Source organism: Tachyglossus aculeatus, chromosome 18 (genome assembly GCF_015852505.1).
Source record: "Tachyglossus aculeatus isolate mTacAcu1 chromosome 18, mTacAcu1.pri, whole genome shotgun sequence".
NCBI classification, from domain to species: Eukaryota; Metazoa; Chordata; class Mammalia; order Monotremata; family Tachyglossidae; genus Tachyglossus; species Tachyglossus aculeatus.
The window spans coordinates 915,580-1,056,300 of NC_052083.1; the positions used below are offsets into that span (position 1 = coordinate 915,580).

The 140,721-nt window shown below is 52.2% G+C and overlaps 2 protein-coding genes across 2 annotated transcripts in view; both read left to right on the plus strand.

Moving 5' to 3' along the window:
• The first annotated feature begins 15,034 nt into the window (after nt 1–15,034).
• Nucleotides 15,035–76,743, plus strand: COL22A1 (collagen type XXII alpha 1 chain). Its single transcript, XM_038760680.1, has 67 exons — nt 15,035–15,085; nt 15,263–15,401; nt 16,400–16,450; nt 19,026–19,123; nt 19,302–19,391; nt 20,596–20,746; nt 22,623–23,189; nt 26,125–26,199; nt 28,557–28,668; nt 29,567–29,690; nt 29,863–30,138; nt 30,457–30,537; nt 31,025–31,141; nt 31,326–31,370; nt 31,905–31,967; nt 32,335–32,373; nt 34,354–34,398; nt 34,809–34,862; nt 35,168–35,221; nt 35,551–35,595; nt 36,027–36,071; nt 39,693–39,746; nt 40,785–40,829; nt 41,723–41,767; nt 42,626–42,655; nt 44,661–44,714; nt 46,358–46,411; nt 47,386–47,439; nt 47,883–47,936; nt 48,564–48,617; nt 50,409–50,453; nt 50,776–50,838; nt 51,354–51,407; nt 52,268–52,309; nt 52,682–52,714; nt 53,504–53,557; nt 54,025–54,078; nt 54,248–54,301; nt 54,492–54,545; nt 54,860–54,913; nt 55,773–55,868; nt 56,325–56,369; nt 58,139–58,216; nt 58,935–58,970; nt 59,185–59,238; nt 59,924–59,968; nt 60,099–60,146; nt 60,513–60,626; nt 61,062–61,115; nt 62,264–62,317; nt 63,184–63,237; nt 64,036–64,089; nt 65,240–65,293; nt 65,904–65,957; nt 66,446–66,499; nt 68,972–69,016; nt 69,468–69,521; nt 69,958–70,011; nt 71,099–71,152; nt 72,347–72,418; nt 72,635–72,670; nt 72,900–72,944; nt 73,649–73,828; nt 74,379–74,445; nt 74,658–74,840; nt 75,307–75,384; nt 76,380–76,743. The coding sequence occupies exons 1-67, from the start codon at nt 15,035–15,037 to the stop codon at nt 76,565–76,567; spliced, it is 5,223 nt and encodes a 1,740-aa protein (XP_038616608.1). The 3' UTR covers nt 76,568–76,743.
• An 18,769-nt stretch (nt 76,744–95,512) lies between these two features.
• FAM135B (family with sequence similarity 135 member B) overlaps nt 95,513–140,721 on the plus strand; it is a 51,754-nt gene continuing 6,545 nt past the window's right edge. The window contains exons 1-13 of the mRNA XM_038760265.1: nt 95,513–95,649; nt 111,390–111,485; nt 118,909–118,988; nt 121,014–121,153; nt 123,265–123,335; nt 124,250–124,423; nt 124,812–124,938; nt 131,207–131,360; nt 132,644–132,693; nt 135,474–135,629; nt 136,238–136,311; nt 136,946–137,100; nt 138,402–140,397. Of these exons, the coding sequence (XP_038616193.1) occupies nt 111,409–111,485; nt 118,909–118,988; nt 121,014–121,153; nt 123,265–123,335; nt 124,250–124,423; nt 124,812–124,938; nt 131,207–131,360; nt 132,644–132,693; nt 135,474–135,629; nt 136,238–136,311; nt 136,946–137,100; nt 138,402–140,397 (3,254 nt within the window). The 5' untranslated portion in view covers nt 95,513–95,649; nt 111,390–111,408. The remainder of the gene's footprint in view (nt 95,650–111,389; nt 111,486–118,908; nt 118,989–121,013; nt 121,154–123,264; nt 123,336–124,249; nt 124,424–124,811; nt 124,939–131,206; nt 131,361–132,643; nt 132,694–135,473; nt 135,630–136,237; nt 136,312–136,945; nt 137,101–138,401; nt 140,398–140,721) is intronic.

The window sequence follows — 140,721 nt, forward strand, 5'->3', positions numbered from 1 at the left end:
CCTGGGAGAGTGCAGCAGTCCAATGGGGGAAGACTGTGACCCTGAGCCAGCCACGCTGGCCTGTAATTGAGCTTAATCACTGTGTGCGCAGAAGCCGCTGCTCGGAGCCGGCATGCCTCAAAGCGTGATCTCTTGCTGGTCTGATCCATGGCTTTCATGATTTAAAATAACAAGGAATTGTTCAGACCCCCAGCTGGCTCCCTCCTGTGACTCTCAGAAGCAAGTCCTTCCAGAATCAGCCTTTCCGAACCCTGAAGTGAACCCTGGGGGCTGAACGGGGCTGGGCCAGATCCCATCTCTCTAGGGACCATGTAGGGCAGGGCAAGACTGAGTCTCAGGCCTCCAGGAATAATGGAGACCTGCAGGGGAGCTCCAAAGCTCTGTGCTGCCGATAGCGGCCCCCTCTCTGCCCACAGACTTGTCCCCAGGACAACCTGCAAGTCTTCACCCACTAGTCTGCTTTATCTTTTTCCTCAGCTTCTTCATCATCGGGGTTTACTGAACAGCTACTGGGTGCTGATAGTGTACTGAGCCTCTGCTGTGTGCTGAATGTTGGATTGGGTGCCTGCTGTGTGTTGAGCACTGTAATGAGTGCCGGTTCTATGCAGAACCCTGTACTGAGGGCACATTCTAGTTGTCTACTGAATCTAACACCCAGTACACCACTTAGCACACAGTAGGTGCCTTGTACAGTGGCCTGTACATACTAGCTGTCCAGTACAGTGCTCTCCATGCAACATCCACCCAGAATGGTACAGTTGGGTCCCTTCTCTTCCCTTCCTTGTTTTGGGAAGTTTTCCTTCCCTTGCCAATCCAGAAATGGAGGGGATGGAGGAAGTAGGGGGGTGGGAGGAAGAGGGGGAGGAAAAGAGCAGGGGTCACCCAGCCTCTAGGCTTGGAGGTTTCTCAATTCCTTCTCTGCCTGCAACTGCAGGATCCCCTGCTTCTGGAGGAGTGGTTTAACCCCATGGCTAAATGAGAAATGGAGACCATGAATGAATGAATGAATGATGGTATTTGTTAAGCGCTTACTATGTGCCAAGCACTGTTCTAAGCTCTGGGGTAGATATGAGGTAATCAGGTTGTCCCACGTGAGGCTCACAGTCTTAATCCCCATTTTATAGATGAGGTAACTGAGGCACAGGGAAGTGAAGTGGTTTGCCCAAGGTCTCACAGCAGAAAAGTGGTGGAGCTGGGATTAGAGCCCACATCCTCTGACTCCCAAGCCCTTGCTCTTTCCACTAAGCCACACTGCTTCTCTATGTTGCCCGTGGCCAGGATGGGTTTTGACTGGTAGCTGGGACTGGTGGCTTAGACCAGGAAGTTCATTCATTCATTCATTCACCCAATCATATTTATTGAGCACTTACTGTAGAGTATAAAGTAACAATAAAAAGACACATTCCCTGCCCCAATGGGCTTACAGTCTAGAAATAAGATTTGCTTCTGTCAGTGACTGTGCAGTTAGCTGTATCCCTGGCCAGAATCCGTCTCAGCAGCTCTGGTCAACCCTTTCCCCGCATTTCCATTCTATGCACCTGCACGGGAGAGGGAGACTGCTGGAGAGGCACTGCTATTTTCGAAGATGTGAGCAGCCAGGGCAAGATTCATTAGCTAATGGTCTGGGTGGCGCTGGAGTGGAATCCAAGAGAGAAAGCTGTCAGGAAGCCTCAGCCAGGTCGTCTCTGCTGCCAGGGAGGGCAGTTCGCCCTGCTCTGTTTTTGTGCGTGTGTGTACACGTGCACACGCACTGAAGCAGGGGGATGGGGGGTGGCAGCACATCTTTCCCTTCCCACTATGACTTGGCTGTGACTCTGCTCATCAGCGAAGACTCCTCTCATCTGTCTGTTCTCCACCACAGCTGCTGGATCCTCCACAGCTCCTTTACCCTCACTGAAAGAAAGAATGCAGCTTCCCCTTATTGACTGAAACCCAACACCTCAACCATCTTAACCAACGTCCCAAGTCATGCCAACCAATGCTCCAAGTCATGTCAGTCAACACTCCAAATCACGTCAACCAACACCCCCAAGTCACTGATTTAAATCTGGATGAAAAACTTCTCAGGCAAGCTGGAAAGCTGGACGTTTGGTCCAACACAGTACTCTGTGCCCCACGGAGAGGAAAACGGTCCTTTGGGCTGGCCAAAGTAGAGAGGCTGCGGGATGATGTTGGTGAGGGCCAGAAATCCCTCTGGAGATATCAAGCCTTCCCAACAGGCTCTGTCAGTGAGGCAGAAAGCCTTGGGGGATGATCAGGCTGCATTCAGAAAGGCAAAGCCAGTTTTGCCCTACAGGTCACTCTTTGCCCAGTGCCAGGGGGATTCTACCCCTGAAGGCCTCGATTCTGAACACTGCTGAGCTGGGCATTTTCTCCAGAAACCTCACGACCTCAAAAGCCACCATCTAGCCTCCCAGCCTCAGGTTCTACCTTCTGTACAGATCACCTGTGGAAAATGCCATCTGTCCTAGATGCCCCCATTACTTCTGTCTGAAAGAAGACCTAGTGATCATTGGCTTCAAGGCTAGCTGAATACCCTAACTGTCTGTCCATAGCACTGTTGCTTTCTCGGAGGACCTCCTGGAGACCTCTCACCAAGGAGAATTTACCTCAACTTTCTCGGGCCTGCTGCAGGGGGGCGCTGTGAGCCCAGGAATGGCCAAAGGGAGTCTCAGCGGGTCAATGCCGAGGCTTCGATGTCACAGGCCAAAAAGAAAGGAAATCCTATATTTGTTCCAGGAGCTGCACAGTTCTGTCTGCCGCACACGAGAATCATACGAATCACACGTGGGCCAAATCTGCTGCGCGGATGAGAACTGGTTTCTTCTTCAGGAAGCAGACAGGACAATAGCGACAACTGCCAACTGCCACATACAGCAGGATCCAGCCACCAGGCAAACCACAGGATTCTGCCTTCTCTTCCTCATCCTCCACCTTCTCTTCTTTCTCCTCCTCCTCCTCTGACTTTCTCTTGGGGATGCCTGGATCCCCCCACTTAAATGTGCTCAACTCTGTTATGTTGTACTCGCCCAAGTGCTTAGTACAGTGCACTGCCCACTGTAAGAGCTCAGGAAATATGATTGATTGATTGATCGATTGCCCCCATCCCCAGTGGTTCTTGGGGGCAAGTAGTTTCCACTGTCCCAGGAACTGGATCTTGGGAAGGTGGGAGACTCCTCTGTGACATTCCTTTGGAGACGATTAGAAAGGATATGTTCAAACCCGCCGCCTGTCACCATTTATAACTTTACCCCAAATTACTAGCTGATTTGACTTTCTTATTGCTTCTCCACTTCGGCTTGTGGTTTATTTTTCTCTTCTAAATTACTTCCTTTTTTTAGCTGTTTTTTAGTTATTTTCAGAGTGTTAGTTTCGAGTGGTTTCCAGGCTCTGAGAGCTTTGCTTTTGGGGGACAGCTCTGTGTGCTTAAATATCCCCAGGACCAAAAAGAGGAATAATACTTGGGCTGGGTGAGACACTGAGAGGTCATGGAGTCCAGTCCCCTGCCTCTGGGCCAGTCAACAACTAACCATTTAAGACAGTTGAGTGTCTGTCTTATTTTAAATGGTGGCAGTTCAAGGCTCTCTCTCTCTTTCTGTCTCTCTGTCTCTGTTTCTAGGTGCCCCATCCTGCCAATGGATGAACATTCAAATTCACTGAAAGAGTTCTGCATAGTGAGGGCTTTGGAAGTAGAATTGGAGTGGAATCTCAAATCAGTCCATCAGTGGTGTTTTTTGAGCTCTTACTGTATGTAGAGCAGGTTTCCTGCCCACAAGGAAAGTCTCTTCTGAAAGCCCAACAGAGAGGGGAAGTGTGTGCAGAATGGAAGACAGCAGGATGCCTAAGTTGCTGAAAGAGGTCCACGACAGCTTCCCGGGAGGGCAGAATAAATAACATAAAGACCCAGAGAAGCATGGTCTCACACACTGCTGTCAGGCAGAGGTGTGCTGGGAGACCCCACGGTAGACTGACCAGCCTGGTGGGCAGCAATTAGGAAAGGGCCTGCTCTCTTCCAGCAGAAGTCTGTGGGAGATGCTATGTTTAGACCGCCCTGGTGGGCAGTGATTGGGGGAGGGGCAGCACTCTTCCAGGGGAGGCTTTATGAAGATTGGAATGCTAAGAGGCATATGGGAAAAGAGAGAATAGCACAGGGAAAGCCCCTCAGCTCAGCAAAGATCTATCTATCACTGCAGATGAGGAGCATTGTGGTGGTCCCTCATTGGCCCATTCAGCCACATTCACCCATGCAGACGGGATCATATCATAAATGAGGGGCTTTCAACAGTCCGAGGGCAGAGTTAACCAGTCAAGTACGTTGGATAATTCATTCATTCATTCAATCGCATTTATCGAGCGCTTACTGTGTGCAGAGCACTGTACTAAGCGCTTGGGAAGCACAAGTTGGCAACATATAGAGACTGTCCCTACCCAACAGCGGGCTCACAGTCTAGAAGGGGGAGACAGACAACAAAACAAAACATATTAACAAAATAAAATAAATAGAATAGTAAATATGTACAAGTAAAATAGAGTAATAAATCTGTACAAATATATATACAGGTGCTGTGGGGAGGGGAAGGCGGTAGGGCGGGGGGGGATGGGGAGAGGGAGACGAAGGAGGGGGCTTAGTCTGGAAAGGCCTCCTGGAGGAGTTGAGCTCTCAGTAATGTATCCAGCCCATTGGTGGGCACAAGATAAGACTTGACAGACTTTGGGAATAAATCCAATCCATCTTTTTTGGTGATAGGAGTTTCCCAATGTTAGTTGTGAGCGGAGAGACAGCAATCTTGCACCGGCACATGAGAATGTCAACCTTCACACATTTATTTTGGCAAAATGTCACTCAAGTCCTAGAGAAAGCAGTTCCTGCAACTACAAAATGGTTATCGTGTCTGACCAGGCCCCCACAAACCTGTGACAGACAACCCCAGGCCAGTGTGGCAGGACACCCGAGTCTGCTTGACCAGAAGAACCAAGCGGCTGGCCCTTTCTTGGACCAGGAAAGCTAAGGAGGTAATAATAATAATAATAATAATAATAATAATAATAATAATAATAATGGTATTTGTTAAGTGTTTACCATGTGCCAAGCACTGTTCTAAGAGCTACGGTAGATACAAGGTAATCAGGTTCTCCCATGTGGGGCTCACAGTCTTAATCCCCATTTTACAGATGAAATTTTACGGATTCTTCCCCCTCCTCCTTCCAGCCACTCACTGAGAAAACTAGCATGGTCATCAGCCTCACCCTCAATCTTCCATCTTAATCGTTTTCTCTCCATAAACTTTTTCCTGAGAAAAGGACGGCAGAGTGGAGTTCTGATGGTGGAGGGCAGAGGGATCACAGGCGCTAGCCAAATGATCAATCAATCAACAGCATTTATTATTATTATTATTAATAATAACAACTATGGTATTTATTAAGCACTTACTATGTGCCAAGCACTGTACTAAGTGCTGGGGTAGATTCATTCATTCATTCATTCAATCGTATTTATTGAGCGCTTACTGTGTGCAGTACACTGTACTAAGTGCTCGGGAGAGCACAATATAACAGTGTTGGTAGGAGCCAACACCTCTTTAGTTCTTGAGCCTCCCTCCCTCCTGGATGGGATTTGAGGAGAAACTTGGCTGTATCCAGAGGAAGCTTGCTCCTCTCCTTCTTGAACCCCATGAAAATTCAATTTACCCTCACTAGGACAAACTCACCTCAGTTAGGTATGGTACTGTACTAAGTGCTTTTGTACCAGGCACTGTGTTAAGCACCAGTGGAGATAAAAGATAATGAGATTGGACACAGTCCCTGTCCTGTATGAAGCCGATAGTCTAAGAGGGAGAGAGAGAGCGGGTTTCTGATCCCTATTTTAGAGATGCGGACACTGAGGCTCAGAGAGGATAAATGACTTATCCAAGGTCTCAGTAGGGAAAGAGTGGTCTAGTGGAAAGAGCACGGAGTCAGGAGACCTGGCCTCTAATTCCAGCTCTGCCACTTGCCGGCCTTGTGACCTTAGGCAAGTCATTTAACTTCTCTGGCCCTTTTATTCCTCTGTAAAATGGGGATTAAATACATATGGTCCCTTTCCTTAGATTGTGAGCCGCCCTATGGGTTCACAATCCATCCCAGTGCTTGACACAATGCTTAGCACATATTGAGTGCTTAACAAATATCACAATGATGATGATGATTAGTAATAATAATAATGCACCCTGAAAGATCTTACTTGTTCAGCCAGTGAAGAGACAAACACCCACCTGAAGGAAATAATTCTTCCCACCCTGCTGGACTCTTCCCCTGGGGCTGCTTTTGAGAGTCACTCGTTACAAAGCACACTCAGTCCAATTAGCAGCCCCATGCAAATGGACTAGGGAATCTTTCCTTTCATGCCATTGTAAGTAAATGAAGCAGTAATAAATCCCCAATTAGCACAAGGGAAAATAGAGGGAAGAATTTCTAAGGCTTCTTTGTAAACAAGGCCCTGTGGCTGGCATTCAAGAGGAAAGAAAATTGAATTTAAAATCACTTTAAACCTACAGTGATTAATGTCATGCCAGGCAAGTCATTAAAAACCCCACAAAAATAAGGCAGTGGAAAATAAATGCTTTTCTGAAACAAGCCAAATAACGTATAGATGAGGCCTGGATGCCAGACACCTTACAATATGGAGACCATGCAGCATGGAGGCCACGGGAGCAGGGCAGGGTGGGGTGGTCCTACGGGGAGAATTGGGAGATATGGGGAATGGAAGGAACTGAGTTCTAATTCTAGCTCCACCACTTGTCTTCTCTGTGACCTTGGGCAAGTCACTTAACATCTCTGTGCCTCAGTTACCTCATCTTTAAAATGAATATTAGGACCATGAGCCCCATGTGGGACAGGTACTATGTCCAACCTAAGCTTATCTACCCCGACACTTAGAACAGTGCGTGGCAGATAGTGTTTTACTCCCTATGCTCTTCCCCTTCCACCTCCTCACATCCCAAAAGCACTTATGTATATATCTGTACACACTCTAGACTGTGAGCTTGTTAGGGGCAGGGAATGTCACTGTTGTATTGTACTTTCCCAAGTGCTTAGTACAGTGCTCTGTACACAGTAAGTGCTCAATAAATATGATTGAATGAATGAACACATACCTTTTTTTAAAAAAAGGGAAGACAGCAGGACACTCAAACAGCCGCTGTGTGGGAGGGGGATTGAGAGGTCAGGACACAGTGACCACTCCATGAGCCCAGGGCAGAACAAAGGTGAGGTCCTGGAGCCCTGGCCTTGAAGAAGGCTCAAACCCAGATCTACACTTTGGAGGAGAGAGCTCTAGGTCAGCTTCCCCAGGTGGATGGTCCCATCTGTAGGTGATGAGAGGACCTGGGCCCCTGTGCTAGGCTATTGGGAAGACCTGCTGTTTAAGCCATTGGGAGCATCCACTGGCACTAATTTCCATCCACTTAATACGGACCCTTGGGACCCTATGCTTCTCTCTGGAACCTCATGCTTCTCTGTGGGATCCTACACCTCTCTGTGGAACGCCTGCCTCTCTGTAGGACCCCACACCTCTCCGTGGGATCCCATCTCAGAGTGTAGCACTCCCTCGGTGGGGCTGGAGCAATAGGCCCAGAGTTATTGGCCATTTATTTCATATTTAATAACCATGAGGGACCAATCAGAGTGGCTAACAGTCTAATAAATCAAATGCTAACTGCAGAAGCAACTAATTTTAAGAGGATTATGGCTTTCATAAACATCACTGAGCTCCTGGGGACACAAAAGAATTCCATTCTAATTAGGAAGGGTATGTCTGGTCTGTGGGTAGCCAGGCCTAGGAGTCTGTGGGGGAGTAACCTGGCCTTAGAGGGGACGGGGGCAGAGTGGCTGAATGGAAAGAGTATGGGACAGAGAGCCAGGACACCTGGGTTCTAGTCCCAGCTCTGTAACTGATGTTCTGTGGGTTCTTGGGCAAGTCACTTAACCTCTTTGAACCTCGGTAAAATGCGTATGAGATACCTGCCCTCCCTCCCTGATAGACTCAGAACCTATGTGGGTCGGGGACTGTGTCCAGTTGCATTACCTTGTCCCGACTTGTGCTGGATTTGGGGTAAGTGAATAATCAGCCCTACAATCACTCGGGAACTGGGGGCCCCACTCTGAGCCCTAAATAGGCCCAGGAAGATAGGAATGAGCACAAAATAAAATTTATCCAGCACCCCAGAGATGCACTGTCTTCACTGCTCTGGACCCTCGAGGCATCCCTCCTTCTGCCGCAGGCCACCTGAGCCCTTGATTTTGCTACTGCTTGATTGATTAATTTGTTTAACAGCTCATTAGTATTGCCAAATATTCCACATCAGAGCCAGAAAGCAGGAGCTAACAACATCCTTCCTTTTGGCTTGAAATTTCCAGCGTGTGGGTTCTCCGGCCGACTCTTGATTTACTGCAGTAATACAAGAGGAGAATATCGGATTAGCTCTCGGTGCGTCGGGGCCACCCCAGGCCCGGCCCGCGGCAGAAGGGCAAAACTGTGAGTTTCCGTCGCTGGGCCTACAGGAGAAGGTGGGAGAGGCCCAGTGTTACCTGATAGGTATCGATGGATTTGTCTGATTGCCTCATTGCTTGCCAGTGAATCCAGAACTCTCCCTCCTCCACCCACTGTGTGAAAACATCCCCACCTGAAAATTTGTCCCCTCCAGGTCCCCAGGACCGCCCACTCTCCCCATCCTCAATGCCACCCCCTTCAGGAGGCCTTCCCTGATATTTGTTCTCCCCCTTTCTGGTCCATGTTCTTCCTCCTGCTCTATTGCGCCCGCCGTTGGAGAACAAACTCCTTCAAGGCAGATAATGTGACCTTCACTTGAGTTCTACTTTCCCAAGCACTTAGTACTCAGTCCATTGCGCTTTATCAGGTGTTCAACACCATGACATACTACAGTGACCCCATTTTTCGCTTTTATTGTACTCTTCCTAGGAATCGAAGTACAGTGCTCCGCCCACCCAGTTGGTGCCCAAGACAGCACTCTGCATCCATTAGGTGCCCAATATATTGCTCTGTATACAGTAGGTGTCCAGTACAGCACTTCACATCTACTAGGTCCCCCCTATACTGCTCTGGATGCAGCTGGTGTCTAGTACAGCACTCTGCATCCAGTAGGGACCCAGTATAGCCTTCTGCCCCAAGCAGGTGCTCAATACAATGCTCTGTACTCAGCAGGTGTTGAGAACATTGCTCTGCCTCCAGCAGGTACTCAGTTCAGGGCTCTGCACACAGTGGATGCTCATTAAATAGTATTGAATTAAGATCCCCTTGCAGCACTGACGATCCACTCCCCTGCCCCCCACCCCCGCACTCATTTTTGGCAGGCTGATGGGGATGAGGTTTTGCTCTGTAATATTTAAAACAAAAACATGAATGAAACAGTCCTTTGGTGTCTAATTACTTCCTGACTAATGAGGTAATGGGTCGACCTGCCGGAATGTCTGGTACCTCCGTGCAGGGTCCTGTGGGGCAGGCAGCGGAGAGCGGAGAGCGGAGGGCGGGCAGAGAAGGACTCAGTCCTTCCAGAAAAGTTCCTCCCTTTTCAATTAACCGAGAATGATCTCTCGCTGTCCCCACTCCTGCTCCATCCTCCTCCCCAGCTGCCTTCCTCCTTTCTGATAGAAATCTGTTGGCTTGCAGGGTTCCCCCAGTGCAGCCCATCAACTGCATCATCCTGCAGGGCTCCTCTTCTCTCAGGAGGGAGGGCTCTAGGAGCCCCCACCCTCAATCTGAGCCCCATCAATCAATCAATCAATCAATCAATCAATCAATCGTATTTATTGAGCGCTTACTGTGTGCAGAGCACTGTACTAAGCGCTTGGGAAGTACAAGTTGGCAACATATAGAGACAGTCCCTACCCAACAGAGGGCTCACATGGGCACTCACCAGCCCCTCTCCCTGCTAATTTCCAGCTGGATGAAGCCTGCTACTCAGCACAGCAGGGAATATGGACCACATTTAGGAAACTCTGCGAAGTCCCCAAACTGTCTCTTTTTAGCACCTGGAAATGCTTTTCCCAGCCTCCCTGGGCCACGAATTGGAAACTCCCAGCCCTCCTCCTAGATCAGGGAGACCCCCGGCCGTCCCTTTCCTAAGGAGCCCCTCCAATCCCTGGGCCATCCCTCCCATTGAATGCTCTCCTCCCACCCCGGGAGGACCATCCCCAAACCAGGCCATCCTTCCGTTTGAATGTGGCCAGCAGGGAAGTGCCGGGGAGGCGGGAGCCAAGTGGGGTGGAGGAGCGGTGCTGGCCGGCCCCAACAGAGGGCTCACTTGGGTCAGAAATGTTCATGCATCTCCAGGCCGGAACGCTACTGGAGCCTCCGGCCAGGGACTTCTGCCAGAGGCCCTGTGTGGAGGAGTCGATTCTAGTGCTGGTGGCTGCAACTGCGCTATTCACACTCTCTCATTTTGGAGGGCAAGGCGTGCAGCACTTGGCAAAATGCCCCCGCGGATTTTGCCTACAAAGCCCACTTACAGTGAAAGTGACCTAAGCACAGTGCCAACTCTGCGCCCTTGCACCTTGACCCGGTGAGCGGTGGCCTTGGTAGCCACTGTGGTCTTTGCCGCCCGTGCTGGCCAGATATTTTTCAGAAGTCTTGTTTAAGGTGGCCCAGCGACACTGGCAAATGGTGGATGAGTGACTGCCATGCCGCAGTTCTAGCCCACAAAGAGGGTGGTAAGCAGCCAAGTACCCACATCACAGGGGCAGGGGAGGGCAGAGTTCAAAGATGTTTCTGGTTCCTGCGCCAAAATATCCACTTTCCACCAGGATCAGAAAGTGGGACTGGAGCCAGAACCACTCTCAGCATTGCCAAAGTGGGTGGGGCATGGTGGTCCCAGGGGCCGTGGCTTCTGGGGAGAATACAGGTGGCAGATGGGGGTGAGTATGGGGCGTGGGGTGAGTTAGGCAGCCAGTAGGAAAGCCACCACATGCTCAGGGGAGGCAGGAGGCAGGGATTGGGGGTGGGCAAGGCCAGAAGCAGGGGCAGTCAGAGCCTGGATTAGTATGTAGGCAGCAGTGAGGCTCCACATGCAGGAATTCGAAGGGCCTGGACAAAGGGAACGGAATTCCCCAGGGGACCGGAGCCCAGGGGCAGAGAAGTCAAGCCTGCAGTCCCAGCTAGCTGGGGCGATTACCCCTCTGGGGCTGCCCCAGCCTGTCCTGGGGTGAGCCTGGACCCTGAGCCGGGGGCCCAGGGAAAACCATTTAATTATAGAGTGTGGGCCTCGGGTGGGGGGCGGCGCACGGCGAGGCTTACTACCCTGCAATCAGCCAGGGGTTAATGGGCCACCTCGGCACATGTGCCCCAGCTCAAACACAGGGCGTTTCTTCCGCCAGTCAGACGCCTGTTATTTTAGTTGCTAGAAACCAGAAACCAACTCACCAACTTCCCCCCAGCTCCAGATTTCCCAGCTGCCATGAAAACGATCAAGCCCACACTTCCACGCGCTGTCTGAATGTTTGTAAGGAGCATAACATCCTGGGGAGAGAGGTGGTAAGTGTTTAAGTGTAGTTAGACATGTGTATGCATGCCGGGTTCCAAAGTAATTGGCGCTGCCTCAACAGTGAAGGAAAACAATTTGTAACTCTGGGGAAAGCCAGATGAGAAAGGAAGTACAATAAATATACAGTGTTATCATTCCTAGGGAGAGAGCAATTTAAAAATATGATCCTGTGATCCCAGAATTGGGAGTCAGGAGTCCTGGGTTTGAACCCCTGCCCCACCACTTGCCTGCTGTGTGATGGGGCTGTGTAACTTCGCTGTACCTCCAATTCCTCACCTGTAAAATGAAGACTAAATAAATGAAGACAGATATTTACCAGTTTGTGAGCCCCATGTGGGACAGGGACAATGTCTTACCTTTTATTGTGTAACTGCTCCAGTGTTAAGTATGGCTCTTGGCACAATAGTAAGCATTTAACAAATGCCATAATTAGTATTTGTATGAGTTTAAAGATGACACTGCAGGGGGTGAGATTTTATCAGTGTGTAGGGTGCACGGTGGGGTAGGTGGGATGATCAGACAGCGTGGGACTCATATGTGGTTCAAGAGGTTCCCTGTGGCATTTATTACCCCCAGTGCGTACACCTCCCACCTTGTCCTGTATTCTTCTTAGCTTGGCCTGCATCCCATGACCATCCTGGTGTTTTCTTCTGGAAGCACCCAGAGTTATAGGGACCCTTGGGAGAATATCCCATCACCGGTCACATTAGTGAAGCCTTTAAGTCTGGCTTCCTTATTCCTCTTATCTGTAAATTATTTTAGTGATTATCTTCTCCACTAGACTCTTAGGTCCTTGAGGACAGGGATCATATCTATTAACTCTATAGTACTCTTCCGAGCGCTTAGCACAATACTCTGCACACTTTAGACCTTAGACTGTAAGCTCACTGTGGGCAGGGAATGTGTCTGTTATATTGTTATATCGAACTCTCCTAAGTGTTTAATACAGCGCTCTGTGCACAGGAAGCACTCAATAAATATGGTTGACTGTAAATTCGGTGAGGTCAAGGATAGTGTCTATTAACCCTATTAACCTCTCTCAAGCGATTATTACAGTGCTTTTCACACAGTACAGTAGACTATGAGCTTCCTGAGGGCAGAGATTATTATCAAAAAGTAGGGAGCAAAATAAATTAACCGGCATAAATCGGCCTCAGGGTTCAAGAATCTGGTGACGCAGATAGGAAAAACGACTCAGAGACATGAGTTCCGATAGAGCAGTAGAAGGTAGAAAAGCTGCCTGCTCGCCCACCCGTTCACCTCCTGAGAGGTCCTAGTGACGAATCCCTGATTCCAGCCGCTTCTTCCCTTTTATGTAATAATAATAATGGCATTTATTAAGTGCTTACTATGTGCAAAGCACTGTTCTACGCGCTGGGGAGGTTACAAGGTGATCAGGTTGTCCCATGTGGGGCTCACAGTCTTCATCCCCATTTTCCAGATGAGGGAACTGAGGCCCAGAGAAGTGAAGTGACTTGACCAAAGTCACACAGCAGACAAGTGGCGGAGCCGGGATTTGAACCCATGACCTCTGACTCCAAAGCCCGGGCTCTTTTCCACTGAGCCACGCTGCTTCTCTTTTTATTTGGTTCCCCATCGGGGCTACACAAAGGATTCCCGAGCGCGCGCGCGCGCGCGCGCGCGCGAAACTTTGACACCCTGTTGTGAGGAGATGTTAACAGGAGACGTCCCCCACACAGGATAGGGTCGTTTTAGAAGGGGCGTAGCTGCTTTGATCAGTGTCAGCCCTCCTCGATTACAGAATCTTCCTCGAGGCCGACTCCTATTCCTCACATACCCTGCCGTTGAGCCCTGCATACAATGGAGTCAGTTATGCTAAGCCTTTAGGGAAAATGCAGTCAATGCCGCTTCTGCTGGAGTACTCGGCTAGGGTGGAGAACAGAGATTATGGCTACTAACTCTAGTATACTCTCCTGAGTGCTTGCTAAAGTGTCCTAGACAAAATAGATGCTCAATAAATACCGTTGATTGATTGATTGGCAGAATTTACAAATATACATTGTGGTGTATGGTAATTGAGAGATGGCATAATCAGACACAGCCCCCTCCTCAGATGGGATCTCTGAATGACTTCCCTGAACCTCCTGGCCACACTCCTGGTTATGAAGGAAAGGTTTCAGTCTCCTGCTCTGTTCTCTTTGGCTTTGCAAGGTTTTCCGGAGAGGGGGTTTGGGGAATTGTTTAGCAGGTTCTGGTTGCAGATGCTTGTGGTTAAAAGTCTCTGTCCTGACTGAGCAGAGAGCCAGAGAAACTACGACCCCGCCAGGCCTGTCTAGAGAGCAAAAAGCCAGGCCCGGACCAGTGGCGCCACCGGCTCCCCAGAATCTTGCTCCAGAGCGGTGGGCAGGAGGTGGGCAGGGTGGGGACTGGTGGAGGTGGGCAGGGGCCAGGTCCCTTTGTATTCATTCCTGACAAACATCTCCCCCTCCCTGCTCCCATTCTTTCCATCCCCCATCCCCACCCCTCTTTTGCCCAGGGCAGGGAGTGGCCCAGACGGATTGGCCCCAGTTTGGGACTGAAATACACTGCTGAGGGGGGCTATAATTGGATGGGGACACAGTCTGCCTGTCTCCTTTCCTCTGTATGTGTGCGTGTGTGTGTGTGTGTGTGTGTGCGCGCGCGCGCGCAAGTATCTGTGCCAGTGGGTGAGTGTACTTGCATTCCCTAGGAAGAAGAGACCAGGAGACTACTGTACCAGCCTCCCTGCTGACCTCCCTACCTCCTGCCTCCGCCCCCACTGCAGTTATTATACTCTTGTTTTCCTGATCTGTAATTTATTTGAATGACCGTCTCCCCCTGTACCTCGTAAGTACCTTAGAGGGCAGCGATCGTATCTACGAACTCTGCATTGCATTCTTCCAGGAACCTGGTATAGCGCTGTGCACACATTATGAGCTTAATAAATGTCATTTATTGATTGATTTCAAAAGAGAAGCCAGCACCGATGTCGCGAACATTAAGCATTCATTCATTCAATCGAATTTATTGATTGCATAACACCATCACAAGGAGCAGCCTTTTTGTGAGCACAGTGTGGCCGGCACGCTGGCCTTTTCAGACACATGCACATACTCTTAGGCGAATTTCCCCGTAAGCGGTGTCTTCGTCACACACGGAGGACAGTGTGTGTTTGGGTGTGTGTGTGCGTGCGCACGCTTGTACAACCTGCCCCAAACTCGCTGAAATTTATTCTCAATCCCCTGTTCTCTGTTTTCTTCCTCCTCCTCCTATCAGTCAATCTCCTGCAGCTGGTCCTCCTCCCCCTTTCCTTTCCTTCTGCCCCCCTCCTTCCTCCTCCTCTTCCTCCTCCCCCGCCCCCGGAGCCCCGCCCCAGACCTGCCCCGGGGCGGTGCCCCCCACCCCAGAGCTGGGCCCGCACGGTGCTCCGCTGCCGTCGCTTTTCCACCCTCCAACTTCCCCTCCGGTCCTTGCCCGCCCCGCAAACTTCCTAGCCCGCCGCCAGACACCTGGGGCCGGGGATGGGCCCAGCCCCGCCCCGCCGGGACCCCAGACCCGATCTTCGCCGCCAGGTAAGGGAGCCGACCCCCGTCCTTCCTCCCCTTCTTCCCCATCTTCCCCCGGCGTCTGGGGGATTTTCCTTAGTGGAGGGAGGGATCCCCTCGCCCCCCACCCCGGGCACCACAGGGGCCCAGTGGCCGGGCGATGCCCCCCTCCCCTCCCCAAATCAATCCCCCGTTCAATGGCAGAGAAAAGGCCTGCCACCTCGAGCTGCCGGGCCACAGCTGGTGGATGAGCAGGCAGGGTTGAGCTGCATCCTCGGGGCGCTGGGGCTCGTCACTCCCCTCCCGCTTTCTAGGAAACCCACCAGCCGGGGCAACAGCCACAGTATCCTTATCATCATCATAATGGCATTTGTTAAGCGCTTACTGTGTGCCAGGAACTGTTCTAAGCGCTGGGTTAGATTCAAGATAGTTGTGTTGGACACAGTGAATGTCCCACGTAGGGCTCACAGTCTTAATCCCCATTTTACAGATGAGGGAATTGAGGCCCAGAGAAGTTAAGTGACTTGCCCAAGGTCACGCAGCAGACAAATGGTGGACCTGGGATTAGAATCCATGACCTTCTGACTCTCAGGCCCTTGCTTCTATTCACTAGACCATGCTGCTTCTCATATTGCTCCCCGAGCACTGTGGTAGACAACCGGGAGTGGCCCACGGCTGCCACAGACCTGCACCTTGCCCTCAAGGAGCTGCCAGCCCCATGGGGTCCGCAGGAAGACAGACAACATGACTTCTACAGTAGTGCTGAGGTCCCCCACAGTGGTAGCGCTGTGATGGGAGTCGATCCAGGACGGTCTCTTGGAGGGCAGCCAGGATGGGGAGAGCCAGGGTTTATCAAAGGGAGGCAGGGAAAAGGCCACACCTCCTCCTCACAGCCCCCAGCCCCCGTCTCTACCCAAACTTATGCTCTTTCCCAGCCTAGGTAAGCCAACCACTTCTTGCAAACTCTGGCACCCTCTCTATGCCCCCCCCCCCCCCCCCATTCCCCGTGCCCACGTGGCTGCAGAAGGCAAGGCCCAAGTCCCCCACTCCTCTAACCACCCATCTGGTAATCCACCTTTTTCCCGCCATCCCACCCCTGCCTTTACCTCCAACCCTTTGGGTCGGCTCCATAACAATTTGGGAGTGAGATTTGTATGTTTCCGGAGGGTGGGGCAGCTCTGCAGGTATTGAGATTTGGACAAGGGAAAGAGAGGGATATCGGGAACACGAAGGATCAGGAAAGTTTTGGGTTTCATTGTCGCTGTGATTTTTACGATTCTCCTAGAAGGCCATTTGCAGTACCAGAGTTTCCCCTGACCCAGGGGCCTTTTCCCTTTCCAGAGAGTCCGTGGATCAGTGGGAGTGACCACTCTCTGCCGGTGCTTTGGTGGGGTATGGGGCAACAGGCCTAATTTAGGGTCTCCGGCTGCAGCACTAATCCTGTCCCAACCCAGAGCTATTCCGGGAGGGGTCCAGGCGGCCACACCTAATTTAGGGTCTCCTGCACCGGCGTCAGTCCCAAATGAATCCGGGACTGGACTTTGAGCTGAGAGCTTGGTCATGGAAGGAAGAAACTCTGATTCCATGGACCACAACTGGCCCTGGGGGCCAGCTACCAAGGGAAACTCCACTCTTTGATGGAATCCTATGGTATTTATGAAGTGCTTACTATGTGCCGAGAACTATACTACACAGGGAGGTAGATGTAAAAGGATCAGATAGGCATATTTCCCTCCTTCCTAAGTCAACATAAATTTGATGAAACCTTCTATGCATTTCCTTATGTAATATGGGCAATTCTGACCATAGCAACCATCTTGACAGCGTATCACACAAACATGTTCATTTGGGCTGCACGGACCATGACCGGATTAGATGGATTCACAAATTGGCTTAAATTAATTTGGCAAATAATTGTGTTAAGGAGATTGTAATGCATTGAAAAAAATGTGGGGTGGTTAATGTTAATTAAAAGTGATTCAGGGAATACGACTGATGGTTTAGTATTTCTCATAATGCTTAGTTTTTTATTGTGGTATTTAAGCACTTAATGATGGTATTTGTTAAGCGCTTACTCTGTGCCAAGCACTGTTCTAAATGCTGGGGTAGATACATGGTAATCAGCTCATCCCACGTGGGGCTCATAGTCTCAATCCCCATTTTACAGATGAGGTAACCGAGACAGAGAAGTGAAGTCACTTGCCCAAGGTCTCACAGCTACAGACAAGAAGTGGAGCCTGAATTAGAATCCAGGTCCTTCTGACTCTCAGGCCCAAGCTCTATGCAGTAGGTCATGCTACTTCCCTTAGTACATAGCAAGCCCTCAGTCAATCCTGGTGTGAACTACAAATGGCTGAATTGGGGCCCCTAAGAAAGCCAAACACCAGCAGTGATTGTGGGGTGCATCTCCCTAACCCTGTCTGCTGCTGTCTGTCTGTTGAAGAGTTGTCTCTCCGAGATTGAAAATAGCAGAATCAGTCAATTAGTGGAATTTATTGAGCACTTGCTCTGTGGTGAACACTATACTAAGTCCTTAGAATGCTTTCAGTTGCTCAGACTTGGCTGATGCAGGGCTGACATGGTGCTGACATGACACAGGGCTGACAGGGTGGTGTGTTTCCCTGAAGTGTGAGCCTTAGATACCAGGATGATGAAGCCAGGATAATGCCTCCTGCTTCTAGTGGATGGGTCAGGGGAGATTCAGAGCAGCTGGTAATGCAAGCAACACCAGAAATCAGGTGCTGAAAGCCAGCTGCTGGAAAGTCCAAACCTATGTGTTGTCTTTTTCTTTTCCTCCTCCTCCTCCTTTCTTCTCCTCCACTTGCTCCATCTTTTCCGCTCTCCCTCCCTTCTTGACAGTCTTCCTCTTTGCCATTTAGCCACCCAGAGTAGCCAGGAAAAGTAGGAAATGAAATTCTGGACATTTTTGGCAGCTCTGACCAAAGTAGATTCAGGGAGGAGGTGAATGGAAAATTTTACCCTCTAAAATGCTCAAGATCCAGGGGCTATGTGTTCTTGAAACAAAGTACCAGTCGTATTTATTGAGCACTCATTAGGTTACGAGAACTGAACTAGGTGTTTGGGAGGATACAGTGCAATAATAATAATAGTAGTAATGGTGCTTGTTAAGTACTTACAATGTGTCAAGCACTCTACTAAGTACTGGGGCAGCTAGCTACAAACTAATCAGGTTGGACACAGTCCCTGTCCCACATTGGGGCTCACAGTCTAAATCCCCATTTTAACAGATGAGGTAATTGAGGCTCAGAGAAGTTAAGTAACTTGTCCAAGGTCACACAGCAGACTTGTGGTGGAGTCAGGATTAGAACCCAGGTCCTTCTGACTCCTAGGCCTGTGCTCTATCCTCTAAGCAACAGTGCTTCTCTACAGAGAATAGAGTTGGTAGACATCCCCTGTGCCCACAGTGTGTTAACAGGTGAGAGGGGGAAGACAGATATTAAAATATTTTAGTGATAGGGGAAATTATCCAGATAATCTATGCTGTAAAAGGGGAGCTTTGCCTAGAAATAAAAGTAGAACTGGGCCATGATGAAGGGTTGGGAGCCCTGGTGGTCTGGATAATTTGGGCCTGAAGACCTAACCACGGTCATGCAGTGGCATCTAAACCATGGGAGCGGCTCAGAGGGGAGGGAGCTGGAGTTAAGAATAACCCGTGTTGGTGGTCCTCCTGCCGCCGGGTGAGAAACAGTGCATGTGATTTGGGGGTTGACAGACAGACTGGAGCTAGCTGCACTGGGAGGGATTAGGGTATTTCCAAAGTACTGTTCTCCCTTTCTCGAAGTCACGTTCTGGTTAAAGCATATTTTCTCTTCCCTGAGCGTTTTATCCCAGTGCCTACTTGGAGGAAATGTTTGATTTGTCTTTAGATGGCATCCAGCCCCTCAGGGCTGGTTTCATTATCATTATCGGTTTCATTTCTGCCTTTTTCCCACTACTCCATTCCAAGTTCACTGGGTCCATTCTCACTACTCCAGTGCTCAGTATAGTTCCTTGGGCTCCATAAGCACCAACACTACCACTAATGACACCCAGTTTGTCAAGCCAGTGACTTAATTCAGAGATGTCAACTCCACCTGTGTGTATTTGGGACTGGGAAAGGGCAGTATGGGGTGAAAGTGTGGAATGAGCCCATGGGAGTGACAGGGCTCTGCCTGGCTGCCCCTGCTGGCCCCTCTTCTTGCCCACCCTTCTCCATCACTCCCCTAAGCCTCCCCTCCCCCAGGTTGACCCCTTCACTCTTGGTGTGGCTGTAGGGAACAGGCCAGATCCCCCAGTGTACCAGCCCCTGCTGCCGGGAGAGGCCTCCAGGCCGGTCAGAGCCCAGTGGCTGGGTGCCAGTGGGCCTGGGGTCACATGGGGCGGGGTTGGCCAGAGAAGCCGATCTCAGAGGCCCCACTGGCAGCAGGCCTGATTCCATGCGAGGGCTGGGGCTCCTATACTATCAGGATCAGATCAGGGAAGGGAATGCGGGACAGACCCGTCTACCCTCCCCTTGCCTAGTAGAGGGGGTGCCCCACACCGGCCCATGGCTTTCCCCAGTGGAGGACCGGGCTGAGATTGGTGTCCTGCAGGGTGGCCACCAAGGGGATCCTTCTTTCTACTTAGGGGCAGGGGGAATCCCCCTTTTCTAAGTGGGGTGGTGCCTATGCCTGAAGCTGGAATCAGTCAGATATGTGGGAGAGGAAGAGACTCAGATCCCTGTACCACCAGCTTCTTACCAACCCTTCCTGCTGTTCCTCCCCATCATTCTCCTGCTCCTCCTCCTCCTCTCCCTCATTTTCCTGCTCCTCCTCCCCCTCATTCTCAGTTTCTGTCTCCATCTTTTTTTAGGGCTGGGAGTCAGAAGACCCTATCAATCAGTCGTATTTACTGAGTGCTTACTGTGTGAAGAGAACTATACTAAGTGTTTGGGAGAGTACACCATAACAGAGTTGGTAGACTCATTCCCTGCCCACAGTGAACTTACGATCTAGTGGGGGAGACAAATATTAATATAAATAGGTAAATTACCAGTATGTATGTAAGTTCTGTGGGGCTGAGGGAGGGGTGAATGAAGGGAGCAATTCCAAGAGGAAATAATGGCTTAGTCAGGGAAGACCTTTTGGAGGAGATGAGCCTTCACTAAGGCTAGTTTTGGGCTCTAGTACCAGCTCTTGATTCTATCAGCCAGTGAATTAGTCAACCAGTGGTATTTTTGGAGGGCTTGCAGAGCACTCTACTAAGAACTTGAGAGAGTGCAATAGCATAAGGTGACATGATCCCTGCCCTCAATCAGTGGTATTTATGGAGCAGTTACTGTGCACCAAGCACTGGCCTAGGGCTAGGGGAGACTAGATAGAGTTGGTAGACCCAGTCTCACCCCTCAGGGGGCTCACAGTGTAGCAGAGGAAACAAACACCGAAATAAATGACAAGTAGGGGAAGTAAGAGAATATAGAAGGTAGAATTAAGTGCTTGCTCGAGGTGGAAGCCTCTTTGTGTGTGTGAGGAACCTCGCTAATCCCCCTCCTCTCCTAGAGACTCAACGGCTGCCCCCAGCCAGAACACTGCCCTCACCTGAACGCTGCTCGCGGAGCACTGAGCAGTGAGGCCATGGGAGGAGCTTCCAGCTCTGCACTCCTGCTTCTCCTAGCCCTAAGTGGCAGCACGGCATGGGCCCAGAGGGCAGGTGAGAGATGAAAATGACAATTCTTGGTCTTGGTAAAGTGCTTGCCATATGCCTGACACTAAGCTGGGTGTTGGCACAGGGACAGGATAGTTAGGGTGGACACAGTCCCTACCCCACATGGCAGATGGTCTTGTGCCAGCACCCCCTCCCGATGTGTTTCCTGATGGGTTTCTTGACCCCAGACACTCAGCACAGCTCTTGGGGCTGGGTTTTCTTTTAAGTGGTATTTTTAAAGTGCTTATTGTGTGCCAGAAACTGTACTAAGTCCTAGGGTAGATATAAGCTAATCATGTCAGACACAGTCCATGTCCCGCACAGAGCTCCCAGTATTTATCCCCAATTTACATATGAGGTAACTGAGGCACAGAGAAGTAAAGTGACTTTCCCAAGGTCATACAGCAGACAAGTGGCAGAGCTGGGATTAGAATTTAGATCCTCTGACTTGCAGGCCCGTGCTCTTTCCACTAGGCCATGCTGCTTCTCGGGTGGGCAGGGGTGGAGAGAGCGGTGGGGCTGGGGTGAAGGGAGCTCTGTATTCCAACAGTAGCTAGCTCTCAGGAGCTCCCAGTCTAGCAGGGAAAAAGTTGAGAGGACCGCCCATGGGGACAGACAGAAACATGGAGGCCAGCATGCCAGACTGGTGAGCCTGGCCCACAGGGAGCTGCTGTGGGAGGGGTGTCTTCTTCTGGGTGGTTGGGCAATGGTAAGCCAACAGCTCTGGCCACATAAAGCCCCAGTGAGCGAGGCCCACTGGGCAGGTTGCTTGGGGGGCAGGGCTCAGCCAGATGTAATGAATGGCCAGTCCGTGGAACTTGGAGCCCATGGCCTGTGCAGGCTGGCCCGTGCAGGCTGGCCCATGCAGGCTCAGGCATTTCTAAGGAAGCTCTTTCACAGACCAGGGCAGGGAGATGGGGCTTCAGGAGAGAAAGGTTGATTGGATATATCAGAGCAAGGAACAATTTGACTCGCTGGGGTCTGAATCAAGTGCCCAACAATGTTTGTTATCTGCCTTAATGCTTATAGGTTGCTACGTGGGGCACCTATTTTGTGCAGAGCATTGCGTTGGGTGCCTATCGTGCAGAGCATTGTGCTGGGTAGTAATAATAATAATAATGATAATGATAATAATTATGGTGCATGTTAAGAGCTATGTGCTAGGCACTGTATCAAGCACTGGCATAAATACAAGTCTGTCAGGTTGGGCACAGTCCTTGTCTCAGATGGGGCTCACAGTCTCAAGCCTCATTTTACTGATGTGGTAACTCAATAATAAGTGAAGTGACTTGCCCAAGGTCACATAGCAGACAAGTGACAGTCGGGATTAGAACCTATGACCTTCTGATTCGCAGGCCCTTGCTCTATCCACTATGCTATACTTACTGTGTGTGGAGTGCTGTGTGGGCACCTACTGTGTACTACTAGTAATAATATTTATTAAATGCTTACTGTGTGCAGAGCAATGTACTGAGTGCTGGGAAAGAATACACACTGAGATTTAGACACAGTCAGTGTGTGGAACACTCTGCTGGGCACCTGCTGTTTGTGGAGCACTATCCTGAGCTCCTGGGAGCACAAGAGCCCGATGTCGGCAGACACAAATGATTTACGAATAGCAGGAGTTGAAGGAAGAGGAGAGACATAGGCGTGGCTAGGGGTAGAGCGAGGGAAAGTGAAGAAGGCAGTGGACTAGTGGAGGGCCCAGATGAGCCAGGCGGCAGTGCTGACTGAGGGTGGGGCCTGCCCCAGGGAAGGGGCACGGGAGCCTGGCAATGGGGGGTGGTCGGCACAGGCGGCCGGAGGAGTGGAAGGGAAAGAGGGCTCAGGCCCCCGCTGCCCCTTCGGTAGCATTCTCACTTGGGTGTCCATGGTCCTGCAGGGTGCAAGAGCGTCGACTATGACCTGGTATTCATCTTGGACACATCCTCCAGCGTCGGCAGGGGCGATTTCGAGAAGGTCCGCCAGTGGGTCTCCAACCTGGTGGAGACCTTCGAGATCGGGCCGGACCGGACGCGTGTGGGCGTGGTGCACTACAGCGACCGGCCGGCTGGCGAGTTCCAGCTGGGCACGTTTGGCACCCGGGAGGCGGTCCAGGCGGCCGCTGGGGCCATCGCCTACCACGGTGGCAACACCAACACCGGGGATGCCCTGCGCTATGCCGCCGGCACTGCCTTCTCCCCTGCAGCCGGAGGGCGACCCGGCCACCGCGCCGTCCAGCAGGTGGCCATCCTCCTGACAGATGGCCGGAGCCAGGACGAGGTGGTGGGTGCGGCGGCGGCAGCACGGGCGGCCGGGATCCGCATCTTCGCCGTGGGGGTTGGGGCGGCCCTGAGGGAGGAGCTGGATGAGATCGCGTCTGAGCCCAGGTCGGCCCACGTGTTCCACGTGTCTGATTTCGACGCCATCGACAAGATCCGCGGGGAGCTGCGCCGCCGGATATGCCAGAGTAGGTGATGCGGCCCGGCGGGGGCCCCAGGATGGGGCGGACCCTGGCTCGGGCAGCTTCCACCACCCTCCGACCTCGTTGAGAGCCTCCCTTAAGAGTCGGGTGGGGTTGGGGGGGTCCATGCTGGACCTGGGGATCCCATCCGGGCATGGAAGCTCCCATTCCTTTCAATTACCCCAAATCTATTCTCAGAAAAGCAGCTTATTGAGGCAGAGTGACCTAGAATAAGGAGCACGAGTCTGGGAGCCTGGAACCCTGTGTTTTTGCCACTGGCCTGTGGTGTGACCTTTGGCCTTTCACTTAACCTATCTGTGCTTTCTCATCCGTAAAATGGGGTTGAAATGCCTGTTCTCCTTTTGTGAGAGAGGGGCTGGGAACCCTGTGTGGGACAGAGCTTGGATCCCAGCTGATTGCCTTGGGTGTCCCTGTGGCCCAGCCCCGGGTCATTGGCTCTGTGGCCTAGTTTCCAGAAGCCCAAAGCAGGAGGGGTCTTGCAAATGTTTGTGGTCTGCACTTGGGGAAGTAGGGGACCCAAAAATAAGACAGTGGTTTGTGACAGGATTTTCTCAGCAGAGGCTGCGTATAGCTTCTGTCGGGCCCGGCCACGAGACAGGATGGAAGGAACTGAGACCTGGAATTTGGTCTCCCACATGCCTGGTTCCCAGCTTGGAGAGAAACCAGCCTTTAGGGAGGGGATCGATTTGTACTGTGCCAGTGCTGGGGCACGGCCAGGACAATAAGATTGGATTCTGGGGCTGGTTTGGGCCGGGGCAGGCCAGGGGCAGGATTTGAGCTTTCCCAGCTGAGATGGAGCTGTGTCCAGGTGATTGTGAAAACTCTTTATGAAATCAAATTCCATTTCCACTTGTGGGGAGGGGGCTTCCTTGGACCCACCTGAAATCATGGTAAACCTTGAACCCAGGATGTCGGACCCTTGGTTGCCTGAGGTCCCCTCGTTATGCTTGCAGAGCCTTGGAGTTTCAGGGAGGGGGACCTCCCTGGGGGTGGAGCCAAGGAAGGGGTATCTCCGGAAGAAACCAGAAAGGAGACTGACTTACGTTTCCAGAAGCTGGCTCCATGAGAACAGTTGGGATGTGTTGGCCCGAGTTCCTGGGCAGCTGCGGGCTGACCGGAAACACGGGTCAGGATGGATTATAAGCTCCGTCGTTATCTTGAGGATTTGTGTGGTGTGTGTATATGTGTGTGTTTGTGTGCATGCCCATGTGCACGCGTGTGTGCGCGTGCGCAAACCCCCCCCACCCCCACTTCCCTACCTGGAGGCTAGGGAGGGGGAGAGACCCTCCCACATAAAGATGGTGTTCTGCTGGTGGAGAAGTGAATGGGCACATGCTGTAGCCTGGGATGGAGGTCACCAGGTCATTGGATCAGCAGGGTTCTGGGCATCAAAGTGGTGCAGTGCCCACATTCAGGTCCCATCCATGGGGACTGGCAGGCACCAGTTCAGGGACTTTGGGGAAGGTTTCCATCCATATCCCTGGTTCCTGGCCCTGGTCCTGGTCCCCAGCTCCTGACGAGCTCTGCAGGGCCTGGCTGCCCCCATGTCTGGCAGGTCCGGAGGCCATGATCCCCACTGGCCCCCATAAGTGGAGCAGAGGCTGTGGGCGGTTTCTGTGAGCAGCATTGCCCTGGGTGAGGCGGGACAGAACAGGATGGGGGCTATTTCGGAGCCAGCCTTTCCTGTCTTGGTGACCTCTGAGCATTCCTAACCGGCTGGCCACCTGGCAGAACATGAGCCACCGCAGCCGCCACTACGGCCCATGCCCGGGGCTTGCAGATGTCTCCAGTTGGCTTCGCTGAGTCGTGAGGATCAACGTTTCTGAGTAAACTAATTTTAGAAGAGTCAGAAGCCCAAATGTAACCTGCCGCCCTCCTTGGCAGTCCGCGGAGAGGCTGCCCCATCTGGGTAGGTCCTGCAGCTTCTGGGGCCAGGGCAGGCTGGGGGCTGGGTATGGGGGAAGTTTAAATAGCCGTTGTCTCATAAGGCCTCCTCCCTCCTCTGCCTTCCTCCTGGCATAATTAGCTGCAGGATAGACTTTCTCCCTGGCAGACCAGGCAATATCTGAGCATCTGTGGATGGTAGGGGTGCTGTTGTGCTGCAGGGGGATGGATATGCTGACCTCACCTCTATTACCAATCTGAGCTGAAGGTAGCAGGAGCACAGCTTGCATATGCAGCTAGAAGTCGGGTCTTTTCCTGCCTCCCAACCCCACCCCATCGGTTAAGGCTGGATCAGAACAATCCAGGAGGAGGAGCAAGGTGGCCACTAATTATTATTATTGTTATTATTATTTTTATCGTCATCGTCATCATCACTACATGTACTGAGCTCTGGGCCGGAGCAGATGCAAGTGAATCAGAGCGGATGCCATTTCTGCCCTCCACGAGGCTCACAGACTAAGAGGGCAGGAGAGCAACTATCTCATCCCTGTTGTGCAGTTGAGAAAACTGAGGTCCGGGGAGGTTGTGTCCATAGTCCATCCAGTGTAATGTTCTGTCTCAGATAAGGGTGACACAATCACTGACCTGTTTTGCTTTCTAGGTGGACCCCTCCCCATTTTCTTCTTAACAGGTTTGATTAACCTCTCCCCCCAAAAAAAAAACTGGTGGACTTTTGGGGGAGACCGTCAGCAGGTCCGGGATGTATTTGATGCTGGCCCTGTTGGTCTGCAACTTTTGCCCCTTCCAGTGACCCGGCGCTGTATCCCTTTGTGCTCAGTTCAGGCTCCTGAATGGTAGAAATCAAAGGCCACCAGAGGCAGGAACTCTCCCACACTAACTCTAGGGCCAGCCCCTGCTGACCCAGCCATCGCTGATACACATGGTGGGATGGGGAGGGGAGTCATTGTTAGAGCAGATTGGTTGGGTAGGTGGGACTCTCTCTGGGATCCTCTCTCTGCCTCTCCATCTCTGTCAGATGTGCTGTGCCCCAGTGTCCGGGTGGAAGGTGACCGTTTCAAGCACACCAGCGGGGAGACGGACGGGATCACAGGTATGAAGGAAGTGGTAACTCGGGGGAGGGAGGGGAGAAGCTGAAGGGAAGCACTGAGCCTTTCCAAGCCAGCTTCTATGGGACTGTGGGTGGGAGCTGAGCCTTCCTAATCCCTGTTCCAGTGCCCAACTTGGAAGGTCCGGTGTTTTGACATCCATTACATTGTGGAAAGAGAAAACATCCCTCTCTCCAGCTCTCTCTTTCTTCCTTTCTTCCCTCCCCCTGTCATTTCTTTCCTCCCACCTTTCTCTCTCTTTCAAGTGCTTACAAGGTGCCAAGCATGATGCTAACCACAGGGATACAGGACAATCAGATTGGACATGTTCCCTGTCCCACCCAGGGCTCACAGTCCAAGAGGGAGGAAGATTAAGGATTCTCCACTCCCCCCATCACCATACACACCCCACTTTTAGAGAGGAGGAGATGGAGGCCCAGGCAAATGAAGTGACTTGTCCAAGGTCACCCAGGGAGCCATGGACAGAGCTAGGACTAGAACTCCTGTTTGACCAGCACACAAACACACACATACACACACACATCCTCAAGATAATGACAGAGCTCATAATCCATCCTGACTAGTGTTCCCAAACTCTGTTCAACTATCCTGAGCTCTTTCTTGTCCCTCTGTCCTCCACTGTTTCTTGCTTCCTTCTCTTTCCTCTCTTCCAGCCCTTCCTCTCTCCAATGGCACCTAGAGGAGCAGGATCTTTCTGCTTCCTCTCCTCGGGAGAGTTCTTGTTGATCCAATTGCCCAGAATCTCCAACCCGTGCCAGCAGCTTCCTGTCCAGCACTGCCAGGGACCACTTCCTTGTTTCCTTCCCAGTTCAGGATCGGCGGAATGTAGTTAGGGGTCACTGGGGTTCTCCATGCTTGTCTATTTCCCGGGAGGTTTCCTGCTCTTTCAGGAGGGCCAGCGGGGACATAAGGCCCCTTCACGCCCTGCACGTGCTGTGTTGGAGGAGTTGTTCAAGCAACCCCCTCCGCTTTGGCTCAGGGCCCCCCAGTCCCTGCCCTCCTGGCTTTTGTGGCCGGTGGGCCAGGTCTGACCCTAATGTTCACAGGCTGAAAAAGGGAAGGAAGAGGAGGAGCCAGTCTTGTGCTTTATTGAGTTTGCAATCTAACAGTCCTGCTTGAGTTGCCGACTTTGTGATGCCCCCAAGTTTCCCCAATTCCTGAAGTTGGCCAAGTGATCCATCAATCACTGGTGTTTACCAAGCACCCGCTGATCATGCTAAGCACTCCCCCTATAGACTGGACACTTCTTATGGAGGAACCACATCTGACAATTCTGTTGCACTGTACCCTCCTAAGCACTTAGTACATGGCCCTGTATGAGGCTTGGTACTAAAGCGCTTGGGAGAGTGAAGCTGTCCTTAACCTCAGAGGCTTCTAGTCTAATGAAAGAGACTGGCAGACACAGATAAGTCAGTGATTTACAGATGATTTCCAAATAGGCATCCCAGGAGCCCATCAAATGCAGGCATCAAACTCCTGCTCTACCTGCATCCCCACTGCCCAGTCCTGGCAGAAACCAAAGCTTTGGTGGTGGGGCAGAGAAGTGAGGGTGGATGGAGGGGAGAAGAAGACATTGAATATTACTTTGCCAATGTACAGGAATCTGTGTAATGAGGAGATTTTGTATTCCAAAGGCATATTCCATTCCTTTTAGTATTCAGACCCTGTTGCCAGCCGATGGTGCTGCCTATTTTTAGAACCGGTGTCGACTGCAATGTTGGAGCGAGTTTCCTCTCCCAGTGTTCTCTCACTCCTGGGGTGGGCACTGCCCCTCTTTGGCTTCAGTGTTAGGCAGTGGCAGCCACTGGTGCTGACGAGGAGGAGTAGGGTGCAGAGGAAGCCTGAGTGAATCTGGACCGTTTGGACCATAGCGGGTTTGAGCCTAAGGGATTTAAGGGTGGCCACAGGTGTGCCGATGAGCCTCTCCTGTGCCTTGCCTTCTCATCGGTCGATGGATCAATCAACCTGCACTGATTCTGAGCACCTGTTGTATGCAGGATGCTCTACTAGGTGCTTGCTTGGGAGAGAAAGGAGAGTTAACAAAATCTCCATTTTGTTCTTCCACAAGCCAGGGACAGCACCACGGTAGCTGCAGGGAGCCACTGCTGGAAGTCAAAATCTCAGAGTCACAGGCCCTGGGAGTCACAGACCCCCAGGACTCTGACACCTGTGGAATGGCCCTCCTGCGTTGGAGGGTCTAGATTAGTTTTGGGGATTTGGTGTGGAGGCTGGGTGAGGGCACAGCTTAGTGTATGGAGCATTCCTCAGGCCGATTTCTGGTGCCTAGGGCCCTGGTCTGGCCCCGGACCGGCTCTAAGTCCATCCCTGCCTGTCTGGGCAGGTTTTGACCTGATGGAGCTGTTGAGCGTGAAGGATGTGTTGGGAAAGAAGGAGTCCGGAGCTCAGAGTGCCTACGTCCGCATGGGCAGCTTCCCCGTCGTGCAGAGAACGGAGTGAGTTTGCATCTGTCCTTTGGCTGCTGCCCCAGGCAGGCAGGCAGGCAGGCAGGCAGGCATGCGTGCAGGGGCACAGGTTGGAGGCTGGCCAGAAGGTGGAGGTGGTGACTTGGGTGGAGGGTGGTCCTGCTGGCCCTTCCTGACCAGCTTCTGACAGGGAGCAGGGATGCCATCTGATACAGGAGAGTCAGGTACTGCATCAAGCAGGGCATTGAAGCAGCATGGCTCAATGGAAAAGAGCATGGGCTTTGGAGTCAGAGGTCATGGGTTCAAATGCCGGCTCCGCCAGTTGTCAGCTGTGTGACCTTGGGCAAGTCACTTAACTTCTCTGTGCCTCAGTTCCCTCATCTGGAAAATGGGGATGAAGACTGTGAGCCCCCCGTGGGACAACCTGATCACCTTGTAACCTCCCCAGCACGTAGAACAGTGCTTTGCACATAATAAGTGCTTAATAAATGCCATCATTATTATCGTGCAAAGAAGCTACCTGGCCCAGTGTCCTGGGGTCCCAGCAAATCCAGTCGTGCAAGTTGGCCTTCATCGGGCAATATGTTTTGGGCCTGTCTCAGGCTAGGGTGTGTTTCTGGGAAGCTGACGTGGGCCAGGACGTGCCCCCAACAGACCAGAGCGGAACGGGTGGCAGGTGGATGCCAGGAACTGGGCACCAATGAGAGGGCCGAAGTTGAATGACTTCCTGACCCTGAAATGGAGCAAGCTGGGGTTGGGGCACCCATTTGGGTGGGGCTCATGCAGATCCTGGTCTGGACTCCAGACACTGGAGGGGCAGGGGTGGAGGTCTCCTCCTTTCTTTGAGGGAGAGGTTTGGGTAGACACACTGGACTCTAGCCAGTTTGTGACCGTGACTGCTCTCAACCGTCCATCCTCACACTCACAGGGCCGTGTTTCCCCAAGGCCTCCCCGATGAGTACGCATTTGTGGCCACCTTCCGCTTCCGCAAAGCTTCACGCCATGAGGACTGGTACATCTGGCAAGTGATAGACAAGTACGGCATTCCTCAGGTACCGTGCCTCCTATCTCCTCGCCCTGCTTTGCCTCCTGCCCCTCCCTGCACTGCCCCATTCATCCCCTCACCCACCTCAATGAAGAGGTTTGGTGCCAACTTAGAATCCCAGCAATCAGTCCATCAGCCAGCGCTTTTGGCATCCCACTTCCACCTCTCTCTGCCCCAAGGTGTCTGTCCGGCTGGACGGGGAGAACAAGGCCGTGGAATTCAGCGCCGTAGGGGCTACGCAAGATGCCGTGAAGGCGGTGTACCGTGGCACCCCGGTGAGCCACCTCTTTGACCGGAATTGGCACAAGCTGGCCTTGAGCATCCAGGCAGGGAACGCTTCCCTGTATGTGGACTGCCAACCTGTGCGAACTTTGCCTGTCGCGGGCAGAGAGAACATTGGGATCCGAGGGCGGACCGTCATCGGCAAGCGTCTCTACGATAGCGTGCCTGTGGATGTAAGTGCTACTGGGCCTGGGGATTGGCTGGTGGGGGAGCCTTCTGTAGCAGTCAGTCCTGTGCTTCCCGGCATCCCCGTGGCCCTATCCTGACTGTATTCAGCTCCCTGTCCCCACCCACCTCCGCCCAAGCCCCTGGTCCCCAGGAACACCCAATCAAACTCTCTCAGTGATCCCCAGGTTCTGGTGGCCCGCTATGCTCCGTGCCCCGGTGTGCCCTGTGCCCTGGTGTGCCTTGTACTCTCATGGTGCAGCTCCATTGGATTGGTGTGCCCTCAGTCTTGTGACACGCCTTCTGTCCACCGTTTTTCCCTACAGTTCGACCTCCAACGCATTGTCGTTTACTGTGATGCGCGGCATGCAGAGTTGGAGACATGCTGCGACCTTCCTTCGGGGCCGGTGAGTGCCCATGAGGGAGCGCCTGTGGCCAGGAGTGCCTGAGGATGGGACAGCAAGCCCTGGGGATCCCCTGACCTGGCCCCTAACCTGTGAACAGAAGGCCCCGGGTGGGCGGTCTGAGAGGAGGGCAGCACAACCTCCAGATCATCTGAGCCTAGGCCCTCGGTCCTCAGTGACTGTCCGTTCCCAGAAACTCTCATCAGCCTGGAACCTGCTTAATGGCTTGTCTGAGGCCTGTCTGACCTAGCTGTCCCCTCAGCTGGGCTGGGAGGGGTGGAACAGCTATGCTTCAGTGGCCTTCCCAGCACTTCGGCACCTGGGTGCTGGTAGGCTCCCTCCATTCCCAGCGTAGGCTGCCAAAATGCATTGAGGGGATGCGGGGCGAGGAGGAGACCTGGCATTTCCACGGAAACGTGTGCGAGGGGGAGAACTGGGACTGAGGCCCCCGGAGAATTTACCTGATCCACACTCACCTGGCTTCCTTCAGTGCCAGGTGACGGTTGTGACGGAGCGGACTGCAACAGAGAGGCCACCCACGGTCAGCGGTGAGCAGGTCGGCTTTCCGAAGACTGAAGTCAACTGCTCCTGTCCTGCTGGGGAAAAGGTGCCATCACACTTCGCTCTAGGGCACCCATCTTCCTGCACCCACATACATACCATCTCTCAGGAGCACACGTCCCCTCCCATGGGCACATATAACACCCCACAGGCCCTCTTTCACATCCTCCTGTGAGCACCCACACAGCAGTGGGAGACAAGTTCATATTCCTTTTCTGTGGCTTCTTTAGGGTGACAGGGGTGAAGCTGGTCCCGGGGGACCCCGAGGACAGAAGGTCAGTCTGGGGCCCGTTGTGTTTCTGGTTGAGAGGTCAGATCTGTGTTGCAGCCCATCCCATGCCACAGCCCCCCTCAAGGCCCCCACAGCCTCACCTGGGAATTCCTGGAGGGGCAACTTCAGCTCCTCAGTTACCGAGCCCCTCTTGGAAGAACTGCCAGGTGGCAAGCTGGGCAGTGGCAGTCTCCCCTCCATACCCTGCCCTGAGGGCTGGCCCTGCCTCCTACCACCCCCCTCCCCACCAGCTCCCTGTGGCTGCTTCCACCCAGGCTGTATCGCACTCTTCATCAATCACCAGCAGATGTGGGCTGGGGCTGGGGCAGGACCTGGGGCTGGGGCTGGGGATGAGTTAAAGTTTGATCCAGTTTCTGCCCAGAGGCCTGACTTCCCCACATGGGACCTAGGGACAGGTATGTGTTTGTGTTGGGATGGTGGGGGAGAGGCGGTGATGTGTGGTTTTGTTCCCAGAGAAGGACTCTGGTGGGTCCTGAAACTCTGCCTCTAAAGCTGTACTCTCTTTCCTCGGCCCCAGGGAGATGTTGGACCGCCGGGCTTAGGAGGGGCTGTTGGCCCCAAGGGAGAGAAGGGAGCCTCGGTAGGTGTGGCAGGGTGACAGTACACAGTCCTTGTGTGGGGTCGGGGGGGGGAGGGAGAGAGAGAGCGAGAGAGCGCACATATATGTGTGTATGTGTGTGTATTTGTGCGTTTATGCACTTATGTGCTGCTGGGCTGTCTGTCCAGATATCTGTTTATTTGTGAGTTGTGAGAGGGGTGGTGATAATCTCTTCTGCTTGCTGGACTGTCTGTGTGACCCTGTGTCTGTGACCTTTGGGAGAGGGATGGTGTTAGTCTCTTCAACCCGCTGGACTATCCCCTTCCGTTACTTGATCAAGAAAGGTCTGCCATTCCTGGAAGAGGCAGCAGGGAAGCCAAGTGTGTGACTATGCTGTCTCCTCTTCCAGGGTGGAGCAGTGTTGGCCAAAGGAGAGAAGGGTGAACAGGTAGGACCCTCTACCTCTCACACGCTCCTGAGGGGGCTGGGGGTGGACTCTGGCACCTGGCTCAGGTGCCTTTGACTTCTGTGGACACATGTGACTCATGGTGTTGGTTCTCAGGACCACCACATGCTGGATAGGACCTCTCCACTGGCAGTGCGATCACTGTCTTCCCCCCCAAATACAGCACCCCTTTCTAGCTGTTTGTCGGGGGTGGGACACAGGAACATGCTGCCCGAGGCCAACCTGAGTTTCCTAGGACTTTGGGGTTGAGGACAGGCATATCCTAGTGGATCTGGGTGGGCTGGGGATGGGGGGGCAGAAATGACTGTGCCCCCATCCTCACGGAACCACTGTTACAAGAAGCTCCTTTGGCCTTGACTGGAGAAAACCCCTCTGGCACATTTTCTCAATGTGCACCGCAGCAGACTGGTGCCCCGTGGGTTTGGGCTCTGGGTGTCCTGTGCCATGGACGTTCTTTCCCATCATTGGTGTCCCTATTAAACCATTAATCCAAAAGTAAGGCATGGAAGGTCTAGTTCGGAAACCCTGGGCTTGTTCTGCAGGAGGTGGTGTGGCCAGTTTGAGGCGCTGCTGATGAGCCTAGCTTTGCCCCTTTCTCCCTTGATGACTGGGCAACGGAACCCCCACTGCTCTCTGGCCATCCTGCAGGGTTTCTCGGTGCTCAGAACAATAACAATAATGGTGGTATTCATTACACACTTAACTATGTGCCAAGCAGTGTACTAAACCCTGGGGTAGATACAAGATTCGTGCTTAGTACAGTGCTCTGCACACAGTAACCGCCCAATAAACATGTCTGATTGATTAACAAATTGGACCTAGTCGCTGTCCCATGTGGGGCTCAGTCTAAGAGGAAGGGAGAACAGGCATCAAACCCTTATTTTCTAGATGAGGAAACAGGCACAGAGAAGTTATGACTTAGTTGGGGTAACCAGTGGGCAGGTGCCAGAGCCAGGATTACAACTCACATCCTCTGACTCCTGGGCCTGTGCTCCTTCCATTGAGTTTCGCTGCTTCTCACCAAGCAGCTTCTTGGTGCGGGAGCGGCCCAAGCTGCTGCACAGGTGTGAGGTCATCCTCAAAGATGCAGAGATGTGTCTTGAGTCATTGGCGGCGGCTGGGAGAAGGCACTTTTAATCCCGCAGGGCATCTCTGAGTGAAGCCCAGGTTCTCCCTGTCTGCCCACTGCTGGTAGCCTGACTCCCTGGGGGGCAGTGTCTGCTGCTGAGGCTGCTTAGTGCCATGTTTCCAAGTGGTTGCCACCATTCTTACTCTCCCCATCAGCTGCTTCATCTCTGAATTGGGGCAGCTTTTACTGAGAACTTTGGAAGCTTGGTGAAACTTCTGCAGCTGTTCGCTTGTCCTGCTTTTGTGGGAGGGTCAGAAGAGGTCTGCCTTCCCGCAGAGAGCCACTTTTGCTCAATCCACTCGGAGTCCACTCGTAGCAGGGGCAAGAGGTTGGAGAGTTGGCTTGACTCTGGGGTGCCATTCGGAGTGAGTGATGCTCTGATTTGGAGTCACTTGTCAGAATGAGAAGCTGGGGTTGAGTGGAAAGGCTGCTTTCCTGAATGGTTCAGGCAAGAGCAGCCAGAATGTCTATCCGTCCGTCCGCCCTCCCCCACTGCCTCCCCTGGCTGTCCCTGCCTCTCATGGGAGGCTGGGAACAGGACAAATTGTCCCTACCTTCCAGAGCTTCCAGCTGCTGCTGGGCACAGCATGGACCAGAGCCTGGCTCATCTATGACGGGATACCTCTACATGGTTGGGCCGGGGGCACAGGTGCCAGGTGGTCCTCCGAGGACCCAGAGGTGGCTGTGTTGTGTGGAATGCAGGGTTAGGAGCATCGCATACTTTTATTTGCAAACATACCTGGCCCTGTTAAGGACTGTGAGGCTGGGAATGTGGGAGTTAAAGGTGCTAAAAACCCAGCCTTCCTTTCTCACTGCTGCCACTGCTGTTTCAGGGACCAGAAGGGCGACCTGGGACTCCTGGCCCAGAAGGAGAGAAGGTAAGTGTGTAGAAAATCCTGCCACCATTGTGTGATCTGGCCTAGTGTCCTCTTCCAGCTGGCCCAGACCCACCCTGCTGAGCATGGGAAATGCTGAGTATCCTCCCCATCAGCCTGGTCCCCAGGGCCTCAAGTTGTTCCCACTAGGTTGGTTCCCTGGAACCCTCAATCTCTGCCAGCCTGGCTCACCACCCCACCCTGCAGTGCCCACAGTCTGTTTGTGGTGGTGTGGTCCAGGGCAGGGTGAGGAGGACAGGGGGCCAGGGGTAGGGGAAGAACACAGGCTCTTCCTGGCCTGCCCTGCTGCTCCCCGGGGGACAGGCCTGGCCCAGGGAGACTAGGCCTGCCGAGGGGCTGAGTTCTGGTGAGGCTGAAGGACTGACTGCTGCCACCCACGGTTCTTATCGCAGGGATCCTTGGGCCGGCCTGGGCCCCCTGGAAGGGAAGGAGTAAAAGGTGCCCGTGTAAGTAGAACGTCCATCTCGTGATCCCTCTGTCCACCCACCTGCACTCTGCCCACCTGCATTCCACCTGCCCATGCTGTGCCCACGCTCCATCCACGAGCAACACTTCCAGACAAGGTCCAATGTTGGATTGAAGACCCAGAACGGTTCTAGTCTAGTTCAGTGGTCCTCCGGGTCGGGTGCTGAGCCTGGGGGTGGGTGTGTTCAGGAGCATGGGGACCGGCCTCCTGTTCCTGCCTTGGGTTTTGCAGAGCCAAGTGGCCCAGGTGACCCAAGTCCATTCTGAAAGGCTGCACTGTCCCTAGGGGGAGCCAGGGCCACCAGGAGGATGGACACTGCCTGGCTTTGAGGGCTCAAAGGTGAGTGACCCCTTTTTCATGGCTCCTAAGCTGATTGCTGTGTCTCCCCAGCCACCTGGAACAGCGGGCAGCTACTGGTGAACAGTCCCCTGAGGGTAGAGTCACCTGGTCAGTGGAGGGCAGAAGCTGCCCAATGGGATGGGTATGGACTGACCACTGAAGGAATAATCCACTGTTGGCTAATCACTAGTTGACTAGGAGAGATGCCCTGGAGCCCATTAACCCTGTCAGCCCTGCACAGAGGTCACTGGGGCAGCCCTGGGTGGGCGATCCATTGTTCACCTGCGACTTTTGCAAGAGTTCATTCTCTGGTTGGAAATGTCTTCCAGGGAACAGTGGGTCACCCAGGACCACCAGGACATGCTGGGGCTCCGGTGAGTGACTGGGTGCTTGGTGGGGTGAGTCCATTTTCTGTGGGTCCACTCCAGGCTTTGGGAACCCTGGAGGAGGCACCCTGCAGCTACGCTGGCCCCCAAATTCCTCAGGCAGTATCTAAAGACCAGACAGGAATGCTGGGCTGTGGGAGGTCTGCAGCTTGGTCATTGCCAGGCCCCCAGGGGGCCACCAGTTGTGATACAGACAGGACATAATGCCCAAATAAAAGATGTCTCTTCTCCACCTCCATCTCGCAGCCCCAGAGGGAGGGGTGGGGGGATGCCCTTTGGTGGGTACCAGGCCTGGGCTGGTTGTGTCCCCTGGGAACCACCTCCAAGCTTTCCTTCCACTGCCCCCTAACACTGCTTGGATGGTGGTGGGAATAGCAAAGCCGGGGGGATGCGCAGCTCCCTTCTCCTTCTGTTCTTAGGGTCTCCAGGGACAGCGAGGAGAACGAGGGTCCCCAGGGGAGAAGGTACGTGTGGGTCCATCCTGACCATGTTCCCAATAAGAAGGGGAGCAGGGGTCCCTAGGGACTTCCTTGGTCTTCTGGCTCTTTTCATTCCTCTGATTCAGTTGTGTTTTGGAGGACAAATGGGATCGAACCCCTTGAGGTCATCTCCGACCCTTCTTTAGAGAGTCTCAGCCTCGACCCTGTTGGGGACCGAGGACATCATGGAATGCCTCTGACCTAACCTGCCTGACTGCCTCCCATGCCCTCATGTGCCCAAATGAGCAATGGTGTGGGGCTGGAGGAGCAGGGACTGAAAATGCAAGGGTTAATGGACCCTTACTGCCAGTCTGTTCCAGAGAATTGGTCAGTCAGTAGACCGGTGGTATATTTTATCCATCAACCAAGCAGTGGCATCTATTGAGTGCTCACTGTGCAGAGATGGGCAGGGGTGGATTTAGTTGAGCAGGGTCTGAGGTTGCAAGGGCTAGAGTTAGATTGGAACCAGGGCCTAAAAGTGTGAATTTTTTCAGCCTTGACTCTGAGCGGTCAGCTCCAATCTCTCCATCCCCCCACCCTGCAGCCTCCCAGCTCCCGGCCATCCCTCCCAGACCTTGCCTCTCACCTGCCCCAGGCTGCCTTAGCCTGGCCCTTCGCCATGGTATTCTGGGGCCAGAGGTCATCAAGGAACTGGCCGCCGGCCCCGAGGACCATTCCCGGGCCTCGGGAGCCGCTGTCCAGGGAGCCGGCCGGCAAACTGTTAGGAGATGAGGGATAAGGTGAGACTGAGGCGTCCCCAGGGAAAAGTGTGGTGTTTGGTGGGTGACTAGGGGGCTTAACCGTCAGTAAGAGCAAGTGGGGAGTCTTGCTGGGACAGCCTGCTCTCTGGCAACCCACTAGTCTGTCTTGTCAGTCCCGTTCCCCCTTCCAGGGCCTCCTTCCATTCTGGGCAGAACTGTGGAGCTGATGGTGGCCGCTTGGTCAACCTCCCCAGTGAGGTTGGGGTCAGTGACCCAGGGGTAGTTGTCTGGGGTAAGGGACTGCCCTGTCTTGCCCAGACCTAGGGTTGAACACAGGGTCCCTGGGCAGTGCCCACACCCTCATCCCCATCCCTACCCCTCCAGCAGGGAACGGTCACCGAGAGGGTCCAGGTCGCATAGGGTTTCATCCAGGGTTGGCCGGCCTGCGGCAGGGCGGGGAAACTGAGGACAAGGGAGGTGGTCGATCCCCCCGGCCCTTCTTTGGGCCTGATCCCATCCCCCAGGGCCCAAGTCGAAACTGTAGTAGGCCTGAGAGAGCCATCCTTCTGGCCAGAGTCGGGGCCACTGTCCACCAGGCGCTGTCCCTGGGGGAACAGGACTGGACGTCATTGTGCCCTACTTGGGTCTCTGGCGTTTGGCTGGGTCCGAGCTCCCTCCGGTGGTCGGCCACCATCATTGCCGGAAGAGTTTGGGGGTGAAGGGGTGAAGCTCAATTGTTCCTAGACTTGGGCCTGGGGCAGGGTAGCCCGACGAGATCTCACCCCCAGCCTGTCTAAACTCAGACCATCTGCTCGCTCCAGAGTCTGGACTTTTGTTTTACAAACCGCCGACTTCATCGATCTCCTTAATGTCATCAGTGTCTCAAGCATCACGCTGCTTGAGAAGCAGCGTGGCTCAGTGGAAAGAGACCGGGCTTTGGAGTCAGAGGTCATGGGTTCAAATCCCGGCTCCGCCACTTGTCAGCTGTGTGACTTTGGGCAAGTCACTTCACTTCTCTGTGCCTCAGTTACCTCATCTGGAAAATGGGGATGAAGACTGTGAGCCCCCCATGGGACAACCTGATCACCTTGTAACCTCCCCAGCACTTAGAACAGTGCTTTGCACATAGTAAGCGCTTAACAAATACCAACATTATTATTATCATTATTATTATTATTCTTATCAGTCTAAACTTCATGAGGTTTAGTCTCTGCATCTCCCGCTGTTTCTGAGTTTCTTTTGCTGTCTCTGTCTCTCATCTCCCTCTCTGTTTCTCACCCTTCCTCCTCTACTCCCCCTTCTTCCACTTCCCCCGTTCTCACTCCTTTTTCCTTTCTTTCCATCTCTCTGTCTCCTTTCCCACTCACTCCTTTCTCTCGGTCTCTGCTCTTTCTCTCCCGCTCTCTGTGTCTCATTCTCTGTCTGTCTTGAGTTCACATCAGCTCTCATTCCTGCTCCCTCTTGTCCCCAGTTTCCTCTGTGTGGGCCAATGTCCTGAGTCTAGACATCTCATCAGCCATGTCCCGTGGGGTGGGGGCGGGGGCCAGGAGAGGCTGGGTTTCCTGGAGGCTTGAGGGTCAGTCAGGGCACAGGCAGGTGGTGGGCAGGGAGCCAGGTTGCCTGAGCCCCAGGATGAATGTGGAAGCTGGAAATTGGGTGACTTCGCCCAGGCCCCCATCCTGGCTCCCTGTGCCCCCAGCAAGCTGTGAGAGGGAGACTGGCTGCTGTGTGGGGCCATCTGTTAGAGGTATTGGTCTGGGAGCTGGATCCTGCCTGCTTCCGCCCACACAACTTGGGCGACCAGCTCACACAGCCGGCCAAAGCTTGTTGGGGGAGGGGTGTAGGTGTCTCTCCGTGTGTCCGTGTCCCCTCTCAGGTTGCGTTGATGGGGAAGATGTTCTTCATGGCTGGGGTGGGGCTAACCTCATAGCCTTCCTGGTTCCCCTGCACAACCTCCCTGAGCCTCCTTGGAGGCTGAGACCTTGTCCTGCCCATAAATTGTCCCCTGAGCCCCCATTGCCGGCCCTTGGCTTTCAGAGCTCCCCAGGCCCGGGTCCATGGCAGCAGTCACCGGCCGGGCCCAGGATCGTGCTCAGGGTCATGCGCTGCAGGTTGGTCACATGCCTCCACCAGCTGTGCTGAGGTCTCAATGCTGGCCAGTCGTTACTTCTAATTGTTAGGTTTCTTCTTCCTCAGCCCTTGGCCCGTCCAGCCCCATCCAGGCCCACTCGGTCTGTATAATAATAATAATAATGGCATTTATTAAGTGCTTACTATGTTCAAAGCAGTGTTCTAATAATCAATCAATCGTATTTATTGAGCGCTTACTGTGTGCAGAGCAGTGTACTGAGCGCTTGGGAAGTACAAGTTGGCAACATATAGAGATAGTCCCTACCCAACAGTGGGCGCTGGGGAGGTTACAAGGTGAACAGGTTGTCCCTTGGGGAGCTCACAGTCTTCATCCCCATTTTACAGATGAGGTCACTGAGGCACAGAGAAGTTAAGTGACTTGTCCAAAGTTACACAGCTGACAATTGGCAGAGCCGGGATTTGAACCCATGACCTCTGACTCCACAGCCCGTGCTCATTCCACTGAGCCACGCTGCTTCTCATGTCTATATGCATATGTTCATTATGAGCTCTGCTTGTTTCTGAATATTTGAGACTCGGTTGTGTTTATGTAACTTCCAGCTCCCCTTGTGGGCATTTAGCCTGTCCTCCAGCCTCCCCTACTAGATTGGATCACCGTGAGGGTGGGGATTGTGTCATTTATTTTCCTGTTTTTTCCCAAGACCCCAGTATAGCCCTCTGCACACATACAGAGCTTGACACACAGGTGTTCCATCAATACTACTGTTGAATTGAGCTGGCAAAGTTGTCATTCATTTCTTTGTGATTTTCCTAGGGAGAACGAGGCCTGGATGGTTTTCCTGGAAAGCCTGGACTAGAAGGAAAAGAGGTATGAGGGGGCCGAGATCCCAGGGGCTTCTGACTTGGACCATCCCACAGGAAGGAGGCTGGACTGGGGGGAGTCTGACCTGGACCCTCCCGTGGGGATGAGACTGGGATGGGGAGAGAGAGGCCCAGGAAGGCTAATCTTTCCACCATCCTTTCTCACCCACCACCAGGGGCCCAGTCCCTCTAACCCCTTAGGATCCTTCTGAGGACAGTGGTGGGGTGGCTAATCCAAACCCAGATAATGCAGCACATGGTGGGAGGCCTTAGGCCCAGACCAGGTGGCAAGGGAAGGCCTTCCAGTCAGATTTGGACTTCCTGGTTGGAAATCCTGAAGACACGAGCCAGCCACCATGGGGTGTGTGTACGTGTGTATTGGGTGTCTGTCTTGGGGATTGAGTGCGGGAGTCGGGTGTAATGGAAGGAGTGTAAAGTGCCTGTCCTGTGTGGCGGGGAGAGGGGGCATCGTCACGGTGTGCAGTCTGCAGGGTGGGTAGGTGGAGAAACAGAAACATTCCTTCCCTCTAGACCTTCCTGACCTATGAGGCTTCCCAAATTTGGTGTCTTTCTGACGGGTAGGGAAAGATCGCTATTGATGCATAGTGATTGATTTAGACCAAAGTGGGAGTGGGAAGGGAGCCCTATTCCAGTTCAAAATATCAGGTCAGCACCTGTCAGCCTGGTTGTTTATACAGCTGGGCAGATCAGGGAACATTACTGGCGAGGTGAAATCTGCTCGGGCTTGTGGGCGAGGCAGGGGGGTTTGGAAACCCGGTTCAAGTTCCAGCCCTGGCACTGGCCTGCTGGTTGACTTTGGACAAGATACCCCTGGGCCCCAGTTTCCTCCTCTGAAGTGAGGTGGTTCTCATCCTTTCTTCCTCCGACCTCATGGGGACACATCTAATGAGGGAAGTGATGTGGAAGCTCTCTGTGAAGACAAAACACACCCAATGACACCAGGCGTTCATGACCATGACAATTTTTATCAAGTAGCATTGATGCTTAATCTCTTTTCCCTTTTCATTTCTGCTGCTCCCTCCAGGGCAGTGCGGGTCCCCGGGGGGCGCCAGGCCCCCCAGGAGAGAAGGTGAGCTGCGTGGATTGGGCTGGGTGAGGCCCATTGAGGGGTCAGCCTGGGGTGGATTGGAAGGGCTTTTGCTGCTTTCGATGGGAAGAGCGTGAGATGCTTGGGGAGGGGATGGGAGCGGTGGGTAGAATGGGGGTCTCGGGGTGAGTACAGCAACATGTTTGATTATTTGTGACCTCATGGCCCTGACATCGGACCCTCTGGGGGGGTCAGCTTGTGACGGACCCATCCGGGTTTGTAAGGGCGAGGACCCCAGAGCGAGTGAGTCATCTCTCTGAATCCCAGCAGCAAGCAGCTAACCTCATGTCCTGTCGGGGATCGAGAGAGCTGCCGGTTCACTTGGGGGCCGTGAGGGGGTGGATGGTTGCCGTCCAGAGTGGGACTTGTTTCCAGAAATGCCCCCAACAGCTCATTCCAGGCTCTCATTGTCCTCCTGGGTGGAGCAGTTGAGCAGGCCCTGAGCAAAGCTGGGCCAAGCGGTGGTGCCGCTGGCAGAGGCGGTGATGAGCTCCCGCAGGCTTTGGCCGCCTTGTCCTCTTTGGTCCTCCTGCCTTCAGGATTCACAGAGAATCCATACCAGCCTTCAGATGGGAATGAAAAGACAGGGTCATCTTTGCTGTTCTTCATGTCTGCTTCTGGGGCGGTCTTCCGCTGCCACTTCAGATCTGTCTGTCACAGGGTTCAGAGAATGGTGGAGGGTCAAACGTTTGTGGTGCTGGGTCACTCTCAGCTGTGGGTGACAAAATCCATCAATGTAATATACTGAGGACCTGCTGTGTGTTGCGCACTGTTCGGCGAGCCTGGAAGAATACCAGAATAAGATAGCCTGACACCTGGCCTGAAAGAGATGGCAGTGTAGTGGGGGCCCCTAAACCTTTCATTTCTTGACACAGGGCGAAGTGGGACCGGCCGGGCCTCCAGGTCTACCAGGCTTCTTGGTAAGGCTGCTCTTTGGTCTGAACCAAGCAGGGGAAAACTGAACTTCTGAAGGTGGTGGAGGGAGAGTGAAAGGGATTAGCGGGGGTCAAGAGATAATAATGAGATGTCCAAATGAGCATTGACTTCCAAAATGTTCCAAGTCAAAGCCTGGAGGAGACTCTTCTGTGGACTGAGGCCTGGGCCTGGAGTGACCTCCAGGGCCTCCTTTCTTCTAACCTGGGCCTTGTCCCAAAGACAGCCTTGTTTCTTCAAGACCTTGGCTGCTTTTAGGACTTAGGGTAGGGGACCCAGGCTGGGCAGGCTACACGTGGCTTTGTGGAAAGATAATAATAATAATAATATTGATGATGTTTGTTAAGCACTTACTATGTGCAAAGCACTGTTCTAAGCGCTGGAAATTAAAGACTAGTCAAATACAGTAGTAAGAAGGTGGGAGGAAGAGAGAACAGGGAGATTGTCATGGGCCTGGGCGTCAGAGGACCTGCTCTGCTAACTGCTGTGCCAATTGCTAGGTGTGTGACCTCGGGCAAGTCATGAAACTGCTCTGTGCCTCAGGTTCTTCAACTGTAAAATAGGGATACCTGTTCTCCCTCCCACTTAAGACTGTGAGCCCCATGTGGGACAGGGACTGTGTCTGACCTAATTGACTTGTATGTACTCCAGCACTTAAAACATTATTTGACACATAATAAGTGCTTAATAAGTAACATAAAACAAGCAACACCTGGTGCTGACTGTTCTCTGATGGGGCCAGAGTCCTTCCCCTGTATGGGCTTCAGTTTCTCCCCCGTGCCCTCTTCTTCCTCATTTTTCCCCTCCTCTCTCCCAGAGAATAATGGCTCCCCCTTCTCTTTCAGGCACCAATGGGCAGCTTGGAAGGAGAGGTGGTAAGAGTGGTTTCAGCTCTCTGCATTGAGATAGTGTGTGTGGAAAGGTCTTGCCTTTAAAGGCCTCTAGGACTGGCAACGGTTCTTGAAAATTAAAATCTGTCAAGGGTGAAACTTGTCCCTTGGGGAGGAAAGACAGGCCCCAGAGACCTGGGCTGGGCTGGGCTGGGCTGGGGAACAGGACCCTCCTGAAACTCAGTGCTTGTGTTTGTGAGGACTGCCTGGAGAGAGGGGTGGTGAGCGGGCTTCGGTTCTGACTTTTTCAAGGGGGCTCTTGGATCCCACAGTCCCCAGGGGCCCCGTTAAGGCTCTCCAACCCCTCCATTTAACCAAGGTTTTTGGCTCTCTTCCTCAGCTCTGGAGGGCTTTTATATGTTAGTGGGCAAGGAGACTTGGGACTTTGCTAAAGGAATTGTAACCTAAAGGTGCAGGGTGAGGTATGGGGTGGCAACCTGCAGCACTGTATTAACCCTTGGGAAAGATGAGCAGGAGCAAAGGAGCCTCTCCTCTTGGAGGGCTGACAGTTTAGGGGAACATTGGTGGGAGGATCAGGAGAGGCCAGCAGCTGAGGGAACTGGTGACTCCAGTGGGAAAGATCCCAGTGCAGCAGGAGACGGAAGTCATGGGAGTGATTGGCAGTAGGAAAGGAGAACCAAGAAGCAGCGTGGCTCAGTGGAAGGAGCACGGACTTTGGAGTCAGAGGTCATGGGTTCAAATCCCGGCTCCGCCAACTGTCAGCTGTGTGACTTTGGGCAAGTCACTTAACTTCTCTGTGCCTCAGTTACCTCATCTGTATAATGGGGATTAAAAAACGTGAGCCCCCCGCAGGACAACTTGATCACCTTGTAACCTCCCCAGTGCTTTGAATAGTGCTTTGCACATAGTAAGTGCTTAACAAATACCATCATCCTCATCATCCTCCTCATCATCATCAAGAGTGTGCAATTGGGTCAGTGGACAGAGCAGCGGTTGGAGGACAGGGCCAGCATTTATCTCCAGCCCTGGGCCTGCTTGGCCTCAGAGGCAAGATGGTGACTGTAAGTTCCAACCTATCTCTAGTACCTCCTACAAGGAGCAAGGGTTGTCTCCAAGGGGTTAAGGGCAGAGCTTTGAGTAAGCGGGCTGGTTGGGGGTCAGACAGAGCAGTCATAGCGGTCGGCCAGTAAGCTGAGAGGCCAGCCTCCGCCCCTGGCTGGCCCAGCTTCTTTCACCTTGGAACAGCCCCATCTCCAGAGGGGCTGTCTGTCCATCTTTGTCTGGAATATCAATCCAGCCGGATTTGGTTTCCACCCACCAGTGGCCACAGACACTCCGCTCATTATGACCCAGCCAAGGCGACTTGCTTCTTCCTGCCATGAGAATGAGGCATGGGCTCTTCTCCCGCATCCATCCCCCCACTGGACTGTGCAGAATTGGCACAGTCTCTCTCGGTTGTTTCCACAGACTTGGAATGAACATCTCAGAAGGTTGTTCCGGGCACCGCAGACAACCATGGGGCACTAGCCTGGCTGGCCTTTCCCAGACTCCAACTGTAGAGAAATTCTGCTTCACTTTATGCCCACTTTGGACCTATGGCATTCTGGGACCTGTCATATGGACATCCCAGGATGGTGGAGGACTTTATCCCATGTTTCCCTCCTTTCCTACCTCCATCTCTCCCATCCACTTCTCCCAGTGTCTGGCAGCTGGAGACAGAGGGGCCAACAGGAGGCCCAGTGTTGAGGGGTAGGGGCAGCATCTCTCCTGTGCAGCAGGCTCTGGGGACTGGAGCAAGTGAGCCAGCGGGGGAGGTTTACTTCAAAGGGTCCAACTCCCTTCCCTCCAGAGGAGAGCAGGCTAGCAGAGAGCTGAGTCTCTGGGGAACTCTGGGCAAAGACTGTCTGCCTAGAAACGTGTTGAATAGGGGTTCTGTCATCTACCTGGGGAATGTCTGAGTGCCCCAGTCCTGAGGCTCCCGGGTGCCAGGAGGGTTTGGGGATAATGTAGGATTCGTCTCTCTGCCTAGTTGAAACGGGGAGACCCTGGGCTGCCTGGAGAGAACGGATTGCCTGGACCCCCGGTAAGTGAAACTGTCACCCCCACAGGCCATGGATGTTTCCTCATCCTGAGCCTTCCCTGAAGGGCCTGGATAGGCACCCTGGATGCTGAGACAGTGGTGACCATGGGGCCGGTTTCTCTGAGTGTGGCAAGCCATGATCTGGGTTTGGAACCACCCACTGTGAGAGGGGTGAGTGGGGGGCTCCGAGCCCTGGTTCTTCCCCAAACCCAAAAGCTCACCCAGCTTCCTGGGAGCCAGGTTGTCTGGGTCTTGGGTGACACTATCTCGGGCAGCTGTGTCTGGCATTTTCCGAGGCCGGGCCAGTCTATGGGTGGGGAGATGGGAGAAGCAGGGCTTTGTGGAGGCGAGTTGCTGATCTGCTCGGGATGACCATTGGCGGAATGCTGGGGTCCCCCAAGCTGTTTGCTGTTGTCCAGACTGGGGTCCGGCACCTCATGCAGTCTGACGGGCCCAGTCTGCCCCCTGTGACCAACTGTACAACTCGGCATCAGGGTAAATTGGGAGGGGTTTATGGCAGGTAAAGGGGAGGAGGGAGAAGCAATTCTAGCCACAGGGCTTAGCTGCTCTGCAGAGGGGCTGAAAGGCAATGGTGGGGTGTAATAGGGGCAAGACAGTAATAATTGCAGTATTTATTAAGCACTTGCAGTGGTCCAAGCACTTGTTCTAAGTGTTAGGGTAGATATAAGATAACCAGGTAGACCTAGTCCCTATCCCACATGAGGCTCGTAATCTGGCCCAAAGTCATACCGCAGGCAGGTGGAAAAACTGGGATTCGAACCCAGATTCTCAGCCTCCCAGGCCCATGCTCTTTCCATTAGGCCTTGTTTCTTCCCAGCAAGGAAGTAATATGGACAAGGTTATAATGGAGGCATGTCTGTAATGGAGGCATGTCTGTAATAGATGGGGGTCCTCCAGTAATCTAGGGGTACAATGGGATGGGGATGTGAAGTTCTAGGGATGGGAATAATATCTTGTCCAACCATTCTGTTAGAGTCCGGGGAGGCCACATGTCCAAATACCCTGTCCAGGCCTGTCCAGGTCAGGCCAGCCTCTCCGAGGTCCGGAACCGAGTCGAGATTTTGGGATTCTGCTGCAGGAGGATTTTAGGGATGCTGTAGCAGGACCAGGTGGAGGCAGAACGGTCGAGCAAAGGCAGCCATTTCCCCGTCTTTTAGCTCCCTCTAGTGGCCAGATGCCATTATTGCTCTGGCTTGCGCCTGCATGAGCTGCCATTCATTCAACCGTATTTATTGAGCGCTGGACTAAGCGCTTGGGAAGTACAAATCGGCAACATATAGAGATGGTCCCTACCCAACAATGGGCTGCCAGTGCTCTGCCCCAAAGGACAAACCTAATGGAAGGTCGCTAAGTTCAACAGAGATGCCAAACTTTTTGACCAGATCCCCCTCCACGGGTTGGACCATCCCAGACACAACCCCCGACTTGGAGAGCTATTCAACCCTCTTCCCTGTTGTTCCCCTCTGAGCTCCCGCCCAGCAGGCCTGAGGACCCTGTGCCCAAGGGCCTTCCGAGGTCACTGCCAGAATTGCTGTCGCCAATTTCCACGGTCTCGGCGTTGTGACCTGCTCCACCCAGCCCCTTGTGCGGGGAAGCTGGGCCCACCTTAGTCCTTTCCCTTGCAGGGCCCACAAGGACCCCCTGGACGCCCAGGCCCCCCTGGTCCTGTTGGACCCCCGGTAAGAGGATTGATTCATTCATTCTGCTTGATCCCAGGGAGCATTCTAGAGGGCAGGGAAAGCCTGGGGTTGTATAATAATAATAATAATAATGACACTTATTAAGCACTTACTTTGTGCAAAGCACTGTTCTAAGCACTGGGGAGGTTACAAGGTAATCAGGTTGTCCCATGTGGGGCTCACAGTCTTCATCCCCGTTTTACAGATGAGGGAACTGAGGCCCAGAGAAGTGAAGTGACTTGCCCAAAGTCACACAGCTGACAAGTGGTGGAACCGGGATTTGAACCCATGACCTCTGACTCCAAAGCCTGTGCTCTTTCCACTGAGCCACGCTGCTTCTCTAACAGGAACAGTGTCCATCCTGATTATTTTGTGTTCCAGCCCTTAGCCCAGTGCCTGGCCAGTAATAATAATAATAATAATAACTGGTATCTGTTAGGTGCTTATTATTTGCCAAGCACTGTACGAAGTGCTGGGGTCTTGTCTTATGCTGTCAAGTCATTTCGAACCCATAGCGACTCCATGAACACATCTCTCCCAGAATGCCCCACCTCCATCTGCAATTGTTCTGGTAGTGTATCCACAGAGTTTTCTTGGAAAAAATACAGAAGTGATTAACTGTTGCCTGTTTCCGTGTGGTAAACTGGAGCCTCTGCCCTTGACTTTCTCCCATGCCACTACCACCCAAGTGCTGGGGTAGATATAAGCTAATCAAATTGGATCTAGTCCCTGTCCCACATGGGACTCACAGTCTTAATCCCCATTTAACAGATGAGGTAGCTGAAGCACAGAGAAGTTAAATGACTTGTCCAAGGTCACACAGCAGGCAAGTGGCAGAGTTGGGATTAGAACCCAGATCCTTCGGACTCCCATGCCTGTGCTATATTCCCTAGGCAACACTGCTTCTTATAATAAGTGCCAAACCTGGTAGTAATTATTGTAATAATTGTGATTGTTGTTCATTTTCTCCTAAGGGCCTGCCTGGAGAGATTGGCTTTTCTGGGAAACCTGGCCAGCCTGGGCAGCAGGTAAAGTGTGTTTGCTGGCATAGACAGGGCAGCCAGTTACCAGGCCAGAAGGGCTGCAACCCCTTTCACCAAGGTTTCTTTTGATGCCCTGACGTCCTCCTGGGCCACTTGAGGAATAGAAGGGAGGAGAATTCCCATCTGCCAGAAACTGGGGAACAGCCCTCTTTGAGAGGGGACTCTGAGGCCATTAGGACTTATAGCCACTCTCCATGGGCTTCTGATGTGAAGGACAGCGGCATGCAGAAGTCACACTGTGGATCACCCAGCTTATGCCGGAAAGTCACACAAGGCGGCCCACTGGAGGTCAGGCTGGGAGTCACACAGTGGTCACCCAGGGTCGAACGGGAGTCTCTCTCAAAGCCAGAGACAGTGAGCTCTGTCCATGCAGTGTGAGTGGGTGGGGAGGGGAGTAGTGCCTCCTGAGGTTTTTTCCCTCTCTCTAGGGATCCCCTGGAAAGGCTGGCGAAGATGGGCAACCAGGTCTTCCAGGACCCAAGGTTTGTGTTTTCCTTCATTTCTCCTTGCTGTTTTAAAAAGTCCATATAGAGGGAACCAATTTCAGGTGTTGATGGAGAAACAACTGCATCCTGCTGGGATGCAGCATCTCATGACTGGACGGAAACCTAATACCAAGAGCACTGTCCATTGGACTTTCTCTCAAGAGCCTGGGATAGCACTCTGTCCACAGTAGGCATCCAGTACAGAGCTCTGACCACAGTAGATTCAGACTGGTCTCTCCCCTCACCCAATGTATGCTCACAATTGTCTCTCCTGACACCATGTGTGTGCTCACCCCATCTCTCCCAACACCATATGTGTGCTCCTCCCTGTCTCCCTCAGCATCACCTGGTGCTTGCACATGTCTCTCCAAACTCCACGAGGCACATATATAGGAGATTTGGGGTGCTGGCTGTGACACTCTGGAAAATTACCCCTTGGGGGAGAGATGGTGTTGTCAGCTCTTTGCCCCAGAGCAGGACCAGCAGGAAAAGATCTAGAGAGGACTCTCCCATGGCCTGTGGACTGTGTGCAGTGCTTGGTCAAGTTCCCTGAGTGCCTGCTTGTCCCCCATTCCCTGTCCCAGGGCAGGGCCTGAGGTGGTCCATGCTGCTTTCTCCTTACAGGGGGAGCCTGGCGAGAGAGGAGAGGATGGCGTTCCTGGGAAGCCCGGCCACAGGGTAGGGAAGGCATCTCTGGTGGGTTTGGGTGGTGATTGGCCCAAATGATGAGTCTCTCAACTCTGGGTGATCTCTAATCCTTCAGAAGGGGTCTGAGCCTGTCAGTCCCTGGGAGGCAAGCAGAGGCTGATGGGAAATTCCCTTCCAGCTCTGGGCTCCTAGATACCCCCTTCACCCCCTGCTAAGAAGAAGGCTTGGAGCTGCAACCCCTCAGTTGGGTTCCCAGGGGTGACTGTGGTGCGAGAAGCCAGAGCCCCCAACACTCTCAGCCCCTGGTGTTCTCAGAGCCTGGCACGTTGGCCGTGGAGCTGTTCACTTGCTCTATGTGGTGCTCACTTGGACAAGCCCTGCTATGACCTGGCCCTACCTGAACTGGGCCTAGTCAAGCCTGGATGGCTGAACCCAGGCTGCACCACTCGGGATGATGTTCCAGCAGACAAGGGCTTAATGCAGTGCATTGCCCACTGTAAGCGCTCAATAAATATGATTGATTGTTGGTGGAAGTGGGTGTTTCAAGGGAGTTGTTGACCCTTCTGTGGGGAGTCAGGCACCTTGTGTGAAATGCTGCAATGGTGTTTGTTCAAGGCTCACCATGTGCCAAGTGCTGTGCAGAGCACGGGAGTAGATATGACTGACAATCAGATTGAACACAGCCCCTTTCCCATGTGGGTAAGAGGGAGGGAGAGCAGAGATCTCATCCCCATTTTACACAGGAGGAACCTGAGGCCTAGAGAGATGAAGCAACTTGCCCAGGACTACTCAGCAGGCCAGCAGCAGAGCTGGGATTAGGACCCAGGTTCTTTCCACTTCTCCCAATCTCCTCAAAGTCTCCATTCAGCAGGTGGGGGGCCCCAGTTGTGGCTGTGGCTGCAGAGGAGGATATACCACCCCCTTTTCCAGGGCTCCTGTTGGCCCAGCCAATCTGAACTCTGCAAAGCCAGGGTGTCCAGTGAGACCCAGATCAGACTTGGGGTCTCAGCCAGAGCCCCCCCAGTGCTTGCTTTCCTCCCTAATAATAATAATGGAATTTGTTAAGTGCTTACTGTGTGCCAAGCACTGTTCTAAATGCTGGGGTAGATACAGGACTGTGAGCCCCACGTGGGACAACCTCATTACCTTGGATTCCCCCCCAGTGCTTAGAACAGTGCCTAATAATAATAATAATAATAATGATGATGGTGGCATTTAAGTGCTTACTATGTGCGAAGCACTGTTCTAAGCGCTGGGGAGGATACAAGGTGATCGGGTTGCCCCTCGTGGGGTTCACAGTCATCCCCATTTTACAGATGAGGTAACTGAGGCACAGAGAAGTTAAGTGACTTGCCCAAAGTCACACAGCTGACAAGCGGCAGAGCAGGGATTTGAACCCATGACCTCTGGTTCCCAAGCCTGTGCTCTTTCCACTGATCCATGCTGCTTGGCACATAGCGCTTAACAAATACCCACATTATTATTACAGGGTAATCAGGTTATCCCACGTGGGGCTCACACTTTTAATCCCCATTTTACAGATGAGGCAACTGAAGCACAGAGAAGTTGTGATTTGCCCAAGGTCACACAGCAGACAAGTGGTGGAGCCAGGATTAGAACCCATGTCCTTTGACTACCAAGCCCGTGCTCTTTCCACCAAGCCATGCAGCTTCTCAGGCAGCGTGGATGTAGCTCCTCTCGGGCAGCTGCGTGACTCCTCTCTGGGGCTGCCCTTGGCATTTGGGGCTGCAGGCAGTGGGTAGAAAGGAGAGGTGGGGTGTCTGCAGTGCTCACAGCTCTGCCCTGTTATGTTTTTTAAAGGGGGAAGCTGGTGTTCCAGGGCCAGCAAGCAGAGACGGTGAAAAAGTGAGTAGGTGCAGGAGCCTCCTCCCCCACAGCCCCTTCTCCTGCTCCCACCTCCGCTAAGGGTCCAGAAGTCCTGGGTGGCTCCTTGGGGTCCAGTCTAGTTTCCAGGCATGAATCCCTCAGGCAGAACTCTAAAGAACCAAATCCCTCCACCTTTTCTGGGCCCCCTTAAACTTACCTCCCCACCGGCTTCTTTGAAATGGGGAGAACAGAGGGCATTTTTCCTGCTCCTGTAATGGGGTGTTTCCCACGCTCCCCATGTCCTCCCCCAGCCTCCCATGGGGAGTGCCTCTTGGTTCCAGGTTGGTGGTATCTGTTCCAGGGAGAGACAGGCCTACCGGGACCCCCAGGGCTCCGAGGTCCAACCGGAGAGAAAGGAGACCAGGTAACTCGCAGCAGGTAAAGCCGCCAGATCTTCTGGGAGGAGCCCCCCACCCCACTGTGCCGTGGCAAGTTCTGGGTTATTGGTGACTTCAGGACTGTGCTGGGTCGGGAGCTGCTGTGATCCCTCCAGGCAGGGCTGCCGTTACCGTAGAGATCAGATTGTCACTAGGAGGGATGGGTAGGTTGGTTCTGCTCTCCTTCTCACTATGGTTTTCCAGCCCTGCGGAGTCATGGGGCCCATCTGGTCATCCAACCTCCACCAGTTCCCCCTGGCCTGGTGCTGCTGGAACCGTCAGGTCGAGGTTCCACTGTCTGTCATTCGCTCGACACTTAGGCACATTGTGGGCCTCTCCCAGTTTGGGCAGCTGGGCAAGTTGACATGGAAATGCCAAGTGGGAATATTTGTTCCAATGGCCAATACCTCCATTCACCTCCATCCCCCTCCATCCACTTCCTCCTGGGACCGGCCAGCAGGGTGGGCAGGGGCCCATGTGACATGGTGTCTTTCATGTGCAGGGTCAGAAAGGAGACTTGGGGTTCACTGGACCAAAGGGGGACAGAGGAGAAAAGGTGGGTGTGGGTCTCACCGACCTCATCTAATCGTTGGGTGAGAATGGGACATATTGGCTATGGCTTGCTAGGACCCCAGTCTCCTCTTCTCTCTCTTTCTCTCTCTCTCTCTCTCTCTCTCTCTCTCTCTCTCTCTCTCTCTCTCTCTCTCTCTCTCCCTCCCTCCCCCCACCCTCTCTCTCTCTCTCTCTCCCCCTCTCCCTCTCCCTCCCCCTCAATGTGACTGATAGTTCCTCTGCTCTGAGAACCTCCTTTCTTTCTGTGTGAGAGGCTTTCCTTGTGGCCAGCTGGGACACCACTGTGACCTGAGGGAACCCGCCTCATCAGGGGTCATCATGGAACAGTGGCCAGGTGGCTCTGGGACTGACCAACACCTGCCTCTGATAGTCCATACCCCATACCTGTCACCTTCCCACCCTTGGCCAGACCTCTGCATCAGACCAGAAGTCCTATTTCTGGATCAGTAATGCTGCAGGGATCATTGAGCTGAGTTCATTTGGCTGAGCAGCCTTGACTGAGCTGGGGAGAAGTTGGAAAGCGGCTCCTAGGGGCAGACCTGCCTTAGGGTTTGCCACATAACTGCCAGGTGGGATGTGGAGTCTCATCAGCCCCAAGGTGATACTGGAGAGACCCAACTGGGCTGGACTGTGCTCCAAACTCAAGTCGAGACCCCGACTCTGTCTGCCTCGATTGGTCAGTCCTATTGGTACCTATGCGGAGGGCAGGGCTCTGGTGAAAAAGCAGGTCTAGGCCTCCCCTCAATCTGTCCAGATTGGTCTGTCCCATTGGTATCTGGATGAAGCAGGGGTGGAGGACCCAGCAGAAGCAGTCACTGACTGTCCTTGTCCTCATTATTCCAGGGCGACTCAGGAGCACCCGGTCCTCCTGGCCCTCCGGGTTCGGTAGGTCCCTCCCACGGATTCCTGTCCTCCACCCCTGCACCCTGTGACACTCACCCCTCCGGACTCAAGCCGCCCCATCATTGTTGTTTAATGTGGTGATACCTCACCCTGGGCCTCTGGGGTCTGTTGCCCCTGCCCTGGCTGGCAGCCCAAATCAGCCCAGCTGTCAGATCCACAGACCGTGTGTCCACTGCTGCGGGGAAAGGGGAAGGGAGGGGCATCAGTCAGGCTGGGCTATCCACATGTGGGCCGTGGAGCAGGGGGTGCGGACCCCCGGGTTCGCCCAGTCCCCTCTGAACCATCAGGTGGGGGTCTTTTGGGTGTTTGAGGCTTGGCTCGGGCCTCACCATTGCTTCTGGGCTTTCGTTTCAGACTTCTCCACTCAGTCCTCAACCGCGAGAGCCGGTAAACAATTGGGAGGATTCTGTGGTCTCCACGGGCCTTATCTGGACATGGGCATTGGCGGGGTGGGCCGGGGCTTATTTGGAGGTTGTGCCAGATGGAGCCCCCTGGGCAGGCAGGGATGGTGAGTCCCCACCGATCCCCTGGCTCCTGGGGCTGTACTTATGCCCTGGGAGAGACGCAGGGGTCGGGCCCGTCCCAAGCTCGGGTTCCCTGGGGAGGCTTTGATGAGGAAGCAGTGTACCCTGTCCTGGGGTCTACTGGCTGCACAGCACTGTACTGGGCACCTGATGAACACAAGGCCTGTTGACTGGGCACAGAGATCGGGCCAGGGTCACGACCACTGTCAGAATTCTCTTGTTGTTAGGTCACACTCATCTTTTGTGGCTAGACTTGGGAGGGAATGCTGGGCTGTGATTATCGAGTGCTCAACTTCAGGCACCTGCCTTTTACCCCCACCATAGGGTCCCAGGTACTTAGTACAGCATTCCTGCAACCAGTTGCCCAGTATGGTCCTCTGCACACAGGTGCCTAGTACAGTATGGTGCCTAGTACAGTATCATGCCCACAGAAGATGCCCTGTCCTGCCAGGGTTGGCTCTGGCTGCTGGGGCAAGGGCATCATTGGCTGTAGATTCTGAAGCCCTTGTGGGTGCCCCTGCCTAGATTCCACCTGAGGTGAGCCCTTTCTGGGTGTCCAGAAACTGGGGGTTCTCCCCTCACCCATCCCACATGATTAGGATAAGCTGGTGGCCAGACGCCTGGCTCTGAACAGTTTGTTCTCCTGAGGCAGGGGGCCACTGGGCCCAAGGGAGATAAAGGAGACAACGGCTCTGCTGGAGAAATGGTATGTGACACTCATTCCTCAGCCCCCCACCTCACTGTCCCTGAGCTGCAGGATCTGGGAGGAGGGTGGGTGAGGGACCCCAATGAGTTCACTGGGCCTTGGACAGGGCAGGTTGCTGTCTGGGAAGGGGCAGGAGGGTGACTGAACCAGACCACAGCTCCCTGATGGGTGGTGGGGTAGGTGTGGCTGGTGTCTCATTGGATGGGGTGCCTCAGGCCTACTCCTAGGCTCTGATGGAGGCTCCTGTATGGGTCGGCCCTGAGGGTGCCTGGGGACAGATAAGAGGCCAACCCCTCATCTCCCTTCCAGGTCACCTTGAGGGCCCCACAGCCACCAGCCCCAGGCTGCTCCTGGGTCCCAGGGGTCCTGGGGTGAGAGTTGATGTCCTGCTAATATTTGGGGGTCTGGATCCCTGAGGAAGCTGACATGGGCCCCCCTCCCTCCCGCCATGTCTTTTTTCATTGCAGGGCCCACGGGGTTTCCCAGGGGAAGAGGGACGGAGAGGACCTGCAGGACCCCCGGTAAGCATGTGATAGGTGGGGACATGCAGATCCCTCTACCGACCACCCACTGTGGGCAGAGCACTATACTGGATGCCCTCTGTGGGCAGTAATGGTTGCTGTGGTCAAGGAGCCTATGGGGGTGTCCAGTAAGGTTTCTAATGGTTTAACCCTATTGCTTTTGGCTCAGGGCACAAAGGGACAAGATGGAGTCAGAGGGGAACCCGGAGTCCCAGGAGCAGGGGTGAGTAACTGCTGCCCCCAGCTGCTCCTCTGCTGCCACAAAAGTGGCCAGAGGGGCCAGAAGGCTCCACACCACTGGTGGGTGATTGCGGGGGCCGGGGGGGGGGGGCACCTGGCTCTATCACTGCTCCCTTGGCTCATGGCGAGGGTGGGGAAGAGCCATCACGTCTGCTGTTTGCATTTTCCAACAGGGACCTCCAGGACCCTCAGGTCTCCCAGGTGTCCGGGGCCTTCCTGGAGCTGGGGTGAGTGATCCGTCTGCACAGGTGGTGGGGCGGGAGCCACCCAGTCACCACCATCACCACTGAGCAATTTTGTAAGCATGACAAATTTGTCTGGTGCTTACTGAGCTGAGCACTGGGATGGAAGCCAGCTAATCAGGTTAGATGCAGGCTCTGTCCACCACAGGGCTCCCCATCTAAGAGCAGGATCATGTCCTCAATTTACAGATGAGGACACTGAGGCACGGATGGTTGTGTACTTGTCCCCAGTCCCACAGCAGGCCTGTAGTGGAGCTGGGACTCTCTCTGCATCCCTGTAATGTAACTTATACTTGCAGGGGGCTCCAGGGGCCAAGGGCCAGCCAGGAGAAGCTGGACAGAAAGGAGACCAGGTATGTTATTTCTGCATGGCTGTGGACATGGCCCTGATGCTCCCCAAGGGAACTTATCAATCAGTCAATACATATATCCACCCACCTCCTATTGACAGTGCTGCCTCAGGCTTAGCAGGGTCATTTTGTCCCTCCCCTGCCCTCTGCCCAGCCTTTCTTCCAACATAACCCCATCTTGCATTTGTGAAACCTTTGCTCACACTGCTTGGCTCATTTTGTTTTCCCGACATCCCCAGGAGTCAGGGCAAGGCAGCTATAAAATCCCCATTGTGCAGAGGGGGATGGTGAGGCCCAGAGAGACTCGGAGACTTGCCTGAAGTTACATGGCAGGCAATGGGCAGACTCGGGTCTAGAAGCGGGTCTGCTGATTCCCTGCCCCCGGCTGTGTCCACCAGTCCCAACTGAGCTGGAGCTAGCTGTATCCCGACCGGGGAGGTGAACTCTCCCTGGGAAGGGGAGCGGTTTGTAATTCATTTATATATTTATATGAATGTCTGTCTCCTCTTCTAGATTGTAAGCTTGTTGTAGGGAGGGCATGTGTCTGTGTATTGTTATATTGTACTCTTGCAAGCACTTAAGCACAGTGCTCTGCATACAGTAAGTGCTCAATTAATAGAATTGACTGACTGATAGGAATCTGGCTATGACTGATGGTCTCCTGGTGCCTTGGGGGTGCCCTGCACTGGGCCCAGGCTGCTCAGCTTTCCCCTGTTGCCTCCTGGTCTCGAGAGGAGAGATGCCACCTTGCTCTCGCAGCAGGGGGGAGGGATCTATGATCCGGAGCTGGAGTGCAGCCTGGTAGGTCAGACCACGCTGGCCTTCGGAAGGAATCTTGAGTGTTTGCTCCCACTCCTTCCAGGGACCCCCGGGTTCAGAGGGACCACCTGGACCTCGAGGGGAGCCCGGCATGCCTGGGGCAGTGGGACCCCCTGGAAAGGGTCAAGATGGAGAACCGGTAAGTCCCCAGCTTCGAGTGGATTTTGTTTCTGGGCCAGGCTGCCCAGGATCCATGCTAGGTCCAGGGTTTTGGGGTGCCTTGATGGTGTTTCAGGTGGTAGGGGATGGCCAACAGTGATGGGGAGGGAAGGGGAAATCAGACTCTAGAGGGGAGCAGTGCGTCCTTTCTTGTCAAGAAAAAACACCCTGCTTCCTCCAGGAAGCTTTCCCTGGTTAGTGGGCATAGGGCTGGGCTCAGTCAACCCCAAACCTTGTCTGATGAGGCGACCGAACCTCTGGGGAATTTGAAAGCATTTCCTTAGACCATAAGGGCCCAGGTGACAGGTTCTTAGTGACCGGTTTGGGGAACGGGAATGTGGATGGGGCATGAGGAGGTCAGTTGGTGCTGACGTGTCAGTGAAAAGGCTTTGTTCAGGCTATAACCATGGTACTTCTCCCCATGTTTGCTGTCTAGGGCCACCGTGGAGCTCCCGGGGTGCCAGGACCCCCAGGACAGAAGGTGAATGTTGGCTGTAATCCTCTGTGTGTGGAGTTTGTGTGCATATGTGTCAACTTGGGTATGCATAAATATGTGCACATATGTGTGAGGAGTGTTGGTATTTTTTGAGCACCCATGGAGTGGGATGCACTGTGCTTAAGCACCCGGGAGAAAGAGCAGAAGGAAAACACATGCTCCTGCCTATGTAGAACTTCCAATCTAATGGTTGAGGGGAGCAGGACTGCCATAGCGGAGAATCCACAGCCGAGTCCCCTTATTTCAGCATCAGTAATAGAAATAACAATGATAATAATAATTGTAGTATTTGTCAAGCATTTACTATGCATCAAGGACTGTACTAAGCACCAGAACAGATACAATTCAATCAGATTAGACACAGTCCAAGCCGTACATTGGGCTCACAGTCTAAGGGGGAGGGAGAATAAATATTGAAACCCCGATGTACAGATGAGGAAACTGAGGCACCCAGAAGGCTTAAGCAACTTTCCCAAGGTCACCCAGCAGGCTAGTGGCGGAGCTAGGGTGGGAACTCAGGCCTCCGAAATCCCAGTCCTGTACTTTTCCACTAGGCCACGCTGCTTCACAGTCAGTGAATTGATTAATCAGTCGTATTTATTGACTGCTTACTGTGTGCAGTGCGTGCACTGTACTAAGCACTCGGGAGAGTACAACAGAGTTGGTAGAGACCTTCCCTGCCCACAACGAGTTTACAGTCTAGAGGGAGAGAGTTCCAAATGTTCTTGGCAGTGCCCTGGGCCTAAGGATGCAGCTGAAGATGGCATCAGTAACACCCCTGGCACATTGTAGGAACAGGAAGGAAATGTGATGGAGAGAACCGCAAGGGGTAGATTCTGTGGGGCTCGGTCCGCAGTGAGGGTAGAATCTGCTGTTCATTCTGCTCACCAGCAATGGCTCTATCAGTAGCTGTGGAGCCGAGGGCAGACAAACAAAAATCACTCTCTGCCCACACTATGCCATTATGCATTCACACAAAGGCCACCCGCTAAAAACGTGCAAGTTACACATAGGTGATTTGTAAAGTTATTAGCAGCCTCATGCTTTGTTGTGATATTGAGTAGCACCAAGGGAAATTAAATAGGTGGCCAGGACCGTGTTATTTCTCATGAGTGCATCACAGGGAGCGGGGTTTCCAAGGAGCCCAGACAGTGGATTTCACACCTTTGCGTACACAGACAAAAAAAGGCTGGGTCTGGCCTCCCACCTCTTTTGGTTTGTTAGTTCAGTGCCTCCACTTCAGGAAATGCCCTGATTTTGTTCCAGGAAGGGAGGGATCGTGTCATCTAATTATAGTATTGTGCTCTCCCAAGCGCTTGGTACAGTGCTCTGCCCTTAGTAGACTGCAAGCTCCTTGAGAGTGGTGATTGTATCTGCTATCTAGTGTTCTCTTCCAAATGCTCAGTGCAGTGCTCTGCTCACGGTAGGCACTCAGTCAATACAATTGACCGGTCGACTTTGATTACAAGCTGGTCTTGTCCCAACCACCAGGGATGTTTAAGCTCAACTCTTCTCTCCCCTGGCCCTATCCCATGGAATCTGCGGTTCGTGATTTTTGCTTCGGCAGAGTGTAACACCCCTTCCCTACACTGGGGGACCCAGTCGACTTTCCCCCATTTGAACAGATTCCCTTAATGCAGGCCTGTTTTCCCTGGCCTGTTGCCTGTAGGCTCCAACCTCTCCAAGAGAGAGAGGAAAAGGGAGAGGGATATGACCAGGCTATCGGTGCTGACCAGAGAATCCTCTCGTTCCAGGGGGACCGAGGAGCTGCTGGGGTCCCTGGCCGGGCTGGCGAGAGAGGAAACCCAGGACTTGGGGCAGCAGGTCCCCCCGTGAGTCGTGACACTGCCTCCATGCACTACCCGATTCCCTCCACGCCGGTGCACCTGGGTGCTGAGCTGGAAGTGGTGTGGGGGGCTCCTAGAGCCAGGCTGTTGGGTGGCTGGGGGGATCCCCCACCGCTGGCAACTACAGAGACTGGCAGTGCCAGCCACTTGCCCGCCTTCATGCAGAGCTACCCGAAGCGTTCGTGCAGGGTTGGTACAGGTTCCACACAGAGTTCATGCACAGTGCCCACTGTGACGTGCACATATATCTGTGGGAATATGGGAATGGGGCCTCCAGGGACTGTAGACCTGTGAAGCACAGCCTATCCATAATCCACTTTGTGGAAGCGGGGTCCAAACCTTCCTACAGGGCCAGATAGCTGGTGGGTCCAAGGACAGAGCCTTTCAGTTAACGCCAGGCTTGGGTCCCAGGGTTTGGGAGCAGCAGGGCCATGGGGCAGAATTGGTGCTGTGAGCTCTGGGAGTGCGAGAGCGGGTGCAATCATATTAGAACAGACCACTTCTGCTGGAAAAGGATTGTTGGGGTCCAGAAGTGGGGGCCAGTCTGGTGAGATTAGTTAAAAGTCCACCCTTGCTAGGCAACCAAGGTCAAGAGTCTGGATCGGAATGGCAGGCTCTTCCTGTCCATGGCTATGGCCCGGTCTGGAAAAGGACAAGCGAGGCTGGGCAGATGGCACTGTTGACTCAGGATGCTTATTTGCAGGGTCCCCCCGGGTTGCAAGGAGACGCAGGGCCACCGGTACGTACACATCTCATGGGTCGGGCACTGCAACCATTTGAACCGGGTGCTGGAGGGGCAGTGGGTGGAGCTGGCTCCTGGCCAGCAGGGAGTCTCCTAGGGAGAGAGGAGGGACGAGGTGGTCTTCCCAGTGGTGCCCCCATGTTTGAGGCCCGGTGTGGGCAGAGGCAGGGCTGGTATGTCTTAACTCCTGTCTCTTCCCTGCTTTCCCCAGGGACCACGAGGCTTCCCTGGTTTCCCTGGTCCCCAGGGTCTGGCTGGCCAGGAGGTGAGTGAGGCTTGGGAGACTCAAGACTTCTCTTCCAGATGTCCCTTGTGGGGTCAACAGTGTCCACCTTCTGCTGGGGCAGGGGCCAGTGGCCTCTGACTGGTCACTCAGGCAGAGCTATCATCAGGCTGACAGCAGTAGGGGCTGAGTGACCACTGGGTGCAGGACCCCATACTAAGCACTTGGGGCCGTCCGATAAGTGGGGGAAGCATGAATCCTGCACTCAGAGAACTTACTACGCAATGGGGGTTTCAGACAGAAGGTCATTTATGGACAGGAGGCACAAAGACTTCAGTACAAAGATGTGTCAATCAAAATGTCCAAACATGGAATAGGTGGTTGTGAGGGCCAAAGTGCTGAGATGTTGGCTGGGAGCCTGTGGGACTTGAGCAGGAGAAAGACAAATCTGGGAAAGGTTCCTGGAAGAGAGTGTCAGGGAAGAGGATGGGGGTTCTAGGAGGGTTTTCCTGAGCTGAAGAGCGAGGGTTGGATGCAACCTCTGGTGGGTCGATCCATGTCAGGCTGGGCCGAGCGCTGTCTCCCTGGTTGGAATCCCTGGTCCCAGCAGGCTGTGGAGACGGTGGCCCCGAGCCCACGGACACAGGTTCGTGTGTCGAGAAAAGACTCATCTCACCTTCCCTGCTGCGAGCTAATGCTCCCTATCTCTGTCTCTCTGCCTCCTCAGGGATCACCGGGAAACCCTGGGGAACAAGGGCCACCTGGAAAACCAGTAGGTCCTCCACCCTGTCCCTGTCCTAACCCCCATCCAAACCCTCGGTCCTGCCAGAGCCACTACCCCAAATCCCGCTCTCAGACGACTTTGGGGTGCTGCCTGGAGTAATGGACATTTCCTCTCTCAGGGCCCTGCGCAGATCCTGACCCCTGGGGACATAAACCTCTTGGTGAAGGTGAGGACCTGAAGGAATGTTGATGGTGGATTGGGGATGTGTGGGTGTAGGTGCACATATGTGTGTGCTCCATTTTCTGTTCACCACACCATGTGTGCAGTGGCAAAGAGCTGCAGCCCCACAGTGGACAGTGGGCATGAAATCAAGTTTGATTTGAAGGCCACTGGGGAGCGCTGGGTGGGGGCGGGGGGGGGAGAGTAGTTCTGGCTGATAGCGAGGTGACCAGTCAGGAGATTGGAGGCTTCTCCTGGCTCTGAGCCCGAACCTCTGGGCCCTTGAGCGAGTGGCTGGCCGGGGGGGAGGGAGAGAAAGAGGGAGGCAGGGAGGGAGAAATCATTTGCCCTGAGCCTTGTTTCTGTTCTCCAGGACGTGTGTGGCGACTGCCCCCCGGGAGCCCCAGGACTCCCTGGCCTGCCAGGGTTCAAGGGGGACAAAGGGGTCCCAGGGTCACCTGGGAAAGAGGGCCCTGATGGCAAAAAGGTAAGAGTCCTGGGAGGACCCTGGCAGGGCCCCCAGGGCTCCGGGGCTCTGAGAGGCCTAGTGGAAAAAGCACAGGGCGGGGGTATCAGGTCACTTACCTTCTACTCCTGGCTCTGCAACTTACCTGATCTTTGCTGTTTCTGGAACTGTAGAATGGGGATGAGATTCCTCTTGTCTCTACTTTGCTGCTCACTATAACTGAGAGAATAGAAGACGCTTTGACAGCTGTTTGCTCTCTAACTTTCCATGAATGTGCTCTGCATGATTTCCCATAGGAGACTGAACTCAGCATGCTGGCGCTCACTCCTGGGGGATGGGGAGTCCACATGGCCTCCTGCCCTCTGACCTTCTCCCATTGGCCAAGGACACAGGGCTTGGGCCAGCTTGGGCACAGATTGCTCAGCCTCGTTGCTGTCTGACTTCCCTTTGTCATAGGGGGACACTGGCCTCCGAGGACTTAGTGGACCCCCGGGAGAGACCGGCCTGAAGGTGAGTCTGGCTCATTGGACCCACTCCCTCTCCACTACCTCCTACCTCCCCCCGCGCCCCCCTCCCGCCTTACCTCTTTCTTTCATCCCCTCCCCTTCTGTCCTGTCCTCATTTTCTCTGGGTCATTTTGAATTGAGAACAGTTCTCCAGGGTGTCTTGTTTGGGAGATGATTTAGCATCAGCCATGGCGTCATTGACCAAGCTTATGGATCTGACTGTTGCAGGGCCCCTACTGGAGGGTTCCACAGTTCCCAGCTCCTAACCCACCCTCCCTTCTTCCTCCTCCCTCTCTCTCCCTCCCACTTCCCCTCTCTTTCTCTCTTTCTTTCTCTTCCTTTCTCACTTCCTCTCTTTCTCTTCCTTCCCCTTCAGACCTTGGGAGGGAAGCAATAGAAGCACCCCCGAAGCCAAGGCGAGCTTTTGGTTGCTTGTTCAGGCTATTAGTTGGCTCCAACCATCTGAACCAGTGGTTTGCAGAAGTCTCCCTGCCCTGTGCCCCTACACTGGTGCTCACTGGGCAGAGCACCCCACCTCCTCTATCAACAAGAAGGCAGATAAGGGCTCAAGGTGCAGTGAAGCACCCTAGCCAAAGGCCCTCCTTCCGGCAGGAGACAGATGGTTTGATTATGGGGAAATTTGGGTCCAATTGCAAGGTTTACAGCTAGCCCTGAAGTCGACACTGCCTGGTGGCCCTGCAGGGAAACCCCTCTGTTTCCCCCACAATACAGTTAATCACTTCAAGGATGCTAGGGACATCTGCAGTCTGTGCCTGGAGGGAGTCTGGGGCACTGGAAGCCATCTCCCCATCAACTGGCCAAAAGCACCACTCCTATCCTCTGTGAGAACTGTTGGGAAATGGGGCTCTTCTGCCACCTTGCCTGCTGCTTATCTTTGTGGTGGTTCCAGGGTACTCTCCCTAGGGGAGGACCCCTCCAAGAGTCTGAGAGACAAAAGAGTATCCTGTGTTCCAAGTGCTGTCTCAGCACTGCAATCAGAGCAGTGAAGAGGGAGAGCTTGAAGCCACTGGCTAGGTGACATAAGCCGTCGGGGTCTTGGGCTTGTTGTGGTCAGTGGGTTCTGCCTCCTTCCCAGTGGGCCTAGGTCTTGGCTCAGGTCCTGGCTCAGTTGTTTCTTTTTGTATTTATCAGGGCTCTAAAGGAGAGCAGGGAGCAGATGGTGAGGCTGGACTCAAAGGTGAACAGGTAAAAACCCATTTCCTTAGTAATATATGTGCTACTGTGTGCACTCTCTCTCACTCTCTTCTCACCCCATTTGCTTCTTGCCTCTTGGTTCCTAATTTTCCCTAGGGAGTAATCATCTTCAATCAGTGACATTTGCTGAATGCTTTCTGTGTGCAGGGCACTGTACTAAGTGTCTGGGGGAGTGTAATTTAACGGATTCAACATTCTTACAGTCTAGAGAGGGTGACAGACATTAATATAAATGAATAAATTATATATATGTCATAAGTTCTCTGAGGCTGGGGGATGATGGGTGAATAAAGGGAACGAGTTAGGACGACACAGAAGAGAGTAGAAAAAAGGACTGCTGCTGGCCTGTCAGGAGCCTTGGTGCAGTCAGAGCACCTCTGGGAGCATTTGAGATGGTTGTCAGATCTGCTGTCAACTGCTCCCTTCTGGGCTCCAATAGCACGGACCCTCAAAGACAGGCCTACGCTAGCTGAAATCAGCTCCAGGCTGGGAGAGAATCCAAGCGAACAGCGAGATTACAGATTGGGTCACTCATGGTTCTTAAATCCAACTGAGAAATCCAGTGGGGCAGAACAGTGGCCTGGGGGAAGCCACTGATCCTTCCCAGGTGGTCCTAGGCACTGTGCATCCAACACAAAACAGGCCAACTAAGATTGGGGCAACTGGTCCCTTTTGCTATGTCAAGCTCAACATCTTCCCCCCCAGGGCTCTCCAGCTCTCAGGGCGCCACCCAAGTCACTTGTTTGGATTAACCTTCCTTGAGTCTCCATCTGTGCAGATTGGAGGGCTTGGGGACCGGAGGATCTAGAAGAAAGCCCATTTGGGGAGTCACTCAATGCTGTTTTTTCTTTTCCTAGGGCCACCCCGGTGTGCCTGGAGTCGTGGGTTCCCCAGGGAGCCCAGGGCCACCCGTAAGTGCAGGGGTTTCCCTGGCCTCTGTGTCTCATCCCCGCTGGGCGTAGAAGGGAAAGGCAGGGATGGACTGGGAGGGACGACAGGGGTGGGGGGGGACCAGGAGCCGCTGGTCCAGGTTTCAGGACAGAAGTGAAGTGTCCAGCTGTTGGTTAAAGGGAATGGAACCATGCCCAGAGAAGGGGGAAGCGAGTAGGAGCCTGCAACAAAGTTGGACCCTTTCCATTTCCTGCACTGAGGAAGGGGAGACTCAGCCCCTCCCCAGTGTGGAGCCATGGATAAAGGAAAGGAAATTGGCTCAGTGTGGGGAAGGGGGGGGCTCTCATTTAGCCTGGGGAGAGGGTGGGACTGAGGGGTTTATGTCACAGGACCCTGGGTAGCTGAGTTGGGGGTGCAGCCTTGGGCCTGAGGAGCCTTGAGGACCCAGGATTGGGGGACAGTAGGACCAGAGAAATTTGGAACAAAACTTGTCTCCTGGCAAGAATGAGCTGGAATGCACAGCAGATCATTTCCCCGCTACATCCTCTGCCCTCCCCTCCCCTCTATGCCCCCTGCCCTCCCCAGATCCCTCTGCCCATCCAGCTCCATTTCTGGTCATTTCTGAAAGGAAAAACCAGCAGTGTGGGGTGGGCTGCTAGCTTTCATTGGACTGACTGTTTAACTTCAGGGAGGAATTGCTGTGCCATTCTAGGGGGGGAATAAATTGGGGACGACAGAGTTCTGATTGGACCATGCTTATTAATGTTTCTGTGAGATGCTGGATCAGCTGCTCACCTTCTCCTTTTCTGTTTCTATAGGGAGCAGACGGTGTGTCTGGACCGGCTGGGCCTCCGGGGTTTCCAGGAGCCACAGTAAGCTGCACTCCCTGAGCTTGGGGCAAGCCTAGGGGGCCCAGTCTGGGCAGTGAGGGAGTCCGGGTGCTGGGACTGAGTCTTCAGCTTCTCCGACTCTGGCTCTGGAGAGTGGGGAGAGGTCTGAAACCCAGAGAGGGGGCAGGAGATCTGGAATTCTGGGAGCCTGCAGTCAGCCAGAATCCTGTACAGGGATAAAAGAGAGACAAGGAGCTCTCCACTTCAGTTTTTTTTAAATGGCATTTATTAAGTGCTTACTATGTACCGAGTACTATTCTAAGCGCTGGGATAGATAGAAGGTTATCAGTTCATCCCACGTGGGGCTCACAATCTTAATCCCCATTTTACGGATGAGGTAAGTGAGGTACAGAGAAGTTGTGATTTGACCAAGGTCACACAGCTGACAAGTGGTGGAGCTGGGATTAGAACCCATGACCTCTTATTCCCAAGCCTGTGCTCTTTCCACTAAACCACGCTGCTTCTCACCCGGGAGGGCAGGTCCTGGTCTAGGTGGAAAGGGGTGTAAAAAGCTCTTCTGGGTGCCTACTTTGTGGAGAGTGAAGTGCTGGTTGCCTGCTGTGTGCAGTGTACTGGACTAAGTGCTTGGCAGAGTACATTTGAATAAGAGACAAAGTTCTTGCCCACAATGGATTTACAGTCTAACAGGGTTGAGTGGAAACTCCCTCTTTCTGAGCTGGGCCAGTGGAAGCCCAGATGCTGAAGAAATACTGGTTGCAGAGAAACGGGTAGCTTTCCTATCCCCAGCCCAAACAGTCAGTATGGTGGACATGAAGCTAATATTGATTAATATTGACAGTCAATACTATGGCTTCCTGAGGAGGAGACACTGAGCCTCCCACCCATCCAGCATAGAAACATAAGCATTTTTGGGTGGCCTAGGCAGCCAGGAAACCAGGACTAAGGACCAGTCACCTCTGTCTCCCCTAGCTGGAGCAGTGCACATGTGTCTGGTTCTTGGTAGGAGGGATACACTAACCCTCCTAGAATCCCTTCCTGGTCTGAGTGGGGAAGAGCTGAGGTTCCCCCTTATGGGCAGGAGTAGCGGCAGAGGCAGCTTTAGTCCGGTGGGTAGAAGAGCTGGGGTGGGCAGAGAAAGACTGATGTATTTCTGCTTCTGTTCTTGTTCTAGGGGAAGGATGGTGTGCCAGGCCCCCAGGGCCCCCCAGGATTGCCGGGACTCCCCGTGGGTGACAGCCTTCTGGGACTCTGGATGGGTCAGGGATGCAAGGGTTGAATGGGTTAGGGGACCAGATGTGTCCGGGGGACACAGGCCATCTCAGGCAGGACAAGGGTCCAGTTTTAACCAGCAAAGGCAACCCCTGGTGAGCCTGGAGCATGCCTGCTGGATCTCTTGTTGGAAAGGACAAAGGGGCACTGGTGGCTGGGAACCTGACACTGTGGGGTGTTGATCATCCTGTGGAGCTGGACTAGTCACACAGACTGCACTCTCACAACGGAGCACAAGCAGCAGAAACAGAATTAGCACAGCACCACTGCCAGGCTGCCAGGGGCTGACCCAGGAAGGTCCATCTGGGAGGGCTTCCTGGAGGAGGGGCTTTCATTCATTCAATTGTATTTATTGAGCGCTTACTGCTTGCGGAGCACTGTACTGAGCGCTTGGGAAGTACAAATTGGCAATATAGAGACGGTCCCTACCCAACAACGGGCTCACAGTCTAGAAGGGGGATTGAGGAAGATGTGGATTGTTGCTCTCTGTTGGGCAGGGGGAGGTGGGGATTGGACAAGGTGGTTGGGGTTGGGTGTGGTGGGGTTGATTTGTGTTTTCCTTCTAGGGTGAAGGCGGAAAGGAGGGCGAAGATGGAAAACCAGGGCCCCCAGGGGATCCGGTGAGAACAAGTCCAGTGCTGTCCCAGCCCCTGCTCCACTTCTGCCAGGGACCCACTCTGCCCAGGGATCATGAGTGGCCGCTTTCCTCAAGGCCCAAGATCCTGGTTTCAGGTTCCAGGGTACCCTGTAGGGTCGGCACACACCTGGAGCTGGGGACCCAGGTCACCTACCCCTCCCCCTCTCCCCCCGCCCCTCCCCGTTCTCGGGGTTCTGCTGCATCTGTCGATGGAATCCCGGGGCAGTCCCCCTCTCTCCTTGGGTGGGGGCTGCTACTGGACAACGGGCCGGAATGCTTTCCTGGAAGGAGAGAGCTGGGAGGATCAGACCTGTAGGCCCTTCCTAAGCCAGGCCCTGGACTGACTGACCATCTGACTGTCAAAGTTCATGGCACCTCCCTCCCCTCACTTCCTGCAGCCATCACAGTCCTGGTGACTCTGAGGCAGAAGGGGCTAATTCTGGGAATTCCCATTTCTCCCATTCCCTCCAGGGCCCAGCAGGAGAACCAGGAGGCCCGGGGCCAGATGGGGTCAGAGGACTACCAGTAAGTGCTGCTGGTTTTTGTGCACCAGGGGCAGGGTGGACATATGGAGCCTGGACATGCATTACCTTCAAGGACACGCATGATTGCCTCATGAGCTTTGGACCCAGCATGTTTGGGTTCAGCAGTGTCCTTCTGCCATGGAAGGCACAGGTTAGCAGATGCAATTGGGGAGATGCACTAGGGAGACTGAGGCAGACAGCCATGACTGGCAATCATGATCCCCTGCAGGTGGAGGCAGGGGGATGTTCAGGTTACAGGGCTCCTTTGGGGACACCTTGCTGAGCCTCTCACACGTAACAAACGGCATTAGCCTCATCCTCTCTGACTGTGCCTCTTCCCGCTGAGCTGTCAGGTTGGTTTCGGACTGATTCTGCCCTGGGATGAGCTCTCTGTTGGGCAGGGGGAGCCTGTGCAAGCAATGAGGCTGAATCCTGCAATTCCCCTCAACTTGGACCCTGGGCCTGAGGGAGTCCTGCCAGCTTGCTGGTGCTCTGATAGCTGGAGACCTGAGGGCCACATGATTGAGGGCATACGTCAGAAACACCCTATTTGATACAAACACGGAACTTGGTGTGGCAGAGATGTGTGTCAGGAGTGTGTGTGTCAGGTTGCGCAGGGAGAAAGGACTCGATATGGGGACCATGACATGCTTCCCAATTGGCCGTGGCCCTAGCCCAGGCCCGTGGTCAGCTGTGGGCATTACCTGGGGTGTGGACACCTGCTCCTTTTCTGCTTGTCCGATTCTATCCCTGCCTCTCCAGGGGAAACCTGCCATGAATCAGAGTGAACCCCTTTCAGCCAAGTACCAGGTGTAAAGAGATCATAATTAGTAGAAATATAACCCGTGGCATGGGGGGAGGGGTTGGGTGGGAATTGTTACTGCTAATCCCTTGTCTATGTACAGTGCTTTTATTTTCTTCTTGACTGTAAGCCCAGTGTGGGCAGGGATTGTCTCTTTTTATTGCTGAATTGTACTTTCCAAGCGCTTAGTATAGTGCTCTGCACACAGTGAGCGCTCCATAATTATGATTGAATGAATGAATTTTCCCAGAGTGTTTTCACACTGGCTATGTTATTTTAATTTTATTTCTCCACTGTCAATGGTGTCTGCTCTAAATACAGAGGACCACTATGACTACATAGACTATTTTATAGCCTTATAATGTCTCTGTGAAGTAGGTGGGGGAAGGCATTATCTTCCCCATTTTACAGATGAGGACATCGAAGCCTAGAGAGGTGAAGTGACTTCCCCATGTTACCCAGCTGGCCAGTGGTCTCCGCCAGGCAGGGCTGAAGACAGTTGGAGTTCTGTCCATGCCCAGGGTGTCTCGCCCTCTCTCTTGGTTGTCTTGGAGCCCCAGGCTGGAAGACAGCAATCAGTCAATCAGTGGTATTTACTGGGGGCTGAATAAGTGCAGAGCACTGTGCTGAGAGCTTTGGAGAGCACAATAGAGTATAGTATGAGCCCAGATCCCTGTCCTCAAGGAGCCTCCAGTCTAGCGGACATCCAAGTCACCTTTATGAGAGAGGAAGTGCATCAGAGTTGGTCTCTTCCAGTTGGGACGGATGGAACACTCCAGCTTTCCAGCAGTTCACTAATGGCCTGTTCTGACCCCAGTGGGATAGTGGCAGCTGGTGGGGACAGGATGGGCTGCACCCATCTCTGTTCAGCAGTGGTCCTGGTCCAGCAGTGGTCTTGGTAGGCCCACCTCCTCTAATCATGCTCCCACGAGGGATTCTCCCCAACTCCCAGAGGGAGGAGTCTGGTACATCCAATTCTGCTACAGTCCATGTTTCCATTACGTCGTTCAGAAAGAATGTGGTAAAGGAATTGGAGAATGCCCTTCCCACCAGTCTGTTGTGGTACAACATGGTCACAGGTTCGTGCAGGAAGAAATGGTCATGCCCATGCAGGAGCCATCAATCAAGATGTGATGTTGCTATGGTCTTAGCCTTCCTGCCCCATGCCGAATGGGACTGGGTGTGGGTTTTTTGTATTTCAGCCACTTCCCAGCGATTAATACAGGGAAATAGCAGTAAGTGGCCAGGGGGTAAAGTGTCCTGCAAAAGATTGAAGTGACAATAATGTAGCAATCTGTGGCAAATAACGTTTGTCATGGTGGGATATCCTCCATCCACCTCCCCAACGCTCCTCTGTTCCCACTGAATCGGTGGTTGCCACACTGGGATTTCCCGTAGCCCTTGGGTGGTGTTTGAGAACTCGGCCCCCTTGGGCCAAAACTCAGTTTGCCCATCTGGGCTAGAGGAGGGAGGGGGGCGGTTTCAGAGTGGGTTGGAGTGTGGTCAGGTGAGAATGGGTGATGGAATGGGTGGAAGGGTTGGGGGGATGGGGCCGGTGGGGGAGAGGGGTGAGCAAGTTTCTCCCTCTCGCCCGACAGTGGGTCACGATGAGCTGACACTTGGGAAATTATGTAGAGAGTGGGAGTGCCTGATTGTTATTCTCCCCACCAGGGTTTCAAGGGCCACACAGGAGATCCAGGCCTACCTGGCTCTAGGGTAAGTGTGTTCCTTGATCCTGACTCATTGGGTCAGAAAAAAGTGTTTGGAGGCCATTTCAATCATCCCTCCACCTCTAGCCTGGATGGTACTCTCTGACCCACTTGACAGTATTACCAAGCAGTGGTATTTATTGAGTGCTTACTGTGTGCAGAGCTCTGTACTAAGTGCTAGTGTCCCAAATGTCAACCAAGTGGACAACAGAAGACGGTTGTTTGAGACCTGCCATTAAGGGTGGGTAAGCCTCAGCCGTGGTCCATCCCTTGTCCCCCATGAGGCCACTGTTCCCTAGTGGTCAACCTTACTCTCCACTGGTATGTGGACCAGCCTGGGGGCTGAGAGCATCAGGCTGCTCTTTGCTCCTTCCGCTCCAGGCTCTGCCTGGTAGCCAGCCTAGTGTCAGACCCTTGCTCAGTGCCTATTAAAAACGTGGTTATCTCTTCCTCCCCAGGGTGAGCCGGGCATGATGGGTGCCCCGGGCCGGGAAGGTTCGCCGGGGAAAGATGTGAGTGAATTGCCTGCTTATGGCTGTGGGGGGCTGCTTGTTTCTCTGGGGGGCATCTGGGAGGAGCCATGGGGGAGGGGACATATGAGGGGGTTCATGTGCCACCCTGTAATGAAGGACACTTGTCCTGGTGGTGCCCCTTGCTGGTACCACTGCAGCTGTGGCAGCTGAGATTCGTAACGGCAACTGAAATCCGACCCAAAGAGAAGGGGCCACTGGAGAGCTTACTGCATCTCCCATCAGATTGATGGTGGAATTCCCCTCAGGCCAACCCTTTAATTCTCTTGGGCCAACCGTGTTTGTTTAAAGGGCATGTGGGCCGGTGCTTATTTTCATGGTACCTCTGAACCCTGCTGCTGCTACCCTCCCAGTTAATCAAGCTTCCTTTTGTGGCCAAGGGAACCATGATCCTGAGGGGGGTTTGTCTTTGTTTCAGGGTGACACCGGACCCATTGGCCCTCAGGGCCCCCGGGGACAGAGGGGGCCAGCAGTGAGTGCTTTTGGCTTCTCTGGGTAGGGAGGCCACATCCTAGATGCAAGCGGATGTTGGGTGCCATATGTCGCGGTGGGTCTCGGTCCCAATTCAGGGCAGAGGGGGTGATCAGGACATCAGCAGACATTGGAATGATTCTGTCTGGAGGTTCCATCCATGCTGGTGGGCAAGACTGTGGTGATCCAGTCTGAGGTCAGGGAAAGAAACAGAGGCTCCACCAAGGCACAGTGCCTAGCTGGGCTCCCCAGGGCAACCAAACGCTTCAGGTCTGGGGAGGTGAGGGAAGCCACTTGTGTGGGGCATGTGGGTTGTGGGTGGAGTGCTCAGGATTCTCAGGTTTGGGGCAAGTCCTGGGCTGCAGTCATAGTGGTCAAGCTGGGATGGATACCCTGCCCTCCCTTCAGACCATCTCTTTGCCTGTGGTGGGAGGCTGTCAGTGCCTTGGATGGGCAGCGGGGGAACAAGAATGCTGGGCAATGTGGCATGAGGGGTGCACCTGGCTCTGGGACCTTCTGAGAAGTCTGGGTGTGGTGCTGAATGGGAAGGGGGCAGGGGTTGGTGGTAACTGGAGCCTGTGGAGTTGGCATTAGACCTCAGGCTTTGGGCTTCCCAGGCCACACTAAGCAACCTGGTGGCCTCATTCTTTTTTTTTTAATGGCATTTATTAAGCGCTTACTATGTGCAAAGCACTGTTCTAAGCACTGGGGAGGTTACAAGGTGATCAAGTTGTCCCAGTGGGGTTTCACAGTCTTAATCCCCATTTTCCAGATGAGGTAACTGAGGCCCAGAGAAGTGAAGTGACTTGCCCAAAATCGCACAGCTGACAAGTGGCCGAGCCGGCATTTGAACCCATGACCTCTGACTCCAAAGCCCGGGCTCTTTCCTCTGAGCCATGCTGCTTCAGACAGAGTATTGGTGTCCCAGTCAGCACCTCCTGGGGTCAACCGTCCTCCTTCCCCATCCCCTCCTCCTTCTCCTTCTCCTCCTCCTTCTTCTTTACCCCCTTCCCTTACTCACAGAATAGGCGTACCATGGGCCAGTGGACCCTGCTATTAATGGCTATTTTGTCTCCCCCACCCCTCAGGGTAAGAGTGGCTCACCCGGCCCCCCAGGGGACCCTGGCCCAGCAGGACCCCCGGTGAGTTTGTCCACCAACCCAGTACCAAGCTGCCAGGGCCACTTGGGCCACCAGTGGAAATCAGGGGAAACCTAGTCCATGACTTTCACAGGAGTGGGGGCACCCCTGAGAGGTGGTGGGATAGGAGGGAACAGGCAGTCTGGTCTGCGCTGCTTGGGTTGAGGCCATCAGTCCGTGGGTCAGTGTCATTTTCTGAGTGCCTACTGAGGCCAAGCAATGTGGTCTGAGCTCTGGCATGGGGCAGTGGAGGGGGGATGCCTGAGATCTGCCCGAGAAGGGTTTGCAGTCTAAGACTGGACAACCAAAGGAAGAGCAGGAGAAACCCCGATCCCTCTGGTCCTCCTGGTCCTTGTTGGGGCCTTTCTAGAGGGACCCTCAGTCCAGGTTTCAGGGAGAAGGTCAGTCAGACAGCCATGATCAAGGGTCCTTCTTGGGTCGGGGTTTGTCCAACATCAGAATTTTCGACAGGCAACTTCCAAGTCCCTGTCTGCGCAGTCGGGGATCCGGTGCCAGATCCACTTATTGGGAGCTGGCTTAGAGGTTGCCAAATGTCAAGAGCATCGACAAGATGTGAGGTCAGCTGTTGCCTAGCAACTCCCTTGCCGCACCTCTCTTGTGCTTAGGTACTTCTGGCTGGTTCACAAACACAGGCTGGGGAGATAATAGTGGTAACAGTAACAGTATTTTTTTTAGGACTGTGTGCAAATCACTGTGACAGGCAGGAACTTTGGTTCAAGATAACCAGATTAGACCAGTCCCCCTCTCATATGGGGGTCAGGCGGAAGAGGGGAGGGCTTGAAGCCTAATGGGAAGAGGTTACAGGCATCTTATCCCCATTTTACAGATGAGGAAACTGAGGCACAGAGAAGTTAGGTGACTTGCCCAAAGTCATACAGAAGGCGAGTGGTAGAGCTGGGACTAAAACATAGGTCTCCTTGACTTCCAGGCCCAAGGTCTTTTCGTCTTGGCCACTCTCTGTTGACTGGTGACTCCAACGACTTCAGCAGCCTCCTCCTCAACAGCAGAGACACTGGGCTGCTCTAGGGGTCCCGGGAATTGGGTGCAGGGCCTCCTGGGCTGCAGGGGCTGTAAAGCCTGGCTCAGGGGACTATGTGGCTTTCAGGGGGGCACCTAGGGAGGGACAGGCTCGTGGCCAGAGAGTTCCTTTAGTAATGCTCCATTTGGTCTCTGAAGGGTCTGAAAGGGACCAGAGGAGAGAATGGCAACCCCGGTCTCCCTGGATTCCTGGGCCCCCGAGGCCCTCAGGTAAGAAGATCCCTCAGATGGGGGACCACCCAGGGCTCAAGGGTGGGAACCGTGAATGGGCTTGTAGACAGTTCCTCCACTTGTAGTGCATCTAACCAGCTCCCACCAACCCAGAGTGGAAATAAAGCCTGGACTGGGTGTGGTGCCTTGGAAGAATAGGCGAGTTGGTCAGTTTGCTCAGTTTGGCTCATTCAGCTGGCCTTTTGTGTGTCGTAGGGTGAAGTTGGAGAGAAGGGGATGCCAGGCAAAGAGGTATGCTTCCGGGTGCTATTTTTATCCCACAATTTGCTGAGTCCCCCAATTCCCAGTAAAGTGATAGCACAACAAGGATTTGCAACTGCAGGGGTTGTGCAGGAGTGCCACCGCTGCTGCCGATGGTGTTGGGAAGCTGGGGGCAGGAAGATGTCCAGGGAGCCCAGCCGGATCTGGGGACGGTGCCTCCATCGGCCCTCTTCCCCACTCACCAGTCTTTTCATTGCAGGGTGCCCCTGGGACACCAGGTGGGCAAGGAGCCAAAGGAGAAAGGGTAGGTGGGGCCCCCAACCACCGCTTTGACAAGGGAGCTATTGATCCCTCAGGTTGGAGCTGGGGGAGGAGTCCTGGCCCCTTGGGCTTCTGCCCACTGTGGTAGCAGGGGCGGGGTGGGGTGGAATTCCCAATCTGTCATTTCCCCATGCCAGAACTTTGATTACTGCTTCCAGGGAGACCCACCAATCAAGCTTCAACATGCTGGATGGAGCTCCCCGTGGGGGTGGGAAGCAGAAGGGACACTGGGTCTTCTGGGAAATGCAGAAATGATTTTGAGAAAGAGACTCTGCCCCGGTTCCAATCGGGCTGTGGCACCACTGGAATGAGGATATTTTCCACTGTTCTGTTTCCTTGCGAAGGAAAAAGGAGTCATTTTCACAGGGAAACAAGTATTTTTTTACACCCAGGAAAGTGGCTTTCATCTTTGAAGTGTGTGTTTATGTGTATTTTATACTCTCTATATACATATGAATATCTATATATAGAGAGATATATATATATGTACACACACAGAGGCACACATGTATGTCCTCTCTGGCAATCTGCTGCCATATTCTCTGGCATTTTGCTCCATCTAAAGACACTGGAGCTGGTGTGTTTCCGTGTGTTGGTGACCCCAGACAAATTTCTGCTCTGGTTTTTTGTTTGGTTTTTTTTTGGCCTCGGCCCTCCGACTTGCTATCACATACTTTCTTTTGGCAGGGTGATCCAGGAGTTCAAGGCAGCAAGGGAACCCGGGGTGAGAAGGGCCAGTCCGGAGAGCCTGGACTTCCGGGCCATAAAGGCCACACTGGTTCCCCGGGCCCCCATGGACCTCCAGGAGAGAATGGCCCAGCTGGACCCACGGGACCCCCTGGACAGCCAGGCTTCCCTGGACCACGGGTAAGGATGCTAGTTCTGGTCTCCGGGAAGGGCCCCCTGCCTGTCTGGGTCTGACGGCTGGGAGCTCTCTGGGGTCAGGGTCAGCTCACGCCAATCCTCTTAGCTGAGCTCTGGCCAGGCCACTTGAGAGGAGTTGGGGGCTGTAGCCATCCAGGGGTCTGGAACCCATCAGCCTGTGTCCTGGAGGGGGCTGATCCTAGGTTGGGGGACAGACCAGTGCAGCCATCAGCCCCTTGGAAAACCTTGCCCCCAGAGGATGCTACCTGAAAGCCAAACACAGAGAAGCCTAGAGTAATGTCCTTCTCACCAGCCCACTGCCCAAATTCAATTTCAACCCCCAAGATGCTTTCTTGCCTTAGAATTATTTCTCCAACTAGCCAACTTCTGAAGCCACTCTCTTCCTCAGTGGTGGGATGGACATGGGGAAGGAGATGTCTCCCTCTCACCATGTGGGAAGGAGGCTCCAGAGTGCCCAGACCTGGGGAGCAGGGTCTGTCTTGGCCTTGCAGTCCTTTAGGGCACAGTCCCACTTCCTCTCCCCTGGCTCCAGGGAGAGTCCCCGTCGACAGACATGCTGCGACGCCTGATCCAGGAGGAGTTGGGGAAGCAGCTGGAGGGTAAGTGCTCGTGCCTGATGTGGTCTCCTGGAGCACCAGGCTGGGCTGAGCTGGCCAGAGATGGAGCCAGAATGTGAGCTGGGTCTTCTGCCTCCCAGCCCTAGGCTACTTCCTCTGGGCCACACTACCTCCCACTTTGCCCCTCTCTTGTTTTCCTGGTGAGAGCCTTATATGTCCTCCTCCTGACGTGACTTTTGTCTTCTTGTCCACAGCCAAAGTAGCGTACATTCTGGCTCAGATGCCCCCCACCCATATCAAAGCCCCCCAGGGGCGGCCTGGGCCTCCGGGACCTCCCGGAAAGGATGGGCTTCCAGGCAGGGCGGGACCTCCGGGAGAGCCAGGCCAGCCAGGCCAGGTTGGTCAGGAAGGGCCAGCAGGGCCAATGGGCCCCAAAGGTGAGTGACCGGTGCCTTCTACCTCCTGCTGAGGGAGGGCTGGGAGTGAGGGTGCCCTCCTGCCCTCCACAGGTTCTGGACTCTTTCCTGGTGGTGATGTTTGACAGGGAGATGGTGGTTAGTGAAGCTGAGAGCCGTCTTACCTCTGCTTATGTAAGCACCATAGCCTCCCCAGGCTTAGACCCTCTTCTCTCCAGCCTCGGCTGTTTGAGCAGCACAGCCTCCCTAGGTTGCTGTTATACACCCTGAGCTGTCCAAGTAGCACAGCCTCCCCAAGTCTCGTGCTCTCTTCTTAGTGTTCTGTCTCTATCATAACCCTGAATCCAGACTAGTGGCAGAGCTGGGATGTGAACCTGGGCCTCCTGACTCCCAGTCCTGAACTCTCTCCATTGGACCATACTGCCTTTGTAGGCAGCAAGCACTGTCCGGGGGCTAATTTGTCTCACTGGAACTTGTTTCTTTTTAGGGGATCGAGGGGCCTCGGGGGAACGAGGGGAGCCTGGCATCAGCCAACGAGGAGAAATCGGGCCCCCGGGCCTCCCTGGTAAGTGTCCGAATTGTGATCGATCCCCTTGGATGGAGACGGAGAGAGACTGGGAGAGAGACAGAGAAAGACACATCAAGTGAGCTTTTGTGTGGGCCTGAAGTTGGCATGACTGATGAGGTGAGGACTTGGCAGGAAAGTCTCCAGGTGATGGACAGAGTGATCGCCCTCAGTGCCAGCACTCCTTCTATTCATTCATTGAGTCATATTGAGTGCTTACGGTGTGCAGAGCACTGTACTAAGTGCTTGGAAAGTACAATTCAGAAACAGATAGAAGCAGCATGGCTCAGTGGAAAGAACCTGGGCTTTGGAGTCAGAGATCATGGGTTCAAATCCCGGCTCTGCCAGTTGTCAGCTATGTGACTTTGGGCAAGTCACTTCACTTCTCTGGGCCTCAGTGACATCATCTGTAAAATGGGGATAAAGACTGTGAGCCCCCCATGGGACAACCTGATCACCTTGTAACCTCCCCAGCACTTAGAACAGTGCTTTGCACATAGTAAACACTTAGTAAATGCCATTAATAATAATAATAATAATAATAATAATCCCTACCCAACAGCGGGCTCACAGTCTAGAAAGGGGCTACTGCTCAGCTCCTGGCTCTGAGGAAAACAGTCTTCCCCAAGCCTGAGAACAGCTTGGAAAGCAATTCCTTTCTGGTACCTTGGCAGACTAGATTGGGTGAATCAGAACTGATGGCCAGAGGTCAAGTGTGAATGCAACTTGTTCAGAGTGCTCCCGGGTCGTGTGTGCTGGGTGAAGCATTCAAGGCCGTGAGGAGCATCTCTGGGTCTTGTGTGCCTGGGTCCTGTTTGTTGTGTACAGCTGTTAGGGCTGTGCATGCTTTGGCTGTGTGTGCCCAGGTCACGCGTTCACAGCTTAAGTATGCTAGGCTCAAACACTGGACATGTCTAGTGGTGCTGGAAGGGGCAGGATCCCTGACATAACCCTCTTGACTTCTGGCTCCTGCATTGCTCCTGTTCCTTTCCCAGGCCAACCAGGGGAGCCTGGCTACGGCAAGGATGGACTCCCGGGGACCCCCGGCCCTCGGGGAGAAGCTGGACTCACTGGTCTTCCGGGTCCACAGGGCCCCCCCGGGCCTCGCGGGCAATGTGACCTCTCTCAATGTGCCTACATGGCTAGCCTCGCAGGGCAGCCCGGCAACGTCAAAGGGCCGTAGGAGCTGAGGTTGCCTGCCTGGACTGACTCCTGGATGCTGAATATGGAGCGGGCCTGAAGTGGGCCAGCCCCTGGGCCGCTGGATCACTTACCTGGCTTTTCTGCTTGGTTTGTTCTCCAGGGGAGGCTGAGGGGGATCCTGTGTAATGATGCAAATGTCAGCCAGGTGATCATTTATGCTATTATTATTATTATTATTGTTATTTTGAGTCATCGTTTCATAGGCCCCTGAGGTCTGACCCATGACTCCTCTCCTCCCTGTGGGTTGTCATCTTGTTTTATTCGTTTTGCTGCCTGAATGCAGTGTAGGCTCTGTTTCTGTGAAGACTTCCCATGGTTTCAGGGAGACTCAGATTGATTTAGGCTCACCGCTGACCAGCCTCCAGGCTGACAGGGACCCGGGGGCCAGAGAAATCAGGGGGCCCAAAGTTGACCAGGGAAAGAGAAGGGTGCCAGAGACTGGAGCCTAGGAAGTGCCTGTTCTGCTAGGATACACCTATGGCATAGTACATAATTAGGGTCTCCCCCTTGTTGTCGACTCCCTGGCCTGACTTGTGCATTGGCATCTAGACCTCAGGGAAGTCTGGGAAGGATGGATGTGGGCCCAGGCAGGCTGGCACTGGCGGTGGGCAGGATGACAGTACCCGTTTTCCTGGAAGCCAGTCATGATGACTGAGGGCCCTCCCCTGCTCCAGCCCTGGGCTGGTCCCGTCCAACGGGATCCATACCATCTGAGAACCTCCCCACCTGACTCGAATTCTCTACTCTGGCTCCCCGGGTGGTCATCTTCCGTCCCTCATGGCAGCAGGAGAGGTCAGCAAAGAGTCTGGGCTGTTGGCGCGCGATCAGCTCGGCCCCCAGGGGTCCCCAGATAAACCCTGGCCTCACCAGTGAAGGAGGGCATGGGGGTGGTTGCCACCAGTTGCTCCTGAGCCAGTGGTGCTCTCCTGGGCCCATCCAGCCCATTGTTCCACTTCCTCCAGGCACTGAGATGGAACTGACAACTGGGCCACTTGCTGGGTGTGGAGGTTGCGTTCTGGGAATCTTTTTAGTACACTTCCTCACAGTCTCTTGACTTCTGACCTCCAGGGGTGGGGGGAAGTTTTCCAAGGAGACTTCACTGGTCTTCTGGCTGGAGTCAGAGAAGACACACGGAGTCCTTGTTCACATTGGACATGCCGGTTGGATTTTTCCCTCTGTGGCTGGACACTACCAATAGAGGACTGCCTCCCTTGACCCTGGATTCAGACTGTTGGGGTCACGCCACATGGGAGTGAGAGCCCTGAAAAGCCATGTCCATCCAGGCCAGAGTCTGAAACAAAGCTGGACGTGCAGAGCAATCATCTCATCAGCCATTTGGGGACTGGAACCAGGACACTGGGACTGAGTAACTTTGCTTCTTCTGGGAATTTGCCTCTGCTCATCCTGTCCCTCCCCATCCTGCCCCCAAGAATGGTTCCCAGGCATCTCTCCATCCACTGCCCTCCACCCTGGGTCTGACTGGCCAGCCTAGCTCTCTGTGTAATGGACAGAAGCCACCTGCAGCCAAAGTGGTGCTGGTTGTGGATCAGTCCACGGGCAACAGTGGCCACTGCCCTGGATGGAGGCTGGACTGTGAGGTGGACTGTCCTGTGTTTACTGGGATGGGGTTGCAGCTGTCTGATGGGCTGGTTTCTGGCCTTTCCAGTGCTCTGGGGGATCTCTGTCCCCAGCCCAGTCCTCCAAGGGAGGAGACTGGCCCCTAGGAACCCCAAAGACCCTCCTCCAGTCCCACCAGCTCTCCTCTTACTATTCCAGGAGCAGGGTAGACATCAAAAGTTTCATTTTACCTTCCTCCCCCATGAAGATGTCACCCGATGGAAGCTTTGTCCAGCCTCCAGATGCTGTTTATTGTTGTTGTGAACCTGATTCAGTAAACTCATTACAACCGGACAATGGGGCGGACCGTTGGGATTTCTTTCCCTTCCCTGACCTAATGATGCAATCAACAGTTCTGTGAAACAATCCCTGAGTAATGGCAATAGTAATTGTAATGATAACAATCAGAGTTTTGATTAAGTGATTAACTCATGTCGAGTGCTGTGTGCTGTGCTGAGCTTGGGATGGCAAGCTGGGGTGGTTGGTGGGGCACATCCCCATGCCTTTGGGCACTCAATCAATCAATAAATCTATTCTATTGTGTTTACTGAGCATTCACCGGTGACCTCTCCTCAATCAATCAATCGTATTTAATGAGTACTTACTGTGTGCTACAGGAAGAGCCCAAGCAGCTGGCATTGTCAGATAACAGCTCCTCAGCTTCTGGGTGAGTCCTGACTGGCCAGGATAGGGAGGAATGTCGGGTTCTCATTGGGCACTTCTGACGCTGAGGACAGCCAGAGGATCAGATGGGTCAGACGCCTCTCTGACTGTGGCACTGGATGACTTACCCAGTTGGGGAGGGCATAGTGGTGGCTGCTGCTGTTGAGGTCTCAGAGGGATTCTGTTCTGAGGCACAGGCTGCAGCCACTTGTCCTCCTGGCCGTTTTGCAGTGCGAGCCTTTAGACAGGGTGTAGGCTGGGCCAGAGATTGGGATTGGCTTAGGGTGAACCATCCCCACGGTTGCACACACAATTTCCAAGAAGGACCTGCTGTTGGAGGGATGCACCTCTCCTGGTTTCACCATAGGTGTCTGAGTGCCAATCGCTGGATGGCAGGGGCCAAGGAAGGGGCCCAACTGGACACTGGATGCTTAGTACAGTGCTTTGCACACAGTAAGCACTCAATAGATATGATTGAGTGAATGAATGAATGAATACTGGGCAAGGGATTCTCTTTCTCCATGACACTTAGTCCTCTTCGGGTCTGCTTTCCTCCTAAGCCATCTGTGAAAGCTCATAGGTTTTGAATTTCGTGAATTGTCAAAATGGTCAGATTTCCTCCGCATCACTAAAGGGTCTAGGGTCACTGGGGCAGCATGCTTTTCCTGGCCTGCCTGCCCAGACCTGCTCACCATCCCTCCCTGCCCTCCTCCACACCCACTGTCTTCCACCCAGCCTCCAGCCCATCCCAGGTTAACCAGCGCCGAATGCTAGTCACCAGGAGGGCCGTTCCCTTCTCACAGCGGTGGAGCCAAAAATAAAGCGTGTGGATGGGGAGCTCTCAGGAAACAGCCTTTTGGGAAAGGAATAGATCCAGAATAGTTTGACACCCTCTGCCCCCTCACTCTGATTTTAACTCTTCCTGCTTTCTTTAGAAGAAAATGGATTCTTTTAAAAACCCTACACACCAACTTGTGTCTAAGCAGCTTGGGGTGGGAGGAAATGGCTGTTTCCCCAGAGGCTTAATGGAGTAACCCTCCAGGGTAGAAGGAACCCTTTAATATAGAAAAAGGGCTGGGGGAGGGGCTTCTAAGGGCGAAGCCCCCGAGCCAGTTCTGATGGGTGGCCTAGACCCAACCTCAGGTGCCAGATGTCCAGAATTGGGAGGCAGAAGACCTGGGTTCTAGTTCCAGTTCTGCCACTGATTCTCCTGTGAATCAGTGAGTCACTTTACCTTTCAGGATTTCAGTGTCCTAATCAATGGTGTTTATTGAGCAGTTACTGTGCATAGAACACTGTACTAAGTGCTTAGGAGAGTATAGTACAGCAGAATTGGTAGACATGCCCCCTGCTCACCAGGAGCTCAGTCTAGTCAGGGAAGTAAGAGCCCTGCTCTCACGCATTGTAGCCTGGGAGCTCTGTGGGGTACAGGGATGATGTTTGAGCTGATTCTCTTGTGTCTAGCCCAGAGAAAGTGCTTAGTAAATGCATTATTCTTATTCTGTGTAGAGGTGAGGCGTATTAGGGTGTGAGCCCATTTCCTTTTCTGGGGAGAGCCCCCCACCCGGGGGCGTGTGTGTGTGTGTGTGTGTGTGTGCGCGTGCGCGTCCGTCTTCGCACATGCACAGGTGCCCCTTCATTAACCCTCATTCTGGCACAGTCTCTGCTGCTGGTCTCAGCACAAATGGGCAGAACATATTTTTGCAACTCAAATCCTCAAGATTCCCAAAAGGCTGTGACCCCAGCCACGCCTGGACTGCTGCCAGCCATCGCTGCCCAGCACAGCCATCCCTGACAGGAGGGGCTCTTGGTCCAATCCATCAATGCGGCAGCATCAGTCTCGCTCACTCCTCTGGGGCCAGAGGGAGCACTTCGTGGAAAGTAAGTGGTGCCGCTTCGGCCGGGGTCAACCTGTGGCTCTGCTGTTTTCACTTGGATCCAGCGCCAGGCCTGAGGACACAGCCTGTTCTCTCCCCTTCCTGATGCGCTTCAGCCTCACTAAATCCAATCCCAACGGACTTGTCCACGACTCACGAGCAATGGCAGAAGAGGGCTGGGCAGGAGATCCACTTTACTGGCCACTGCATTCGAGCTCGAACTGATCTAAATTTCTTGAGCCACTGAAGATGCAGTAAAGCGATGTCACCATTGAATTATTTAGCAGAAGCTGTGAAGCCTTGGGGGCCGAGAAAAGAGTGTTGGAAAGGGAAGAGAGTGACCCCTCAGAAAATTCAGGGGAGGCTGAGGGCAGAGGCTCATTGCTTACGCTTTTCTTTCAGAAATTTCATTTGTGAGTAGTGAGCAGGCCTGCCAGCCAGTGCAAGCCACCTTTAAGGAAGTCCAAGAAGTCAGGTTGGTTTGTGCCTAGCATTTTTTTGTGTTATAAGTGCCATGCATCAAGGGTGAGTGTTGCATTTTGTATTCCCAAGCGCTTAGTACAGTGCTCTGCACACAGTAAGTGCTCAATGAGTACGATTGAAAGAATGAATATTCACAGTCAAGCCAAGAGAACACAAGCTCTCAGCAGCATGGCCTGATGGAAAGAGCATAGGCGTGGGAGTCAGAAGGGCCTAGGTTCTAATCTCGGTTTCGCCAATTATCTGATGGGTGACCTTGGGCAAGTCGCTTCTCTGTGCCTCAGTTCCCTCCTCAATCAATCATATTTACTGAGCACTTACTGTGTGCAGAACACTGTATTAAGCACTTGGGAGAGCAATAATAATAGTAAAAATAATGATAGTATTTCTTAAGTACTTACTACATGCCGAGCACTGTTTTAAGTGCTGGGGTAGATACAAGGTGATCAGATTGTTCCACGTGGGGCTCACAGTCTTAATCCCCATTTTACAGATGAGGTAACAGAGGCACAGAAAGGTTAAGTGACTTGCCCAAGGTCACCCAGCAGACAAGTGGTGGAGCTGGGATTAGAACTTTCATCCTCTGACTTCCAAGCCAAAATAAGAGTTAGTAGGGACACTCCCTGCCCACAGTGAGTTTACAGTCTTCAGGAAAATGTAAAATGGGGATTAAGATTGTGAGCTCCATGTGGGGCATGCACTGTATCCAACCTGATTAACTTGTATCTACCCCAACAGTTAGTACAATGCTTGGCACATAGTAAGTGCTTAACAAATACCATAAAAAGATGGGGGTCTATTTCTGGCTTATGCTTGGTTACTCAACCTGAACTGGCTGATATAACCTCCTGGGATCCCCCATGCGTGAGGGTGGGGATTCCCAGCTGTGATTTCAAGTTATATTGATGAGCCTTGAATCTTCATTGTGAGGAAGGAGGCTCGGGGAGACCCAGGCACAGGTTTAGGAGTGGGCTGTGGGGATCTTCCCCGCAACATTGCCAAGATCCGCCCTTTCCTCTCCATCCATACCGCTACCTTGCTCATTCAAGCTCTCATCCTATCCCATCTGGACTACTGCATCAGCCTTCTCTCTGACCTCCCATCCTCGTGTCTCTCTCCACTTCAATCCACACTTCATGCTGCTGCCCGGATTATCTTTGTCCAGAAACGCTCTGGGCATATTACTCCCCTCCTCAAAAATCTCCAGTGGCTACCAATCAATCTGTGCATCAGGCAGAAACTCCTCACCCTGGGCTTCAAGGCTGTCCATCACCTCGCCCCCTCCTACCTCACCTCCCTTCTCTCCTTCTACAGCCCAGCCCACACCCTCCGCTCCTCCGCCACTAATCTCCTCACCGTACCTCGTTCTCACCCGTCCCGCCATTGACCCCCAGCCCACGTCATCCCCCGGGCCTGGAATGCCCTCCCTCTGCCCATCCGCCAAGCTAGCTCTCTTCCTTCAAGGCCCTGCTGAGAGCTCACCTCCTCCAGGAGGCCTTCCCAGACTGAGCCCCTTCCTTCCTCTCCCCCTTGTCCCCCTCTCCATCCCCCCCATCTTACCTCCTTTCCTTCCCCACAGCACCTGTATATATGTATATATGTTTGTACATATTTATTACTCTATTTATTTTACTTGTACATATCTATTCTATTTATTTTATTTTGTTAGTATGTTTGGTTTTGTTCTCTGTCTCCCCCTTTTAGACTGTGAGCCCACTGTTGGGTAGGGACTGTCTCTATATGTTGCCAATTTGTACTTCCCAAGCGCTTAGTGCAGTGCTCTGTACATAGTAAGCGCTCAATAAATACGATTGATGATGATGATGATGATGATGTTCCCTGCACCCCCAGGCCCTGGTCAACCTTGGCTGATCTGGTCAGCTGGACTGGACTGTTTGGTTTTCAGGAGCCAGTACACCCACAGCCTGGGAAGGACAAGAGTCTATAATGTATGATGTCAGACCAATTCAAGTTCCCAGTTCCCTGCGCACTTCGTGACGTTAATAGCCACCTGCAGCTGTTTGGCAACCTGGCGGGCTTGAAGGCTAAATATGGAGCCGTTGCCAGGTCCCTGAGGACTGCGGTGATGAAGCTGTGATTAAGAAGGCTTCCCCAGCATCTCATCCCTTCCCACACTATGAAAGCCTCCCCCTCTGCTCAGTCACAGCATTTTTTTAGTGTTTACTTTGGGCTGAGTGCTGTGCTAAGGGCTAGAGCAGATACAGAAATAACAGATCGAACCCAGTCCCTATCCCCCATGAGGCTCATGGTCTAAAATGCTGGGAGGGGAAGATATCACTGCCTCAGTTAGTGGAGGAGGAAAGCAAGGCCCAGAGAGGTGAAGTGACTTATACAAAGTCACCCAGTAGGACACTGATGGAACTGGGACTGGAACCCAGGTTTCTGGCCTCCCAATGCTGTGCTCTGCCCACCTGGCCATGCTGCCTCTCCCCCTTCCCACCCCCAGCTCAAAGTAGCAAGTCTATGCTGAGCCAGTGCCTGGAGCCAGGATGAAATGAAATCAGAGGTCTTGTCTGATCCCTTGGGTCTTTGCCTGGATCTTTGGGGCTGAAGCCAGGCATCCACTCAGGATATTGCCTTCTGCCTCCTACCTCTTGCAGAGATTGTTCCAGGATGCCTCCCTGGTTGGCTTGAGCTCCAGATCTTGGGCAAGTCTGCTTGGGTTGTGCCCATGGCTCAGCCAGGGGCCAGTGGGCGAGGTGTGGCAGAGACTTAACCTGCTGTAGTGATGATCTGTGCTCAAGGTCAACTCCCCTCACTGCAGATATCCAGGCTTTGCAAGGAGGAGTCCCCCGGAGACTCAGCCGGCTGGCCACTCTGCCGGTCAGTAGGTGGTGAGGATTGAGCCCCTGTGGGAGGGCATCATCCTGCCCCTTAGGGACAATTTCAGTGGACAGATAAGGCATATGGCTAATACTGTATCGGAGAGGTAGGTCATCCAGAGAGGCAGGTCAGCCAGCACACAGTGCTGAGAGTCAGAGGACCTGGGCTTTAATCCCGGATCTGCCACTTGCTTGTTGGGTGACCTTGGGCAAGTCACTTAGCTTTTCTGGACTTCAGATACTTTATCCAGAAAATGGAGATCAAATCACTGTTCTTGCTCTCCTTAGACTGTGATCCCCATGTGGGACAGGGACAGTGTCTGAGCTGATTATTTGGTATCTACCCCAGTTCTCAGTAGAGTCGTTGGCACATGGTAAACACAACCAGTGCTGCCATTTTAAATTATTGTTATTATTACTATTTCAGTGTTGTACTGGATGCTGGATGCCCACTTCCTTAATATGCATTCAAATTGATTTTGTTCCCCTTCCCTGCCTTCCTTTCAGTGACCTGATTCTGACCCCTCCCCTGCAAAACCCCTTTAGTCTTGCAATATCCAAGCCTTGAAAGCAAGCACGAAGCCTCCTGGCCCCCTTTCCATGGCCCCACTTGGGCGTTGTCTGGCAGGCCTTGGGGTAGGACCATGGGGGTGTAGAAGAAGGGGATTTCCATTGTACAGTTTCCCAGAGCAAGACATGGGTCAGAGTGGTAATGACCCCAGCCTGGTGTCCTCCCCAAGAAGCTTGGGGCCTGAAAGAGCTGTGTGCCGTTAAGAGCTGGGAAGCATCTTGGCCTAGTCGTTAGAGAACAGACCTGGGAGTCTGAAGGACCTGGCTTCTAATCCTGGCTCCACCAGTTGTCTGCTGTGTGATCTTGAGCAAGTCACTTCACTTCTCTGTGCTTCAGTTACCTCAACTGGAAAATGGGGATTAACACTGTGAGCCATGTCCAACCTGATTGGTTTGTATCTACCTCAGCACTTAGCATGGTGCCTGGCATATAGTAAGTGCTTAATGAATACCATATATAAAAAAAGACGAATTGGCCTTCAGACACAAATGAACTGTTTTTCTAGGATGTTCGAGGCAGTCTAGCAAAGATCGAGGTTTCATCCCATTTAATGTTTCCAAAATGTGCTCCATGCAGGCCAAGAACCAAAAAGAAGACTGTAGCAGATTCGGTACATCTGATAAGTAATTCGCCCTGGTCTCTGCCTCCACCACGAGCAAACCCTCTGGTCCCAGAGGCCCGTGGCATTACACCGATCTCCTGACAAAAGATGGTCACAGGATCCTGACTTCCAGCACTCTTTTTGCCTCTCTGTGTTCATTTTGTGCTGAGTACTGGGGGGAGATAAAAGAAAATTGGATCGGACCTAAACTCTAACCCATCCAGGGCTCATGATCTAGGAGAGAGCAGGGATCTGATGATCCCCATTTTACAGATGAGGAAATCAAAGCCCAGAAAGGTTGAGAAACAGCCTGGCTTAGTGAATTCAGCACAGGCCTGAGAGTCACAAGGACCTGGGTTCTAGTCCCAATTCTGCCATTTGTCTACTGTGTGACTTTGAGGAGGTCACTTAACTTCTCTGTGCTTCAGTTACCTCATCTGTAAAATGGGAATTAAGATTGCGAGCCCTCTGTGGGACAGGGACTGTTTTCAACTCGATTTGCTTGTATCTACCCCGACGCTTAGAATGGTGCCTGGCACATAGTAAGCACTTAATAAATACCACAATTATTATTGAGTGACTTGCCCAAAGCCACCCAGAGGCCTTGGGGCAGATCTGGGCCTAGAACCTGGGTCTCCCAATTCCAGTGGTCTTTCCACTAGGCCATGAGGCCTTATGTTGGTGCAACGAACACCTCTGCTCCCAATTGCTCTTTTCCCTTGGGCTTTTGGAGCCCATGGTTGCACTGGCAGCCTTCCTCTCGGTGGTCTGTGGGAGCCAGTGAGCTCGGTCTCAGCCAGCTGAGAGTCTCTATGCTCTAGGTCAGCCAGCCATTGCTTTCACCACCCGGGCCGCTCCGCAGTCTGTAACTCTGCCAGGAATCATTGCAAGGGTCTCCGGGGCAGACGACCACCCCCACTGCCCAGGAATTTATGATGACTAAAGCAGAGAGGCTTTTAAGAAATGACAAGGAAGCAGTGCATTGTGTGAATTGTGCCAAAGCTTTGATGGAGAGCATTAGTCAAATTAGAAGTTGCCTGTTCTAATTAAGCTAAAAGAGAAAGAAAAATGAATCACAAGCCCAGGTGAAACACTACTTGCCGATCCTATAAATTTCCACTTCCATTTATGCAACTCTCATTCAGACTCCAGCAACTCTTCCTCTCTCTCTCTCTCTCTCTCTCTCTCTCTCCCTCTCCTTCTCCCTCTCCCTCTCCCTCTCCCTCTCCCCAAGAAACTGGGTTAGAAAGGGTTTGGGCTTGGGAATGTACAGGAATTATGAATGTGACATTGTTGACCCTCTCCAAAAGATGAAGATTCCTTAAGGCCTGGGGGGCATGGTCAGGCAGATTGTTACAGGGAATTTTCTTTCAGGCTGATGGCTTTAAAGAGAGAGAAAATGAGCAATAACTGAACAGCAACCCTGGATTTATGTATCTCAGAGAAGATCACCCGGTTTCTGCCCCTCTGAAAGAGCCAAACAAACATGCTGCTACTGTTGCTGCTGCTGCTTTTGGTTACATGGGAGACCTGATAAGGGATGGCTATTTAGATGTCCCGCTGACTGCTCAAACTTGATATATCCAAAGCAAAAGTCCTCATCTTCCCACCCTAGCCTGTCCTCCTCGACTGGCTCCCACAGAACACCGAGAGGAAGGCTGCCAGTGCAACCATGGGCTCCAAAAGCCCAAGGGAAAAGAGCAAGTGGGAGCAGAGGTGTTCGTTGCACCAACATAAGGCCTCATGGCCTAGTGGAAAGACCATTGGGATTGGGAGACCCAGGTTCTAGGCCCAGATCTGCCCCGAGGCCTCTGGGTGGCTTTGGGCAAGTCACTCAATAATAATTGTGGTATTTATTAAGCGCTTACTATGTGCCAGGCACTATTCTAAGTTTTGGGGTAGATACAATCAAATTGAGTTGAAAACAGTCCTTGTCCCACAGAGGGCTCACAATCTTAATTCCCATTTTACAGATGAGGTTTCTGAAGCACAGAGATGTTAAGTGACCTCCTCAAAGTCACACAGTAGACAAATGGTAGAATTGGGACTAGAACCCAGGTCCTTGTGACTCTCAGGCCTGTGCTGAATTCACTAAGCCAGGATCGTCTTTGTGCAGAAACGCTCTGGGCATGTTGCTCCCCTCCTCAAAAATCTCCAGTGGCTACCAATCAATCTATGCATCAGGCAAAAACACCTCACCCTCGGCTTCAAGGCTCTCCATCCCCTCGCCCACTCCTGCCTCACCTCCCTTCTCTCCTTCTACAGCCCAGCCCGCACCCTCCGCTCCTCTGCCGCTAATCTCCTCACTGTGCCTCATTCTCGCCTGTCCCGCCGTTGACCCCCGGCCCACGTCATCCCCCTGGCCCGGAATACCCTCCCTCCGCACATCTGCCAAGCTAGCTCTCTTCCTCCCTTCAAAGCCCTATTGAGAGCTCACCACCTCCAGGAGGCCTTCCCAGACTGAGCCCCCTCCTTCCTCTCCCTCTCTCTCTCCTCCCCCTCCCCATCCACCCCCCACTTTACCTCTTTCCCCTTCCCACAGCACCTGTATATATGTATATATGTTTGTACGTATTTATTACTCTATTTTATTTGTACGTATTTATTCTATTTATTTTATTTTGTTAATATGTTTTGTTTTGTTGTCTGTCTCCCCCTTCTAGACTGTGAGCCTGCTGTTGGGTAGGGACTGTCTCTATGTGTTGCCGACTTGTACTTCCCAAGCGCTTAGTACAGTGCTCTGCACACAGTAAGTGCTCAATAAATACAATTAAATGAATGAATGAATGTCTTTCCCATCATGTTAAGCACACTATTATCCTCTTTGTCTCACAAGCCCTTAATCTTAGCCTGATCTTCGACATCTATTTTATTCAACCCATATATTCAATCTGCCACCAAATCCTGTTGTTCTTTCTTCACAATGTTGTTGAAATCTGCCCTTTCCTCTCCATCCAAACTGCAACTATGCTGATACAAGCACTTATCCTATCCCACCTTTACTGCATCTGCCTCCTTGCCGACCTCACTGCTTCCTGTCTCTCCCCACTCCAGTCCATACTTTGCTGCCAGGATCATTTTTTTTTAAAAAGAGTCCACTCCACATCTCTTCATGCCTCAAGAACCTCCAGTGGTTACCCAACCTCCTCTGCATCAAATAGAAATTCCTTACTAACGGCTTTAAAGCACACAATCAGCTAGCAAACCTCCTACCTTATCTTGCTGATTTTTCACTATAACCCACTCAATGCTCTTTGCTCCTCTTGCACCAGTTTGCTTTCTGTGCCCTGATCTAACCTATTTTGAAGTTGAACCCTTTCCCACATCCTCTCTCTGGTCTGGAACTCCCTCCCACTGCATATATGACAGAACATCACTCATCCCACCTTCAAAGCCTTCCTAACAGCACATCTCTTCCAAGAGACCTTACCTGAAAAAGCTGTAATTTCCCCTACTCCCGCTCCCATCTGCATTGCTGAGACACTTAGATCTGTACCTATTAAACACATGATACTCACCCCATCTTCAGCCCCACAGTGTTTATGTACTTATCTGTAATTTATTTTAATAGCTGCCTCCCTGGTAAATGCTTTGTGAGCAGGGAATGTGTCCACCAACTCTTATATTGTACTCTCCCAAGTGTTTAGTACAGTTCTCTACACATTAAGTGCTCAATAAATATCACTGCTGAATTGAGGGTGGATGGCTCTGGGCATATCCTTACTGCTAGTGTAAGTTCAGTGCCCAAGTCTCCCTTTCTGGCTCTGACTCTTGAGTGTATTCACTAGTCTACTATAACATGCCCCTTGTGGGGCAGCCTTGGGCTCACAACTATTTCTCTGTGACCATTACCCAGAGCCACACAGGAGCTGATGGGCTGTGGTGGGGACCTGCCAATACAAACAGCTGGATGAGCTCCCTGGCACCCTGGTTCATCATTCCCTTTCTTAATTGGCTCTTCCCCATTGTAAGCCAATCTAGCTAAAAATTTGCAGGCTTCTCTCATCCCAACCTCTCTTCCCCTATCCTTTTCTCTTCCCATCTCTCTCTTCCTCTCTCTTCTCACGTATAAAACAATTTATAGGACGGTGTACATTTCTTCACATTTAGAAAACTAGCCTTTCTCAAACTCAAATTTCTTCAGAGTAGAACACATTATATAAAACATGAAACTCTGCTTCCTTCATGCCTTTGGCCTCTAAGCAGTGGGCTTGATTTTCAGCAGAAAGGCTGGCTGGGGAATTCTGACAGGTGGCTAGAGTCTTTGGTGATGTGGTTTTTCATCCCTAGAAGTTCCATTCAGGCAAATGGGTTTGTGTCCTTTTCTCTTTTTTTGGCATTTGTTATTTGTTAAGCACTTACTATTTTTGAGGCACTGTACTAAGTGCTAGGGTAGGAACAAGCTAATCAGTTTGGACACGATCCCTGTCCCACATGGAATTCACAGTCTTAATCCTGTTTACAGATGAGGTAACTGAAGCCAGAGAAATGAAGGGACTTGCCCAAGGTCACACATCAGATGAGTGGCAGAGCTGGGATTAGAACCCAGGACCTTTTGACTCCCAGGCCCATGCTCTATCCGTTAGGTCACACTGCTTCTCCTGCCCAGGATCCTCAAACTGAAGGAGAAGGGTTTGGATGTAGTCTAGGGACAAACAGCTTTCCCGCCTCGCTGCTCCTTCTCTGCCAGCAAATTTGGTTACTCTCTCACCCTGTTTGGGTCACAGTGTGGAAAACACAACATTATGTCACCACTCCCCAGTGAGCCAAGGAACCCAGTTCTGTAGTTCACAGTCAAAGACTGAGCAAAGCAAATCTCCAGTCCCTGTGCAAGGGCTGGGTGAAAGTGTGTTTGTGTGTGTGTGTACGCGTGCACACGCAGGTGAGTATGTTTGTAGGTGTTTTATGATGCAAATGTGTGTATGTCTGTGGCACGCGCATGTGTTTATGTGTTTGTGCATACATACGTGTGTATGTCCATGTATATGAGACATGTGGCTTCCACAGGGTTTCCACAGCTGTGTTTTCTGTGTGCAAAAGACCCTTTAATGGTTCTCCTGAAGCACCTCTGGAGCTGTGAAGCCAGTGCCCTGGAGTTGACCAAGGAGGCTGCTCTCCAAAATCCCATGTGTTCATGCGTGCACATCTCTGCTTGCTGTCAATCATGGAGTGCCACCGCAACACTCCCAACAGGCTGATGCCTTACCCCGTTGAGTGTGTGGGAGTGGAGAAGGAAAGAAATTATGAAATGAGAAATTATATTTGGAAATATTTCTTATTCTATTAATGCTCATGATTCTAAAAGTGGGAGTGGGAGACCTGTTTGTCTCATTGAGGATCATTCCAGCTGAAAAAAATTCTGGAAGAGCCTGGATTTTTCAGGCCCCTGACCCCCCCAAATGCCTGGAGAGTCAAGGAAATTGTGGGAATGAAGATTTTCTCAGATCACCTCAGCTGGGATGCTTTGGGGGAGGACAGGGAAGTGGCAGCCAATTGCCCTGCCAAACAGAAAAGGCAATCTGAGGAAAAGGCAAATGCAATCTTCATCAGAAGGGGTTTGTCAGCCTGCCCTGGTCACAGCGGGTGGGCCCTGCAGTGAGATTTCTATGTGCATGCAGTGGACATGTGGCCCCTGCCCTGAGGTTACAGTGTGAATGCAGTGGACATGTCAGCCTGCTCTGGTTGCAGTGGGTAGCCCCCACATTGAAGCTATAGTATGCATGCAGTAGGTAGGTTAGCTTGCCCTGGTCACAGTGTGGATGCAGTACGGAAGAAGAGGCCTTGTCAGCTTTCCTTGGTTACAGTGCACGCCACTGGCAGTGTGGCTGCAGTGTGGATGTGGTGGGCTGGTCAACTTTCCCTCGTCACAGCAGCTGGCTGCTGTGGTAAGACTGTATACAGTTGGCAGTGTGGTATGTATGTATGCAGTTGGCAGGTTTGTCTTCCCTGACTGCAGCAGGTGAGTCCTGCTGTGGGACTGTGGCATTCATACAAGAGACTTGTCAGTTTTCTGTAGCCCCAGAAGATGACGCTGGATCTAGTTTAGCAAAACCCAACTGCGCAGAATCGGCAGCCTACCAAACACTTCCACAAACGACTCGCTTTCAGAAGGTAGTGGGGCTGGTTCCTATCCAAGCCTTCGACTTGTATTTAGAGCTGGACCCTTAATATTCACCTACCCTCGCCCCCACTGCACTTATGTCCCTATCTGTAACTTACTTTCTCTATCTTCCCTTCTAGGTACAAGCTTTGTGTTGGCATGGATTGGGTCTACCAATTCTTTTCTATTGTCCTCTCCCAAAGGCTTAGTACAGTGCTCTGAACACAGGAAGCACTCAACAAATACCACTGATTGATTGACTTGGCCAAGGCCACAGATCAGTGCAGGGATGGAGCTGGGATTAGAATCCGGATCATCTGACTCCTAGCTCCTAGCTCTCTCTTCTTGGCCGTACTAATTACTGAAGCCATTGACTCCAACCCTAATTTCCACACTCTCTTTCCTCCTCACACCTTCGATATACGCCCAGAATGAAATAATGTATTTTGCTGCTCTGCTGGTTTCCCACCCCCACCAGGCATGTCCCCTCCCTGTTGAGGCATTCCATCCTCAGGTCTGAGGGGGTTCTCCCCACATCGCCCCTGTCCTGTCCTCAACTCAGTAAATGGAGTCACGATAATAATTGTATCAAGCAATCAACTGTATTTCTTGAATGCTTACTATGTGCAGAGCACTGTACTAAGCACTTGGGAGAGTTCAATACAATAGAATTAGCAACTATGTTCCCTGCCCACAATGAGCTTACAGTCTCAAAGATGGATCAAGCAGGTTGGAACAGAGCTGCTGACCACACATCCCCAAGTGCTCAGGGTGGTTGCTGGTTGGATGCCACCTAGGAGTCAGGCTATAATCTTGGAAGGCCCCCCCCAAGAGGAGGCTATGTATTACTCCTGCATACCCCCTCCCACCCTTCCTCCCCAGATTCAGAATCACTGTGGGGCCTTCCTGGGCACTTCCACTCCAAATCCCACCCTGACCCCAGTGCAGCAGCCAATCAGGGACCACAGCAAAGAAATGCAGTCTCACTGGTGCCTTCAGCTCTGGGCTGGGGCCGGGCAGGGGAGGGGCTAGGCAGAAAGATAAAATCCTGGTCTGGGTTCTCCCTCTCCTTCACTCAATTTTGTCTTCAAGTCACCAGGAGAGAGCTGAAGGCCAGGGTTCATAGTCTCTGACTTCTCAGATGGATGCATCTCCAGAAATTCTCCTGAACTGCATTCTAACATCACACTCCATTCTGCAACACCTGCAGCTCTGGGAAACACGTGGCAACATTTCAGATTGCAAAAGACTAAAATACAGCCTCGGTTTTTTTTCTAGCACAAAGCTGAGCTCTGTATCCCTCTCCTTCCCCACTTCCTCCTTTCTTCTCATCATCATCATCAATCGTATTTATTGAGCGCTTACTATGTGCAGAGCACTGTACTAAGAGCTTGGGAAGTACAAATTGGCAACATATATAGTCTGTACCCAACATTGGGCTCACAGTCTAAAATTCTCCTCCTCTTCCCTCCTTTCTCTCTTTTCTCTTTCCATCCTCTCCACCACATCCTTTTCTCACATGGGAAGCAGCCTGGAAGTACTTTCTCCATCATTGTATGACCTGAAAAACCTCTCCACCAAAACCTTTCATCTTCTTCATCCATCACTGAGCTGTTTCTAGTCAAAATATTGAATTCTCAGATGGGCACCAGGGAGAATCCCTCTTAGCGAGTCTCCAAGTTTCCGCTGGAATGTGAACATATATTTTGATGTTTATTTAACAGGCTCCTTTTTGACATTTGTTTGACAGGCAAATAAAGGAAAGTATGGGAAAGCTTCGGAAGTCTAACATGGCCTAAACCCACTGGAGAGAGTGAAGGGTCCATAAGGTTCCTTCAGATCTTCGTTATAAATGATGTAATGAGGTACTCCTGAGCTCTCCCGAGGCTCAGTGCAGCCTTTTAAGTCAGTAAAGGCCCCCAGTGGATTGAGCTGTACATGATCCCTGGAGATGACTTTTCTGTACTGTACTATCAATTATTGGGAGCTATTCAGGGGGCCACTCCCCCACACCTCCAAGGTGGTTTAGACCCAGACCATGGCCCATGCGATGTTCCCAGCCTACAGTAGCTGTGGGGTGGGGAGGGCAATTGCCCAGGGAAGACATCAGGCAAAAATGAGGCCAAAACAGAAATGACAATCCTTGCTGCTCCAGTCTCCAGCCCCAACATTCTACGTGCAGGGGAAATGGGCTCATTTTTCATGGTGTCTGGTGAGAGGGGTGGGGGCCAGTCCTGGCAGGACCCCATCCTCAAAAGTCAGGTGTCCTGATGGAGTGGGACTTAAGTCCATGAGGTGTTGACTTGTTCGAAGAGGAAGGAAGAAGTCCTGTACAAGTGAATTCAGAGTTGAGCTCCTGTCCAGGGGTTCACAATGCTGAATCTCAGCATCTAAATACATTTTGAGATTAAAATGGCTTGCTACTTTTGGAATGGATTTCATTTGCCAAGGGACTTCAGCCAAGAGGGTACTTTCTGCTAAAATGTATGTTTTCATTATGCAGTTTGGTTAGAGGGCAATGTTATCAGATGAGGAAATGATTTGGTTACCCCAAGATAGGGCTCTGTTAGGATGACTCTTTCTGGCAAGTGACTGGATCATGTGGAACCCCTGATATCAATCCTTCATTGGCATTTCAAAGGAAAGCAATTGCAAGTATTGAAAATTCACTGTCTACTCGAAACGGAATTTAAGTATTTCAGATTGGTTGCCCCTGAGGAGCTCATGTTCACTGACAAGTGTCAGAGAATCAAATGCAGGGCAATAACCCCAGCTTTAGAAAGCTTTTGCGCTTTCTTCAACTTTCTTGAATTTCACCCAGGGTGACAGAAGCCACAGACTGTTTCAATTGTTTCTGAACCATATTTCCTTGACCTGTTATTTCGCACAGAAACAAAATTTGGTGGCATGAGTTTTGACTACCTGCGGCTTGTAGATTCATAGCTCCCGAGTCTTGCAGGAATGCAGCTCTAGGGCCATAGGAGGAACTCTGGCACTGCTTTCTTGCCCAGACAGCCACACCCGGAGACAACTCCCAGAAAAGCATGTCCCCTGCCTCCTTGACAGCTCCCAGGATGACGTCTCCTTTTGTCCATATTCTGACCTTGATTCCCACCTGCGGGATCTGAGCTGTGTGACACACTGTGTGACAGGGCTTTGGCCCAGCAGGGGGCCATTAGAAGACTCTCCGCAGTCTGCCGCAGGTTCCTGTGGTTGGGAGAAGGGGGGAGAGGAGGCAGTCTCACGTCTAGATCAGACAGGAACTCAGTTTCAGTGGTAGTCAGGGTGTTTGGACTGTGATGCACACAAACTAAACCAGAAGTCTCTTCCTCCAGGAAGCCTCTCTGTATTTATCCCACCTCTGGGGTCATGTGCTTCACTTGGCCACCCTGAGCACTCGGAGGCAGAGTGGCTTCTTTTTGCCTCTCACGGTCCAGTCATGCTGTGTAGGGTTGGGCTCCAAGTAGTCAGAACTCTGAGGGGCTCTTGGGGAGGGAACAGAGAGTGCTCAGAACCCAGAGTAGATGGTTTAGGGTGGAAAATTCTGGCAATTCGAGGGACAATGGGGATCCTGACTGAGACCCTGGTATCCTCTGGACCCTCACAGTCCTTTACCGGTCCCATATCCTGTCACTGCTATGGGGGCACTGCTAAGTGCTTAGCTTCTCCCCGTGCCAAAATGCAGTCTGCCAGGCAGAGCGGGGGCACATCGGAGCTGAGGAGAGGAGGGTGTCAGCAGGGGTTGGGCACAGCGGAGTAGGGGGCAGGGAGGGAGTGTGGGGGAAGAAAAGAAGAAGAGGGAGTGGGGAAAGAGAAAAAGTAGAGGAGGGAGAGGGAGGAGGGAAGAGCAAAGGTAGGGAGAGGAGGGGGAAGGAGAGGGGGGAGGCGATAGGTGGATTTGTTTTTGTCCTTCGCTGCCTTCAGCTCAGTTCGGTCGTGGAGACAGAGCGGCAGCGGGAGCAGCTGTTGCACTGAGCGGGGCTGCCGCCGCGGAGTTCGGTAACCATAGCAACCGCATCAGCAGCCACAGCATCCCCATCGCTCCTCCCCTCTCCCGGAGCGGCGGCCGCGGCGGCGTTGGCACTGGCACTATCCGGGGCCAGAGACAGCGGCATCTCAGACTGCAGTCCGCCCACCGCTGCCCCTCGCCCCGGCCCCCGCTCCGCCGCCCCCGCGGCCTCGGGGATCTCGCAGGAGGAGGTGGCGGAGGAGGAGGAGGAGGAGGAAGAGGAGGCAGAGAGGAGCGCCCTGGGTGGGGAAGCGTCGCGGAGAGAGCTGAGGGGGCGCACTGCAGAGGGACCGAATTCCAGGTAAGAGAAGGCAGGCGACGTTTTCAGCCTTCCCGTGGCCGCTCGGATGCACCGCGGATTCTGATGTTGGGGTTTTGCAACTGCAGCCGCGTCCACCCCGCCTTGCACTTACACCCCCGGCAGTCCCCCAGATCACTGGCAGCTACCAGTACTCCCTGCCCCCAAGCCTCCCGGCAGTCACCTTGGTGGGTTTCCTGACGACGTGAGGTAGTCTCTTCTGCTGGCAGGGCTTTCAACCCCAAAGACCCCAGTCACGACCACCATTCCCTTCCCGGAGTTACAAGGACCTCCGGAAACCCCCAAGGCTCCCCTCCAGACGGTTCCTGTTGGAAATGGACGCGGAGAACGAGTTCTGGAGGCGAGCAGTGGACGGGGAGAAGGAAAACATGGGGAAGGATAGAAACTTTACAGGATTTGGACGGGCAAAGGTCAAAGAGCTTGTCTGATGGAGGAACGAATATTTGCGTTGCCACGTTGCTCTGGGGCTTTAACGCGGGCACGCACACCCTCACACTCATAGGCGCCCGCACACACTTACACGGAAGATAACCTACGACCCTCATGAAACCCATACGCAGTCCTTGTCTCTAATGGAAAAATTGTGAGTATGTGACGAGTCGGGAATGGGGGCTGGGGGTATCCGGAGTCTAAGATGAAAGCAAGAATAAACTGTTTTCTCGGTGACGACTGCAAGGGGCATCAGCCTTCCGAGAGCTGAACCGCCCGAGGAACTATTAATTTTTTTGCAGCAGAAGGAAAAATCGACGTCAGCAGCAGCTTCCCTCCCCTCCCCAAATCAGTATTCCCGGCACGATTGGAATTGTACCTAGCCCTAGTGACGAGCGGGGTTCTACAGCAGGGCTCCATCCCCATCCACATTCATCTCCACCCGGGGACACTGCCCTGGACGGCTTTTCGGGCCACAGCCAAGGTGGCCTCTGAGCATAGGCACACCTGGGCGCTGGGTGAAACACCCCAGCAGCCTTAACGCTGCGTGATTGCCGGCTGGACTAGAGCAGAGGCTAGGGTCTGCCAGGTAACTCCGTGAAATCTGGGCCTGGTTGGTGAGGTCGTTCAGAAATGCGAATACGATCAGTCTGAGGTTTCTGGTGTCCTGACTGAGTGTGGGAGGTCATGTAAGCCTGGGCAGGTGAGGGGAAGGGACTGTCACCTGCTCTGCCTTGGATGGTGGTGGGGTATGAAGAGAGCAAATTAGCTGGCACCACCAGTTTTAGGCAAAGGAGAGGAGAAGGATTTTTATTTGCTGGAGATATTTCAGTGCGCTCTTCAGTCCAATCTGCACGGTGCAAGGAGGTCGTGGGCTAGCCCTCGTCACATAAACAGGTGGTAAAGATTGGCCCAGGCTGTTTAGGAGACAGTTCCTGAGAAATGGGGGGGGGGGGGGGGGCGAGCATGCTACTGCTACAGGAGCAGAATGGGTCTGTCTGTCTGGGGCTTCAGATCAGTCACACTTCTCTTGAAAATTGTTCCAGAAAGAGGGCCAATGTCAGGTGTCTCAAAATTACTCAGGAAAAAAGACGCAAAATCAAACACAAGCTCAATCAGTGACTGGTACTGGTGGAACACTTATTCTGTGCTAAGCACCCCTGGTGTGATGGATCATCCAGGTTTCATTTCTTTCTTCTCCACCTGGTGCCCATTCATCCTAAAAATGTAATCACAGAGCAAACAGGTTTTTGTGTCCAGCTAAAAATATGTTTCTTCTCAGGGGGTCTGGCTACATTACGTGACTGCAGGGTCGACAGAGACAGTGAATGGAGCCCCTTTGGCAAAACACTTGGCAGTGTGCTAAAGTTACTTTCTTTTGAACTTAGTGATGACTGCATTGACCACCCCTCCCTCCCCCTACAGTCTCTCTGTACTTTTATGGTTTGTTCAGTCCATGTCTTGGAGTAGTGGGGGGATTAGATTCAGAGATTGGTAATCATCTGCCTTTGAATTTCTCTTCCTTATATTTTAGAGAGCTCTGGGGTTTGCATTTTTAATTTCCCAAATCAGAACAAGGTTTTCTCTGCTGGAGACACTCATGTTATAAAGCTCATTCTTGCTCACACCTGTGGCTCACGCTTGTGGTGGAAGAACCTTGCAAAGTATCTCACCTATGTCTCTGGGTTTGCCTGAGTATCAATCAGTGGTGTTTATTAAGTGCTTACTTTGTGCACCGTACAGCTGAAATGTGAACTTCGGTATAGTAGTCCCCAGCTCCTGTCCCAGTACATGTGTGTGTGCACACAAACTATCCCAGCGCTGTGGCTATCATGGCTTGTGAGCAGAGGACAGTCTCTGAGAATCACTGGACCTCTGTACTTCCAGAGAGAGAGGCAGGCTCCAATGCTGGCAGACAGCTGCTGAGCAGCTCTACCTCCACCCAGTTGCCTCAGCAAAGTGCTGTGGCCATGGGTGCCCCTGCTATGCACACTGCTCTTCCCTGAGCCACAGGAGGAAGGAGCAAAGTCTAGCTAGGGAGGAAGGAAGAGAGTGGGGGGTGAGGGGTGTAAGTGGGAGAGCAGATTCAAATGGTAGATGTAAATGAGGAGCTGCTGGGGGGCTCTCCACTCGGTTGGAGGTGGGAGTAGGGGTTAAGGAACTGACAGATGAAGTAGAGCGTGTGGTCCCTGTCCACAGCAAGCCGATGGCTTAATGGGGAAGGCACACAAGGAGCACATGAGGCCTGAAGGATGGTAACAGTGAATGAGTGATAAGGACAAGAAGGAGGTTTGGCTGGGGGTGGGGAGGGCAGCTCCCTGTTGTTCTGTTCACTTCCATTCATTTGCCCAGATTCCAATTAGTTGTTGGTGACTGTCTGCCTGATGCCAGGCCCCAGAAATAGCTGCATTTGGGGAAAGTTGAGGAGCAGTGTGGCTCAGTGGAAAGAGCACGGGCTTTGGAGTCAGAGGTCATGGGTTCAAATCCCGGCTTCGCCAATTGTCAGCTGTGTGACTCTGGGCAAGTCACTTAACTTCTCTGGGCCTCAGTTACCTCATCTGTAAAATGGGGATTAAGACTGTGAGCCCCACGAGGGACAACCTGATCACCTTGTAACCTCCCCAGCGCTTAGAACAGTGCTTTGCACATAGTAAGCGCTTAATAAATGTCATTATTATTATTATTATTATCCTGCCTCAACTCATCTCTCTTTGACCTTTACAGACATGGCCATGTGGGTTGGCATTGGGGTGCCCATCGCCCACAGTGACCCCTGCTCCTTCAGGAATTGATGACTCCCAGCCCAGGAAAATGCTGCTCCTGAGATCCCTGATCTTTGGCCGGAGTGTAGGCTGTGGTGCTTCTCCCACCTTGACTGTCCTGTCAGGAGCCACCATGGCAGCTGCCCTGTAGAGGGGATGGGGGAGGGAGCGGGTTCAGAGGGGGTCCGGCTTGGGGAGAATGAATACACGGAGACTGGTGAAGCTGTGCTTGTCTGGTCGACATCACCGCAAGTCATCCCCCAGCACAGGGACACGAAATCTTTCTCTTATGGTCATTCCTGCTGTTCCTGATGGCTCTCTTGGAATGGGGATGATTCTGAGAGGGAATGGCCCAGCTAGATCACTCTGCACCGAAGGCAGAGGCAACCCTTAGATCAGCTAGCTGAAGGATGGTGCAGGGATAGTGATTGTGGTTGTGTGGTTTCTTTCTATCCAAATGTAGTGGAAATACAGAAAATTTATAATTGAATTACATATTTGACTGTTTGTTTTCTGTCTTCTTCCGGAAGAGATGTACATCCAATCAGGGGAAAAATTTATGCTTGGGAATATGGTTTGTGGGAGAAAACATTTTAGCAGAATGAATACAATCTCTTCTAATTTAGCCACTAGCCCTGGAGCTGGGGACTAAGGAAACCCAGGTTCAAGTCCCAGATTGGCCCCTGACCTGCTTTGTGACATTTAGGCAAGTAACTCAACTCCTCTGGACCGGTTTCCTCATCTGAAAAATGGGGATTCAATACCTGTTGTCCCATCCTCTTAGACTGTGAGCCACTCTGGGAACAGTTCCCAGGACTCTAATTCCCACCTGTGTAGCCTCTCCCAGGGCTAAGTGTAGTGCTCTGCACACAGTAAACGTTTAATAAATGCTATTAATACTACCACCCCAGTGTTTAGCACAATGCTTGGCACCTAGCAAGGGCTTAATCAACACCACCACTAAACTAGTGGGGGAATGGAATGGGTAAGGAAGAAGGTGACTTGATGGTGGAGCCTGAGGGGTGGTTCTCAGGGCTCTCCCTTTGCCCATTTTGGGGAGTCAGAAATCCCACAAGTGATAGTGAGCTGTCTGGCTCAATCTTGCAGGGGGTGAGAACGTCTAGGAGGCAGGGAGGGGAGGCAAGTCCCACCTCGGGGCAGTAGGGTACCTGAGCCATCTGGGACAGTGAAGCTCAGCTTGCTAGGAGCATCTCTGGGTAAAAGCTCTCCTCCCCTGGGTGTTCCCTCGGGGGTGCTGTTCCCAAAGAGCTTCGTATCCTGGGAAAAACGCCTTCTAGGAACCACTGAACCAGTGGGAGTGGGCAGATTTCGGGGGAGGCAGTTTGAGGATCTCTCTGGGACTGACATCTTCCAATCAAATCCCCATATCCCTGTCCTGTCCACCCTAGAAGATCCCTTTACCCTCTGGAACCCCTGGGACCCCCCCATCCCCAGTTGCTCTTTTACTGCATTACATTCTGAGGAATTTTCTACAATGCCAGGAACAGGCAGTCCTGAGTTGGGCAGGTAGGCTGAGGAAGAGACTGGGAGGTGAAGTATCCTCATGCTTCTTCTGGCCCAACTGGCCTTTTTTGCCACCACCACACACCTTGTGCCTCACCATTTCTGTATCTCTGAGGTCAGAACAGTTCCCATCTCTGGGGAGGCTCTCAGGCAGGAGGACATCCAAGCCTTTCCCCCTCCTCACTCCTGTCTTTCACTGGCTCCTCGGCCTCTGGGCCGATTTGCTAACCTCTAATTTTCTTAATTGCCAAATTGTCCTCCAGCCTGTGATCTCAGCTCTTTGCTGTTGTGCTGTTAATTGTTCTCTCAATAATAGGCAGGCCCCAGGGCCTCGTGGGCTTTTCCTATTGTTTGCCCTTAATTTTTCCCTAGGTTCATTGTCAGTCCCTGGAAGCCTGTGGAGCTGAGTGTCCCCTAGCTGTTTGTGGGGTCCACTGAGGGCAGGGCCCGAGGGAGCACTCTGGGATCCTGTGCTCCCTTAGCAGTCCCGCTGGCTGGGACAGTGCCAAGGCTCACGAGCTAATTCTAGTTCTCTTCCTTGCCCTATGGCTCTTGGGGTTTCAGCAGAATCCCTGGGAAAGGGCAGAAATTTTAGCCATGTCTCCTGAAATGGGATTGGTGGGTTAAAGTCCCCGGGTCAACCTGATTGTAGGTCAGTGAATGGAGAGCAATGTCTGGAGAGAGGGATACAGTCGTTGGATGCATCACTTCCCATGTGCCTTTCTATTGGTCAAAGTTTGCTGGGGTGCCTCTATTATTATTATTATCATCATTACCATCATTATTATCTATGTACCAGGCATGGTGCTAAACTTCAGTAATTTCAATATGGTCGGGAAGATATAGTTCTGTCTCACCAGGTCCTCCTGGTTGGAGTTAGGGAGGGCAGGGGTCTGGGACACTAAGAATTCCAAGATGACCCTGGTGGTGGTGGAGGTGGTTGTACTGGAGGAGAAATGGGCTCTAGGCCCTGTGAGTTGCCTATGGACTGGACTGTCCTAGTCCTTTGCCTTATGGATGTGTTGTAGAGGCAACAGCCAAAGAAACACATGGTGGATGGCAAACCAGACTGCCCTGTCTCTCTCTTCATTTGATCTTTTATTCTTGAAAGAATGCATGTTGAAAACATGATGCTTAAACATGATTGTAAAAGGAATTTAATAATGAGCTCTAGAGCAAAGGTTTTGTTTTTATTTTATTTAATTTTTTTACTTTCACCATTTTGAACAAAGCTTTGCATAATAGCATCACTATGGCAGAGAGAAAATGAAGCTTTTTGTGGTAGAGGTGAATACACAGAGCCTTTATCTTCTGTTCAGGGGCACAGGCATAGAAAATGTGCCTGGTGGGAAAGGCAGGTGAATGCAGATGCCGCTGACGTGTTTTTCCCTTACAGTTCATCCTTTTCTTCTGGACATCATTGTTGTTCAGCCTGAATCAATCAGAGGTATCATTTGAGCACTTACTATGTGTAGAGCAATGTACTAAGCGCATGAGGGAGTACAATACAGTCGGGAGAAAACACTCCCTGCCCTCCAGAAGCTCCTCTAGGAAGGCTGATTAGTGCTTCTTGACTTGGCTCCCTCTGGCTGCCCAAGAGTCAGTATCTGCCGGTTTGACTGCTGCCATTTTGTGTCTACCACTCTCTCCCCAGGGCTCCATGTCAGTCTGCACCCTGTTGCTTTCCAGGATTCCACTTCCCCATTAGAGTGAAAGGTCCTTTAAAGTCAGTGACCACCCCACAATATCTGGAACTAGGCTTCCACTCAGCTAATTCATCGATCAACTGGTGGTACTTACTGATAGCCAACTGAGGGTGAAGCACTGTACCAACTGCTTAGTAAGTCCAACGGAGAGGTCCAGGCCCTGCCCTCAAGGAGGTCACAATCTAATGGGGGAGGTGGTCATCCCAAATAATTTACAGCAGGGGGAGTTGGAGGATATAACAGGAAGTAGGTCACCCATTATCAGGATGAAACAGAATAAGTAATCAAATATATAAATGATGAAACAAATGTGTGAATGTGCTACAGGTGGCAGCAGGGCAGTGGGAGTCGGTTGGGGAAGACTTCCTGGAGAAGCTGGGATTTCAGGAGGGCTGAGACCCAATGCCTACATAGGTTAGTGATTTGTATTTTACCAAGGTATTTCTTGGAGAAATGGGTTTTTGCCTCGAATCTGCCTGTAGAGAAACTAATCCTGCACCAGGACACATTTATATGTTCATTTGTACCATAAATAGTGTGAATGTCTCTTTGTCTCTCTGACTCCCTCCCTCATGCATGTCCTCCCTGGAATTGTGTCTCTTCTTACTAGTCCCCTCTCAGGATCTTCCTGGAGCCAGGGTGCAGAGTTATCATGATTTATGAGACTTTCAGTAAGAAAATAGAAGAATGATGTAATGGTGCAGTACCAGAATGACAATGAGTGCCCAAGGAGCGTCCTAACGTCCCTGGTGCCTGGTACAAGGAGGAGCTATGTGGGGTGGTAAAGTGGGGAGGCTCAGAGCCAATAGCTTTGGAAAAGGATCCTGGTCATTTCTGGTCATTCCCGCCTGTCCAGAGGTTACGCCCCTCCTCCAGCCAGAATCACAAGGGAATAGGCAGGCTTGGGCCAAATGGACCAGAAGCCCTGATGGACCAAACTCCTTCTCTCACCTCCCCTTCAGGGCCGCCCTGCTCCCTTTCCCCTTTTGGTTTTCGGAAGCGGGTTTCAAACCCATTCTTGTTTCTACTGACCGTCTGCTCTCGTCAGCCCTGTCTACTTCTCTTGGAAGGCAGAAGGGGACACTCCAAGGCAGACAGTGGAGGCTGGAGAAAGAAGCATTGACTGGCCAAGATGGGGTTTAGCTACTAGCCATGGCAGCCTCAATTCAGGGATTCCTAGGTTGGGACACTACGCTGTGACCATCTGGCCAGTCACGATTGTGGACTCAGATCTGGATTCCCCCCTCTCCCCCCACCAGATCCCTTCATGCAGACTTCACTTCCCAGAGTCCACAGAGTCCCCTCTTCCTGTTCACCTAATACAGAAGCTGCTCTGCTCTAAGATAGACTGTTGCTTCTCCTGGTCCCTCTTTCTGCCTGCCCTCTCCGCAGAATGCTGGGCCAGAGAACCTTGAGAAATCATCTGGCCCAGACCCCTGCGTCTGCATCATCCCCAACGGAGGATGGCAGGAGTTGTCTCAACCTGGTCGGGGAGCAGCGCTTGTAGGTACCCTCTGGGCCCCTCCCCTGGACTGCCCACATTGCCCACAAGTGAGGGGTTTTTTTTAATGGTATTTGTTAAGCACTTACTATGTACCAGGCACTATGTTCTAAGGGCTGGGGTAGATACAAACTAATCAGGTTGGACACAATCTGTGTCCCACATTGGACTTACAGTCTTCTTAATCCTTGTTTTAAAGATGAGGTGACTGAGGGACAGAGAAGTTAAATGACTTGCCCAAAGTCACACAGAACAAAAGTGGTGGAGCCAGGATTAGAACTCAGGTCCTTTCGACTCCCAGGTCTGTGCTCTATCCACTAGGCCACGCTGCTTCTCTCTTTCTTCTGTCCAACCCAGATCTCACCTGCTTCAGCAGGAGTCTGTTGAGGATGGAGAATGATCAGAGACCGTCTCCCTTCTAAAATCTGACGTAAATTGAGAGGCAGGATGACCTGGTAGACTGAACACAGACCTGGGATCCAAGAGACCTGAGTTCTCATCCCAGCTTTGACACTTCCCTGCCGTGTGATCTTGAGCAAATCATTTGATTGCTCTGTGCCTCAGTTTCTTCATCTGTAAAATGGGAATTAAATACCTGTCTTAGACTGTGAGCCCCATGTGAGACAGGGACTGTGTCTGATCTGATTACCTTGAATCTATAGCACAGCTTGGCACAGCGTTGGGCACATAGTAAGTGCTTAAGAAATGACATCATTATTAGACTTGAAGACCGGAGAATGTATGCTGCTGGTAGGCGCCTTCAAGGGCCGGGTGCTGTGCCTAGCCCTCAGGTGGGGTTCAGTACACACTGTTGACTGGCTGAATGAAGAAGAAGAAGAAGAAGAAACGTGGTTTAGTGGAAAGAGCCTGGGCTTGGGAGTCAGAGGTCGTGGGTTCTAATCCCTGTTCCTCCACTTATCAGCGGTGTGACTTTGGGGAAGTCACTTAACTTCTCTGTGCCTCAGTTACCTCATCTGTAAAACAGGGATTACTACTGTAAGCTCCACGTGGGATAACCAGATTACCTTATATCTACCCCAATGCTTAGAACAGTGCTTGGCACATAGTATGCACTAAGCAAATACCACCGTTATCAACATGACTGATTGATTGCTCTCTCCTGGGATTTCCCCTACTGTTGGCAGACTCTCCATGATATCTCTACCTAGCAAAAGCTGGACTCAGTAGCAGATTGAGTCTCAATCAAGCACTGTTATTTTTGTGGCTTTAAGAGATTTTTTTGCCAAGATGAAACTGATTTGCTGCCCAAGTTAACAGTGGATAAGGTCTCCTCATTTCCCTCACCGGCTCCCCCATCAAATTCAAGAGAGTCTCTTGGGAACATGAAGGCCTGAGCTCAGGTCAGGGGTCAGGCCACTCAGAGCACTGTGTGGCTCCTCACCCCCCTGCTCTCCTTCCCTAAGCATCCTTAGGGCCTGGGCTGCCACGGAAATGAGGAAGCAGCAAAGTAGGTGGGAACTGTTTCCGGTATGGGTAGGGGAGGAGAGAAAGGTGGGGAGGTGAGAGATAAGAGACATGAGAGATGTGAGGACCAGGCATGGCCAGGCTGTGGGGTGGCTGGTGAGCAGAGTGTGAGCTCAGTGGTTGCCAACTCAGGGGCAACCTGGCTTCAGCCACCAATACCTCCCACTCAAGGTTAAAAAGTAAATGATGAGATCAATCAATCAATCAATCATATTTATTGAGCGCTTACTGTGTGCAGAGCACTGTACTAAGCGCTTGGGAAGTACAAGTTGGCAACATATAGAGACAGTCCCTACCCAACAGTGGGCTCACAGTCTAAAAAGATGCCCTTATGGGGAACTTCCTGTTCACACATGACACCTAATCACAATCATGGTGGTATTTATTAAACACCTACCCCACGTCAAGAACTGTGCAAAACCCGGTATAGCTACAGTCTGAACAGATTGGACACAGCCCCAGTCAGGCCAGTGGTAGAGTTGGGATTAGAACCCAGGTCTCAAAACTCTCAGCCCTGTGCTCTTTCCAGTGGGCTACACTGTATCCCTGTGATCTGCAGGGGAGAGGGGACTGACACACACACTTTAGTCTGCTGCTGGAGCTCTGCATGACAGCAGGCAGTGACTTCACCCCCTGGGCTGAGAGTGAAGAGTCCTAGGCCGCTCCATGCTCTAATCTACCTGGCCCTGGATAGCTTACTGAGAACCAAGTGCTGGGGCAAGTTCAACAGCTGTGTGAGTCAGTTGTGGGGAGGAAAGTTTCTGTTCCTTTTTCTCTTTGCCTACTGTGTGCAGAGTGCTGCAGAAGGTTCTTTCTGTGTGTAGAGAATTGAACTGGTCACCCACTGTGTGCAGAGTGCTGCATTGAGTGTCTACTGTGTGCACAGCACTGTACAGGTCATCTGCCATGTGCAAAGTGTTATACTAAGTGCTTGGGAACAAGACACAGGCTCCTAGCCAACGTGGAGTTCACAATTTAATGTTGGAGACAGACAAACCAAATATTTACAAATAGCAGGAGCAGGAGGAAGAGCAGGGATCAGCTAGGGAGCGGAACGAATATGTCAGGATGCAGTATCAGAATAAATCAGAATGGAATTAGCCTCGTGACTAGAGCCGCTCTGGAGAATTGCCAACTCTCCCCTCCGCTTGGAGCCTTGCAAGCCGGGCTCGGCTGCCATTTTGCCTGTTGCTACGTGCGTGTGGAGATTTTCTCCTGAGCCATGAACTGGTTTTCGCTTGTTCAGATAAAGCCTCTTCAGGCCTCTTAGCCAGAAACCAGTCATGCATTATGATGAATCAAAGAGAAGAAGAGCAGAGGTTTCTCTTTTTAAGGAGCCCAGACCAGGCATGGAAGGGGTGGCAACAACAAAGAAAGAGCAAACCTGATAAATTCTAAAAAGCAACGTTCTCAGCCCCTCTGACCATGCTGCCTCTATCCCCTGTGAGGTGGAATTTGATGCTACTGAGGCCCAGGCATGCTTTGATGTTTCCCCAGCATTGGTGTTTTGTGGGGCTGATGAGTCTATGGGAGTGAGGCTTGTAATTACTCTATTTTACTTGTACATATTTACTATTCTATTGATTTTATTTTGTTAATATGTTTTGTTTTGTTGTCTTTCTCACCCTTCTAGACTGTGAGCCCACATTTGGGTAGGGACCGTCTCTATATGTTGCCAACTTGTACTTCCCAAGCGCTTTGTACAGTGCTCTGCACCCAATAAGCGCTCAATAAATACGATTGAATGAATGAATGAATGAATAACTGAGGGGGCACTGGGGCAGGGAGATTAAAGATTGGGATGCCATAGAGATGGGCGAGGTTATCTGAGATTAAATCCCCCAAATGTTTTGGCCCCCTCTCTTCCACAGAAACCACCCCCCTATCGTCTTTCTTGGCGTGAAGATTATATGAGGACACTGTCTTTGGGGGAGAGGCCGTGGGCTTGCCTTGCCCTCTCATGGACTCTGGTGATGTTTTCAAACAGCATCAGTTGCAGGCATAACCTGAGTGCCTTTGCCAAGGATCAGTCAATCCATCAGTGGTATTTATTCAGTGCTGATTAAGTCCTGGACACCCTAGTGTGCCAGAAGGGCACCCCCCCGCCCCCATACATATACATATATATATTTCCCCTGTCCTCAAGGAACTTGCAATCTGGAGGAAAACTCAGCTGAGGTGCCCCAGTGTAAACCGGGCTCCCATTGGGAGCACCTGATAGAAAAATTGGAACAAAGACAAAGCCTTGGCAAAGAGGCTTTTCCCCACCAAAGATGGAATTTTCTCAACTCTAAGATTATTCACAATTAATGTGACATTTGGGCGTTTGATGATACAGGAGAAAAGTTACCATGATCGGTCTTCCCCTGTGAGTCAGAGCAGTGACTCTCTCTGCGCTGTGGGTGAAACTGGAGGAACACAGTTTCTTTCTCATTGAGGTAATGTAGTCAGCCCAGCCCTCTCTTCTCTGATGGGGAGAGAAGTGGAAGAGGAGAAGATTAGTTGCTGTATTTTTTGAGCACTTGCTGTATGCAGGGCACTGTACTAACCACTGTACAATGCAACAGAATTAGCAGTCACGTTCCCTGCCCACAATGAGCTTACAGTCTAGAGGGGGAGACACACATTAATGTGAATAGGGTTGAAGAAGAGGGGGATGAACCCATTGTGCTGATGGCCGAGGGGGATATCTGGGCGAGGGCACTCTCTGCAGACCTCCCATATCCCGCTGACCTCCTCCCTGGTCCTCCCTACTCTGGCCACCACAGACAGACCACCTGTCCTCCCTCCCCCGGGCCCACCCCGGACCAGCCCCAGTTTACTGAGCCCAGCGCTGGAGCCATGAGCTGTGAAAGGGACTGACGATAGGGGGAATCAGCAGCAGCAACAGCCCAGTTTGGACCGAGGCCATCAGGGGGCCAACGAGGTTCATTGTGGTCCAGAAAGGAGCTGTTCATCTTGAGCCAGAAGCTCCATAAGAATCAAGAGACAAGGAGGTCGAAGCAAAAACAGGGCCAGGTGCTGCAAACAACAATCATGACAACACCACAAGGGACAATCTTCTGTGGGTGAGTGCACACACCCACATTATGGCTGGGGCAGTGGGTCCTGTACTGGCCTCTTTGGATTCTCACGCACTACCATCATTGGTGTCTTCTTCAAGGATGAAGGTCAGCCCTCTACCCATGTCTGCTAGGAAATAATTAACCTAGTCCTCCGTTTTGGAGGGTGATGCTATTTCTAGTTTGGAGATCTGTGAACAGACTACTACACAATCTGATCGTTCTCCCCAGGAAAAACATTATTTCAATACTCAGCTGAAATATTTCTCTGTTTAATTTAATTCCATTTTCCCCATTTTCTCCTTTTCCCCCCTTCCCTCCCACCTTCATTCCACATTAAGTCATTCCTCTTCCTCCTTGGCATTTCTACCTTCAAATATGTGAAAGCTTTTTATGGGTTTTAATCATCACCTCCCCAAGTTATTCCTGCTTCGCTCCTTTAATCTTTCCTCCTGAATCAGTCATCACTTGCCCACCCTCATTTCCGCTGCTGTATCATGAATTCTTTCCAATCTTTGTCTCTCTCTCTCTCTCTCTCTCTTTCATTCTCTCTCTCCCTGTTGATTGTGACCCCCTAGGACACTCCACATTCTGATTTATTTTCCTCACTAAGACAAGGCTCCTCTCTGTCCTTGGTAGCCCAGACCTCAATGATCAGAGCCAACCAGGTGTTGCTGTCATTGCTGATCCACCTCTGGTTCTCTTGTGTCGATGCCCTGGGGTCTTGGTCTACTCCAGAAACATGTCTTTCCTGGGCCTGGAGACGTGGAGACCCCCAACCCTGTTGTCACCTGTCCTTCCTGGCTCCACCACTTGCCTGCTATTTGACCTTGAGCCTTGGACCTTGACCTCAAAACTTCTCTATGCCTCAGTTTCCTTATCTGTGAAATGGGGATTTAAGACCTATTCTCCCTCCTCATTAGACTGCGAACCCTGTGAGGGACAGGGACTGTGTCCAATCTGCTTATATTGTAAGTAATCCTCCAGTGCTGAGAACAGTCCTTGGCACTTAGTAAGCGCATAACAAATACCCCAATATACTTGTTATCATTCCTATTTTTACCATTATTCCCAGGTGCCGGCCTGGCAGGCAGGCAGAGTCACACTTGGTGTCAGTCACATAGTCTGCCCACAATCGGATGCACTTTCCAAGAGAGCCCCTGCCCTTCTGGGCTGCCATCACAAGGCTTAGCAGCTGTGGGGATCAGCATGTTCCTTCTAACGCTTGCTGGTCACCACATCTGGGCTGGAGAGGTGTCCTCTGATTATCTCTCTGCGTGCTCAGCAGGGGAGAAGCCTGCAGGCCAACCATCATCCCCCACACACGGCTGTGATGGTGTTCCCTGTTCACAGCGAGACTGCCTGCTTGGGAAACTCTGGCTGCTTCACTTGGGAGAGACTCTCCTTGTTTCCTCTTCCTCCTGGAAAACCTCTCCAAGTTTCCTCTTCTTCCACTGCCCGGGAGAACTTTGCCGTATTTCCTCTTCCTCTGTTGTCCGAGAGAACAGTGCCTGTAAAGCTTGCTTAAGGGCTTGATTTTAGTGCTGACCTAGGGTAAAGGTCATAGACCTGGGAGTCAAACGACCTGGGATCTAATCCGGCTCGGCCAATTGCTTGTTGGTCGACCTTGGGCAAGTCACTTAATTTCTCTGTGCCTTGGTTTCCTCAGCTGTAAAATGGGGATTAAATCCTACTCCCTCCTACTTAGACTGTGAGCCAGTGTGGGACAGGGACTGTGTCCAACCTGATAAACTTGTATCTAACCCAGAGAACAGGTGTAGAACAGGGCTTGACACATAAAAGTGCTTAATGAATTCCTTAAAAAAATAGCACTGTGGCTTGTGCTCTGGCACTCACACTTTCACTTCCCTGCCCATTGTGTTTCCTCCAGAGCGAGGATGGCAGCGAAGTGAACAGAGATTTTTTTTAGAGAAGCAGCGTGGCCTAATGGATAGAGCATGGGCCTGGGAGTCATAAGGACTTGGCTTCTAATTTCAGTTCTGCCACTTGTCTGCTATGTGGCCTTGGGCAAGTCACTTAACTTCTCTGTGCCTGTTACTTCATCTGTCAGATGGTGATTACAGCTCTGAACCCCATGTAGGACATGGGCTGGGTCCAACCTGATTAACTTGTAACTACTCCAGCGCTTACTACAGAGCCTGGTACATAGTAAGTGCTTAATAAGTCCATGAAAAAAAAGGGTTTTATGTGGAGGGCCCACTGACAGGTCAGATGATCTCAGCATAGGGACAACTTTGGGCTGTCACACAATGACCCATCAGAAGATTGCCACGGTTGCTGGTATGGTCTTTGCCTCCCATTTTCCCTAGATATTATTCAGGATTCCTGCCGTGCCTGTACACCTCGTGGAATGTCTCAGGTGGTTAGGTTGTAAGTCTTGGAGAGGGCAGGGATTGTGTTTGCTAGCTCTACTGTACTCTCTCAAGTGCTCAGTACAGTGCTCAGCACACAGTAGGCATCCAGTAAACACCCAGCAGGCCTCCTTCAATCAATCAGTTGTATTTATTGAGCACTTTCAGTCTAGACTGTATGCTCACTGTGGGCAGGGAACACTTCTAATAACTCTAATGTTGTACTCTTACAAGCACTTAGTACAGTGCTCTGCATGTAGTAAGTGCTCAATAGATATCATTGATTGATTGCAGGGCACTGCACTAAGCATTTGGGAGAGTAAAGTAAAATGGATTTGGTAGACATGTTCCCTCCTGGCAGAGCAGGGACTAGAAGCCAGGTCTCTAATAAGAGCTTCCTGTAGGGAGGAGGATGGGCATTTTCCTAACAACAGCTCATACCCCTTCTTTTTCAATCTAATTAGCCCGTGATGTCTGATTCCATTATCAAAGCAGCTGAATTCTAATGCTGAAGTCACAACGCTCTGTTTCCATTACCTTGATTAGTTATGAATCACTCAACCCTCTATTTAGTGGTTTCCACTTGGGAGACGTGGCAGAAAACGGTGACACGATGAACCATTTGGACAAGGAGTGGAAGTTCCGAGTGTCATCTGCATGCCCCACTTCTGCCTCTCCGTGGGAAGATTCCCTGGGGCTGGGGATGCCTGCCCTTTTCGTGGGGGGGTGGGGTGCACACACACTCACTCTCTCTTTCTCTCTCTTTCCCTCCCTCTCCCCTCTCTTCCTTTCCCCCTCCCTCCCCCCCCGACCTCCCTTAGGCTACCAGAGGGTTTGGCTGCCCCACCGCCCTGACCTCTAACCCCAATGTTATTTTTCAGGTGATGACTGGAAAAGATCATGTCTGAAGTGCAGGGAACTGTTGAGTTTTCGGTAGAGCTGCACAAATTCCACAACGTGGATCTCTTCCAGAGAGGGTGAGTGCTGAGTTCCCTTCTCTGTCATGCTTCATTTCCCAAGTGAGGTGGAGGAGCATGCTGGATGAAGCATGGAGCCCATGTTCCCTTTAACACAGGCCTGAGGGAGCCCAGGGGAAATGCACTGGTCTCTGACCATGAGGACTGAGGTGCACGTGACAAATGCCTCATGGTTCCCAGAGACAGAGCACATGGTTGGCTGGGCAGTTAGTCTGGCTGAGCTGGCCCTTGTGATCTTGATACCCTGTGTTGTAAATGCCAAGCAGTAAAGGTGAGAGTTTCCAGTTGGCAGCTGGAGAGTGTGAGACCCTGACCCCAGGGTCTTCTCTAAGCATTGGCCCACTGCCCAGATCTGAGGGTTCTGGATGACAAAGTGTATTATCTCTTTCCAAGAACACCCTCTCTTTGCGTCTGGGTCCCCGGAGAGGTCTCTAGTGGCCCCAGGAGCAGAGATAGGTGGAGCTTCCTTCAACAACTGCAAAGTGCCATATCCTAATGGGAGAAAGAGCCAGGTCTTGGAGGTAACCTCTATGATTCATGGCACCACCCACAGCTGTATTATTGCAGGCATGGACTGAGTGCTGACACTCGCCCTGATTTACTGCCCTCGGTCAAGTCACGTCAACCCAACACCATCCTCTGAGCCCTGGTGTGGGTGCACACAGCCTCAGCACCAAACAATCCATGTTGTCTGAGTATCTGCTTGGCAGGGGAGGCAGGGTAGGTGTCCTTTCTTTTTTTAGGTGGTCTGGGCTGCCTATGGTGGGGGTGGAGGCAGGGGGTCTAAGTACTTTTGGAGGTCTTCCAGGGCAGGGACAGGGACTTTCTAGAGATACCTTAGAGCTTGTGCCAGCAGGGATTTATGAATTTAGGAGTTTATGAAGCTTGGAATCAGCTGAAGGGACTGGGCCCCTGCTTCAATAGGCACTAACTCAAGACTGTGTCCTACTTTCTGCCTCATCCTGGCTGAAAATAATTTCAGTGCTTGCCTTCTGCTCCAGACTACATGCTCCTTTTGGGCAGGGATTGTGTCTACAAACCCTATTCTACTTTCCACCACTTTGCACCTAGTAGGCACTCAGTACAGCACTCTGCATTGAGTAGGCTCTCAGTCTAGCAATTTGCACCCAGAAGGCACTCAGTCAATTCCAGTGATGATGACGACATGATAATACACTGGGATTTGAGCGGGGGCAGCTGCCTGGAACCCTGTTGTCCCTGCATCACCCCCATTTTGTTGGCAAGAGGATCGGCTACAGCACTTCCCATTCATTACTGAGGGGACATTCAGTTTACCCCAGATGGTGAGGGGTTCAGTTTTCTCTACTTTCTGTAGATTTCAAGTTGCTTCTAAGTAGTTTCATTGTCCCCTGGCAGGGACACTGTGCCAAGGAAAGCCCCATGAGGTCACTTTAAATTGACTGAATAACTGGGGAGAACCCCCCATTTCTCCCCTGCCCTCCTCTCCCCTCCCTGCCCCTACCCACATAACAACTTCTCCAGTCTCAGAGCAGCGGAGTACAGGTAGCCAGTCTTTCCCATGGCAATGGATTAGGGTGGCCCCATTTAACTCTGGGATCTGCATGGAGCAGACTCACCAGTCCACGGACTCCTCTGCTCCACTTTTCAGTTCTACTAGCCCCCTGCTCCTCTCTCCCCGCCCTCCCAATTCAGCTGGAAGGAGACTAGCATTCCCTCGTTAATGATCAGAGTGTTCCAACTTCAGCCACTTTGCTCTCCTTGTGAATTCGGCCATTTGGCTTTGATGGGATTGAAAAAAGAGAAACTTTTCTATTTGTCCAAACCAGAGAGTGGCCAGCAGGAGGCACGTATCGTGACAGGAGATGGAGGACCTGGGCTTTTCCAGATGGAGCTTCCCACTCCCTTCCTCTCCTTGATGCCCCTCCTCATCTCCCCCTACCCACTCATCTCATCCACTTTGGGATTTGCTGAACACACAGGCACATTGTGGCCTACTGGGAAGAGACTTCTAATCTTGGCTCTGCCCTTAGCCTCCTGGTTGACCTTGGGCAAGTCATTTAATCCCTTTGGGCCTAAGTTTTCCCATCTGTAAAATGGGGATAAGATCGATTGCGAACCTCGAGTAGGACAGGGACCATGTCCAATCTGACAACCTTCTTTCCATAGACTACAGTGTTTGCTAAATGCCTTAATGATGAATATTATTTCATAAGCCTTCTAATCTCCTTCATTGTTGAATTATGACCTTGGGAGCAGGACTGGCCCTGGCCCCTAGTTGCCCTTGGGGATCTTGGAGGGAAATGGTGGCCCCAGAGAGAACTGGCCAATGTCAGGGTGTTCTCGGAGGTGACGTTGTCCTCAGCACTCACTCAGAGTTGGGAAGACAAGTCATTAAGAGATGCCCTCTGGAAGTCTACTGGCCTGCAGGCTCACACGCACACATGCACACATAAAACATACACTCACACATGGGCTTCTTCCCTGGCTGGAAAGGGAGAACATGGGAGAGCTCTGCAAGCCCAATCGCTGGGGATGGTTGTCTCTAGGCCTGCAGAGAAGTGGCTCCCAGGAGTGGTAGTGGCAGTAATGGCCCTGACTGAGTACTCCTGGGGGCAGTGGGTAGTACTCACCGCCTGGACTGGGTACTACGTGCCCTGGGGTAGCAGAAAGAGAATGGACAAGAAGAGTCAGTGACACAGTTCTGCACCTCCAGGAGGTGCACCCCAAATGAGGAGATGATTAGCAGTATTGATAATGTACCTACTGTGTGCAGAGCTCTGTAATGAGCCCTTGTGAGAGTGCAATAGTGAAAGGAGCCCTTGTGAGAGGACAATAGCATTCGATGACATGTTTCCGGCTCTTAGCTTAGAGCCTAGCAGGAGAGATGAGCAGACAAATGATCTTATCAAACTCTCTCGAGCACATTCAGAAAGATGACGCTAGTCTCCCATCAGCAGTGATGGTTGAATGTCAGACCTGAGACTTCAGGACCAGGACCCTGAATGGAGGAGTTGATCTGAGGACTAGTGGCTGGCGCAGAGCCTCTCTCACTCCCCCATCCCTGCCCATCAAGTTCCCAGTTGGGCATCGAGCACAACGAGCAAGGAGGTGGGCAGGGGCACAGCACTCTACAAAATGCCTGTATGGTCTTTGCTCACATTAGCCCACTCCAGGCAGAGCTAGGAGTGGAACCCAGCTCTCTTGGTTCCCGGAGCCAAACTCTGCCCCCTAAGGCCACAGCAGGGTTCAATGAAAGAGTTACTCTCTCTGAAAGAATCAGGACACACCTCGGGTGCTGTGAGAACAAACCCTGCCCCCGTCCAGCGAGCAGTTTCCCTGTTGGCAGAGATAAAATACCAACATGATTCCAGTGCCATTTCCAGTCTCCTGGGAAGTATCCCCGTGGGAAATAGTGCCTGAAAACAGCCTGGTCTTCCTCGTGGTATTTAAAACCCAGGCACATGGAAAGTGACATTCTAAGCAGCGCTGGGAGCTAATTCCCTGGCAGTCCCACAGTTTGCCCACTGTTGGTGGTCTGCGCGACACAAAATTGCAAGCTATGAGACAAGCTTCAGAGAAAACAAGGAAGTGGGCTATTTCAGTCATTAAAACACCGAAACAAGGATAAGTGCTGGGTTGTGATACATCACAACCCAGCACTGGATGTCAATGGAAGAGTTTTGTAGGCTCATTCATTCATTCATTCATTCATTCAACTGTATTTATTGAGCACTTACTGTGTGCAGAGCACTGTACTAAGCGCTTGGGAAGTACAAGTTGGCAACATATAGAGATGGTCCCTACCCAACAGTGGGCTCACAGTCTAGAAGGGGGAGACAGAGAACAAAACAAACCATATTAACAGAATAAAATAAATAGAATAAATATGTACAAGTAAAATAAATAAATAAATAGAGTAATAAATACGTACAAACATATATACATATATACAGGTGCTGTGGGGAAGGGAAGGAGATAAGGTGGGGGGGATGGAGAGGGGGAGGAGGAGAAGAGGAAGGAGGGGGCTCAGTCTGGGAAGGCCTCCTGGAGGAGGTGAGCTTTCAGTAGGGGTCAGCTTTGCCACTGGTCTGCTGCTTGACCTCAGCCAGATCACTCAAACTTTCTGAGTGTTTTACAATCTGTTAAATGGACACAAAACCTCTGCCTAATTCACAAGGGTGCTGTGAATTTAAAATGAGGTCTTTGACACAAAAGACTGTAGGAATATGGAAGTGCTTTTTCAGTTCATGCTTTTCCTATTCTAATTTAGTTTCCAAATGTCAGTTGGCAGTATTGTTGACCAGGTCAGCTGGACCGAGTATTTTCTGGATTCCTTGTGAGCAGTCCAACCTCCACCATGTAGCCTTTCTGGTCTTTTGTGCTCAGACCTGGTGTTTCAGAGCCAAGCAATTTGAACCCATCTGATCCCCGGACTCCAAAGCTCTCCACCAACCACCAAACTCTCCCATCCAACCCGTCTTCCAGTGCACCGTCTCCTGAATTCCTACTTGGTGCTCCCCCTTCTGATGCTTCCTTCTCTTTCTCCTCCTTGCTGCCCTCATCCCTACCAACACGTGGTCATGAAACACTTTCTTGTTCCTCTCAAGTATCAAAGTCCATCAAAGAGATTTCCAAAATTGTTGGAGAAGAGAAGCCAAAGAGGACCGTTTCTGACAGAGCCAGACAAATCAATTCATTGATCTCTGTCAGGCAAGGATAATTTGATTTCTGAGTATTGCAGAATATGAGAATGGGTTAGTTAATTTCCACCCCAGGACTCTCTGTCATCCAGTACTAGTTGGTTTGTGATGGAGAGAGGTGGAATGGAGAAGACTGGGGAAGGCAGTGAGCCCTGCTCTTCCTTTTAGAGTTGCGTCCCTCACTTTCTGACCTTAAAAATGGGTGTACATGAAACTAGAGGTTTCTCATTGGCTGCTTGCCCCTTATTTTGATTGCTGGATTCCCTTGTACAGGAATGAGAGCACTCCCCCCATCCCTCCTTCCACGTCATTCCCCTGTCGTCCTCTCTTCCCCTCTGTCCCCACTGCCCTTCTGTCCCCTCTACTGTCCCTCTGTCCCCACTTGACCCCTGCCGTCGTCCCATCCCCTGCCCTACCCTTTGGTTCCTTCCCTTTCCTCTTCATTCCCATAGCTCCCCTGGTCCCACTCCTTCCCTTCCATTCTTGCTGCTCCTCTGTCTCCCTTCTCCCTGTTCCCATTGTCCTCCTTCCCTCTACCTGGCTCTCCCCAGACAAGTATGTCCAGGACACCCTTACCAGCCCTCAAAGGCCACAAGAGGAGACAGAGACTGTTCTGAATCAAAGACCTTTTTCCTTTCACCTCTCCTCTGTGCAGTGGATTATTTTGGTTCTTGATGTCCCAGTATTTCTTTGAAGTCCTACTTTGGGGCTCTTTGGCTCCCTCCACAAAGAGCCCATCCCCATGCATGCTCCAGTGCTTAGAGTCTTGGCTTTCCAGCAGGAGGAGGCCTTGAACCAGGGCCTCCAGCCCAGTTGGATTTGGGCCAGGCTGCCCTGAGAGGCCCAGAAAGACCAGTCCAGGATTATCCACTGGAGGCAATTCCTGGGCTCCCCCGATCCCGTCAGTTTGCCGCACCTCACCCCTTCCCTGCAAGGTCTCCTGGCTTCCTGCGGGGCCCCATAATGTGTCAGACACAGAGCAAGGTGCAGCAATTGAACCTCTCTGTTCCTTGGGGCTGCTGAGTCAGAGGCTGGCATGGGCAGCCCGTGCTGGTGGGATAGGGGGTTGTGAGGCTCTGGGCTGGTTGGTGACTCAGTGTGTGGGCATCGCAGGCTCGAGGCTGCAGAGCGAGGTCCTTCCATCCAGTGGCCGCCAAGGGTGGTCATTAATGAACGGGAGGAGATTCCTGAGGCCAGTCTACATGACGTGATGCAGTTCTGGACGTCATGTTCAATGCCTTGAGGCCCCCACCCCCGGCCACTCTGCGATTTCCCGGAAGGCGGCCAGTATGGTCTGAGCTCAGCTCTATGTTCTGTTTCTGATTTTGATTTTCCTGTCACTCACCCTGAAACCTCCAGAGACTTCAGCTTGGTCCACGAGAGTTGCTGCAGCTACTTCTTGCAGGGGCCCAGTTAGAGAGGTGGTTTCCAGCTGCCCATTGTGGTTAGCACTTGAACTGTGCCAGAGGGGCTAGGCAGACTGTGGCAGTGGCCTGGGGGTCCTCAGGGGCCGTGGGGGCTTGATTACTCTCCCGAGACCAGATAGTGCTTGCACCACTCTCTGGGCCACACCAGTGAGAGAGGGTCAGTGACCTCACAGCTGAAACCTCCTGTTCCGGGGAGCAGAAAACCATGCTGTGCCCTTGTCTGGGGGAGCTAGGTTTGTTGTGGGTGAATCCACTTGCTGATGGCATGATGGAGAGTCAGGGTGGCCTGAGGTTCCTGTGGGAGATACTCTGTCCTGGGACTCTGTAGGGTTCAATCACTCCTGGGAGTTCTGTGGGGTTCACTCTCTCTCCAGAGTTCCCTTGTAGGTTGGGGCTTGTAGTAAGGTGATTGGAGTTGAAGTTTCATTGTTCAGAACTTACAGCTCTGTCACCTGTTGTCCAAGCTTCAGAACACTAGAAGCTGGGGGAGAAGCACTTCAATCTACACTTCATGCTGCTGCCTGGATTATCTTTCTATAGAAACTTTCTGGGCATGTCACCCCTCTCCTCAAAAATCTCCAGTGATTGCCTATCAACCTCTGTATCAAGCAAAAACTCCTCACTATTGACTTCAAAGCTCTCCATCACTTTGCCCCCTTTCACCTCACCTCCCTTCTCTCCTTCTACATCCCAGCCCACCCACTCTGCTCATCTGGTGCTAATCTTCTCACTGTGCCTCATTCTTTCCTGTCCCATTGTTGATCCCTGGCCCACATCCCACCTCTGGCCTGGAATGCCCTCCCTCCTCAAATCTGCCGAACGATAACACGTCCCCCCTTCAAAACCCTACTGAAGGCTCATCTCCTCCAAGAGGCCTTTCCAGACTAAGGCCCCCTTTTCCTCAGCTCCCCCTCTCTTCCCCATCGCCCTGACTCACTCCCTTTGCTGTACCATTCCCCCCAAACCCCCGCCCCACAGGACTTGTGTATATATCTATAATTCTATTTACGTTAATGCCTGTTTACTTTTTTTGATGTATGTGTATATATATATCTATAATTCTATTTATATTGATACTATTGATACTTGTTTACTTGTTTTGATGTCTGTCTTCCCCCTTGTAGACTGTAAGCGCGTTGTGAGCGGGGATTGTCTCTATTGCTGAATTGTACTTTCCAAGTGCTTAGTACAGTGCTCTGCACACAATAAGACTCAACAAATATGACTGACTGAATGAATGACTGAACTTTACCAGCCTCTGCCCCTTCTCTGCCTCTGTGTCTCTGTTTCTGTGCCTCTTCTCTCTCTCCCCAGCTATTACCAAGTGCGTGTGTCCCTGAAACTCCCGGCCAAGATTCCGCACAGGCTGGTGGCCTCCGTTGGGGGGCAGACAGGTGAGAAAGCTCTGTACGCAGTAAGCGCTCGATAAATATGACTGAATGAATGAATGAAGCATCCATGTATGTTCCACGTTTTGGACAGGCCTGGCCCCATTCAGAAGGACATATGGATGGTGGAGGGTGGATATCCCCAGCAGGGTTGGTTAGATGCTGCTTTTGGGATCATGTTATTTGATCCTACCTGCCCTGAGTCAGGATGCTGGTTGGGGCAGGGTGGGGAGGGAAGGGAGGTGTTCCCCAGACTGGATGCCTCTGCAAGGTGCCCAGTGTAGCCACAGAGAAGAATCCTAGTAGAACTTTTCCAGCTGAAAATCTGTCTTTCTTTTCATCCTCAGGGGATCTAGGGGATGTTTCAGAAAGAATTCTAGGTAAACTCTCTTGTTAAGCTGATTGGAAAAGCCAAAGGGAGAGGTTGAGATAAAGGAATTCCAAGGCCTGCACCCTGAGAGCAGGTAAATGCTCTGATTCCCTGCCTTGGTTGGGAAGACATTTTGGAGGGTTTGAATTGACAGAAAGACATGCATTGAATTCAAGCCAGACTGCAGTTTAGCCTTAATTATTTGTTTCAGATCCTACAATGCCACTTTTGCTTACAATATCCAAATGATGCTGAGGGCATTTTGGGATCTGAACAAATGGGAAACTTTAGAACATAAAACCACCTGAAATACCAGTGCTGCATATATTTAGCAGGCATCCAGACCAGCTATCTGTCACTTCTCTGCAATCTCATTAGTACCACCTTTAGCTCCCTTTTCATAACAGAATAAAATCATGGATACAGCCCTCATATCCCAAGGGACCCACAACCTACATCATCAACCAATCAATGGTACAAAGGTGATGGGGAGGGTGGGGAGAATTAGTTTAGACTTCAAAATTTCCAGTTATGGGCTCTGGCCTTGGGCAAGTGACTTCCCTTGGTTCCTCTATGTTTCATTTGCTTCTCCAAAACTTCCGGGAGACTGGGAGAAAGAGCAATGATCTGGGCTGAGTCTTCAGAGCTTTGGGGCAGGAAAGGATTGCTCAAAGGTGATCTAGGATTCAAAGAATAAACTCAGTATTTTTCCTTGCATTTATCACTGCAGGGAAATTGAACTTCTTGGGGTTTGAGACGGGTCCGAGCAGAGGGGAGAGGGGCTTCGGGCTGGAGGAAGTCCCCACTATCCTGACACACACCACTTCCAGGGGTTAATGGGGTATGGGAGGATTGCGCTTGTTTCTTCTGGGAGGAGAATTGATGTCATTGATATTGGCAGTGGGCCAGGCAGCAAATGAGAAGGAGCAAAAGAGGAGCCTGGAGCTAGGTTACCTGCGACCCTGAATGCATCCATGACCAGAGTCAGGGAATTGCAGTGAGCAAATGTGGGAACATTCTCAACTGGCCCCTCGACAGGAACTGTGATTTCTCGTGCTTTTCTGGGACACTGGGAATTGGTGCTGGGCCCCTAGAGAGGCTCGTGTTCAGCTCAGGCTCGCCAAGTGCCCTAGGACCAGTGGGTGACCTCATTTCTTCCAGGCTCCTCTTGATGGGAAGATGAGGCAAGTGGTCCTCCTTGCCCTGTGATGATGCTGCCAGTATTGATGGGGGTCAAGCCCACATTTAGACAGGAGGAAATGTCAAGAAAAAGCAACACAGGGATGTTTCATTTTATAAAAGGCAAGTCAGCAAATGCTGAGCTGCAAGGACCCATCCCTGGGCAGGGGGCTTGGAAGAACTGGAAGGCCATCGTGGAAACAGAATCCCTGGGAGAATGGTCCATGACTCTGACCCTAGCATGGTGGTGATTGTGGGCTTCTGTTATAAACCATGTAATACATTAAGAGCCTTTCTAGGGGAAAGTGAGGCTACTTGGGTGGGGGGTGTTACAGTGAAGTGAGTCTCCAGAGGAGGGGCCACACTTCCCTATATGGGGGGCCTGGAGACCAGCGTGCTGCCAGGGGACCAGTGATCCTGTCCCCCCAAGCTGGGGAGTCCGTGGAGTTCAGTCTCAACTCGATGCTGCTTTTGTTTTGCAGAGGACTCTGGGACGAGTTCTGCCTGTGTCCACGAGAGCAGTGTGCACAGCAGGATCTTTCAAATCCTGTACCGGAACGAAGAAATTGAGGTCAATGAGACAATGCACTTCAAAGCCTACCTGCTTTTGGATGGAGAGAGGGTGAGTTTTCTGGGAGTGGAGAGCTGGGACCACCTGGGCAGCCTCTTACCGAGGGGGCTGCAGACACCCCCATCTCAGACCCAAGCAGTTGCCAGGCCAACCTGAAGGAGGCATTGTGCAGGGGGAGGGGCAGCCTCCCTTTCAAGCCTTCTTCTGAGCCAGATCAAGTGACTTTATTTCCTCACCATTTGGAGAGCCTGTGTCCTCTGCTCACAGTTGCCTCAGCTCTCTAAGTTGAGCTTGGGGAGGATGGACCCAGAGATTCGACATGGACTGGGCTTATGCTGCCTCACTTAGGGAAGCCCACTGTTCACCCCTGGGCCCTCTCGGATCCTGGTCACCCCAAAAGCAAGAACATTAGAGGTGCCATAACCTGATCTGACGAACAGGCCCACCAGTCCCAGACTCTGTCTCTGCGGGGGGCGCTGGGATTCTTGGAGAAACCGTGTGGGGAGGTTGTTCATGATGTGGCTCATATGATGTTCTCACTTGTCTCTTCCTTTGAGGACCCATTCCTAGCTTGGCTGCTGGGAGTGAGCAGTCTGGGGCCTGAACCGTGCCACTATCCAGCAGCGACCTTTCTTCCATTAGGCAGTCCCTCCCAGCTTGGCTCAGAAATCCCACAGGATCTTTGCTCCCAGTCTCCAGGCCCCTGGGCTCATGGTGCACTAGGCTGGGCCAGTCTTAGGAGTTGGGGCGGGGGTCATACTGATGGTCTGGGGGAGAGGATTCCTTAAACAAACCCTCCTCCACTTGATCTTTCTCCAACCTGGGCTTGCCCATGACCTGTCCTTAGTTGTGGCCTGTTGACTTTTGTGGAGTAACATTAGTGGGCTGGCCTCTCCCCTCTCTCCTCCCGTCTCCCTGATGCCATTAGTAGGTAAACTGCAATACTGAAGTGTTGGATTTCTAGAGGATAGGAACTCTGGGATTCCCTTATACATTGGACATGCTGGAAATGGCAGTGGCCTTGAACCATCAGCAACATGGGCTGTATTGGTTTGGGAAGCTTGGGCCACCCGAATGGCTGGGACATCCCAGGTTCTCCTGTCCCTCCTGGCTCCCCATGTGTACACAAGGTGAATCCCTCAGCTTTGGGACTTCTGGTGGACTGCAGTGGTTCCTTTTCTATTTAAGATCAACCCTTGCTCCCTGTCCTCTTCCCCTTGGAGAGGCTGGAGCGCTCTCAGCAGCAGCTGGAGAAAGTTCAGGCCTGGAGCTGGTGGAGGCGTCTGGGTGGGGGTGGATGTGTGTGGGTGGGGTGTTATTTGATCAGTTTTACCTGAAAAACAGCTAGCGGCAGAAGACTTTTCTGCACTTGCCTGGCTGCGTTATGCATGGGAACAGGCAGCAGAAGCAGGCAAGAGGGCACAGTTGGTTTTAGTTGGGGCAGGCAATGGCAGTGGGAAAAATTGGAGAAAACATCTTTAAAGGAGACTTTGATTTTAAGGATATCACTGTCCCACTGGATCAGGGCGTTGTCTGCTAGAGCGACATTGTGTGTGTTTGTGTGTATTTGTCCACATAGTGTATGTGTATGCATTTTACTCAGGTTTCAGATTTACCCCAGACTTTACATTATGGACTTAGAAAACCGATGGGGACAAGGAATCACCTTCCCTGCTGCGAATGTCTCCTCACCACACCTCACTGCTTCTGTTTTCTAATCTGTTGCCCAAAGCCCTAGCTCCGGGTGTCCTGAACATGACTGGCCACATCTATGGTAGCAGTGGAGACACAGGAAGGCCACTTCCTGGATCCCTGATGGGCATCCTTGGCATTCAGAAGATCTGGGGAGAAGCAGCGTGGCCTAGTAGATAGAGCACAGTCCCAGGAATCAGAAGGACCTGGGTTCTAATTCTGGGTCTGCCACCTGTCTGCTGTATGACCTTGGGCAAGTCACTTAACTTCTCCCTGCCTCAGTTCCCTCATCTGTAAAATGGGGATTAAGACTGTGAGCCCATGTGGGATAGGGACTGTGTCCAACCCAATTTGCTTATATCTGCCCCAGTGCTTAGTCCAGTGCCTGGCACATGGTAAGTGTTTAACAAATACCACAGTTGTTGTTGTTATTATTGTTCAGTGGTGTGAAATGTCTTCTTTCCATACAGGTGGAGGAGGTGCTCAGCGAAGTGGACTTTCAGCTCAAACTGGACCTGCACTTCACCGACAGCGAGCACCAGTGAGTTGTCCCATGGTGCTTTTCCCCCGGGAGACTTTGTGTCTGCTGCCACCAGAGCCCCAAAGAGAAGCAGCAGATCTGGGGGTGTCTCCTTAGCTTTCCTAGCCTTCCAGTACTGGGTGGTTGGAGGTCCATGTCAAGGGATGTCTTCTGTGTGGGGGACACTGTACTGGGTGCCTTCTGTGTGCAGAGCACTGTACTGAGAGACTTGTTGATGTATACCCCTATATTGGGTGCCTGTTATGTGTGGAACACTGCACTGGGTGTCTGTTCTGTGTAGAGCAGTGTATTGCATACCTTCTGTTTGCAGGGCACTGTTCTGGGAGCCTACTGTGTTTAGGGCACTGTATTAGGCACCTACGATATGCAGGGTGCTGTAATGATAATGATGGTATTTGTAAAGGGCTTCTTGTGTACCAGACACTGTTCTATGTGCCGAGGCACTGTTCTAAGCTGTACCTATTGGCTACAAAGCACAATACTGTGCACCTAATGGGTGACGAGCACTGTACCAGGAGTCTTCCCTGTACAGAGCACCGTGATGGGCACCGGCCATGTGCAAAGCACCATGCTGGGGTTTGCCACATACAGAGTACTGAGCCAGGCATCTGCCATGTGCAGAGGACCATGCCAGCTGCCTCACATGTACAGAGCACTGTGCCAGTGCCTGCTATATGCAGAGCATTCCCTCTTGGGGGCTCATCAGGGTAACTTCCTGCCCCTGGGGAGCCTTGGACAGGATTAATCAGACCCAGTGGAGCTGAACACCAGCTCTGTCTGGGTTTACTGATGCTTGAGTGACACCCAGGTAGTGAAGTAGAACCTGGGGGGGATGTGGGCCTTTCTTCTAGGACAGGGGCTGTGGACTGCCTACTCTGGCCCTGCTCATACCCACCTTTCCCCTCCTCTCCCAGGCTGAGGGAAGGCGTGGGGGTCCCGGCCATCAGCAGCCGTACGCTGGGTCTCCACCTGCACCCCAGGAGGGGTCTGCACCACTACGTTCCAATCATGTTCGACTATTTCCACCTGTCGCTGGTCTCGCTCACAGTGCACGCCTCGCTGGTGGCCTTGTGCCAGCCCCTGATCAGGTGTGTGAGTGGGAACCCAACCCTAGGCCAGACCCGGGCCCCCCACCCCCTCTGCCCCCGGACTCCTCCCCATGTCAGTAAAGCTCAGGCCAGGTCAGCCAACGGCCCTGATAGAAATTGGGCAGTGGTCCAGAACCCACCCAGCCTGACCTGCAGGTTTCTCCTGGCCTGGAGGCCTCAGAGGGCCTCGGGGGGCCTTTGCTGCTGGCAGACTCTGCTAGCCTCTGCACCTCAGGAACTGGAGCGGTGGGTGGGTTCCTGGCCCCAGCTCCCAGCATGGTGGGGTGGGCCTTGGGCTGGGCCATCCCAAACTCCCCAGCTTGGACGAATGTAGACAAGTCCCTTGGGACACTGGCTGGCCACTGAGGGCTGGAACTTTTCCTGGCAGCTTCACCCGGCCCGGGAAGGGGTCATGGCTGGGAAAGGGCAGCACAGAGGTGGGACCAGAGCAGTCTGGCATGTCCTTGGAGAGCCTGGTGTTCGGCGCTGGATACTGCAAGCCTGCAGCTTCTGAGGTACTGGTGGGGTGGGAGGCTTCCCCCCTAGGGCTCTGGGTGGGGGCGGGGGGGGGGGTCTGCTGACCTTGGGGAGTCTTGTCTTACAGGGGAACACATTTCTTCTCCCTAAACCCCATCCCCAAGACTGTCCTCCATATGGACCATTCCCAGTGGAGTGGCAGTGTAGTCTTGAGGGAAGATTCTGGCCCCAGTTCTGCCCCTGGCCTGCTGTGTGACCTTGGGAACATTGCTTAACCTCTCTGAGCATCAGTTCCCTCATCTGTTAAATGTGGATAAAACACTTGCTCTTCCACCCTCTTAGCCTGTGATCCCTGAGTGGGGCAAGGGCTGCATCCGACCTGATGGTATGGTATGCGCTCCTGTGCTTGGCACATAATAAGTGCCGAGTAAAATGACAGCCAGGCTGGGATTAGAACTGGACTTCGCTCTCTCCACTGGCCACGTTAAGAATCAATTCACTACAGTAAATCCTCTCAGTGGCTTTTAATCACAGTTATGTGAACTAATATTTTAACTGTCTTCACAAAAAGTAACCTCACTGGTCTTCTCTTTCCCTTTCAAGTGAAATTAGGTTTAATAAATACGTGTAAAGTAATAACCGGCTACTCTGCGGGTCATCAGCTCTGATGGACTCGGAGTGTAAAGTAGATTACGGCCATCTGTGTGCGGAATGGGAATAATCCAGAAAGTGTTTGCAGAGACAGGAACGGCATCTGGAACTTGGAATTCTCCCACACTGACTTCTTAAATATTCTGTTATATGAGAGGAAATTGCAGCTGTTCAGTGGCATCTGCATAAAATGAATTTCCCTGCTGAGTTACGCTTAAGAAACCACAGGGCTGGAGGGATTGTGAAGAGGTAGACCGGATTCATTCATTCAGTCATATTTATTGAGCGCTTACTGTGTGCACAGCACTGTACTAAGCGCTTAGGATAAGCAGTCTCTAGTTTTAAGCCACTTGGTGGTAATTTTAGGCTACTTGGTGGTGACATTAGGCCACCTGGTGGTGATTTTAGGCCAGTTGGTGATAGAGGACCTCTTTGAATCTGGAGCCTGAAGGACAGGTGTCCACAGGGGCGCTGATTTCCCAGTTTATTTTTCCCACTGAAATCAGACCCGGGTGATTCTGGTGGAGAACCAGGCCAGGATCCACACTGTGCTGGGAGCAGAGGCCTCCAAGAGCTTGCAGTCTTCTGAGGAGTTGGTGTGGGCCTGGGCAAGGTCTGGCAGCTCTTCAGTTGTGTTGGAGGGTCCTGTGATCTTCGTGGGCACTGAGGTGTTTTGGGTAAAGTAGCGGGAAATCTAGAGGCTTCCTCACAGAAGCAGCAAGGCCTAGTGGAAAAGAGCATGGGCCTAGGAGTCAGAAGGACCTGGGTTCTAATCCTGCCCCCGCCACTTACCTGCTGTGTGACCTTGGGCAAATCAGTTCTCTGTGCCTCAGTTCCCTCATTTGCAAAATAGGGATTCAGTCCCTGTTCTCCCTCCTAGACTGTGAGCCTCATGTGGGAGCTGATTATCTTGCATCTACCCGAGCACTTAGCATAGTGCCTGACACACAATAAGCACTTTAACAAATACCATTATTATTATTATTAATATTACTATTATTATTTACCCAAACATCCCGGATTACCACATCTAGAATGGTGCAGTGTCCATGATCCATCTCAGAGGCTTCAATGGACCAGCAGAGGGATCTCCCAGATCTGTCACAAAGGAAACACAGCTGGGCCTAGCAGAGAGAGCTCACTTGGGGCTGGGAGTCAGGAGATCCTAGGGCAAGTCACTTAGCCTCTCTGGGCCTCAGTGTTTTCCTCTGTAAAATGGGGATTAGATTCCTGCTCTTCCTCCCTCTCAGACTGTGAGCCCTGTGTGGGACAGGTACTGTGTCCAATCTGATCACCTTTATCCGTTTTATTTTTAGCAAAGTGCTGGGCATAGTGTAACAGTGAATACTGTGACTCACTAACAGGCAGGGAGGTTTTTGGTTCCTTTTTGGTATTTAAGGTATTTATTTGCACTTACCCTGTGATAGGCACTGTACTAAACGCTGGGGTTGATACAAGCAAATCAGGTTGGACACAGTCCCTGTCCCACATGGGCTCACAGTCTCAATCCCCAGTTTACAGATGAGGTAACTGAGGCCCAGAGAAGTGAAGTGACTTGCCAAGGTCACACAGCAGACAAGTGTCATAGCTGGGATTAGAACCCAAGGACTTCTGACTCCTAGGCCTATGCTCTATTCTCTGTGTCAAGCTGCTTCCTCTAGTTGATTTTGTTTTCTTTTTCTGTCAGTGCTGAGACCCACCTCCAAAATGAAATACCCTAGGTCTGCCAACCCCATTCCCTTCATCTGCAGATCACACCTCCCTCTACCCCCCCACCCCTGGGAGGTGGCCCCTTCCCCTTGCTCCATCAGGGAAAGCCCCCATTTAGCAGCAGGGTGGGAGAGGAAGGCAGGGGTAGGCGATCTTCCCCTCCATCAAGTCCTGCCCTAGGGTGAAAATTTGGGAGGCTGAGATTTGCCCAGGCAAAAAGAGAGATGAAATCCTGCAGAAGTGGAAACAAGAGAGAAAGGTGGTGCAGAGGAGAGCCAAAGTAGAGACAAGAGAGAATGTTAGCTAGGTAGCTTCTGGTTAAAAGAAAAAGTTGCCTTAGAAACAAATGTGAGTCTGATTATATCCACTCTAAAGGCTGAAGCTTCCTATTAGTGCCACAGAAAAGCTAAATATTATCTCTTTTAACAATAGTTTGCTCTCATTGCTAATGCTCCAATTTCCAGTTTTCAGAGTCCTGACAGAGTAATTTTATGATTAGTCTCATTATTTCTTTCCTTCTTCGGCGAAGCAAACATAATTAGCCTCCTGGGCTGTGAAACTGGGGTAATTATAAAGCGCTTCTCCTTGGATGTTTGTGAGGCTTTTAATAGTCAGAAGTTGAGGCTTTGCCACCTGTCTGATGTGTCGGTGTGGACTCACTGTCTTCTGAGATGTGTAGGACATGTTTAAAATTGCTTTAATGGCCATGGGCACGGTCACCTCTGCCAGAAACTCAGACCAAGGAGAATACACTGGGTGTTTGTAGGTTTGCATGTGTATACTCTGTCTGTGTGGTCATCTAGACGTTTGCTTGTTGGGTAGATGACACTATGAAACCTTGCCTAAGGGGAGCTCAGACAATTCCTTATGAGACAGTGTGATTTAGAGGAAAGAGCAGAGGCCCTCACAATGGGGGACCTGGGTTCTATTCCCACCTCTGCCACTGGCCTGCTGGTTGACCTTGGGTAAGCCACCCATACTCTCTGGGCTTCAGTGAAATGAGAATAAGATCCCTGCTCTCCCTCCTTCACAGGAGTGACGTGGAGGAAGAAATGAGACAGTTGACTAATTGATGTAGCAGCACTTTGGGAACACAATAGATTTATTCAAATTAGAAGTGTTTGAGAAAAGAGGCTTGCTACAAAACCATGTCTTGACACCTGAAACTAGGTGTTGTGCCTTAATCCACGTGCCGTCGGCCTTGACAGCTGTTTTAAGATGCAGAGGGTAGAGACTTCTTGTGTCACCTTGGTCTACCACTTACACCCACTCTGCTCTCTCCTAAATATAGAATGGCTATCAGTGCCAGAACAGCCAGCTGGGCAGTCTTTGTCCCAGCTCTGAACTGGGTGTCCATGGTCAGCGTAAAGTACCAAACTGCAGTTCCAGTCTTGCAATTCCTGGCAGTGCCAACATTTCCATAGGTGGAAAAGGCCCTGCCCCCCTCACCCACCCCACAACTGCTGCCTCTGTAGTTCAGTTTGATAAGTTCAATTCTCCCTCAGTTTGGACGGTATGGAAGAGAGCCTTGCACCCCACAAAATGCCACTTCCATCATCCAGGTCCATGAGTTCAATTCTCCCTTACTTTGGAAGTTGAGGAAATCTGATGTTGAGAAATGGGGCTTGGGGTGAAGCCATCCCCATTCTACTACAAGCCATCCCCATTCCATGGGCTCAGTTTACAGGATCGTTGACTTCCACCTTCCAACCCCGATATCTCAACTTTACCTGTTTCCTCACTGACAGCATCAAATACAGTAAATTTAAAAGAACAGCCCCCACCATCTGCAGCTTTGTGAAGAGCCACTGTATCTTCTAGGTGCACCCAATAACCTTCAAATCAGCCACCAGCAAAGAACAAGTGCCTCTACCAAACAGAGAGGGTTGTGAGTACCCTGCTTCAGTTATGGGTGCCCAAGAACCAGCTTTGTTCTGCAGGTGCTCTCAGCTTTGTGTGTGTGTGTTGGGGCAGGGGGGCAGTGAGTTGGCTTCTAGATGCCTGTGTGATCCCCAGAAATTGGAGCTTTCAAATGTGAGCAGGCGCTCTACTGCTTGGAGGGAAAGGAGAGAAAGGAGGGCAGGGTCAAATTTATCTTCTGAGGATTCCTCTGTTGAAAATGCTAAATCCATCATTTAATCCCCATGAGAGTTGCACTCAACCTGAAAACCTGCCCTGTTTAAATGAGACACCCAACTGGGTCCAGGGTCAGGATAGGCAGAAGATGAAGAAGAAGAAGAAGCCGCCAAAGGGGCCCACTGAAAATATTCGCTGCAAGGCAGGGAAATATAAACCATCTCCCTTTCTAATTAAGAGTGGTAGGTCCCTCCATCCCCACAGAGGTATCTAAATGTTATCACATCATTATCATCATTGAGAGCATTTATTGGACATGTCCTGTGGGCCCAGCACTGTATTAGATGCAGACTCTGTCCTCAAGATGCCTACCATCTCAAGGAGGAGACCGGCTGATGTAAATTGCTAAATTAACGCCCGGTTAGGAGCTCCTGTTCCTGACTCTCGGGCAACACTTTTAGTAGATAAGTTAATTGTTCAGAGAAAGTCCCTCTAATCTGTGGCTGGCCCGTGAGACTGTCTGGTTCTCTCTCGGACTATGGGCTCACATTCTTCTCTCCTGCACTGACCCTTTGTTCACACCTTCCTGAATGAATGAAACTCCCTTGCCCTTCATATCCAACAGAACAGCATTCTCCCCATCTTCGAAGGCCTACTAAAATCACGTCTTCTCCAGGGAACCTTCTCTGACTAACCTCTAAACTCCCCACCCTATTCTCCCTCCCTTCTGTATCACCTAAGCACTTCAGTTCATACCCACCAAGTGCTTAGGCATTCACCCCACCCCACCCCCCATACATAAGCACTTAAACTCTGTTTAAGGGTTTTTCCTGCCTGTAATTCATTTTAATGTCTGTCTCCCGATCTAGACTGTAAAGTCAGGGATTGTATCTATCTACTCTGTTGCACTCTCCCAAGCTTTTAGTATAGTACTCTGCACACAGTAAGCATCCAACAAATACTAATGATCGATTATATTGCCAGGGGAAGTTGTGAGAAGCTCTCTGGTCCCATCTAGGTTCTTGCGGTGGTACTTGTGACCAGGTTCCAACCTTCCAATATTTGGTGACTTTCCCAAGCAGGTAACTGGTGACGGCATTAGCTTTGTGCTGTGCCTTGAGAGGGTTTTTGTATTTGTTAATGTATTTATTTGGGAGTTGAGCTAATCCTCCCATTACATTTCTAAGTCACTTGGAGCTGTGTTTGGATGCTCTCCCTCGGGTTAAAAATTCAGAGCCCGGTTTCTGAGCGGTCAGCGTGAATGCCGGGAAGAATTGCTTCTGCCCAGACCCAACAGCAGTGAAATGCAAAAAGGTGGAAGGACCGCACTGGTTTGGTGCTTTGCCAAGAGGCTGGCAGTGGGGTTGGCACTCTCAGATGTAGCCATTGCAGCTGTTCCGCGGTCAAGTGCCTGATGCACTCGGACTCACCTGGCCAGAGCACTGGCTTCCTGCTGCTACATTTTAACCGTGGCACCAAGGAGGCAGTTTATCGGCAAAGAGCAGCCGTGGGTGGCTGGGCACGATTCCTTTGGCTCGCGGCACCTGATTCAGAAAGTGGGTAGTTAAATGGTTCAAATTGTTGCCTGCCACACTTCTATTTAGGGAGTAAGAGTGTTTATTAACCTCTTAGCTCATGCCGGGCTCTGTGAGTTCCCTTCCCGCCAATTCTGCCAAAATGAGTGTCTGTGCTAAGTATCTTGGTCTAGAAGTTGCCCTACACCTGCTACTGGGAAGTTAGGGAGCATTTGCCCAGCAGCATGAGCCTGTCGGGAAATCGTGAGCTGTGGTATGGACGGGGCAGGGATGGGTGGGGTTGGGGGAAGATGGAGTGGGACCTGACCTGTCTTTCCTCTCTTTCCTCTGACAGGGTAGTTTTTATGTTCCCTCTGAGCACTGCTTGCAGCATGCCTATGAGTGGCATAGGGGCCTGTGCCGCCTGCTGCTGGGCGCCCACAAGGGGCTGCAGTCCTACTTCTCCGGTGTCATGAAGGCTGTTCCTGCCTTAGTGCAAAGCCCACTGGGTAAGGACCCCCTGTTCAGGTGGTGTTGGTGTTGGCAGCCCGGGTTGGTTCAGACTGGATGCGATTGGATTAGACTTCCATCCTGGGCCCTCTGGGGGAGGTTGGCCAGCTCTCTGCCTCCACCTGTGGGGCTTGTGCTCACCCTGGGGATGCGTGGGGTCTTGGTTGGGGTGGTAGAGGACTGAGCCCCCTTCTCAAGCCTTAATATCTGAGGGAAGGAAACCTTTCCCCATTTCAGCGGGAAATGATCATCATCATTATGATTTAGTCCTAAGTCAAAATGGCTTCACCACCGAGTGGTGGTAAACATCCTTTTATTTACATACATCACTTCAGATTTACGCGCGTAACCCCATATTGCAGAGGAATGGCTCTTTGCAGTAATGGCCCTTGGATTTTCTTTCAGTTTTGTAAAGGCTCCTAGTTCAGTTTTTCCCTGTGCACTCAAGTCCCACTATTTCCTGGCCGTTTCCCCAGCCTGTGGACCCCAGCCTCTTGCCCAGCCCAACTACCCGATCCCCAAATGAGCAGTTTCCATCTCTGGCAACACAAGTAGTTTCTCTCCATCCAATTAAACAGGTTTCCCAAAAAGGATCAGTTGGGTGGGTGGGTGGGATGGTACAACTAGATATTGTTTCCCTGACACCTCCCCGACCAGCCGGGCAACAGAGAATATGGGTTTAAAGTCTGTGGGTGAAAGCTGGTTTGATTTACAAACATTTCATGCGTTCCCTCATTCTGTTATGCATGCAAGCCTCTTATTTGGCCAGAGAAAATTGGTCTGTGATTTTGATAGGCCACAGCTTGGCAACACATTTCTTCTGAAAAATGGATCCCACAGAATCCAACCTCAACCATGTGGCTCACAGTGCAATTATGCCCTACTGGAGTTCACAGACTTGCTGCAAATACGGGCAGTGTAGACTATTTGGGAGGCTCTGAAAATGGTCTGGAAACTCTCTGGAGAGAGACAAGGAGAAGAAACAAAGTTCTGCAGGACTTTCTAATTGTCCACTTGGACATCGGGGTCAGGGAGCCTACCTGGGGATAAGGTTTGGGCTGAGAACATAAAGTCCCAGTTTGTTGTTGATTTCATCTAAACTACCAAAGGGTGGAATAGTGGCATTTTTTTCTTTCAAGAAGTGGACTATTTTCTGAGTGAGGCATTTGTCTCGAGCAGCAGTTTTGAAGAGAAGAGTCCCTGCGTGGGTGCGCGAGCCTCTGGGCTGTTACCCCACCACTTCCTCTCTGTCTCAGTCTCAGTCTCACTTGCCTTCTTTCAGAGGAGATTTCCGTTGAAGAGACATTATCACAACTTTGTGCGGAGATACAGGTATGCTGTGACATTGCTGTGCAACAGTTCCTTCCAGAAACCCGAATCCAGGGGCTCCTCCTTTGGACTGTAAGTCCCTGGAGGGCAGGGGCCTTGGCTTCTACTTTTTGTTGTTTCAACCTGATACAGCACGGCACTTTGAACCTGACAGGTATCCAGTACAGTAAACACCCAGTATTGAGCTCTATCCATGATAGGTGCCCAGTTCAGTGCTCTGCACACAGTAGGTATTTAATAAATATTCTTGAATGCAGTCAAATAAAGAGGCTGGTTACGAGTCTCCAGACAGAATTACAAAGTTCAGACACTCCTCTTGAGTCTGAAGAATAGGCAGTTGAGAAACTACACAGAGTTGAATGTGCAGGGGAGGTGGGGAGGAGAAGGAGCCGGAGGAGATTGAGATGCAGATTCAGGCTTAGTAACCACTTCTCACCTTCCTCAGAAAACTTAATTCCTACAACAGATCCAACTGTGAAATCACAGGGGAGACCCTTGTAGTTGTCTCAGGGGAGATTCTGGAGTTCTGTCATTTAAGTTCTATCAGGTGGGCAGCAGTGTGGCTTAGTGGATAGAACACAGGCTTGGGAGTCAGAAGGACCTGGGTTCTAAATCACGGCTCCTCCACGTGTCTGCTGTGTGACCTTGGGCAAGGCACTTAACTTCTCTGGGCCTCAGTTACTTCATCTATAAAATGGGGATTAAGAATGTGAGCCCCATGTGGGACAGGGAATGTGTCCAACCTGATTAACTTGTGCATAGAACAGCACTTGGTACTTAGTAAGCGCTTAACAAGTACTATTGCTATTATTATTATTATGAATACAGCTTTTGTATGTGTACCCATGGGAGCATACTGAAGTGTGCTTGAGGAAAATGTGGCCCTCTCCAATGGCCCCCACTCCCTCCCTCCAGGCATATGTCTCACCATCAGATAAAGCCCAGAACCAGAGCCCAGACCCCAGGACCCATAGTTAATTGTCCTCACTTCTGCTGGATTACTTCTCTGCAGGCAACAAGCTCAGTCGGAGATAGTCGGACCCTACTTTCTTGGGGAGACTAGCCAGCTTGGCTAAGATCACTGGAACGAGCTTTAGTCAGTCAATCGTATTTAATGAGTACTTAATGTGTGAGGAGCACTGTACTAAGCACTTGGGAGAGTGCAATATAACAGACACTTTCTCTGCCCACAGTGAGTTTACAGTCTAGCTTTAAACCCCCCAAAGCAGCCCGATTTGTGCCAGGGAGTCAGAGGTCATCTTCCCACCGATAAATCATAGAGTACTGGGGAGGGTTGGCATGGGTTTGGTTTGCCTTGTGCTAAATCAAATACTGTCAACGACACTGAAAAATCTGATTCAGTGAGAACAAAGACCTCTCTTGGCAGACAAAGGAGATAAAGAGGGGAGGGAATGTGGATGTGGAGAGTTTGCTTTTATCTTTAAACAGTGTCAATTTATCCATGGCTGGAGTGCAATAGACTGGGCTAGAGTGTGTGCACAAACTCTCTCTCTCTCTCTCTCTCTCTCTCTTTCTCTCTCTTTCTCAATTACATCATTCCATAAATCCTGTTCCAGAAGGTGGGTAGGGCGGGAAGAAAAGGACTTCTCAAGCCAGCCTCTCTACCTCTATTACCATGAGAAGCAGCATGCCCTAGTGGAAAGAGTCCAGGCCTGGGAGACAGAGGAGCTGGGTTCTAATGCCGAACCCTCTACTTGTCTGCTATGTGTCCTGGGGTAACTCACTTAACTTTCTCGTGCCTCAGTTCCCTCATCTGCAAAATGGGGATTCAATTCCTGTTTTCCCTTCCCACTTAGGCTCTGAGTCCCATGTGAGACTACATTATCTTGTATCTACCCCTGTACTTAATACAGTGTTTTGGATATAGTAAGTGCTTAACAAATAATCTATTATTGTTATTATTATTATTATTATTATCATCATCTCCGTCAGGAGGAAGAGTCTATCATATGTACTTTTTTGCTGTCTGTGATCCCACTGTTGGGTAGGGACTGTCTCTATATGTTGCCAACTTGTACTTCCCAAGCGCTTAGTACAGTGCTCTGCACACAGTAAGCGCTCAATAAATATGATTGATGATGATGTGAGGTAGTAACCTCTAATGCTGGCCAGTAAACCAAAAGAATGTCTTCCTGAAATTAGAGTTCTAGCTCTGTACTCTGCCCAGAGCTCAGTGCAGTGCTCTGCACACAGTCTGCTGTGAGTTCCTTGAGGACAGGTATCATGTTTAATAATAATAATAATGATGGCATTTGTTAAGTGCTTACTATGTGCAAAGCACTGTTCGAAGCACTGGGGTAGATACAAGGTGATCAGGTTGTCCCACGTGGGGCTCACAGTCTTAATCCTCATTTTACAGCTGGGTAACTGAGGCCCAGAGAAGTTAAGTGACTTGCCCAAAGTCACATAGCTGACAAGAGGTGGAGCCGGGATTAGAACCCGTGATTTCTGACTCCCATGCCCGGGCTCTTTCCACTGAGCCATACTGCTTCACTAACTTTACTAACTCTATGTATACTAACTCTATTGTACTTACATTCCCCACAAGTCCCCAGTACAGGGCTCTGCACTTGGTGGGCCATCATAGATACCTCCTATCAGTTAATCTCCAAGACAGTGCTCTGCACACAGTAAGTGCTCAATAAATACGATTGAATGAATGAACTCTAAAGCTAAAGGAGTCTTTCTGGGAACACCCTGGGAGATTGTACAGTGTTCTGGAGTGTACTCAGCAAGCCCACTGACCTTCTTATTTCTTCCAGCGGGTGAATGATCCAGAGAGGCTGGCTGAGCAGATTGGTAAAGACCTGGCCTGGCTCTGTTCCCGCCTGCTGGCGCTGTGGACCCAGCTTCTGGCCGCGGTGTCCCTGCAGCCGGCCGTCACGGCCCACCTCACACAGGAGCACCACACCCTGCGGGTAAAGTGCCCGACACAATGCGGGCACCGAATCCAGGGCACGTGGGCCTGCCCACTGTGTGGCCCCAACTCCATGCCCCCGTGCTGGCTGAAGTGGGGTCGTTTAGGGAGGACCCACGCCCCTAGTGGAAAGCATTCTGGGGTTTGAGGAGAGAGGGTGCCATTTGGATGAGCTCCGCATTTGGAAGTGGGATGCTGATGGGGAGGCTCTAGGGAAGAATAAGTAACATTTGAAGATGCCTCCCTAACTGTGGGGTTGGATGGATGATTGGTGCTTGGTGCTGGATCGAAGTATTGGTTTAACAATCATACTCCTGTTCTACCCTCGCATGCCACTTTCCCTGGATCTGCCTCCCACTTAGGGTGGATGGTCTTCTATTTGGGGAATGTCTGTTGGGCTGCCCCAGCACTCTGCACTGTGCCTGGTCCTTAATAGGCCTTCAACAAATACTGTAACTACCGCTACTTCTGCTAAGTAACCCGTTGGGCACTAGCCTGGAGGGTTGGTCTGAGGCTTCTGGTCCTCAGCACATGACTGATTGATCAGACATTGCAGTTCCTGGTGTGTCCTGAGGCTTCCAGAGACTGAGAGCCTTGTTTCTTTCCTAGGTGAGAAGATTTTCGGAAGCTTTCTTCTACACAGAACATGAAAAGCTGGCAGCCCTAACCTTCCAGGAAAGCCTGTGAGCACCTGTCCCCAAAGCAAGCCCCCCAGGGTTCTGGGCCACTCCCTGCTGCTGGGCCGGGGTGTGCTGTGGCTGTCCCTGCTGAGCAAGGTTGGCCATAGGGGAGCCGGAACCTTCTGGGGAGAGGCTTCGCATGATTCCAATGGGGATCATGGGAAAATGCCAGTGCATCAGTGCATCCTGGGGTCTGTGATGCTGTGGCTGAGCCTTCCTGTGTGGCTTAGGCCAGATGTGCTTTTGGAAGCTTGTGGTCCCAGCCCTCTCGTTGGGCCTCAGCCTGAGTGAGGAACAGAGAGGCAGCAGTTCGGTGCCACTGTTGGGAGTGTGAGGTTGGAGGGGGTTACAGTCTAAGTCAGGGTGGCTGGGCAGTGACTGGTCCTCCCTTGCTGTGGTAGCTGGAGGGTAGCAGAGCCTGTGGGTGGGCTGGGCTGAGAGTGTGAGTCCAAGTTCAGTGTGCCCACCCCTTTCCTCTGGGAGTGGGAAGTGGAGTTTCAGAGGAGGGTCTGTTGACCAGGAAGCGTGGTACCGAGTTAGCTGGACACCACTGGGAGGCGGGTGGGGCCCTCTCATTCTCCCCCGGTCTGCAAGCCCATCTCTTCTCTCATTGTCCATCTCTCTGACCTGCCCCCAGGATCCAGAGTCAAAGCCAGGTTTCCATGGATTTACGCAGCTCGGAGTATCTGACCAGCATGCCTCCTCTGCCGGTGGAGTGTCTGGACATCGATGGAGACTGGAATACGCTGCCGGTCATCTTTGAGGACAGATATGTGGACTGCCCCCAGAGAGGTTTGTTGGGCTCAAGACCTCAGGCAACCGGCCTGATCTAACCGAGTCATTTAAGACTTCAGAGAATGAGCCCATGGCCCCAGTAATCCTCTCTGGGCTCTGCACCTCTAAATTAGAGATCTGTGGCTGCTATTGGGCACATGTTGAAGCCTTCCGGCTCTGTACAGCAAGATGATGTTCTGATCCCTTCCCTCAGAGAATCCATCAATCGATGTTATTTATTGAGCACTTACTGAGGGTACTGTCTGAGGGAAGAGCACTGTACTGAGCACTCCCTGTGGACAGAGCACTGTACTGGCCTCTCCCTATAGTAAAAGCATGGAAGTGGACACCCCATTGGGTAGAATTCTGTTCTCTGAGTGCAATAGTTCTAGATTTCCTCAAGGTGCAGTAATTGTTTCTGAAAAGGAGGAAAAATGCTGGATCAAAATGAAAGTGTACAGTGGATGTCCTCTCCTTCTTGGGTGAACAGACAGCAAGACCGAAGGCCCGTGGCCTACAGACACCTGGATGGGGAGCCCGGGTCACACCTGCTTTCCTCAAGGATCTTCATGTTTTACTCGCAGGCTCAGTGGGACAAACCTTAGGGGAGGGAAATTTTGAACCGAGGGAATCAGGATTTTGTTGCTCTCTGTAGGGAAAGACAGAGGTTCTCTGGGTTAGTCTGACATCTAGTGGGGAGAGCCTGGAGGAACATTTCAACCTGACTGAGCAGGGAGTCAGCTTGGAAAGGGTCATTGTGAGCCCCCTTGTTAAGGAAGATCTATTGTGTCTGTGTAGGCTAGAGCAGCACTTGGAATTTAAAAAAAGTCCCTTGGCATTGTTCTTTTTGGTTCAAAATCTTACTCATCACATACAGTCAGTTTACGTCACACGCAGTATCAGTACACATTGCACACAGCCAATGTGCATTGCACAGAACCAGTACACACTACACAGCCAGAAGTCATTGCACACAGCCAGGGGCAACACACAGAGTCAGTACACACCGCACAGAGCTAATATACAACACACATTTAACACACACTACCTACAGTCAGCACATACCCCAAACACATACCACATTACACACAGCCAATACAAAACAAGTACAATCAGTACACACAGCACAGAGCCAGTACACATCTCACACAGTCAGTATACACAGCACAAAGCCAGTACGCACTGCACACCACGCACATTGAGTACACACTGAACACAGTCATTACACACCATAAAGAACCAGTGCCCACCACCACAGCCTGTACTGCAAGCAGTCAGTAGACACTGCATGCATTCCTTTCTCTTTCTGTTTCCTTTAGTTCCGACCCTGGATGTGCTCCCTAGAATCAATGATCCAGTCACGAAGGATGAGAGACAAGTGAGCCACATAGCCAGTCAAGCTGAGGAACTGGCAATTGGTACCCAGACACCCGGCAGAGTGGACTTCAGAGGAGAGCCAACGAGAGCTCTTGGCCAGGGAGAGGAGGGCAGGATGCTGGCTGACCAGCCCCATATCTTCAAGGACACAGATGTGCAGGGGTTCACTGTTAAGGACTTGGACCAGCGCACAGACCCTCAGGCTCACCAGATGATCTCCGAGATGCAGTCGGCTGGAGAAAGTCCTGCCAGGCCCAGCCCTGAGCTGGTCAGCATGGGCAGGAGCCCGGAGGAGGAGCCTGCCAGCCAGGGTGGCAGCTGGGGTATGACACTGAGGCTGGCCAACGGGAGGGCTGCCCCAGGCAAGGGTCAGCCTGAGGGGGAGCCTCTCCTCATCGTCAGTGCTTTGACTGAGGGTGAGGCCTCTGGTAATCACAGTACAGTGACCGGGGCTGGCCGAGTGGCCACAGAGGAAGCCCGCAACCCTGCCGGGCTGTGGCTCTGTGAATCGGGCCCCCTGACACCGCCTGTAGGGCTGCATGAACAGGTGGCTCCACTAGCACCAACGTCACTGGACCAGCCAGCCCCGCTGGCCCCAAAAGACTTGGTGGAAGTGGAGTCTCTCCACCAGGACCGGCTCAGTGCCAACCGGGAAGAATTCTCTCTGCCATCCAGCAACATCAAGAGGTCATCCTCACTGATCTCGGACTCAGGCATCGAGAGCGAACCCAGTTCAGCGGCCTGGTCTGACGCCCGCAGCCAGATGCTTGGGACACCTGGGGACCGGGAGACTCTGCCTCAGCTGGCACGGAGACATGGGGTCCACAGGAACTCCTTGGAGGGAGCATGCACAGACAGCAATGTCAGCCTGCCTAGTGGCACCCAGGCTTCACTCACCTCCATCAGCTCACTGCCCTTTGAGGAAGAGGAGCGGGATGTGGCCGTGGCCAAGCTGACCAAGTCGGTCTCGGCCCCGCAGATCAGCAGCCCCGAGGAGCCGGGGGAGGACCCTGAAGAGACCGAGAATGGTGAAGAGACCCCAGGGGCCCCTGCAGTCTGGCAGCAGGGGGAGGCTGGCAGGACCGGCCTCCCTTGTGGCCCTGCCCACCTCCCAGCCACCTGGACAGGTGCAAACTCTGAAATGGCTGACCACCAAGGGGATTTGGATCCTGATGACCCTCAGAGTGGTGGTCCCATCAACACCTTACAAGTCAGAGGCCTCCGGTGTCCCCCGGCGGGGCCCGATCACTCAGACTGGGCAGAGTCAGCGGCCCATCGAGCCTGCATCGTGGGACCTGGGGCTCAGGGGCTCAGTCTGGAAGCCCTGAACACAAGCAGTTGGTCGGGTTTTGAGGCCGGCCAGCCAGGGGATCGTGGCCAGGATCCCGAACTCGGCATGGCCGACACGGTGGATTTCTCCCACTGGGATGGCCAAATGTCCAGCGAGGACCCCACAGAGGATACAGCTATTGAGGGGACACCCACTCGGGAAATGGGGGACAGTTTGTCTCTCAGTGGCCTGTCAGGGACAGGGGAGGGGGTTGGAGCCTTACAGGAAATTGAACTTGGTGAAAGCCCTGGGGCTGATGAGGCACTAGCCCTCCCTGATACGGATTCTCAAGACCACTTGGCAGCAGCCCATCCTGGTCCAGATTGCCAAGACCCCAAACATCCCTCCAATAGCAATGGCATCCACTGTGCCCCTGGGGAGACTCTGACCCCAGGTGGCCGGCGGGCCCCAGAAGTGGCTAATCTGTCTCTGTCTTGCACAGCCACGTGTCTCCCTTTCTCCTCTACACTCACAGAGGCCCCGGCTGCGGCCGGCTTTGTAGCCAAACAGGCGCCATTCCCAATTACCCACCAGCCTCTGGGCTCTTTTGGAGCCATCTCTTGCAATGCCAGCAGCCAGGCCGAAGACATCAACGAGAGGATGTGTAGGTAGGAGTGCCTGATTGCTGTGTTGTTCTGCGTCTCCCTGGTGAGATTTTTCTCAGGGACAAGGTGGCTTCGGGGAAGAGCACGAGCCAGAAGCCTGGATAATAGAGTGCTAGTCTCAGTTTTGCCCCTGGTCTGCCATATGACCTCGAGCAAGCCACTTAACCTCTCTGTGACTCAGTTGTCTCATCTGTCAAATGGAGCTAAAACACCAGATTTCCCTCTGTCCCAGGGATTTTGTGAGAATTGAACGGGGGTGGGCATGCATGTGAAAATGTTCCAAAAGAAGCAAGTATTCTATTGGCTTTCCAACTTGCAGAGGGGCTG

Bases quoted from the DNA above. Each gene is read 5' to 3' on its own strand.
- COL22A1 (XM_038760680.1), top strand. From the start codon at position 15,035: ATGGGCCCAGCCCCGCCCCGCCGGGACCCCAGACCCGATCTTCGCCGC. The intron at 52,715-53,503 runs GTAAACAATTGG...CTCCTGAGGCAG, and splicing joins GTCCTCAACCGCGAGAGCCG to GGGGCCACTGGGCCCAAGGG. The intron at 71,153-72,346 runs GTGAGTTTGTCC...TGGTCTCTGAAG, and splicing joins CTGGCCCAGCAGGACCCCCG to GGTCTGAAAGGGACCAGAGG.